The following is a 144,179-nucleotide window of genomic DNA, read 5'->3' on the forward strand; positions in this document are numbered from 1 at the left end:
CACTTAACAGGCTGTTAACTACTGGGTCAATCCTTGCTACAAGCTCTTGTGTACGAGACCAAGTTCCTTGCACCATGTCTTACAAGCTAACAAATGTGTTGTCATGCTTCCTTTGCTTTCCTGTTGCAGTCTTCTTTCTTCTGAATGCGGACTCTCACTCGGCAGGCAGTGTCACAATGTGTCGAGGGCCTGACCCACTTGGACACAGCGGCTTGCTTCCTGCTTGGCATGACTTGATTTTACCTACGGCAGTGTAAATAAGTTTCAATAAAAATTTCTAATTGCCCACCCTTTACTGTTCTATGCCTTAATGCATCCTTCCTTTTTACAAAAATTTGGGCCAAATTTCCTCTTTCTTTCACTTGTTACTAACTAGTCTATACCTAGTCTATATTACACTATAACTATTCTGGGTTGCTTTCAGTCTGTCTTGAATCTTGCAATTGGCATGATTGATCTAGTTTGTCAATCTGTCCTGGTTGCATACACTATTTACACTTTCCATTTACATTACTTATTACTAGCTTGTATCTGTTTACCTGGTGGAAGACTGCCTCATTTCAATGAGGCACCTTACACTTTATACAAAAGTAAGATGCTCAAATAGACACTAGAACTAAGATTATGCTTGTCATTGATACACTGAAAATAACTGTATCTTGTCTACATTTCTTGTGATAGTGTTTCACATGCTGCAATATTCAATTGACTTTATTCTTTTTCTGAAGTTATTAATTTGTTGTAACAAAACGGAATCCAAGGTATCGTCAGTACAACATAGGTGGGCACACATTGATCATTGTTGTGCCCATGACAGCAGCTGGAAGGTGAATTGTCTTTGTGCTATTTCACATCTAGTTCCATTAATTAACAATCCATTGCCCTATAATTCTAGTTTCATTGCCCTCATTGGTTTATCACTTTTATAGCAAGTGATAATTACTGTTTCGGGTGTAAATATGGAGTAAATCCAGTGATCTCCAATTTTCTGGAATTATGGTTCAGAAGCTAAGACTTTTTTCTCTCACTCTAAGCTTCCATCTTCCTATCCACGATGTGCGCCAATCTACTTTTTTTGTTTCCTCCAATAGCTCTTGTACATGAACTGTTTAAATTCTTAATATCCTCACTACAAATTGTTCCAAAGGCAGTTTTTAACTGTTTCACTCCTGCACTTAAGCTCTTTTACGTTGACTAGCAAAGTCATTTTGATAACTTCGTAAGGTCCACAATATTTCATTAAAAACTTTTCTTTTTCTTGTTTGCACTTTGGGGTGTATGGAAATAACTAGCAATACCGTAACGTGTCAGTTTGCTCGTCCATTGCCCAATACATTCTTGCACCTCTAAAACTTTTGTGTTGGCACACTTTACATTCTGCCAAATTTCTTCACAAAATTCTTCATTGGTTCACCCTGTGGACCCAATTTAGATTGAATTACATCAAAAGGTGACAGCATTTTCTGCCTCTATATTATTTTGTATGGTGAGAGGTCAGTTCCAGTATGAACTTTTGAATTACATGCACTGGCAATAAATCTTAAATATACATCTCAATCTGAATCTGTGCATTTGTGTCATGACTTAACATATTGGATAATGGGGTGGTTGGGTTTCGTGTTCCGCTGAATAGGTCAGGTGTCCACTACATGCAGGAGGTGGCTACACGCGTAGCAGGGGCTGTGTGGTGTGAACTGGGCAGTTTTTTTGGGTTATAGGGTCCCGGGAAAATACAAGAAGGGCTTCAGTCACAAAGGGTGCAGGCCGAACACAGGAAGAACATAGATACAGGAATCGTTGGTGTAACAGTTGTAAATTGTCGTAGCTGTGTTGGGAAAGTACCAGAGCTCCAAGCGCTAATAGAAAGCACTGATGCTCAAATTGTTATAGGCACTGAAAGTTGGCTGAAGTCGGATATACGCTCAGCCAAAATTTTTGCGAAGAACCTAACGGTGCTCCAAAAGGATAGGCTAAACACGGTTGCTGTTAGAAGTAGTTAAGTAGTTTAACTTCTCACAAAATTGAAGTAGATACTTCCGGTGAGTTAGTATGGGCAGAGGTCATTGTTGGCAACCGGAATAAAATAACAGTAGGATCCTTTTACTGACCTCTCATTTCAGATGATACAGTTGCTGAAAGGCTCAAAGAAAACTTGAGTTTGATTTCAAACACGTACCCGACTCATACGATAACAGTTGGTGGTGACTTTAATGTACCCTCAATATGTTGGCAAAAATACATGTTTAATTCCGGAGGTATGCATAAAATATCATTCAAAATCATGCTAAACGCATTCTCTGGAAGTTATTTCGAGCAGTTAGTTCATGAGTCCATGCGAATAGTAAACGGTTGTGAAAACACACTTGACCTCTTAGCAACAAATAATTCTGAGTTAATAACGAGCATCAAAACTGATACAGGGATTAGTGAACACAGGGTTGTCATAGCGAGATTGAATATTGTAATCCCCAACTCCTCCAAAAATTATGTGAAAAATATACCTATTCAAAAAAGCAGATAAAAATTCACTTTCGCCTTCCTGAGAGACAATCTCCACTCATTCCAAATTAATAATATAAGTGTAGACCAGATGTAGTTTGAATTCAAAGAAATAGTATAGGCAGCAATTGAGAGATTTATACCAAATAAATTAACAAATGATGGAGCTGATCCTCCTAAATGGGTTAGAACACTGTTGCAGAGTCAAACATGCCAAATTTAAACAGACACAAAATCCCCAAAATTGGCGATCTTTTACAGAACCTCGAAATTTAGCGTGGACTTCAATGCAAGATGCTTATAACAGTTTCCACAACGAAACTTTGTCTCGAAACCTGGCAGAAAATCCAAAGAGATTCTGGTCGTATGTGAAGTATGTTAGTGGCAAGAAACGATCAATGCTTTCTCTGCGCTATAACACTGGAGATACTATCGAAGACAGTACTGCCAAAGCAGAGTTACTAAACACAGCCTTCGGAAATGCCTCCACAAAAGAAGACTAAGTAAACATTCCAGAATTCGAATCTAGAACAGCTGCCAACATGAGTAACGTAGAAGTAAATATCCTCGGAGTTGTGAAGCAACTTAAATCAGTTAATAACAGCAAGTCTTCTGTTACAGACTGTATCCCAATTAGGTTCCTTTCAGAGTATGCTGCTGCACTAGCTCTGTACTTGACAATCATATACAACCGTTCGCTCGACAAAAAAACTGTACCCAAATACTGGAAAATTGCACAGGTCACACCAACATTCAAGAAAGGTAGTAGGAGTAATCCACTAAATTACAGGCCCTTATTGTTAACATTGACACGCAGCAGGATTTTGGAACATATATTGTGTTCAAACATTATGAATTACCTCGAAGAGAACAGTCTATTGACACACAGTCAATGTTGTCGTTGTTGTTGTGGTCTTCAGTCCTGAGACTGGTTTGATGCAGCTCTCCACACTACTCTGTCCTGTGCAAGCTTCTTCATCTCCCAGTACCTACTGCAACCTACATCCTTCTGAATCTGTTTAGTGTATTCATCTCTTGATCTCCCTCTATGATTTCTACCCTCCACGCAGCCCTCCAATACTAAATTGGTGATCCCTTGATACCTCACAACATGTTCTACCAACCGATCCCTTCTTCTGGTCAAGTTGTGCCACAAACTTCTCTTCTCCCCAATCCTATTCAATACCTCCTCATTAGTTATATGATATACCCATCTAATCTTCAGCATTCTTCTGTAGCACCCACATTTCAAAAGCTTCTATTCTCTTCTTGTCCAAACTAGTTATTGTCCATGTTTCACTTCCATACATGGCTACAGTCCATACAAATACTTTCAGAAACAACTTCCTGACACTTAAATCTAAACTCGATGTTAACAAATTTCTCTTCTTCACAAACGCTTTCCTTGCCATTGCCAGTCTACATTTTATATCCTCTCTACTTTGACCATCATCATTTATTTTGCTTCCCAAATAGCAAAACTCCTTTACTGCTTTAAGTGTCTAGTTTCCTAATCTAATTCCCTCAGCATCACCCGACTTAATTCGACTACATTCCATTATCCTCGTTTTGCTTTTGTTGATGTTCATCTTATACCCTCCTTTCATGACACTGTCCATTCCGTTCAACTGCTCTTCCAAGTCCTTTGCTGTCTCTGACAGAATTACAATGTCATTGGCGAACCTCAAAGTTTTTATTTCTTCTCCATGGATTTTAACACCTATTCCGAATTTATCTTTTGTTTCCTTCACTGCTTGCTCAATATACAGATTGAATAACATCGGGGATAGGCTACAACCCTGTCTCATTCCCTTCCCAACCACTGCTTCCCTTTCATGTCCCTCGACTCTTATAACTGCCATCTGGTTTCCGTACAAATTGTAAATAGCCTTTCGTTCCCTGTACTTTACCCCTGCCACCTTCAGAATTTGAAAGAGAGTATTCCAGTCAACATTGTCAAAAGCTTTCTCTAAGTCTACAAATGCTAGAAACGTAGGTTTGCCTTTCCTTAATCTAGCTTCTAAGATAAGTCGTAGGGTCAGTATTGCCTCACATGTTCCAATATTTCTACGGAATCCAAACTGATCTTCCCCTAGGTCAGCTTCTACCAGTTTTTCCATTCGTCTGTAGAGAACACACGTTAGTATTTTGCATCCGTGACTTATTAAACTGATTGTTCAGTAATTTTCACATCTGTCAGCACCTGCTTTCTTTGGGATTGGAATTATTATATTCTTCTTGAAGTCTGAGGGTATTTCACCTGTCTCATACATCTTGCTCACCAGATGGTAGAGTTTTGTCAAGACCGGCTCTCCCAAGCCTGTCAGTAGTTCTAATGGAATATTGTCTACTCCCGGGGCCTTGTTTCGACTCAGGTCTTTCAGTGCTCTGTCAAACTCTTCACGCAGTATCGTATCTCCCATTTCATCTTCATCTACATCCTCTTCCATTTCCATAATATTGTCCTCAAGTACATTGCTCTTGTATAGACCCTCTAAATACTCCCTCCAACTTTCTGCTTTCCCTTTTTTACTTAGAACTGGGTTTCCATCTGAGCTCTTGATATTCGTACAAGTGGCTCTCTTTTCTCCAAAGGTCTCTTTAATTTTCCTGTAGGCAGTATCTATCTTACCCCTAGTGAGATAAGCCTCTACATGCTTACATTTGTCTTCTAGCCATCCCTGCTTAGCCATTTTGCACTTCCTGTCGATCTCATTTTGAGACATTTGTATTCCTTTTTGCCTGCTTCATTTACTGCATTTTTATATTTTCTCCTTTCATCAATTAAATTCAGTATTTCTTCTGTTACCCAAGGATTTCTACTAGCCATCATCTTTTTACCTACTAGGTCCTCTGCTGCCTTCACTACTTCATCTCACAGAGCTACCCATTCTTCTTCTACTGTATTTCTTTCCCCCATTCCAGTCAATTGTTCCCTTATGCTCTCCCTGAAACTCTGTACGACCTCTGATTCTTTCAGTTTATCCAGGTCCCATCTCCTTAAATTCCCACCTTTTTGCAGTTTCTTCAGTTTTAATCTACAGTTCATAACCAATAGATTGTGATCAGAGTCCACATCTGCCCCTGGAAATGTCTTACAATTTAAAACCTGGTTCCTAAATCTCCGTCTTACAATTATGTAATCTATCTGAAACCTGTCAGTATCTCCAGGCTTCTTCCATGTATACAACCTTCTTTTATGATTCTTGAACCAAGTGTTAGTTATGATTAAGTTGTGCTCTGTACAAAATTCTATTAGGCAGCTTCCTCTTTCATTTCCTAGCCCCAATCCATATTCACCTACTACGTTTCCTTCTCTCCCTTTTCCTACTACCGAATTCCAGTCTCCCATGAATATTAAATTTTTGTCTCCCTTCACTATCTGATTAATTTCTTTTATTTCATCACACATTTCTTCAATTTCTTCATCATCTGCAGAGCTAGTTGGCATATAAACTTGTACTACTGTAGTAGGCGTGGACTTCGTGTCTATCTTGGCCACAATAATGCGTTCACTATGCTGTTTGTAGTAGCTTACCCCCACTCCTATTTTTTTATTCATTATTAAACCGATTCCTGCATTACCCCTATTTGATTTTGTATTTATAACCCCGTATTCGCCTGACCAAAAGTCTTGTTCCTCCTGCCAGCGAGCTTCACTACTTCCTACTATATCTAACTTTAACCTATCCATTTCCCTTTTTAAATTATCTAACCTACCTGCTCGATTAAGGGATCTGACATTCCATGCTCCGATCCGTAGAACACCAGTTTTCTTTCTCCTGATAACGACGTCGTCCTGAGTAGTCCCCGCCCGGAGATCCGAATGGAGGACTATTTTACCTCCAGAATATTTTACCCAAGAGGACGCCATCATCATTTCACCATACAGTAAAGCTGCATGCCCTCGGGAAAAATTACGGCCGTAGTTTCCCCTTGCTTTCAGCTGTTTGCAGTACCAGCACGGCAAGGCTGTTTTGGTTAGTGTTACAAGGCCAGATCAGTCAATCAGCCAGACTGTTGCCCCTGCAACTACTGAAAAGGCTGCTGCCCCTCTTCAGAAACCACACGTTTGTCTGGCCTCTCAACAGATATCCCTCCGTTGTAGTTGCACCTATGGTACAGCTATCTGTATCGCTGAGGCACCCAAGCCTCCCCACCAACGGCAAGGTCTGTGGTTCTCTGGGGAGGGGGGACTGTCAATATGGGTTTAAAAAATATCGTTCCTGTGAAACACAACTAGCTCTTTAGTGCTATTGACAAGGGATTCCAGATCGATTCCGTATTTTTGGATTGCTGGAAGGCTTTAGACACTGTACCACACAAGCGGCTTGTAGTGAAATTGCGTGTTTATGGAATATCGTCTCAGTTATGTGACTGGATTTGTAATTTCCTGTCAGAGAGGTCACAGTACATTGTAATTGACAGAAAGTCATCAAGTAAAACAGAAGTGATTCCTGGCGTTCCCCAAGGTAGTATTATAGGCCCTTTGCTGTTCCTTATATATATAAACGATTTGGGAGACAAGCTGAGCAGCCATCTTAGGTTGTTTGCAGATGATGCTGTCATAATCGGCTAATAAAGTCATCAGAAAATCAAAACAAACTGCAAAAAGGATTTAGAAAAGATATCTGAATGGTGCAAAAATTGGCAATTGACCCTAAATAACGAATAGTGTGAGGTCATCCACATGAGTGCTAAAAGGAATTCGCTAAACTTCGGTTACACGATAAATCAATCTAATCTAAAAGCCATAAATTCAACTAAATACCTAGGTATTACTATTACGAACAACTTAAATTGGAAGAAACACACAGAAAACGTTGTGGGGAAGGCTAACCAAAGACTGTGTTTTATTGGCAGAACACTAAGAAAATGTAACAGATCTACTAAGGAGACTGCCTACACTACACTTTCCCATCTGCTTTTAGAATACTGCTGCGCGGTGTGGGATCCTTACCAGATAGGACTGACGGAGTACATCGAAAAAGTTCAAAGAAGGCTAGCATGTTTTTTATTATCAGGAAATATGGGAGAGAGTGTCATAGATATGATACAGAATTTGGGCTGGACATCATTAAAACAAAGGCGTTTTTTGTTGCGACGGAATCTTCTCACAAAATTACAATCACCAACTTTCTCCTCCGAATGCAAAAATATTTTGTTGACACCGACCTACATAGGGAGAAATGATCACCACGATAAAATAAGGGAAATCAGAGCTCGTACGGAAAGATATAAGTGTTCGTTCTTTCTGCGCTATACAAGATTGGAATAATAGACAATTAAGTGACATAACTGTTTCATTGGTTTGGATACAAAGTTAGTTCCCTGGTCCATAATAATGGTTCCTAGCATGCCAAATTTCAGTAACCATTTGTTTACCATTACCTATACTACCATAATTGCTGTCTTACCTGTGTTGGCTAACACAACTAAATATCTTGAAAAATGGTCTAACATCACAAGAACATGTTTACTACCTGCTTGTGTTCTATTAAAAAGTTCTAAGACATCCATTTCTAGTGTATAAAATGGTTTGTTAGCTTCAGGTAGTCTCTGTAACTGAATTTTCTGATGACTCCGATCTACTCTTTGTACACATGGGATGCAGTTTCTTACATATTGTTTTACATCACAGCAATGCATTTTCCACTACACGTCTATCTGGTGTTCTTTTCCCTCCATGACCAATAGCATATGGTCCTGCACTTGACGTAATACTCCCATGCTCACTGCTGCAGGAACTACAAAACAAGGTTTGCACTTTTTAGATCTGCATAGCAAGCCTTCTTGCATTTCAAACTAATATTGTGTTTGAAACAATTGACACTCACTGTCAGCTGATTGTGCCTTTATCCAATATTCTTGGCTTCCATCTACTACTTGTAAAACTGCTATCTTCCAACTTAGAATATCAGCATTTGCAGGCCTCACTCCTGGTTCATGAATTACTTCGTAATCGAACTCATAATTAGTTTCATCCTTATATGGATCTTTCAACCCCAATAATGATTTTTACAGACATATGGTTGTAATCACTTTGAACTCCTGACCATACACACAGCAACGAAAATAAGAGATAACATTTCTTTTTCAGTTGTCAAATAATTAGTTTCATCCTTATTCAGTTGTCTGCGGCATATGCCACCAGATATTCTTTCTCACCAACATTCTGTCTTAAAATATAGCCAAAAGTATTGTTGGAGGCATCACATGAAAGTATAAATTGCTGTTCAAAATCAGGGAATATTAACATTGGATCTTATATTAATATTTCCTTGAGCTTCTCGGATGCTTCTTGACACTGTGCTGTCCAGTGAAAACTAAAACCATTTCATAGTAACTTAGTTAATTACTATATAGTTTCAGCAAATCACTTCATGGGCTTACGATAATAATTACATAATCCAACAAACAAATGTAATTGCATAGTAGTTCATGGTGTCAGAAAATACATTGACAGATGTAAGTCAAGAAAGGCCAATGGAATTGCCGCAGTGATAACACCGGTTCCTGTCATATCACCGAAGTTGAACGCCATTGGGCTGGGTTAGCTCAGCCCTTGAGGCAAACTGAGGAGCTACTTGATGGAGAAGCAGTGGCTCTAATCTTGTAAACAGACATATGGCCGGAAGAGTGATGCGCTAACCACATGCCCCTCACATGCCCACATGCCCAGTGATGCCCGTGGGCTGAGGAGGATATGGTAGCCAGTTGGTACTGTTGGGTCTTCATGGCCTGTTCGGGCGGAGTCAAGTCAAGGGTCTGTCCACCCCCATCTTGACTGATAACATGCCGAAGATAACTTATTTTCATTTGAGCAACATGGCATTTCTACACACTAAGTGTAAGATGTGCTGTCGACAATCTACTAAATACACATGGAAGTTTGGGTCTGGCCATGAGTTGTGCTCGAATAGCCAAATGGTAAGGCGACTGCTTGTGATAAGTAGGAAATCCAGATTCTGTTCCCAGTCTGGCACAATTTTTCATTGTCATCATTCCATTTTACAACTGATGGCTGTCCATCTTTGCAACTACAAATACATTTCATGTACTAAATACTTCGTCCAGATGTTTAACATGATGATCTATAGTTCTCGAGTGGACAATAATATAGTCAAGATACACTGAGGTGACGAAAGTCAAGGGATACCTCCTAATATTGTGTCAGACCTCCTGTTGTCTGACGTAGTGCAACAACTTGATGTGGTATGGACTCTACAAGTCACTGGAAGCGTCTGCAGATGTATTGAGCCATGCTGCCTTTGTAGCTATCAATAATTGTAAAGGTGTTGCTGGTGCAGACTTCATGCGCGAACTGACCTCTTGATTATGCCCCAAAAATGTTTGATGGGATTCATATCGAGTAACCTGGGTGGCCAAATAATCCACCTGAACTATCCAGAATGTTCTTCAAACAGATTGTAAACAACTATGGCCCAGTGACATGGCACATTTTCATTGCTAAAAATCCCATCATTGTTTGGGACCGTGAAGTCCATGAATGGCTGCAAATGATCTCCAAGCAGCTGAACTAAAGCAGGACTCAGTCCATTCCATGTAAACACAGCCTACACTATTATATAGCCACCACCAGCTTGAACATTGGTTTGTTAACAACTTGGCTCTGTGGCTTCATGGGGTCTGCACCACACTTAAACCCTACCATCAGCTCTTGCCAGCTGAAACTGGGACATGTCTGACCAGGCCACCGTGTTCCAGTCATCTAGGGTCAAACCAATAGCCCATGAGCCCAGAAGAGGTGTTTTGCTGTTAGCAAAGGCACTCGCATCAGTTGTCTGCTACCATAGCCCATTAACATCAAATTTTGGCACACTATTCTCACACATAAGTTCATAGTACATCACACATTGATTTCTGCAGTTATTTAAAGCTGTTTTGCTTGTCTTCTGTTAGCAGTGACAACTTACACACTGCCACTGCTCTCAGTCATTAAGTGAAGGCCCTCAGCTACTGCGTGGCATGAGGTAATGCCTGAAATTTGGTATTTGGTGTTCTCTGGCTCTTGGTACTTGAAGGACACTCATGTCTCTCAAGAATGATCCTGATAACCTTTTAAATGACCAAATCGACTTGAGACATTAACAATGCCTAGATAATTTTTTACTCGATCTTACAGTGTACCCACAAATAGTAGCTCAGGTTAAAAAGCAGTATTCAGAAGGTATGTAATCATCAAACACTATTGACATCTGTAGACATATGGCACTAAGTTCCCAATGTTATGCACCCAACTCTGAACCCAAAAAAACGCTATTCTATAGATGAACACAGCCAATATCTACTGATTAGGCTAACATAATAAAAACATTATATTACGATTATCATAAAATGACAAAATCTCATCTTAACGAGAATGTGCACTACTTGTATGATTAATTTAGTTATGTAACAACAATTGCCTTTAATACTACATCTTATATGTACCTGAATTTATGCCTATATGTCGATGATCAATCTGTGTGCTTAAAATATGTGTGAAGTTGGCAGAATGTCATGCCAACTGTGTTTTAATTAAACGATGTAAAACCTTCACGTATTTTAACTATGAAGTTTTTAAAATACCTATGACAAAATAAATTATGTCGTGTTCCTACACCCATCCAACATTAAGAGTGGGTTTTGTAAGAAATTATGTTCCATAATTGTAAAATGAGTGCATAACTCCATGCTTGCTAGTACAGTCGCTGGACTGCAACGGCGCTGTGCTCAGAACAAAAATAATATCTGTAATCCATTTATGCACCAAAACAGCTACCGGAAGTCTGTAAACAGTAGTTCGCTGCTGTGGTTTAGTGCGAAAGTTACTAGTGATGGTGGAACGAACATATGTATATACAGACTTTACGATATATGGACATGTGTGCTCGCACTACTTAGCAGTGTTATGAATGTATATAACAGCAAACAACAATGACATATAAATGTGTCAGCTTGTATAAAGTAGACATGGCTAAAGCCAAAACATGTAAGTAAACATTGTTACATAGCTGCATTTTTCATTTTGTGTAATCGGCCGAATGTCAAAACACACAACAATTTTTGTAAAATATTTTATAAACATTTTGTATTTCAGCTGCACTTGATAATGGCCTAAGGCCGAAATTGCAATGGTGGGAATAAAAAGCTTAACAGTCACTGGCGTAAACATGATGTCTTTCAAGAAATTTCAAATGACTGTGAATCCCAGTTATGAAAAGTTAATAGACAGTTTGTTTGATGCTTCTGTCACCTCATGATCCATTGCCATCCTCATCCTCTAGTATTTCTAAACTCACTATAATTAATCATCTGTCCCCAAGTTTTCAAAGCTTTCCAGAATCGTTACTTCCTGGCAGATTAAAACTGTGTGCCCGACCGAGACTCGATCTCGGGACCTTTGCCTTTCGCGGGCAAGTGCTCTACCATCTGAGCTACCGAAGCACGACTCACGCCCGGTACTCACAGCTTTACTTCTGCCAGTATCTCGTCTCCTACCTTCCAAACTTTACAGAAGCTCTCCTGCGAACCTTGCAGAACTAGCACACCTGAAAGAAAGGATATTGCAGAGACATGGCTTAGCCGCTGCAGAGTGAAAATCTCATTCTTTCCAGAATCATTAGTTCCCCATTAATGTTGGTTTTGCGCACTTTCATCTACTGCTTCATTGTTCCACAACTGCTCAACCACACAAAATGCCTGCTTTGGCACATCGGCATCTACAGTTAGCCGAACCAGCTCCCTATACCAACAGGCACTTTGTCAAACATAATTATCTTTAATGTACATGTACGCAATTCAGTTGGTGACACCTTAGTAATTGGTATACTGTTGATATTGAAACATTTGCAGCTGTTGAGCTCAAATGGAAACAAGCTTCCGTCAAGCATGGCTGTGTCCTGTGCAAGATTAATTCTTGCATGATGTGTATCCAGGAAGTCAACTCTGAAGATTGCAGGATACCCTTATCCACTGACAGCAACACTTCGATATGCTCATGAAACTCTATAGCTCCAACCCTAAGAATGAGCTGCATTGTCCTAAGTGATATCAAATCATTATTTCCCACCCAACATAATTTATACCTTGGAGTCCCTAGTCTTCTCTTACCCACGAGGTCTAGACTAATTGCAATCCATGTGCTCTGGTATCAACTAAAAATTTACATTCTTTACCATTTACAAAGCCCATCAAACAGCAATCCATCTCTGTATTAATGTCTGCAGTACTCTGGCTCACTGGGAATGTTTCCAATGGAAAAAAAAAACACCCCTGTTTGTTTTTAACGTTTTCCATTGCTCATTTCCTTTATCCTGCTTTCTGTTTACACACTCGTTTGCCTTCGGACCAAAACACCCACATCTATAACATCATGGTCAATTGCATTGTGCCTTCAAATGCCCTTCCTTCCCACAATGATAACAATTCTTTTCAGAAGCAAAAATTCATTTATCATTGCATATTGTGTAGCAGATACGAGATAACAAAGTGTTGCAGCAACATCCTCTGGATTTTCCATTCATCCTCTTCATGAAAACTGCACCAGGATTCCTTGCAAAGAAAAAAACTTTTTTCTGCCACCCTGAGTACGACATGATCCGCTTCTGGATCTCTTCTCAACTTGTATGTTTATGCATTGACTTTACAGATTCTGTCTGAATAAGTTTCTACATTCTCATTTGCCTTCTCCGTCAACCCACTCAACTTTTCTCTACAATAACCTGGCACTTCTCTGCTTGCAGTATCTCTGATGCAAACCTTCCACTAATTGTTAAGAAGTACTTGCTTTGTTCAGCATTTCGTGATACATCACGATGTCTTGGCTTCACCCATAAGGCATAAATTGGCCATCTCTAAAATAGTTTCACTTGACCAATTACTCATTCCGGCTGTAGCCAATACATCATTAATGAAAACTATGTCGTCCTCTGTCATGTTGCCAGAGAAAGGTGTGATTAGATTAGCTACTGAAAAGTGGGACACTGCTACTCGTGACTCAGATTCACTCGCACCAGACTGACGCTTTTGCACAGCCAGCAAAGATTCTAATTGAGCCACGAGATCACAACAGCGTAACTTCTGTTGAGCATTCTCCTCTAACAATTGTGAGTCTTGCTCCATTAAAGTGGCTATACTACCACTAGCAGTAGCTACTATCACTAGTAGCACAGCTATGGGTACTTTCTTATGCCAACCTGTTTACAGGCCATCTAGAGGAAACCTTCCAGCATCTCAAAACCCCAGTCTCCTGGTCTGGTTCAGGTTCACTGGTGACAGCTTCATGATCCAGGCTCAGGGCCAAGAAACCCTATCCCGATTTCTCCACAATCTCAACACCACCTCTCCCATCCTCTTCACTTGGTTCTCCCCAAATGAGCAACTGATATCTCCTGTGGTGGCTACATGCACATATCTGTCCACATTAAACCCACCAACTGGACCTGCACTTCGATAGCTGCCATCTCTTCCACACTACAAAAATCCCTCCATACAGCCTGGCCGTACTGGCACAGTCTATCTGCAGTGACAAGAAGTTTGTCTCCCAGTATGCTCAAGGTCTCCCAAAAATCTTCCAGATAAGTACTACCCCCCAGACATAGTCCAGAAACAGATTTCCGGTGCCATGTCCCCATTAATCCCTAAGAACCAGCTACAAAGGAGCACCCCCTTCATCATCCAATTACACTGCCCTCCCCCTCACCTCCCTCCCCGGCTTCTGGAAAAAGTTTTTATTTGCAAATTGATGGCTTTTTGTGCAGGATTATAAGGTTAAGTCATGAATTTTCGAAATATGTGAATCAGCAGACTGGATTGCTGCTCTTTATTGCATTACAGGAACCACACAGTCTTTTTGGTGCTATGCAAAGTATCACTGTACTGTTGGAAGACAATTTTTTCAGCTAAATCTTTAATCTGAGACCATCATACAGTACATGGCAGAGGATAAATCATGCACCACTATTTTCACTCCAAATATAAACTGCTGCAAACAAGTTCATGTATAACAACTGTGTCCGAGACCAAGATCTCTGAACTGTTTGTTATGCAGCAAGTCGATACACAGCTTAACCTGATAGCTACACTCCTAGAGAGTAGTACAAAACTAGTACACCAATTTGAACACTAGTCAGTGGAGGGTGGCGCAGATTAACATTTCTCAAGACACTTTACAAGATTTTTGTGAGGCTTTACAATACTCTCATGAGTATGGCTCCTTTTCTCTGGACTATGGGATGAAAAACTTCCCATCTCTACCTAGAAGCATGCTGCATCCCCGTTCACTATGATGCCAGTAGTCCATCCATGCACAAAATGCAGTAAATCCAGAGAGCGTTAAGGAGCCATGATCTACGACTCATAACCCAACGACTCATCCATAACCCAAGTACATTGACCGTAGGTAAGTCCACAAAATATGCATCTCCCTTAAAAAGTTTTCAAGATGTTTTCAATTTTAAAAAGTTTTCAAATAGGATTTTCATCAGATAACACCAGATTAGTTTACTTGCATCCATGGAGTGTTTCTCGAAACAATGGAGCATTTTTCATGCTGTAGTTACACATAGTTTGCAGGATGTTGTAGGTGAACAAATTAATTCACATGGGACAGGAAGTTTCCATAGTGTTAACCTGTAATGATGGCAGACTCATCAGGGGCCCCCATGGAAAACTGCATTGTCCCATGTGGTTTTTTGATGTCCTAGTACCACACGATCAGGCAATGCCCACAAGTACCATTTTTTTCTATGCTCTGGGCATAAAGTTTTAACATTCCTACACTAATGCTAATCCCTTTGCCCTTAAAAATGTGTGTAGTGAAGATACCATAATAATAATAATAATAATAATAATAATAATAATAATAATCGCAATCCAGTACTGCATGGGGAAGTGACTTGCTGCTATACGTACCTTCCATCCACTGCCATAAGGCGCAACAGTCACCAGTTACCCAAGTTGTCAAAATGTTGTTGCTATGGTAGTTGGACAATGGCAGCTGTTTTTTCCTGAACTGATGTATGTACCCTTGACAATCCAACACATTAAATGCCTATTGCCAGCATGACCTTGGAGATTGAATTTCTAGACATTAGGAAGCAGTGTTCTGCCAAATCAAATTTCATTAAATTTTGTCTCTTGCCCAGCATGTACTCTGCCATCCCAACACATCACAGCATGTAACACACAAAGTCATTCCACTCACCATTGCAACAAGAAATTAGCATTGTTGTAAACTGCAGCAATATGGACATTAAGGTGATATCATCACATATAAAATTGCTTTTGAGATATGTTCCCAGCCACAGAGGTCCCTTGAACTTCCCAAGATTAAGATCATGGTAATGCTCAGTAACACACCGTTTCTTAAATGCACACTCATTCTCAGTAATTTGAAATACTAAATTACCTATTATTATTAATTTGTTCAGCAAAATTTGTCAGCATTTAAAAGTTAATGCATCCACTGTCATGTGATAACATCAGATGCCCTTATTGTCTGCCGTTTGGGCAAGCATAGCTCGTGATGTGTTAACCCATTAATTTTTTTCCGAACAGTCAGCAAGACCTCTCTCCATTTATAGTTTCTTTCAGCCAAAATACTCCTTTTTTGTATGTACATTTTAAAAGCATTTCTCATGTAAGAACTGTCAGTTTTTTACTTCTGTGGATTAACTTTTCTGCAGTTATGAGGGCCAAGCATACTGTCTGCCCGTCCAGCTAACAGGGACGAAAGTATTGTGCACCTGGCCGGTGAGTGACTTTACTGCCAGACAACCTCTTCAGGTTATGGCCATTCTAGGTTAATGGCATGTTCCACTGAGCAGAGAACCAATATTCAGTAACACTTTCTACAAAATCAGTATCACACTACACATTCACAGTGGTTTCAGCTAACCATGAAAGAGAGCTTTAAAACTAACCCACACTTTCTGTTATAAGTATATCCGGGGATGAACATAACACTTAAGAAAAATTAAAGCAATTTTTTTTGTGATTGAAAAATTCTGTAACTTGAGGGGAATACATGTGCCTGTAACTTATTAAAATTTCATTAACATCAGACAAATATTTTTCACATAATTCTAAAATGAGCAGCTCCCAGTGACTTTGCAGGGGGGGGGGGGGGGGGGGAAACAAAAAAAAAAACCATCTGGCAGTTCTTACCATCAATAAAAACTAATTGCTGAACTTTAAAACAACATTGTCTCACACCCAGCCTGATGCAGAATTAAACACCAAAGATATTGATATAACTTTTTGTGATAGGCCTATTGGTTCATCTGTAATTAAAGCCTACACTCGATTCTCCATAATAAAAAGTCTGACAGTAGGGAGTTTACACGCTTCCTACTACTTGTTTCCTCTCAGCTCATGTTCAGTATGATCCAGTTTAGCAGTTTCCTGTCGTCATTTCGAATCAGGCTTAGGACTGCAGCTGGCAGAGTCTTTTTTTCCCTACATTCCTTTTCTTGGAACATATTAGTTACTGAAACAACCTAATACTTTCTTAGAGTATGATGTTTTTCAAAACATGGACCATCATACTTTTTGCAAAATGTGTGTCATTTTTCATTGTGAATTAATAGCATAGGCTGCAAAGCATCTCTTGTAATCTCCTTTTTCTCTGTTCTTCCAAGGAAACCTGGATAATGAATGTTCTTTATTTTGCAAACTAAATGGTCTTTCTTTTTATGGTGCCTGTGGGAACTCAGTTTTACATGTTGGTTCATGAAATTTATTCAGCAACTGCTGGATTAGTTTCAAGTGGAATTTCAAATTGATTTCTTCTGTTGCTTTTCTATTTCTTTTTATTCTGCACAAAGAAGTCACTCAAATGAAAGAATACATTTTGTGGCACTTAATTGTCTTTCAAAAGCAACATACGTAACTTAACATCCTGTCTGTCTTATCAACGGCACCCATTGACTTATTAACTAATTCCAGAAGAGGGTTTTAATTTATTTTGGCCCGTTTTATGTTCCTTTTTCTCTGTCTGAACAAAATCTAGTCGATTTACAGTGCAGAGGCTCCAGACTTTCGTTTGTCCATCCATTTTAGTGCCGAGTGTTCCTCTTAGGCAACGGTGGTAAATGTTTCCCATTTTTGCGTATTGTTCTGATGGCATTGATACCTTTCTCATGGGGCCACAGAAGTAATTCAGGGCCCAAACATCAATTGTCTAAATAAAAGGTATGAGCTTTGTTGAAGTAGGGCAATAAACTCTCATCACCCGATTTTCCTCCATCAGCATCTACTTCTGTGGCAGCACAAGTGCAGACAATATTTGCTGAGAGTGCATCGAGTCACACAAGAAAATCTGAATGGTTCGAGCACCTCCAGAAAGGTCAAGACACTGAGGAAGATGACAAATGTTCTGGTCGACCGTCAACATGTACAACACCAGAAATGATCATGAACGTGCGCGATGTGATTCATGACGAACAAAGGCAGACAATTCACAATGTTTGTAAAAGACCTGGGATGTCATACGTTACATATCAACAAATTCTAGTCTAACTGAACATGAAACTAATTGCAGCAAAATTTATCCTTTGTCTTCTTAGCATCGATCAATGAAACCTCGGGATTCAGACTGCACCAAGCTGCAACAAAGAGTTCGAGTGTGTCCAAAATTCTTATCCCGAGTTGTAATGTGATGAATCTTAAGTCTACAGTTATGACTCTGTAATGAAGCAGCAATCATCACAATGGAAAACACCATCTTCTACGAGGCTGATAGGAGCTTGACAAGCTCACAGCAACATGAAGTCAATGTTAATTTTTTTTTTGTCAATGACAGAATAGTAAGTAAGATGTCAGTTCCAGCTGGTTGGACTGTCATCAGAAACTTTTGAGGTGACTGGGGGAAAATGTTTGGTGCAAACAGCCAGAGTTGTGGAAAAAGAACGACTGGTGGGTGCACCATGACGAAGCACCCGTGCACACCTCACCCGTGAATGAGTTCCTCACAAAAATCGGCATGGCAATGGTCCCCAGACCTCCCTACACGCCATACCTAGCCTACCTAACTGGCCACGAATATAAAAATGGCGTTGAAAGGCTGATGTTTTGACTGTACTGAAGACATGCAAGTGGCATCTCAAGAGGTCCTGAATGAACTTCACCCTGCCGATTTTCAGGTGTGCTTCCAAAAATGGGAACAAAACTGGGATTGTTACAAACATGCCCGGGGTGACTACTTTGAAGGGAGGCTATTAGGACGTAAGTATATTTTTCTGATTTTTAAAATGAAATTCTTAGATATTTTGGGTAGCGCCTTATACACACGTCCCACGACATACAACATACACTATTCTATGTGTAAGATTGCATAATGTTGCACAGCGGTACCCAACTTGGGTTACTGCCCAAGGGACTGATGTATTTTTCAGTGACATGGAATCGTACATGTGGCAGCAGGTGATATGGAACTGAGCGTTCGTTCCAAGTGGCTGTAGGAGCCGTACCACATATGGAAGCAAAGTGGGGTTGGTGCCCAATGCTAATGAACACATGCCAAACACGGTCATCACAAACTTCCAAAGAACAGTTAAATATTAAGAGACGACACAGGAAATTGCAGTCGAATCTTGATAATGTCACGAGAATTGGTTGCAAATGTGCATTAATGATTGTACAATCTTAATGCACCATTTAATTTAGGTGTTGGATTGTGGCAAATGGAGCAACATCTACGTACAGTGAGGTCTGGAGTACATCTGGATTAGTACCAGCAATAAACATGTGGCATCCCTAAATTGATTAGAGATGTTATTTAACAGTGAATAGTCCTTTCCTTGTCAGACTCCTCTTGGTATGATTTCACAACTAGCAGCATCACCAGCACCATGAGGTTGCAGCCTGCACTACCTTCTGTGACGGAGGGACAACCATCTATACAAGATCCCAGGTACGATCATCTGTAGACACACTTGATGCAGAATGTGATTAACTTGCTAAGTTGCATTAAGTAGATTATTACTGGGCATGCAACATGAGGAGTTGCACCATCTTCTATATAAACAGTGGTTTCCACACAATTGCACTCTTCCAAAGCAGGAATCACATGCTGTACAAGGTGGTCTCAAAACCATGCAGACGCCATAGTACGCCTGACTAGTCCTTTGGGTGTGTTCTCCTCAAAGAAGAAAGGACCAAGAATGAAGATGCTTCTGAATCCACACCACACAGGCACATACAGTGAGTGCAATGGCTCATTGTGTACCACATTCAGTTTAAAAATACCCCAAATTTGGCAGTTCTGTGTATTCACTGCATCCTGTAGTGTAACATGTGCCTCAATACTCTACAGAACATCGTCCTGCCACATGTCATCAACTTTGCTCTGTGCAAGAAACAAGAGCAAATTCAGAATGTTGCTGTAGATTATTAGGTTTCAGTTGCAGCACCATCTGGATCTCATACGGCTGCTAGTGTAAAATGAAGTACAAAATTTTCCACGATATGGACAATTCTCATGACATTGCATGAGCACTAACAATACCTAGAGCATGTGCTGCATGATAGTTACAGCAACAGCAACCTCATCAATAACTTACTTCCGGTAGGTTAGTAAGCCTTCCTCTTCCAGGTGCCACGCCAAGCTCACCCGTGTTTTTAAATTTCATCACCACCTTCTTCAAACCATTTAATGAAATCATCAGCGATACTCTCTCAATGCAGCACTGTAGTTGCTGCTGTTCACGTAAAATGTTTCACAATCAGTATATGTTTTCTCTTCTTGGTAGTCCTCCTGTGTACTCACATTATGGTTTGTCAAATGATATAGTGGATGTTATACCATCATACAGTGTACAGCACCAGATTTGGTACCTAAGTGGACTAGATTTGGTTGACTGCAGATAGGACCTGTTCAGTAACTATTGTACCATACCATGACCATCAATCATCCTGTGTTCCAGCTGGGCAGGTACCTCTCCCCAAACAAATAATACAGACCATAAAAAATTGAAGCTGCTGTTCCCAACTACTTTCCTTGATAGAAAGTTTACCAATAACAATGAAATAACAGAATACAACAAATGTTTCTAACACTGACAGTTCCTCATTAGATTGTGACTTCTTCCACCAACTCTTTGATAACAATTTTGTCAGTTTGAAATAAAGTGAAATAATAAGTTGCACCGTATCCAAATCAGCAGTGAGATTTTATCTCCTAAACACAAAAGACGCACCCAGTCAACTTCTGTGTCTGTAAAATAATCAGAAACCTGAAGGTTGGTTTGAACACTGCAGAGCTTTATTGTACACGGTACAACCCTTTCTCCTCCTGTCCTTTGAGGAGACTTACCCATTAAGCTCCAAGCGGATCTACAGTTCAACGTGAACTTCTAAGTGTTGTGTAACTTGGCACTTTTCACAGTAAAAAAAATTACTTCCCGAGGTAAAAGTAGTGGCAAATGGAAGAAGGAATCTTATGATTTAATCTTCGAATTTTTAGGCTGGCATTTAACCACTGAATCATCTGTGACAAAACTAAACACAAAACTTAATATAAATTTGGCACTCACTTAAGATGACTTGCGTACCAAATATTACTGGCATAACATGATCAATATGGGAAGCTCAGAATCCTCTAACTATGATCTGTTACGCTTACATATGTGGAGTGCTGCAGAGTTATTTTGCATCCTTTCGGACAATGACCAAAAGAAAAGTCGCTTTTCCAGGATTGAGGCAGAGCACCCAATGATAATCTGACACTTCCATATTAATCAGTTATGTATCACAGATGAATATGTCAATTTTTAGGACTATGTTTGATGGCAAGTAAACAGAGCAACAATTTCTAATACACATTTGTATCTGCATTTATTACCAGTTCACATCTGACATCTCATTAAAATTAAGATCATTTTACAAGCAAGTCTTTAAAGCATTTTAAAAATTATGTCGGCCAGATTTCCTAATATCGAAGAATTTTTCAACCTGGGATGCTTTACATGTACATATACAAATTCCCCAACAAAAAGAGTAAATTGTTACAAGAATCTCTGTGGGGAAATATGGTCCTCCGATAGTTTGTTTCAGAGACTTTCACTGATGTCTACTGAGAAATTATTCAGACAAAGTTCCAGTGATTATCCAAAATACATGTCAAATTAAAATTTTCATAATCAACCACACGAATTAACAAGTGTAACTAAGCACTGTTCATTTCGGATGGCAAAAGTCACAGAGTGTATATGTTCTACATCATCACTTCTGGTATGGTTTGGTAAATTGAATGAGTTCATTAATTAAATATTAATAAACCAACAAACAAAGATTTTAATGCTTTGCTCCCCCCATCAATAAATGTCCACCAACGAAGTTATAAAACAGATCAAATATTTGAAGAAATATATGTATTATCAAGCAAATGACGAAACACTTCAATTTTCCAGGGAAAAGTCATCAGGTGCAGAACAAACTCGTGGAAAAAAAAAAAAAAAAAAAAAAAAATAGATAACTGAACAGTTACAACAGCACATATTTCACAGAAACAGTAATCTGCCTATTCATTTAAATAAAAATTTTAAAACAATGTGGAAACAGCAGATTTTATGCCATTTGAATTGGAGCATGATGCTATGAACATTCAAATACAAGTAGAACTAATAAATAACAATTATATGATGTTGGGCAACAGCTTTTAAACAGCAGTTACATATACTTTAAGTATTCGTCATCATTTTGACGAACCAACCAACCGAAAGAAAGAAAGGGGGTCGAGTATTAAATACACATCTACATGTTTACATGCTTGTAAGAAATAAATTTAACAATTTTCTAAAATGAGTATTATTACGTCTGATATTTACATTATAAATACATAAATAATAAACAACTTTTAAAATATTTTATAAAATAAATATCATTACAAAGGAACTATAGATAAAAGGAAGAATAGATTAATTTTGTTGGTAACTTATCAAAAATTGTATAGTAATAAATGCTGCACAATGAAACAAAGGTTTCCTACAAGAAACTATTGGCTAAATAAATGTACAAAGTTGTGCAGTGATAAATTACACAACTCTGCCTGACACTTTTCTGTAACTAACTGGTGCATTATTTTCTATGGATCGATAATTTACAATTTGTACACAGTTAACGAAATAAGTTAGCGGTCCTACATCTACATCATTTGTTTAATCATTTATTTATCTAGCATGCATAAAACTTGCATGCATTCATGAGTGTCATGTTTTGTCCTAGTCTTGCATATACTTTATTTTTTTTCTCCGCAATAACATTCCACCTGTTCCATGAGCAGATATATGTAGTGGACAAAGCCCTGGAGCCCTAAATATAAAAAAAATTAAGACTAAAATTGCCTTTTTCACATTAGTGTACAGGCGTTGTTCTATTAAGAATAAATTTCAAATTATGTCATCAACAACCAATGTGGCTTCAGGTCGTTAAAAAATCTTCACACGTAAATAATTTATATGAAATATTTAATATTTATCAATAAGGAGAAATTGTGTGTTTAACATAAATTTACAGTCCGTAAATAGAAAATGTTTGATTCTAGATTACTGACATATAATATACAAAGTAGATTAAAAATGAAATGACCATATATTAATTCTGAAGCTACAAAGTAGTTCTACTTTAGATACAGTAGTTTACAATTAAACACACATTTTATGATTCTTTTTAATTTAATACTGTGCTAATTGGGTATAGGTACCAATTGCACACAATGTGCAGTCTTCTTTCTTTTTAAAAAAGAAAAAAAAAAAAACATCACAAAATTGAAATACCACAATTTTCATAACAATTACAATGAAAATGTCTCCTCAATTTCTTCACATAGAGCAGGTGAGAATGGGGAGGGATGCAAAAACTCTGCGCTAGCTACTGTCAGTCTGGGTGTATAAAATCAAGAGACTGTCAATAAAAGCATTCTTAACAGTTTATGATGTAAAGTTATATTGTACATTCAGCATAATCTTCAGCTGAAGAATCACTGTTATCAAATATATTCATGATTCTGGTCAGAAGAGTGTGGGCTCAACACAAAAAAGTAAGTAAAGGGAGAAAATCCGTTCTGCACAGACTGAGCAAAAATGAAGTACGATGTGGCAGATCAATGCAAAGTAATTTCAGTTTAGAAATCTACTGTACACAAACACAATATTGTTCTAGTCTTCTGAACACACTTCAATTTTTAACCGCTTGTCCGTCCCACTCACAAGGATGTACTGGTACGAAGAGGGAAATTATACTGAGAACATAAAAAACTTATCCGCTCCCTTTGTCCATCTTCCCTCCTATTAGAATAACTCACCAGATTCGAGAACAAAAAAATAAAATTAAAAACAATAAACGCGTGTTGCACTCTAAAAAGTCTTGCACTTTTCTGGTCGTACATCATGTTCCTTACCAATAACTTCACACAAACACCTTTGCAAGTGCATCAGCGCCTGCACTGGCAATGTAGGGCCTGGATGGGTGGAAAGCCACATCAAATATACTCTCGTCGAATTTCTTGCGGTGAGCTGTAATTTCTTGTACACACGTCTTATTTTCCAGGTTCCACAGACGGATACTGCAGTCATGACCTGTTTTGAAAAAACTGCATGTTAAACAAATGAGCACTATGCCACATTATAACTATTAATGAATTTGTGTAGAATACTCAGGTCGCTGCATATATAGCAACAGTAAATAAAAGATACAATTAAGAACAAACAATACTGAGGTGCACCTACAAACCACCCTCTGTGCCAGCTATAATCATAGCAGAAAGATATTACTGAACCTCAGCTATTCAATTTTATTTATTAATTTTTTTTAAAAAAGTCTGAGTCCTTCTACACTTATCACTGTTTTGGTGGCTGGTGGCAAGGTTTTTTTTTCCAAAATATTATTAAGATTTATTTTGAATTGTTACACATTCCACATCCTGTAATGCAAGAACTCCTAAGAACAGCATGCTACTCTGAACTAATCTGCAGAAAATAAAATGTTTTCTTCTATGAACTGTACAGTATTCTACAGAGATGAATACTCTACTCTACCCTAAGGTAAGGAACTGTGTGTGTCCTTTAGAGACAGTTAACAGCATTTTAAAGAAAATCATATGTTCCAAAATGTGCGAAGGAGAAGGAAGATGCTGAATGATGCTTGGTAGCTAATATAGAATTTGTTCAAGTAGCTTAATATTACACAAGAAATTGATTTCAGTAGCTGTCTAGTGACATGACGAAAGCCGTACTGACATGAAACATGTTTTTCATTGCGAATCTTGCCGACTTTGTATCCCTCATTGTTGCTACGTGCTCAGCAATGACCTGCTACATCTCACGTAACATAATCTTCATTGTGATTTGCAACCATAGCACTCTCTAGCAGCAGTTATCGGCTGCAGTTAGGGTGCTAATCTCACAGTCCATTTACGTAAAATAACACACATAAAATAGTTACACTATTAGCTATCATCAAAGAAGGTCAGAAAAAACCATGAAGAACATTCCGTATTCACTAACAGTTTGAACTGTGGATTGCTGGTTGAGGAACACTACATACACTGCACAACAATTGGAGATAAGATTCTAGTTTGTTAACTCAATTGAATCTCCACCACATTTTCAGTTTTAAAATGAATACAATTACAGTATAGTGTCCAATGTCAAGTTTCTGCATGCTTAACAGCCATATTCTCTACGTTGTGTTGACTACTATCTCACTGAAATAACTTACTGCATCACACAAGTTTCGAGATAGAGATTTGTTTCATAATTTCATTTGAATGGCAAAAGTTTGGATGTAGCTAGATACAAACCTGCTACCCTTCTCTTTATATCTCACATCACTATCTCCTATCCTATGGCTTTCACATGACAGAAGTATCCAAGTCACATATTTTACAATGTCTAAAAGTTGTAACTACAAATGTCATTACTTAACTATGACAAACTGCAACAAAAACACTAAACCATTGTTGTGTTGTAGCACTGAAACAGCATACTTTCTAGCTCAGAAGCTATAACACAGTGAGTGGGGGGGAAAAAAACCACACACACACACACACACACACACACACACACACACACACACACACACACACACACACACACACTTGTGTATGGCGGTAGGCGTTGTGAAACAGTGTCACGCGCCGCCAAGAGGGTAGACACAGAATATGCCGTACAAGACATCATGGTAGCAGGTCTGCAGGGCAACGATGTCAATGTATGTGACATTACGGTAAAAGAGATGTTAGGTTTGAAGTTTCATGACCTTTATTTGTAAACTCTATATTTGACACAGTTGCGGATATTCCACATGTGACAACACTATGGGTTTTCCACCTCTTATTGGGACGTGAATGCTTTCCTTCTGGCTGTGCAAATGGCTGTTTAATAGGTGCTGCATAGAGGGCAGCATCAGTGCACATTGTGGAGTCTTTTTCACCCTGCATCAGTTTGTCATCAAATGGGGAGACATTTGTTTGTTATTGTGTAGAGTGGACAGGAAATGGAGCATTATTCGTGGGAGGAAAGGGCAGATATGCACTATGCTTATGGGGCAGCAGATGGAAAGGCTCACATTGCCCAATGTTTGTACGTTTGGCGGTTTCCAAATCTTTGAGCGCCAGATCCACACTCATTTACTGCCACCCACAAGTCCCTATGAGAGCAGGTTCACAGAATGTAAATTTTCCACTGGCACATGTGCATTCAAGGCCTACTTTGAAAACTGATGTAGTCATTTTGTGTTACAGATGCAAAGGCCTTTGGGACATGGTTGCCAATGCACAGTGCATACACCAAGCCTTGAAGATGAGGTGTTAGCACTGCTGGAAAACACATGCTCAAGAAGCTTGCGGCATGTTGCCTGGGAAATGGGTGTAGACCATTCCACAATTTGGCGTGTGTGGCACGAATATGATTTGCACCCCTTCGGAAGGTTCAGAGCGTTCATGCCCTTAACCCAGATGACCTTCCATATCAAACTGAATTCTGCCATGGTTTTTGCAAAGGTGTGCCATTCAACCAGACATTCTGAACCACATACTTTTTACTTATTAGGCATCCTTTGCATGAGAGGGTATGTTCAACAGCTACAACCAACACATGTGGGCACAGGAAAATCTGCACGCCACTTTTGTTCTTGGTTACCAAGATCACTTCGCTATCAAGATTTGGGCCAGTTAGTCTGTCCATACATGTTCCCCCATTGACTGAATGCAAACACATACTTTATCTTTTTATGAGAAACTCTGCCCAAGTTGTTGGAACATGTTCCACTCAATGCTCTACAGTGAATATAGTACCAACACTATGATGCACTTGCGCACTTCATACTTGCAGTGCGAATACATGTGGACGAAATGTAAGGTGAGAATTGGATAGGGCATGGTGGACCAGTGGCATGGCCCAAACTTTCACCCAACTTTGTGCCCAATGATTTTTTTCTTCTGGGACCACCTGAAACCTGTTGTCTATGAAACACCAATTAGGACTGATTATCTGATGTGCACATTATGGCAGCCTCTGATGCAATTTCCACTTTGCCAGGTGTGTTTAAACGAGTGTGACGGCAACTCTAGCATCATTGCAAGGCATGCATTCAAGCAGGAAGGCCTAATTTCAAGCGCTTTATGTAATTGTTTTCACATAAAGGTTATAAAACTTCACCCTGACATCTCATTTACCTTGATGCCATAAATAGATCGAAAATGTTGCCCTATTGTCCTGCTACCATGACATCTCGGATGACTTCTTGTGTGCCTACCCTCTTGGGGGCCTTGAAGCTGTTCAATAACACCTAGGACAATATGCTACGGATGCAGACGTGGGTTGCTATGTGAGACATGCTTGTTATGATCCACTAAAGAAACAGAGAGAAACTCCATAAAGCTCCATACAATTTTCGGTTTGTGGCATACAACTGATGTTGCATCTCATTGGCCACAATCCTCTCCACATGGCAATATTCAGACATTGCAGATTCTTCCTTTCCCACTTCGCAATGTACTGGAATGCAAAATTCTATGCTGAGATGTCACCAGCCCCTCATCCACGAATGATTTCACATCCTAAGACAGGACGCTGCCTTCAACATCACATGTATGTTAATGTGACAATGGTTTTGCCCGTTGCACATCCCATACGGAATAAATCTACTGTATGAGTGTACACTGAGAGAAAGTACTCCTGGGAAGTATTAGCCACAGTGTAAGGGGAGAAGAGAGAGAGGCAGTGGGGGAGGGGCAGATGGTAAAAATAAAAGAGCAACAAAAAATGAAAAATCATTTGAGTGTGCATCTAAAATGTTAAGAACAATGAATCAAACCTTAATTACACATAAAACAAAGGAGCTCTCTCAATGGACCTACCACACACAACGTGAAAGAAAAGATGAGTGAGAAGATGGGTTATGGAACAACTTATTTGTGGAGTCAACCGAACATGGACCACAAAAATTGAAGTAGTAGTTACAAAGTAACAGTCTCTCTCTCTCTCTCTCTCTCTCTCTCTCTCTCTCTCTCTCTCCCCCCCCCCCCCCCCCCACCCCATTTGTCTGTTTAGTGACAGAGGAGGAGAAAAGTAATATGTCAGGACACAGCCTTCATTCTCAAAATAATGTGCATCTAAATTCTGAAATGGCTACCAAATATACATTAAATACTGACTACTTCTGCACTGATTTGCATAGTCATCATCCTAATTTCGAACAGATAGTCTGCAAAGTTCCATTACATGAAAATGTACGCTCATATAATCCTCCACATACAAAATTAAAGTCAAAGTACAAATGTATTTTACTCACTTCCTGAGAGAAGATACAGGCCATTCGGATCAACAGCTAGACTTGTAACAGAGTCTAAATGAGCAACCATTGAATGAACCAGCTTGCCAGTCGTGTTGTCAAAGAATCGAATATGTCGATCCTCATGGGCAGTGATTGTCAATGGAAGAAGAGGATGAGCCACCACACAATTTATTTGGCGACCCATTACATTATTGTCAACTTCCTTAAAAATAAAAGCACAACAATCAGAAAAATTAGTAACAAATAAGGAAGCAACGTGAATATTTTTGTTTGCCACTAATCAATTTGGTTACAGAAACAAATAGCACTATTGGTACATACCTCAAAATCTGTAATGCATGAATGTGTTAAACTTACGATCAAAATTACACGAAAGTAAGTTTACCGTAGAATTACTAAAAGCTCTTTTGATAGGTTTCGGTAAGTTCAAGAATTTGAAAAAGTCTCACTTGTTTCTTGTCCAAAATGGTATAAAACTGCTTATCTGACTGAACTATCAAATTAGTTTAAATGGGCAAGGTTAACATACAACTAAAACTTGCTGATGGGCTACAATGAAATTGAAATACATAAAAAGACAATTGTAAAAGGCGTAATTGATATACCTCACAAATTTTTTGCTCTGAACTGCTCATCAAAACACAAATTAAGTTCACAGAAATTAAATTATTTTAAACTTGTGTCAGAAAATAGGAAGGGAGAGACCATGCCAGCAACAATTACTATTTGCATCTACGCATCTCTACAACGGAAAATTGCTCAAGGGAAATTCACCACGTACCAAAATAATTAAAATGGTCAGATACCTACTGAAACAGTTAATAAAATGTAATATGTCTACATATCTGCAGATCATTTAACAGTATAGTACAAGATACATTACAATTAGAATAATTCTTAACATGTGAGACAACTGAAATAAAGAGAGAGACACTCTCAGAATCTATCAAAAGGAAAACTATGTACTTTGATGTTTGTGAACTGCCAGTATTGAAAATTTCATTTTCTGAACATAGGTAATGGCCAGCTATTCTGTCCCATAACACAATGTATGAGTGTCAACCTTACCTTTAAGTAAGATTAAACACCAATACTTGAGGTAGTAAAATGCTACCTTCCCTTCTGGGGGAAAGGAGAAACAAAAAAGAAACAAAGAGCGTTGTCATACAATATAAGGAAAGAAAAAAATTCTCAGCCTGACTCAAAGATGGTGCTTAAATTAATGAAATTTTGTTTCTGTAACTCCTTTAAGTCAAACTGTGGTTTCACACTGCCACATTTGCAGTTTATATTTCTTTTCGCTAGTGTACCACCAAAGAAATTCATCCAGTGTTTGAATAGGCTGATTAAAGTTGCTCCTTCTTTTACAATAACCAAATGGGTAACTGAAATCAAACATACCATACCTCTCAAGGATGATCATATTGAACATCCAAAGACTGCAACACAGATGCAATCATAACATAATACAGTTTTATGAGTGGCAATTAAAGGGGTATTTCACAGCTCATGTCATAGGTGTACCAAACAAATGAATTAACTATGAGAATGCATGCCAATTTGTAATTGTCAATCAGATTTAAGTCCATCACTTCACACTGGAAATGAAACATCACAAGCACAGGGTGGAAGCCAGTGGCCCTGAATCACATAAGGTGAAATTTATTTCATCTACTGGAAAGATTATGGCCTGTGATGCACAACTTCTGGAACAGCCACCCTTTTCAGACATGGTACCCTCCAACCTCTAAATATTCATAAATACAAAGAAATTTATTAACACAAAACATTTTGATATTAATGAAGATTCCTGGCACCCTTATTTCAGACCATACATCTCACTTCAGGGATTGTATCAATGCCCTGGAAAATACTGGCCAGAGAGGGATACTTAAAACTTAACAATGCCTTCACAGACAAGGAACGAAGTTCTCCTTCACATTTATTAAAGTGTTTTGCAGGCAGTCTTCCTGAAGAGGGACTACATCTGCACAATGATGTACTTGAGATATGTGAAGCAGCATTGTTAAGCTGTCTTTTCTTAAACTGACCAATTTTAAACTTAGCTGACAGCTGTTTATCAGCTTACAACTACTAACATGTAGCCGACTAATCTTTTTCCTGTCTGAACATAGCATTTGCAGTAGGGAAGCATTCTAACATTATGTTTTATTGTTAGAGATGGAAATGTGGTAAGTGACAATCTTAGAACAGACCAGACCTTTAGATCTGTAATCTGGCACTTACCCACTGAAGCACTAAATCACAATATGACAATGGAAGACAAAGAAAAGGGAGGGGGGGGGGGGGTGTTAATCCCATTCTACTGCTACTATCAATACTATATCCAACACCAGCAATAGCCTGCCATTGGCAAGGTCACATGGCAGCCTCAGTACTCAAAAGTTTACTTATTACGGTGAACATAAAATTCTGAGCAGTTTTAAATTTACACTTCAGATGATTGTCAAACCCTATCAGAAAAAAATTGTTCAAATGGCTCTGAGCACTATGGGACTTAACATCTGTAGTCACCAGTCCCCTAGAACTTAGAACTACTTAAACCTAACTAACCAAAGGACATCAAACACATCCATGCCCGAGGCAGGATTAGAACCTGCGACCGTAGCGGTCACGCGGTTCCAGACTGAAGCGCCTAGAACTACACAGCCACACCGGCCGGCAAACCCCATCAGAATGTACAATATTAAATTATACTGAAATCTAAGGAAAAATACATACTGGACTTGTCTCAAGACGTAGAAGCTGTTTTCCTGTTTCTATATCAAAAATGACACAATGTGCTGAATTGTATGCTGCCACCATTCGATTCTGCTCATCTCTAATAAAATCAACTGATGTTGGAGCACCATCTGCAACAAAATATCATTATACAAGTTATTAGCAAACAGTGTTAGTGTACTGATACATGCATGTAAATGCAAATACACACGTGATGTTCAAAACACCACTCACGTTCCATCATAAGCTCTGTATCACAATCAAATACAGTAACAGTTTTACAGTTTTCATAAACAAACCAACCTTGTTTGTATTAGTGTTTATCCAGTTGTTTCTAAATCTAAACTTATGCTCCCATACCTATCAAATTTGTATAGCAGGTAGTGATTAGAATTATTACTATCTGCACCACTTCCAGCCATGGCAACTGCAAGGAAAAAAAATCACTGCCTATAAAACATTATCAATTTACTATTGTGGTCTGCAATGACTGCAGCCCTCCACCTGAGAAAGAAGCTGCTGCTGAGAAATGGTATGGTGTGGGTTCGTGCCTACTGTCTTTGAAATATTATTTATATTTTAAAGAAACAAGACAATATAATAATTCAATAACAGCACATAAAAGAAAAAACCCATGTTACAAATAGTCATTTCATGAAGAGATGGAATACCTACTTCAGGAAGAATATTAGAGGGCAACTTCAGGGTGTATATGCGCACAAGGAAAAAAAATTCCCAGATTTCCTGATTAAAAATACACTTTTCCCGGACTAACATATTTTACCATGTTAAGTGACAGTATACTTTCCCTTGGAACTGTAAAACATGTCAAACCTTTCAATGGTTAAAAGTTTTATACACGAGCGTAGAGCTTCCCAGCACTTTGGAAAAGATCTTTGATGTGCAGAAACATGTACAGTGCACAATTTTATATTGTGATATGTTGCGCATCTTCGTATAACGAAAGTATAAAGTCGACTCCAACCAAACTCACCACGTTAGTTTTAGAAGCACTGAAATCGAGATTGTGGTGCGTTTTGTAAGCCAATCACAGCTCCTGTCACATGATCTAGTCAGCTGATAGCAGCAGATATTGAGCGCATAGGACACGTCATGTCGTCAGCCCACAGCAACACTACTGTTAAGTAGCATGAACACACAAACAGGGAAGTTAATGGTTTAAATTGATATACATAGTGTAGCTACAAGAAAAGCTGAGCTTTCACACTTTTTTTCCTCTTTGCATGTGTTACACTTTAAGATACATCACACATACGTGCCAGTAAAATTTTAAATAATGACACAATGTCTGGTCTGCTGGGCACAAAGTTGTAAGTGGCTGGTTCTCTAAGTGTAAAGTTTTAAATGAGGGTCACACGCTCTGTGATTTAAGAAATTGATTACACATTCAAACATGTAACATAATTCATATTGCGTAAAAGAAAATTTACTTTGAAAGTAACTTTTCATACCATCATTCGCAATATTTTCCAGCAACCTATTAGAAATAGGTTCGTTTCAGCAGTTGCCAGGGAGAGCCAGAAAACAGGCGTTACTGCACATGCGTCGCTACAATAACACAGGAAGCCCATATGGTTGACCGTGTATAGCATTAAGAGATCTTACATTACGCCATACAAGAAACAGGATATCAGAGGATACTCCAAGAGCATCGGAATTTCATAAACTATACTAAAATGCATAATTCGGTTTAAACTGCAGGTTCACATGTCCAGATTCATAGAGCTTAGTTTTAAAAAGTTAGCAAGTACCTACAATTTCCTTCCACTATTCGAAATTTTAATTTCTAGCTCACTTTTTTCATATAAAAATCATAAAAACTATAAATTTCATTATAAAATTAAGAGAAAATTAAAAAGTAATCAGAGGTAAATCATTACAGTAAATTCGCATAATTACAGTAATTCACATTTGCCTAAAATTTTAATACAAAATATGTAAAAAATTAGGGGGAAAATGAGTATGTATGTTTTCTTACGTTTCCTTTTTCAGAAAAAAATCAGGTTTGAAAAAAAGGAGGTAAACAGAGGTAAACAAAACAGCAAAATAAATTTATTCAAGTTTATCTTAATGTTTTTCTTTAATAAGATTTCAAAAAAGTGCAGAACAGCCCCGACATTGTTCACCACACAACTTCTGTTTGCTTCGGACTCCTCTGGCCCTATGTACATGGCAATAACTTCTGGATTACTAGAAGCCCTCCATTTATTCGGGCCACTATTAAGCACATAAGCAAGTGTTGGTGGTTTTAGCCAAACGAAGCCCTAACCTGATATTAAGCTTTTTCAGTGTGATTTTCAGGATGCAAATTTTCTTGGTGTACCAGTACTGTATTATCTCATTTTCTGTTCTTCATTATGGCATAATGCCGTATGTGCCACAAGATGAAAACACGCACTTGAAAATCAGCGAACAGTTGAAACTAGCCAATGCTGTGGAATGAAGCACTCCATTTCAAATAAATTGACTGTGTCTGTGGGAAAGATTAATGAAGGTCAAATTTCTTTAGCAAACCGACAAATACAACTGCATTGTTCCACAAGGCAATTTTGCTTGACTACCAGAAACATGGACATAAGATAAAAATCAGAAAACTGCAAATAACAACATACTTTAGCCCTCCATAATTATGTCAATGTATTTTAATCCACTTGATAGGTCCCGGCCACAGAAAGCCGTTATACTTTCTTTTGATGTGAGAGCTCTAAACAAAGAAGAAACAGCAAAATCACAAAATGTAAACATGGGTCACATTGAGAAGCTTACGTGCAGAAGAAAAATTTTTCCGGGTAGCATCTGCAGATTGTTACTACTGCTGAAACAGCTAACAGCCCCACTTCAAGCAGCAAGGAGCCGGAGAAGGTACTGTCCATTCATGACTCAACTGCACATGTGCATGAGACAGGTGGCAACGGCCCAAATGAACCTGATGTAAATAATTGTGATGTCATGCTCATCAGAAGCAGTTTGTTGTTACACAGTATTGCATAGTCTTCGTTCTAAGGCCTTTGACCCATTCTGCTGCTCGCAGAGTATCAGTTCTTGCTGGTCAAAATTAAAAAAATTTTACTGGAAACTAAAACAATGAAAAATTCCCAGAATTCTAAAAAGCTCCCAGGTTTTTCCCGGAACTCCCTGTTGTCCTGGGGCGTATACACCCTAAACTTATTAACATACTACTCTACATGCAGTGAGCTACAGAAAAAGATTAATCTAAAATACACTTGCAAAATTTCACATTTATAGGTCTTATCCACAAACTGTTACTCCTGCGAAAAATTTTTTCCAGTCAGTAGTAAGGAATTGTAAAATACATTATGATAAGAGCAAACCCATTTTACATTCACAAAGGGTTCCGTCTATTTTGAGACTACCAAAATTTGGAGCAGGCAATACATTCATTTTCTTGGGAGCAACTACCACATTATTTCTTTATTATTCAGCCATTGCAAGATTATGTTTTAAATACAAGTATGAGGTGCATCCAAAAAGTAGATTTCCCCATTTTTTTAAAAACAAAGAATACATAGTTACATGAAAACCTTTATTGGCAACAAGTACAGCAATGTTTGAGCTGTTCTTCGACAGTCATCAAAAGAATTGAGACACTTGCCATGTTGTGGGGTCAACTTTTGTATTCCTGCCTCATAGAAGTCTGCCACCTGTGAATGGAAGCATTGTGTGACAGTCGTCTTCAGGCCTGTGTTGTCATCAGAATGGTGGCCAGAGGACAAGAAATTCTTGAGGTGCAAGAGAAGATGGAAATCACGGGCAGCGAGATCACAACTGCATGCTGAATGATCAAACAGCTCCCAGTCAAACTTCTGTAAAACAGTTGCTATGTGCCGAGTCATATGGGGACGAGCATTGTCATGGAGGGGCGTAACACCTGCAGTAAGCATTCCATGCCTCTTGTTCTGAATAGTACTTCACAGTTTCCGCAGGTAGGACCTGTCTGACCAGCATCTGATTGTAGTGTCAGATCTGTTGCGAATGCACAATTTTCTCGGCTAAACACGTCACAGTTAGCCTTCTGCCGCCGAGCGGTGTGTCGGCAATGCGCTGAGCAGTGTCAGCAGTGCGCAAGTAGCAGCATTACTGCATTTACTAGGCAGTCTTATTATAATAACTAGTTAAATTTTGTGTCTAATTGTTTGTGCTCTCTATAGATTAGTTCAGACTTTCTTTGCACAACAGTATTTAGCATGGATAGGGACTGCAACTGCTGTGTTTGGATGCGGGCTGAGTTGGCATCCCTTCGCTCCCAGCTTCGGTCACACAGCTTGAGGCTGTTGCCAATGGGCATCACTGAGAGGGTCCGAATGGGGGTTTGTCAGGGACGGCCAGCTCGTCCCATGCATCCCCCAATTGGATTACGGCTGTGGCTAACCGGGATTCTGCCCGCATTGAGGCTGACCCCTCACCCGTGGTAGAGTGGGAGGTCATCTCGAGGTGTGGCAGGGGGCGAAAGACATTCCGGAAGGCTGAACTGAAGGCCTCTCCAGTTTGTCTGATGAACCGGTTTCAGGCTCTGTCTCCAACAAACTGAGAAAACCTGGTAGTAGTTTCGAAAAAACAGCAGCAGCATCACCTGTATCAGCTACACTTAACACCACAAATTTACAGATTATTTGGTACTCAGTTTGTTACTTAACTTCGAAACAAAAAATAAAATGAGACCTTCCACATCAATCATGCACAGGCCAAAGTAAAAACTTTGGGAATGATACTCATTGGTCTGAATGAAGCCAATAGATTGTGTGCACATTAACACTGGTAGTACAACAATTAACATAAAAATCAAACTGAAAAAAAATTTAATTTTATTTTAGAAAGCTGCAAATAAGGGGGAGAAAAAGAGCACTTCTGGATAACTACTAGATACTATTACTACATCACATACCTTGTTCTGAAGTGTATGTAGACAGAAGAGGCATTTTACTAGTTGGAGACCACAGCTTCACCGTTCCATCAGCAGAACATGAAAGCAGCTGCAGCTGCTGGCTTTGTATACTGAGACCCCAAACCGCATCTGTATGTCCCTCCATGCTGCCTGTCAGAACACCTGGATCTGTCAACACACACATTAACAAGATCAGTATTTCTTGTTCGTGCACTCTTACTATATATGCTGAGGAAGAGGACATAGAATACAAATGTGGACTACCAATCATTTTGCATACTGTCATCACAGTTAAAAAAGGAAAGTCTTAGCTAGAATACACAACTCACTACACTCTGCACAGTATCTGCCCTCACAAATGTAAGGGCCACAACTACACATATTATTAGGAATAAGATTTAAATTGCTCTATCCCCATGCAGTCCTGTAAACACTATGTCTGCAATGTTAATTAATTTTGCCCAATTTCAAGTTTAACACACATACAGATACAGTCAGTTAAAAACCTTCACATGCTACAGAAAATCACTAAGTTTCATCACATTAACTAACACTCATAAAGGAAAAGACAACACAAAATTTACTGACAGTATGACAGCATGAAGAGTTGTTATTAGCACAAAAGTAAATACAGAACTTTCAACCATAAAAACTATACTTCTTTGAGTAGCACAAAAGTATTGTCAAATACAAAAAGATACAGACAGTGAATTGCGGTTACTCAGGCTGTTGCATCACTTATTTTACTCCAACACAATCCCAAATCTGGAAATGTTCAGTGAAGGACAATTAACAATATGTAAGGGTCATCCAAAGCAGATTTTACTGGAAAGTGATACATTTAAGTGTCAGTAGTACACACAGGTGAGTAAAGAGAAAATAAACTGTTGTTGGAAATCCACAAAATTCAAGGCCATACATGTTTCATCATGCAGCATTATGTTCACTTTTCTTTTTTCACCTTGGCAACTGTTCTAACGTCGGCTGAAGGCTCGGAAACAACCACAACATTTGAAAAACACTACATGTGATATAACTTACTGCAGCCATACAGATAACATGACATAAGGTGAAATGTACAGCAGGTATACAAACATTGCATTGTCACCAAATATTCATAGCAGTGCTAGCCTTTGTATGAAAGCCTACAGAAAATTTTTGGGAAACCACTAACAGGACTTGGCAGTAGTTTTAACAAAACAAGTGGCACCACACACACACACACACACACACACACACACACACACACACCAAAACCATTTTAAAAGTGATGAACAAGAAGATGGCACAAGACATAGTAAATGTTCAAATTTCCTGCTTTGCAAGTGCAACATTGCGCAAAGGATGATTGACTAAACAAATGCAATCAATTTCAGAAATGCAGACTAATTTATGTACGGAATCTGGATTAATGGCACTGGTACATTTATTTCATTGACAGAAAAAAAAGGAGAAAGTTATTAATTAGTCCCAAACACATCACTAGCTCACTGGCCAAGGTTTGGAGACGTGGGATCTGACTCCAAAAGAATCATTCCAGCATTTGTCAGTACATATTTAGGGGAAACCATGAAAAAATGTCACTTGCATGGCTAGCTGTACCTTTGAATCTAATTTATCTGAACATGAATCACGTATCTTCCTACTGTACAATACTCGCAAGTAATCATATGGTAAGTTTTATCCCATTTCAGTGACGTTAGGCCTTTCAAATTATATTACAGCAGTATGTACATGATCAAATGATCAGTAAATATGCAAAGTAGAATCTTCTCACTAGTAACCCATAACATTAACTGGGAATGCTTTTTCAAGTCGTCAGAAACAGGTCTCCCAACTGAAATACACAAAATGTGGAGGACCGACACCCAAGAGGGAAAATCATGATGGAAATGAATACTTTTATCACAGTTTATGGGATGATTCAAGAACAAAATTTCTTTTTTTAATGGCCAAGTATATGATGTGAGAAAAAGTCACAATGTTCGCTCTCTTTAGATAACTGTTTCATCACAGGAGCCACGAAGCTCAAGTTGCGCATGGATTAATTTTTATCACACACATCATAGATGCTAACCGCACAAAAGCACGAAAACAAATCAACATTAAAAATGAACAATGTAGGACCTGTATGTCCCTGGAATGCGTACAAAGGTTCCACATCCAGAGATACTGCCCTATTACTGAGGGGCATCATGTTAATATTTAAGTATGTTGAGGAGACTGCTACTTACTATAAAGGAGACATGTCTAATGTCAGACAGTTACCATTAAAAGACACTTGCTCAAAGCCTTCATCAGCAAAAGCATTCTGGCCCGACCTGCCAGAGTTGGCAGTCATGTGTGCCTGACATGTCCTTGCTTTTGTGTATGAATGGTGTGTGTTTTCTCTTTTGCTGCTGAAGACTGATCGAAAGCTTTATGTAAGTTTCTCAACTGTGCCTGTCTGCAACTTAACATGTCTTCTTTCCGATAAGTAGCAATCTATCTTTTCCTACACTGTTGATATTCTGACCTGGAGTTTCCATTGTCCAACATCAAAAATGTTATGATTAAAATACAAGAACACAAAAACCAACATCATCTATAAAACTGCCATATATCTAACAGACTGATAACACTTCTTAAGAATTTCGATCTATGATTGGTAATGCGATCAAATTCCACTTACTTCATTGTTTAATCAAAGACAGCCACCTTTATTGTAGTCAATATATTCTCCTCACACCCTCAAATGCTATATAGTGATTCAAGAAAGCTAGAGTTTATAAATTGTTGCACTTTTCATTCACCTTATTTTCAAAGTTCATCTGATTTTGTAGCTCACCCACTAGCAAAATAAAAACTTTACATTTTATCACTAAATCAGAAATCTGATGTTAACCAACAATTGCATCCCCTTACCAATTCCCCCATTCACATTTAACATTAAACATTACACAGCAATCGAAGGTCTCTGTTCAATACATTTAATTTACATGTAGAAATTAAAATAAATAAGCAAATATTGCTCACCAAATGAATCGTAAGGATCTATATTTGTACATGGCAGGTTCCAACAATGAATGTTACCATCGAGACCACCACTGTAGCACTGCTCTCCTGTAGCAGTCATGGCAAGACACAAGACAGGACCCGTATGTCCCCGGAACGTATACAGAGGTTCCACATCCAGAGACGCAGACCTATTAATGCAGGGAATCAGGTTAATATTTAAGTATGTTGAGGTGAAGACACTACATATTACACAGATATAAATGCTCTATATATTTATTTATATTTGGCTCTGAATGCAACACTAACTATTCGTCATTACCTCTGGCATCCCTGCAACAAATTGGTTATACAATATGGGCACAAAACATTTGTATGTTTACTGTTTTAAAGCACCTGGTATTTCAAGAGAAATCTTTGGAAATAATCAACTATTTTGCTATTTCAACATGGGAGACCCCCTGCTTTGGTGCAGCTTGAGAGCTCTATATGTATGCATTCTGAAACAGACCTATGTGATTCATTTTAATTTGTTTTTATTGTGAGGATTCTATGGTGACTATCACCTGCTCCTTGACAATACTGAGCTGCATTGGGCAGCTGGCAGACTATGCTTTTATTGGGAGGGGGGAGGGGGGGGGGAGCTGATTGAAGTGAAAGACATCCTGGACCTTTCAATAAACAAATCTGGATAGTTTGCCTCGGATAGCATTGTGTACAGTGAATTGCCACTGTCTAAAATACTTCCATTAAATTTAAAACCCCAACACAATGGCAGTCAATATGTGTTTGATCTTGTTTTTAGTTTAGCCTGTATACCAAACAGTTTGGTCTACACAACACTGTATTTACAGTTTCTCACTCACTTCTTGGCAGGTGCAGTTTTCAGCAAGTTCCACAGCTTTAACGTATGGTCTTCACTCGCTGTAATAAGAACAGGCTCCACAGGGTGGAACGCCAGCGCACGCACCCCATCAAAGTGACTGCGTAAAGTGTATTTAGCAGTCCATGTCTTTCTATATGACTCTTTAGTTGCAGCAATCTACAATGAAAAGAAAAAAATATATATTATTGTCATGACCATCCAATTTTATAATAATTAATGAAACCAATGTTAACAATACTAATTAGCAATCCAAATATTTGTCTTAGAATTATCTGCTGTTAAACATCATCCAGTTCAATGACTAGTTCTTGATGCTTCACCAAAATGGTACACTTTTCACGATTTGTTAGTGAAAACGGGAAAGACAATTAAGTTTAATATCAATTGGGCAATAAGATCAGCGGATGACTTTCACTTGCACCCAAAATGTAGGTAATACAATGCAAAATACAGGCAATACAATGACAACCCTTCACCACCTGGTCGCATACATCATAGTATCTAACAGAGCACAAACATATGAATCCGCCAAATTAACTATACTTAAGCAATGAGCATCATACCGTTGAGCCCAGATTTTCAGGTTGTACTCTTTACATAAAGAGTCAAATTTCCTGAGCGTTTCAACACATACATACCTGAAGTTTTGTTGCAACTCACAGTCCTTTTATTGCCAAGCATTTCAAGATGCCAGGCAATTTTACATTGAACTGTAGAGTTATTTAAAACTTACTTTAAATTCTGGATTATTAATTTTATGATTGTATCCAATAAACAACTATTTGTTTAATTTTATTATCTGATATTACATGGTGTACATAATTTATCTCCACAATTTAAGACTTAAATAACTTTAAACTATGCTAGATAATAACTAAATGTCTTCAATATGTAATAAGAAATCTCATGAAGTTTTTTAACGCAAAATTGTACTTGAAAACCTCTTTAAATGTGGACATCACAGGAGAAAGCTCAGTGTGTCGCCTCGTTCGTACCGAAGACAATGTACGGAAAACAAAGTACCTAAATGCAACGAAACTTTCAAACACAGTTTTGTGAAGGATCTGGTGTACCAAACAAAGATTTGAGACCTACAGAACTTGAAAGCACACATTCACAATGCACTTGAACACACCGCCATGGAAATCTTTAATTGTTCCTGGAGAGAAAGAGAGTTCCTACCATACATTATCCATGCCACTAACACTGTACACGTTGATGTGTATGAACGAAGAAACAAAACTTACCACATATTGAAAATCATCTGTTAATATCCAGTATAGTTTGAAAGGTATTGAAGTCTTAACTCGTAAAGATAATTTATGGACACAATGTATTTCTCGTCTTCAGGTAATACTGCTGTCTATAGCAAGTTGTGAAGAGTAAAATATTAAACTATCACAAAGTTATATGAGTAGCTTCATATGATAAAATTAAAAGCCATAATTTATGAACAATTTAGAAGTAAAGGAGACAACTCGTGGAATAATAGAAGCATTTGGTCATAAAAAAAGATTGAAGACTTCACTAGCTTTTGGATGAATCCCATCATGAGCTGCAGCACACGTACAGCGAGAGAGCAAGATTCTGTTCAGAGAGTTGTCTCCTTCATTCCTGAATTATTTACATTTTGGCAGAACTGTCCTCATTATATAAATGTAATTTTTTTTAGTTATACAAATTTACTGTACAATTACTTAAGACTTCAAATTACTCTGTAACTTTGCCCTATGTCCAAAATACAAAGTGGTTTTCAGTTTCTACATACTATTCTAGATAATGTTACCAGAAGTAACTTGTGAAAAAACAACCAACACATGATAAATCTGTCACTAAACATTCTATTCTTGCACCGGAGAAACATTATAATTGACAATTTGCATTATGTCAAGTTAGATCGGCTAGAGTGCCACAGCAATGCTGCAATGGCAGTGTATATATACATAGCAGACAACACCGATTTCCGTTTCACAGAATAAATGTAAGCTATTGAGCAATTTCAATGTATATACCAATCATTTCTGAGTTGCTACCATACTGACAGCAGATAAACAACCAAGTAATAATATATATAAAAACAAAGATGAGGTGACTTACCGAACAAAAGCGCTGGCAGGTCGATAGACACACAAACAAACACAAACACACACACAAAATTCAAGCTTTCGCAACAAACTGTTGCCTCATCAGGAAAGAGGGAAGGAGAGGGGAAGACGAAAGGAAGTGGGTTTTAAGGGAGAGGGTAAGGAGTCATTCCAATCCCGGGAGCGGAAAGACTTACCTTAGGGGGAAAAAAGGACAGGTATACACTCGCACACACGCACATATCCATCCACACATACAGACACAAGCAGACATATTTAAAGACCAGTTTTGGTCTTTAAATATGTCTGCTTGTGTCTGTATGTGTGGATGGATATGTGCGTGTGTGCGAGTGTATACCTGTCCTTTTTTCCCCCCTAAGGTAAGTCTTTCCGCTCCCGGGATTGGAATGACTCCTTACCCTCTCCCTTAAAACCCACTTCCTTTCGTCTTCCCCTCTCCTTTCCTCTTTCCTGATGAGGCAACAGTTTGTTGCGAAAGCTTGAATTTTGTGTGTGTGTTTGTGTTTGTTTGTGTGTCTATCGACCTGCCAGCGCTTTTGTTCGGTAAGTCACCTCATCTTTGTTTTTATATATAATTTTTCCCACGTGGAATGTTTCCTTCCATTATATCAAGTAATAATATAGATATATGTGTAACAAGGCACACACTTTCAATGACAGAACAAAGAAATACAGGAAATAAGCACTGTTTATGTTCATACAAAACAAAGCAGGCAATGCAGGAGCTTCAATGTCACAACTGGAAGCAACTACTGTGCTGGAAATGGTTCTTGCCCCTCGCAAAGCACCTCATGATTCTCATTCTTCACTTGTTAAACTGTCATGTTGCCAACTTTAAATGCATACTACAACTGCAAAATTTCAGCAGCCTAGGTATAAATCACAGAAGTGCTAATCTAAAAACTTCACACTGGCATGTGAACGTCGTCAAACTGTGTCGGATACAATCCCTTTCTTTTCTACAATGAAATCTCCAATTCACCAAATGTGATGTTAAGTAATGTCGTGTTTAATAAATTATCTTGAACAGAATAGTGAAGGAAGCACCTAGTTCTATACAGGAAAGCCACCAAATCAATCATCAATGAATGAGTTACATCACACCTTTTCGTCAACATCTTGTCGCCGTTCCTTCAGGTACTGTTACCACAGTAAACGGGATGGCAACTGAAATTTCAGATTCAATTTTTTGACCTGTTACCACTATGCACTTTGCTTCTCTATGTCACAGTATGAAATGATCCTCTAAGCTGTGTCTATAACATTTCTCCATAATATCCTTTATTCCACGATTGCTAATCCAGCACGGTATGCAAGAGAGCTTCTATGAAATTTATGCAAGAGAGCTTCTGTGAATTTAAAAAAGTATGTTCTTCTACTTGTCTTTTTCTCCAACTTGTCTAACAAGATCTATTTACTAGAACAACATTCCAGATTTGATACAAAAAGTTATGAGTTTCTCACCGTAGGACCTCTTAAGAGGATTGTTGATCAAAAACCCAAATTGGAAGGGTTTTCAGAGTTACATTTGTATTAACATTTCTTCTGTAGGTTAACACTACTTCTGCAGGCATTGAAAAAAGAACGTACAGTATTTCTAATCCTCACCGTAAACATCCTGAGCGATATTATTGAAGAACTTAGCAGTAAGAGGAGCTCCATGCACATTTGGGATGTGATCAAATAGCATAAATGTAGTACCCTGACCCAGTGTTTACTTCACTACAAGCAGTTTAACATCATGTTATGAACATTACAGAATTAGAATGTTTAAACAAACTTCTCATGCTCACATCATATGCAGCCTCCGCCTCATTATTTACTGTGAGTTGTGCCAGATCTCCCAAACCAAGCGTTGAATCCAGGACCTCGTCGTCTCCCAGACCTGGACCTAGCTGCCTGCGATGACCACTGCCTACCTGGAAGCCCAACCCTCTACCCCCTGCAAAATAATGAAATATGCTAAGTTTTAGTGAGCCAGGCAAAGTGCATTGAAAATATTAACAACAGTAATGAAATATTATTATATCAAAATAATTAATGGAAAATCTCATATAAGATGTGAAACAAATACTAACAAAGAGATAGAGGGGCTGGCCAGTACTTACCTCAGCTCAGTACAGCCGATAGATACACATAAAACAGAACTGAAAATTTACATTCCTAGCTTTCGGAACTTTGTTCCTTCATCAGGGAGGAGAGAGGGGAAAAAAGGGAAGAAGGGAAAGTGGATTCAGTTACTCACAACCCAGGTTATGAAGCTTCATAACCTGGGTTGTGAGTAACTGAATCCACTTTCCCTTCTTCCCTTTTTTCCCCTCTCTCCTCCCTGATGAAGGAACAAAGTTCCGAAAGCTAGGAATGTAAATTTTCAGTTCTGTTTTATGTGTATCTATCGGCTGTACTGAGCTGAGGTAAGTACTGGCCAGCCCCTCTATCTCTTTGTTAGTATTTGTTTCACATATTATTATATCAGCCTTTCTTTTTGTGGAACCACGATCCAAATGCATGCAGCATCAATTAACTACATCATTAAAGTTGAAAGAACTGCAACTTACTCTGTATCATCTATTTATTATACCAAAGAAAGGGTTTCAGGTTCTAAGGTGACTACTCACAAACACTGCCAGACATCAGTATTTATAACAGAGTGGTTTCTTTCCTAAACTTAAAAACCAGTCTAGTTTCAGTGTGCTATGTTACTGTACATACGCGACATGAGTAAGCTACATTTAATTACCTTATTTCTAGTACTTTTCAATTTGATCACAATGTCTCAAAGAAAATGGGCACAATATTATCTGCAATCTCACTATGCACACAGCATAAAACCAGACAAATTGCTGCTTGTTCTCACATGTGGCCCAATCTGAGACAGTGATACTACTTACCACATACAGCAAAAAGAAAAATTAGCTATAGCCTTATATTAGGAATCCCACAACATAACATATTGTCACTACTCAGTTTCATCATAGCTTAAATTTCAAGATGGAAAAAATAGGCAAGAAATGAAAACAGACAACCTGTCACCTCACAGATGAATTGTGTGATATGCTTAAACAGCTCTTTTCTGCCTTTGGCCTAAACAGATCCCACCCCCTCCCCCTTCCCACAAAGTAACTGGTGGCCTGTCCTCGTTTTACAATAAGTTTTTATGTACAACAAATTACTTGTTTAAAAATTTGAATCAAATAATGGAAAGAAAAACTGTGCTTAATGAAACAAAGAACAGTAGCAAAATAATGAAACAGCACTAATCTCTTCTCTAATTCCATCGACTGTGCAAGTGTCTGAAATGGTAACTATGAAATCTTAATAGAAATAATTGTTTTATGTAGATCTAGTAACTTTTACATTACCCCTCCCCCAACCTTCCCCGAAAGTGCTCATTGCCCCCAAAACAAAAAGTAGTTCTCTCACTTACTCCAACCTGGATCATTTTGAGAATGTATATCCCCTCCTGAATCTTCTACTTCAGTCAGCATATTGAGTTCATTTAAAACTTCTTCTGCTTCAGCATCAACATCATCTGTAAGACTTTCATTCAGCATTAGACTCTGGAACAACATCAGTACAAACTCTATATAATTTATCATCCACTTAAAAAAAAAAGTAGTTAGCATTCAATCTCATGTAATTTCAAAGTAATGCAAATATGTTTAGTGTTACTGAAGTCCAAATCAAAACAATTATTTTCAATAAAATATTCACCACACTATTCTGTAGAATACCAAATTTATGGTAACAGTATTATGAAAAGAAAAGTGGAGACACTGAGTCGCAGATAGGAACAACTGTGACAAATAAAGCTTTCAGCCAGTAAGCCTTCATCAAAAATACACACACACACACACACACACACACACACACACACACACAACATAGTTTGAGTCTCAGACTGGGGCACTTGTGAGAACAAGCAGCAATTTGTGTGTGTGTGTGTGTGTGTGTGTGTGTGTGTGTGTGTGTGTGTGTGTATTTTCGATGAAGGCCTTACTGGCCAAAAGCTTTATTTGTGACAGTCTTTTTGTTGTGCCTTTCTGCAACTTAACATCTCCGCTACATGGTGAGTAGCGACTTTCCTTCATAATATTGTTACATTCCGTCCTGTATTTTCCATTGTCAAGTTTATGTTAAGAGTCATTCACCAATTTATTTTTCACCTAATCCTACAAGCCCAGTAAAAAAAAAAAAAAAAAAAAAAAAAAAAAAAAACACATTACAAGTCGTTTCCTGCTAAAGATACTATTAAAAACCTTCGTACATGCCTTTCACAAGATTTCAGTAACATACATCAGTAACAAATTAATTAAGTAAGTTGGAATAATGTGCAACTGCTTAAAATCCAAGTCCACAATTGTATTAACAATGTGAATTTTTCAATTACTTAATGTGATTACCATTTCTTTCTAGGTAATACTCTCGGGCACAGAGCCTTAACTAATGTTCTTTCAATATATTTAATTGGTCTTGCATACTGTACCTTATCAGATATTTCTCATCAGCAGGTACACAACAGAGTAAATTACTTGCTTCTTTAACACACAAAATAAAACCCCATTATGTTTTAGGGGCAGTCATATGTAGTAGTTATGCATGTTCAAAATGAGATTACAATTATTGATTTAAAATTGAAGTGAAAAATCTGAAGAAATTCAACTGAAATATTGCTACAACACCATCTTATGTGAGGAAACAGCATCTGAAATAAAGCACCTTTCAAACATTTACAAGCCCAAAAGTTGTTCTTACGAACACAGATTTTGTTGTTATGTTTCAAACTGAATGTTGTCCGATTTTGTTACCATTTTATATCTATCACACATTTCGATTTTTTTTAAAAAAAAAGTGACATCACTGCAAATGGTGAAGGCTTGTAGAACACAGTTAACAAATGGAAAGAAAACGAACAACTACACAGCAAGAGAAATGTATGTGTCAGTAAATGGCACTCTTAAAATAAACATGAGCAGACAATCATTACAATCCTGCAGTTGAGTCCCAAACGCTATATACACACATCTTCAATTTACCTAAATACACTGATGAGTCAAAACACTACGACCATCCAATTAATAGCTTGTTTGTCCATCTTTTGAATGAAGTACCTCACTGATTCTGCATGTCAGGGATGAGACAGTTTTTGGTAAGTTTTTGGAGGTATGTGGCATTGCATGTCTACACAAACGTCATGAAATACGTGTGAATAATGGGCTGCAGATTTGTTGGCAAGGTAGTGATGAACGATAGCAACCCATGTGTGTTCCATAGGTTTTACATCCGGTGAATTTGGGCACAGAGACGTCAACATGAGTTCACTATAATGCTCCTCAGGGGGTTGTTTTCCCCAAAAAGAGCTTCAAATGACCAACGTCATCTCACTGACACTAATAAACTTAAGGATGTGATCGGCTGAGCACGTGTCATCTGCTAAAATGGAAGATATATCAGGCTACAGCTGTAGACTGGAGCGTAGCAGAGTAAAATAGCGGCAGTCAAGTAAAAGGTGTGTCTCAGTCCACAGTTGAGAGCAGTGGGGAAAAACCGGGGGAGGATCGTCACTTAAAATATGACGATGGCTAAAAAGACAGTGGTGCCCTATCCATAGTCTAGTTACAATTACCTCCTCCTGACGACGAGTTTGGGAGGAAGAGGTCCAAGCACAGGGAAGAGCTTTCACGTCCTGCAATTTATTATTGAGAAGCATAGACCAATGTGCGTGCCATAAAAGAGCAACACGACGACATAAAACACTCTGTAGATTGGCGAAGGGAACCATGCGAACAGCAGGCTGAAGATGAGAGACTGCAGCCTTGGCCACTATATTGGCCGCCTCGTTTCCACGGATACCAATATGTCCTGGGATCCACAGGAATGCCACAGAGACGCCCCCAAGTGGAGCAAGTGGTGGCAGTCCTGAATCAGGTGGACCAGGGGATGGACAGGGTAAAGAGCTTGGAGACTGAGGAGAGAGCTGAGCATATAATATACTGTATCCACTGATGGCGACGGATGTATCGGACAGCATGGAGAACAGCGTAAAGTTCCGCAGCAAAAACCGAACACTGGTCGGGAAGCCGAAATCGATTAGGGGTGTCGCCAACAATATAGACACTCCCAACACCAAATGATGTTTTAGAGCCATCAGTATAAATAAATGTGGCACCCTTCATTTGTGCGCATAGAGCAGCAAATACCTGATGATAAACGAGAGAAGGTGTACCATCCTTGGGAAGCTAACAAAGGTCACTGAGCAGGTAGGTCCGAGGGCGGAGCCAAGGCAGTGTTGTACCCCCAGTTGTCAAGAAAGTTTTAGGAAAGTGGAAGGAAAGAGAATGTAGCAGTTGACTGAACTGGATTCCCAGTGGTAGGAGAGAGGAAGGGCAGCCTGCATACCCTAAATCCAAGGAGGAGTCGAAGTCATGGGCCGGATTAGCAGGCATGGAAGACAGATCGCTAGCATAACTACTCAAAAGGACAACTCACCGATTGGACAGCGGAGGTTCAGCAGTCTCAGCATAAAGGATTTCCACAGGGCTGGTGTAAAAAGCTCCAGACGTTAAACGACTGTCCACGGTGGTGGACAGAGTCGAGACAGCGAAGAATAGATGGCCGAGCAGAGGAGTAAACAATGCTTCCATAGTTCAATTTCGAGAGACAGCGAGCTGAAAGATAGGAAACGTGGGAGGACCAGCGCAGTTTTCTGTCAAACATAAGACCCAAGAATTTAGCGACGTCTACGAACGGAAGGTCGAAAGGGCCTAGATGTAGGGAAAGCGGAAGAAACTCCGTATGACGCCAAAAATTGACACAAACGGTCTTACTGGGAGAAAAGCGGAAGCCGGTTTCGATGCTCCAAGAGTGGAAGCGATCAAGACATCCTTGAAGACGTCATTCAAGAAGGCTGGCCCGTTGAGAGCTGTAGCACATCGCAAAATCGTTCACAAAGAGGGAGCCCAAGACATCAGGAAGGAGACAATCCATAATTGGATTTATGGCGATGGCAAACAGTACAACACTTAGCATGGAGCCCTGTGGTACCCCGTTTTCTTGGGAGAAAGTACAGGAGAGGGTAGTGTTCACCCTCACTTTAAATGTGTACTCTGCCATAAAATCACGAATAAATAGGGGCAGCCGACCTCTAGAGCCCCAAGAGAACAGTATGCGAAGGATGCCTGTCCTCCAACAGGTATGTATGCTCTTTCCAGATCAAAAAAATATTGCTACCAGTTTGGTGTTTCCAGAGAAAATTGTTAATGATATAAGTGGAGAGAGCAACAAGATGGTCAACTGCAGAATGATGCTTTCGGAAACCGCATTGGGCAGGTGTTAAAGGCTTCGGGACTACAGCCACCAGGCTAAACGGCAATCCACCATATGCTCCAAAACCCTACATACACTACTCGTGAGAGAAATGGGGCGACAGCTAGAGGGGAGATGTTTGTCCTTTCCAGGTTTCGGAACAGGTACGACAATAGCTTCCTGCTATCTTCTAGAAAAAGTACTGTCAGTCCAAATTAGATTATAAAGGTGAAGGAGTTAACACAAACTATGGTATGATAAATGCAGCAACATTTGGATGTTGATACCATCCGGTCCTGGGTCGGTTGGTTGGTTGGTTGGTTTCGGGGGAAGAGACCAAACAGCGAGGTCATCGGTCTCATCGGATTAGGGAAGGACAAGGAAGGAAGTCGGTCGTGCCCTTTCAAAGGAACCATCCCGGCATTTGCCTGGAGCGATTTAGGGAAATCACGGAAAACCTAAATCAGGATGGCCGGACGCGGGATTGAACCGTCATACTCCCGAATGCAAGTCCAGTGCGCTAACCACTGCGCCACCTCGCTCGGTATATCCGGTCCTGGGGCAGAAGAGCGAGAAGAAGAGAGTGCGTGTTGGGAGTTCCCGCATAGAGAAACAGCATTATAGCTTTTGCTATTTTGAGAGGAGAAAGCAAGAGGTCACACTTCCGCTGCAAGTTTCTTCAGGAGAAAGGCTGGTGGGTAATTTGAAGAGCTCGAAATCTCTCTAAAGTGTTGACCCAATGAATCAGAAATTGCGACAAGGTCCACTAAGGTATCATTCGCGACAGTGAGCCCAGAGATCGGGGAGAAACTAGGCACGCCAGATAACTGTCGAATGCGACTCCAAACTTCTGAGGAGGGAGTGAAGGTGTTAAAAGAGCTAGTAGAGAAGTCCCAGCTTGCCTCCTTGCTATCGCGGATGACATGACGGCATTGCGCACATAACTACTTATAGCAGATACAGTTGGCCGAAGTAGGATGGTGGCGGAAAACACGAAGAGCACGTCGTCGATCACGCATTGTGTCACAGCACGCCTCATTTCATTTCACCAAGGAACTGGGGGACGCCAGGGCAAATCAGAGTTGCGAGGTATTGAATGTTCCACAGCTGTAACAATAACTTCTGTAACATGAGTGACCTGATCGTTGACACTAGGAAAGTGACTGTCATCAAATGTAGCTACAGACGAAAAAAGTGTCCAATCGGATTGGGCAAACTTACAGCGTCTCGGGCGCATAGGTGGCTGCAATCAAAGGACTCGTGGAAAACGGTCACTCGAGTGAACCATTCAAAGCGCCGAGCTAGCTGAACAGTACTGACCAAAAGGTCCAAATGAGAGAAATTTGTCGTGGAGGCAGATGAAAATGTAGGTTCCCCCAGTGTTGAGGCAAACAAGATCCGCTTGGTGGAAGACATCAATGATTAGGGAGCCACGCGGACAAGGACACGGAAATCCCTAAAGTGGGTGGTGGGCATTGAAGGCCCCAACCAGCAAATAGGGGGGTGAGAGCTGACCAAGGAGATGAAGGAGATCAGCTCTTCGCCATTGGTGTGGATGATGGAATGTATATGGTACAAAGAGAGAAGGTGTATCCTGAAAGGGAAAGACATACAGCAACAGCTTGGGAGGAACTGTTTAAGGGGATTGGGTGATAATGGACAGTATCATAGAGAAGAATCTTAAGTCCCCATGTGCTTGAGTGCTATCAACAGATGGGAGATCAAACTGGACTGACTGGAAATGAGGGAAAACAAAGCGATCATGGGGACGCAGCTTTGTTTCCTGAAGACAGAAGATGACCGGCAAGTAGGATCGTAAGAGGATTGACAATTCATTCCGATTGGCTCTAATGCCGTGGATATTCCAATGGATAATTGACATAGGGTGGACAGAAAAGGGAAGAATCTTACCACGGTTGCTCTCAACTCAACGACTGCTGAGAGCCAGCGGCCGACAGCACGGAACGGCATTCGGCCAAAGCCAGAAGATCCTGATCCATTGGTTATTCAGGGGCAGCTCGTGCCACCAGTGATTGGCCGGTTGATCGGCTGCCAGCAGTGCGCCTTGGCGACACAGAAGACAGCCGAGGGCGGTTACTGCCAGGTGGCGCTGTATATGAGGCACACCGTGGCAGAGAAGGAGAGGAACTTGGTTTCTTATGAGCCTTCTTGGAAACAGGACATTGAGATGAGGGAGGAATCGATGGTTTGGAAGTCGGGGTACGTAAAAAATCTTCGCAAGTAGGCTCTTTTTTGGAAGTCCGAGTGTCTGATTTTGGGGCTCGTGATTTAGCAGAAGCTGATGAAGGGTGAGCCGTAGAGTGAGCAGGTGATAGTGGGGAGGTTGAACAGGCGATCATTGTGCTGGCCGATCTGACAACCATGGCACTAAAGGTGAGATCACAAGTCTGTGTGGCTGCCTCCTTAGTACGCCGAGGAGATGCAAGGACAGTGCTGTATTTACCTGCTGGAGGCACAGTGGGCTTTCGACTGGCGAATAACTTACGAGCAGCAAATGAAGACACCTTTTCCTTCACTCTGATTTCCTGAATAAGCCGTTCATCTTTGAAAATGAGGCAATCTCTAGAGGAAGCAGCGTGGTCATCCATACAGTTGATGCAATGAGGGGATGGAAGTGGGAAAGCACCCTCATGGGCATCCTTGCCACACGTAATGCATTTGGCCAGATTGGAACATGACTGGCTGGTATGACTAAACTGGTGACACCTATAGCAATGCATAGGGTTGGGGATGTAAGGGCAAACTGAAATTATCTCATAGCCCGCTTTAATGTTCGATGGAAGTTGAACTCTGTCAAATGTCAAGAAGATAGTATGGGTTGGAACCAAGTCCTTGTCAACCCTTTTCACGACTATGTACAGCTGTTACGCCCTGTTCAGACGAATTTCCTCGTTGGACAATCTGTCGAGTGAACATGTATAAACCACCCCGTGTGATGAATTTAAAGTGTGGTGCGCTTCCACCCAGACAGGGAAGGTGTGCAGTAGTGAAGTTCGCAGCAATTTTTGTGCCTGGAGGGCAATGACTGTTTCTAACAACAAGGTGCCATTTCGTAATCGGGAACAAGACTTTACAGGACCTGCAATTGCATCAACACCTTTCTGAATAATGAAGGGGTTGACTGTGGAGAAGTCTTGACCTTCGTCCGACCGAGAAACAACAAGGAACTGTGGCACTGCTGCAGTTTTATAGGTCTTTCGTCCGATCGCGTCTTGACTATGGTTGCACCGTGTATGGGTCAGCAAGGCCTTCGTATCTGAAGATACTTGACGCAGTACACCATGAGGGTATCAGGCTGATAGAAGAATTGTCCGTGGCTGAAACTCATTTAACTTCCGCTTGTGAGCATAAATTGTAGACGTAGAGGAAGCCATTGCAGAAGTACCTCCATGATTACCGGAGTCTCCGATGGTGCGCTCCTTCCTTGTGGGGAACATTAAGTTGTAAAACAGTCATCAAAATTGCACTATCTTAAGTGACACGAATTGCAAATTCCAGGAAAAATTGATTTAAGTAAACAAAAGCTACCCTTTTTTACATTTATCAAATCAAAAGCCCACCCCAGTCAGACAAAGAGCGCATAATTGTACATTTAACAACATACAAAGCAATCAGTCAAGACAGACAGAAACGTGGTTACAAACTGTAAATTGTCCCAGAACCAACTACAAATGGCTCTGAGCACTATGGGACTTAACATCTACGGTCATCAGTCCAGAACCAACTACAGGAGGGAAAACAAGAGGTCTGTTCAGTGGCAAACAATAAACATTGCTAACTTACTTTGTAAGTATTTAATTAACATGAGAAATTTTGTTAAGATCAGAACATATTTTATACTGCCAATGGATGGATGTGGGTTTTTATTCCATGCCAAATCAAGAAGTGCTACAACCTGACCCTCTTAGATTTATGTGAAATTAAATATGCATGTAATATTGGTAAATAGTAGAACAAAACTTTTTTCACATTTTCTGTAGAGTGATTATCTAGTGACTGCTCCTAAAAAACATAAAAACAAATCTAATTTTTGCCTCACAGCACGTCATCAATTTGTTCACAATTTTTGTTCTGATTAAACTACACAATGAAACCATGACTGAATTTAATGAGTTTTGAAAAACCATGTTTTTTAAAATTGTAAAAAAAAGATTTATGCCAACAATAGTGCTTTCCTCTGTGTAATCTGAAAGTTAAAATTTACAATGAGCATGATATCACTATCAAAAATAATTTTGTGTGTATCACAACTCTGTTAAATATCATTCAGACCATCAATTGTTATTTTTATTTTGTTACCCATGATAATTTTACAGAACTGTAGTTGGATTTATTACTTTTCCAGCAAAATTTTACTTTTCATACTTATAACTGTGTTTTAAAGCATAGCACTAGCTAAATTAATAAACTCCTCAACATATCTAAAATATGCATCTTAAAACAAGCAATAAACTTCACAGTACAGACTGTATACAGAATGACCAGTTGGTGTTATTATCTCCCATTTGTTAGGCATTTTGTCACTGGAGAATATTCATTCAGCTACTGTAGAAAAGTGACCTGTACATTTTCTTTTGGTACAACGTGGCATAGTAAAGTAAAATAATGTGACTAATTCTGAAATGCGTTTTGAAATTAGCTTCTTGTTGTTGTGGTCTTCAGTCCTGAGACTGGTTTGATGCAGCTCTCCGTGCTACTCTATCCTGTGCAAGCTTCTTCATCTCCCAGTACTTACTGCAACCTACATCCTTCTGAATCTGCTTGGTGTATTCATCTCTTGGTCTCCCTCTACGATTTTTACCCTCCACGCTACCCTCCAATACTAAGTTGGTGATGAAATTAGCTTAAAGATACTTTAGTACAATTCTTGCAGAAGTGCAGAAGTTTATATGCCTACAACCAGTTAGTATCTGCAAACTATTAACGTAACCATAAATTTTCTTCCAGGATGTGGAAAGACGGAGAAGTAATGTTGCGTACTGCTAAATCAAATTAGACGATTCATTTCAGAATGGCATAACATGCCTAAAATTTTTGCTGTGACAAGTGCCAGAAAATACTTCCCCAGTAGAAGTTTCTGATACATCTAGCACAGAAGACTATGACAACCTAGTGTGTTCTGAGGTCAAACAAAAAAGTGAAAAAATGTTAAGGTGTAGTGACGTACAAGCAAGTTCAACCCTAAAAACTATGAAAACTTGTTTGCAGTCTGTTGCGGAATTGTGTTAAGAAAGAGAAACTATGTGAGGTGCAGTATACTAAAAAACAAAAACTAACTTCAACAATACAAAGAAAAGCATTGTTACTGCCTTCTGGTGAACTATTACATGATCATTCAGAATCGGAGATGATCTTTCAGCTGAAAGAGACATTTAGTAGTTGCTAATCTCGAAGTAAGAGAGGTGAAATTTCTTATTTTTACCTAAAAGATGGAATGTTAAGAAGCTTCAAGAGGAATTTAATGTTACTAATTACAAGGCTAGAAAAGTAAAAGATTTGGTGAAGGCCAAGAGTATTTTACCTTCTCCCAATCCAAAACCTGGCAAGACTCTTAATCAGATGACTGTTGATTCTGTAAAAAAACATTGTTCTTACAAAGGCAAGCAGGTCAGTACCTGGTAGAAAAGATGTTGTGCTTATAAAAATTGGTGGAGGGGAAAATCAAGTGCAAAAAGGTTACTTTCACGTAATTTGATAGAAATTTAATTGCCCCAAAAATTGCATTTTAGCCAGTGATACACACTGTGTGTGTGTGTGTGTGTGTGTGTGTGTGTGTGTAGCACACGCGCCGTCCATATCTTTCACATTTCGCTGTGATGTGGATGTTCTGTCAGTAAGTAGCAGATAAGTAAAGGCAATATTGAACCCTTAAATGTCTACAGGGCAAACATATACATTATCCCATACAGAAATGGTGATGGGCAAAAAATCTGATTGGCTAGACGCGTGATTAATTTGACATATGACTCATCTCAGTAGCAATAACTAATAACTGATTTTAAGCCTATCTCTGGTATTCACTTTTTCCAGGTTTGTAACCTTGTCTTTTTACTTAGACACTGATTAGGTAACCTTTTTTTAATATCGATTACAAACTACTTTACTTTGATGTCATACAGTAACACACAGCTGATAAGCAGGCCTAATACTTAAATTAATTTCTGAAGGTGTTTAGAGCTGAACACCCATTACTCAGTAACCTTCCGCCAGAAATATGTGAATAAATGTTTTGTGTTACTGTTTATGAATACTACAAGCATACTTAATTTCAAATAAATCTTAAGAGGTTTAGGCTGAAAAAAGTTTGTGGATTGAACATGTACTGGCCTATGCCATTTATATACTGAATGTGTTACCACAGCATTAAAAGCAAGGATTTTTACTATGGCCAAGGTGAATCTACTGGCATACACACAGATGACAGTACAGTAACAGTAGATCATCTTTATTGGACTTTAATTCAAAGTGACAACTTAACATAGTGTAAACTTTGATTGTGACCATGTACAGAAGGAAAACAATATACATCAATGAATGCTTTGTTTTCTGAGAGTTTCAGTTCAGTGCAATATACATCCACTTCATATGACAATTTACATTAGCTTATGATCCAAAGCGCACACAAACAAGAAACTATTGGGCACAACTTTCACTGCAAGTTCTCTGAATTAACTGCATTGAGTTATTTAATTTCCCAATGCCATCATAAATGTGACCAATATCAAAGGAACACCAGTTCATTATAAATCTGCAGATGTCAGTAAGGGACAAAATAACCCAAACCTGTTGTCAAATACAGAGCAGCAAAGTCAATCATTATGAAGCTTCCATTTCCCTATCATACCATTGTCACCTGTACATTTCTATCCAATGACTGGCTGAATTTTGCCAGATAATCTGCAAGTGCAATATGAGCCTTACGCATAACAGGGCACACACATAACCTCCACCCCTCCCCACTGCCACAGCCTTAGTAAAAACACACACACACACACACACACACACACACACACACACACAGATTCAATTAACTGCAACATCAACCACAGATTTCTTTTTTATCAAAGATATTTGTGAACAGCACCTGTGCCAATACTACAAAATTGAAAAATCCCTGCACAATGTCTGATACAAGGGTGCCTGGTGTTTGCCTTCATAAAGGTCATAATCTTTCTGCCCAAGAATTCCCACTGGGTTCAGAGTGCTTTTCCGTAATATTCGCATGATGATTGACATTACTGGTAACAAATCTAGCACAATGCCTCTTTAACTACTTTGATGTCTTCCTTTAATCTGACCTGGTGAGATCCCGAACACTACCAAGCGAGGTGGCGCTATGGTTAGCACACTGAATTCGCTTTCAGGCGGACGACGATTCAAACCCGTCTCCAGCCATCCTGATTTAGGTTTTCTGTGATTTCCCTAAATCGTTTCAGGTAAACACCAGGATGGTTCCTTTCAAAGGGCACAGCTGATTTCCTTCCCCATCCTTCCCTACTCTGAGCTTGTGCTTTGATGTCGACATGACATTAAACACTAATTCCCTCCTCCTCCCGAACACTCAGCAGTACTCAAGAATGGACTCCACTAGTGTTCCGTGTGTGGTGTCCTTTATATGAGAGCTGCAGTTGTCTATATGTCCTTGGTAGATTATAAGAGATGTCCCCAGTGGTGGGTTTGACTTTTTTAACCATCTGTGCGATTGTGTAGGTTACGGTCAAGTATCATGCTCAGCAGTCATTCACTCTCATGGGCTTTTGTTTATGAGTAATGGACAGAGGGGGGACACGTCAAAATTTCGTGTGTTGGTCTAGAGCCTTTAAAGTAATACAAATACACAGATTGATAGTGCAGCATAAGCATTACTGTGGATTCCCCACATTCAGAAGGTTGTGCATTCGGATCTCTTCAAGTGTTTTGTAATTTTCCATCTTTATTGAAATGGCTTTTATCATTATTATTATTCAACCGATTGGTTTAAATGTAATTTTTTTTATTTCTAATCCTTATTCATATCATTTTAATCTCCATACTAACTTCTTGATTTGCTCTCATTGTTTGTTCCTTTCCTATTCTTCTTTCATTTGGTATCATTGTTCATGTAATTTTATTATTATGTGCAAGAAGAAATTTATGTCTAAAATGTTTGTACAAGTGTTACCACCCAAAAAAATTTACATCTTGCAACAAATAGATTTGGTTTTTATTCAAATGTTTAAATATTATGATATACAAATAAAAAATAATTAAATTCAGACGAGTGTTTTTATTAATATTTAAAAATGAAAAATTTCAACATACCCAATGAGATGCGAACCGACAACTTTCTGTACGAGGGATGTACCTTAACCATTACGCTATGCCATTAGCCTGTACGATACACAATTCTAAAGCTCTAGAGCAATATGCAAAATCAGACTTTTTTCATAAATTACCCACAAATAAGGGCCCAGCAGGGCGAGATACATGGAACATAAAGCTACATCTCTGAACAGAACATTTTTAAAAGAAGACGAAGAAGAAGAAGGAGGAGGAGGAGGAGGAGGAGGAGGAGGAGGAGGAGGAGGGGGGGGGGGGAGAGAGAGGAGGGGGAGGGGGGGGGGGAATCAGTCCCACCCCTGGGGACGGTGCCTTCCTCTTAAGGCGACTATCTGCAGCCCCTACAACCAATGTTAAATGCTCTTTTCATTTCCTAGAACATTGTAATGTTATGCCTTGATATTTAATTGACGTGACTGTGTCAAGCAGCAAACCACTATAACACTGTACTTTAGTTACACGATTGTTTTTCCTATTCATCTACATTGACTTACGTTTTTCTACATTTGAAACAAGCTGCCATTCATCCCACAAGATAAAAATTATTTAAGCCTTCCTGTATCCTTCTAGTCACTCAACAACAATTCTTTCCCATAAGCTATAGCACAATCAACAAATGGTCATGTATTGCTGTTCACCTTACCTGTTTAGGAGAACAAGAGCAGTTCTATCTTAAGTCCCTGGTGCTCTTCTGACAATACCATTGTCTGATGAACCCTGGCCATCAAGGACAATGAACTGGATTCTATTATTTACAAAGTCTTTGAGCCAATTTCATATCTGACAAGCTATTCTAGATGCCTGGACCATGTTAACAGTCTGCAGTAGAAAACTTTCTGGAAATCCACAAATATGTAACCTGCCTGTTGCCCTTCATTCATGCTTCGCAGAATATCATATGAGCACAGGAGACACTGAGTTTCATATGTTTAGTGCTTTCTAAATCTGTGGTGATTTGTGTACAGAAGCTTTTCTATCTGAAGGAAATTTATCATATTTGAACTTCAAACATTCTGCTGCAAACCAATGTTAACAATAGTGGTCTGTAATTTTGCATGTCCACTCCTTTACCCACTTTATATTCAGTTGTTACCTGTGTTTACCCAGTCTCTTGGGACTTTGCAATGGGTGAGAGATTTGTGTTAAATGCAACCAATGTAAGAGGCCAATGCAATGGAGTACTCTATGTAAAGCCAAATTGCAATGCCATTCGGACTTGGTGACTTATTTGTTTTCATCTCTTTCAGTTGCTTCTATACTCCATGGATGCCTATTACTATATCCTTTTCTGAAGTCTGTGCAAGGGTCAAACAACAATATGTCTGTGTGAATAATTTATTGAACATGAAATTTATACTTCATCTTTCCTTTTACTACCTTTACTACTGCCACATCAGACTAGTCAATAAGTGACTGGGTAGAAGGCTTTGACCCACATACTGATTTTACATACAACCAGCATTTTCTCATGTTCTCGGCAAGATCTTTCACTAAAGTATGATGGTGGTAGTTGTATGCTTTGTGCATCAATGTTAAAGAGCATAAACACAGAGAAAGGACTATTTTTAAGTGAGAAATTCAGATATGAAACTTCCTACACCACTGAGGTGGTTGCAACTATAGTGGCAATAATCCAGTTAAATTAAAAAAGATCGGTGCTGTATCATAAAGTAACTTGGTTCACATACCTGACTTCTGTAACTTTTTGGTTAAGTATCAGGAGTTTTTGTAACTTCCATGCATTTCTTACAATTTCTGATCAGTCTTAAAAATGGGATTGTACAGTACTTGTTTGAAAGTCAACGTTAGGATAATGGAACATTTAACTACTTAAGGGCCATTTTTGTGAATGACTTCCATAAATGCTTCCAGGATAAGGACAGCTAAACTAAGCCTTCTTCAGGACTTAAAGTGGACCATAGCCACCACATCCTCCACAAACAAAGTATTCATTCAATAAATTTATGAGTTTTTCACATGTGATAACCAACTGATAATAATTTTAGAAATGACCTACTGTTGGGTTACACACACTTATGTAATACTATGTATATTTTACAGTTTGTGGACATAACTTGTTATGTCCATATAAAATACGAGAAACCTCATTCAAGGAGTTATTTTATTGACTAATAACTTAAATGCATATTGTCGTCTAAATTAATTCTCTGACTGCAAATTCTTTGACATCAGCTGTATTAGGTATAGATTTACTACCTGTTTAGCATCAGACTGGGACTAACAGATTTCCCAGGTCTGGCACAAATTTTCACGATGCTAGTAGGTAGTTCGTCTATATCTAATACCACTGATGTCAAGCAACTTGCTGTCAATGAATTTCGAAATATTTTGTACAGCTGTGGATCATCTACAGTGTCTGTTCTTTCAGACATGCATGTAAATATGCTTATATCATGTTTGCAGTACAGAACTCCCGATTTAGTACCAGTGCAGGATTTTGTGTGTGTGTGTGTGTGTGTGTGTGTGTGTGTGTGTGTGTGTGTGTTGTGTGTGTGTGTGTGTGTGTTTTAATAGCCAGAATAATTCCCCACCACCTTCGTGGAGGAGGGGTGGAGGGGTGGGGGAGAGGGGGGGGGGGGGGGACCAGGGCTTGTTCCCTCAGAGCATGACAAAGTCCAACCGAGTCAAAATTCTTTAACACCAAAAATGTGTGTACATAAAAAGGAAACAATTACCTTCCCTTTGCGCTTAGCTGTCTTAACATCATCCTGTTCATCATCTGGTGCTTCATCCAAGTCATCACTCATGTCGTCATCGTCATCCATATCAACCTCTTCCTGAGCCAAGAATTCAAAACTTGACATAACTGCAGCTTCCGTATCAAGAATCATTGCTTCTGTCAAAGACGGAGGAGCCTACAAAAGAATAATTTTGTACAGTGTCATGCCACAATCACCGGAAATTACAAAATGAAGATGAAATATGATACAAAGGAATATCACTAAATCAATTAGTCTCCAAAATACTGTTGGCTCACAACAGCACCTGTAAAATAATTCATCACTATAATCTTTTATATTCATTTTTATTACAGCAACATGAAACAGTTTTGATGTGGTTGTTTAGGTACATTTCCCATTATCTCTACAGGCTCAGTCAAGATCAAACAATGCAGTCAGAATGGCAGGCAGTTTTATGTATTCTCGGTATTCGAGGTTCTGCTATGCTACACCATATTTCCATACAAACTGACAAGTCACAGCTTCCAAAGCCATACAGTTACAAGGATTATCCTTAAACTAACATTAAATGTCGAAATATCTAGGGGGGAAGCTGGTACCACTGCCGCGTAGTGGGAAGCCAATGGAAGGAATGAGCTTTCCCAACAAATTCTAGCTCATCAATTAGCGTTGTGGTGACTGTTAGAAATGAGTGTTCTCATTCCTGCTCCCACCAACTGTGAAGCGCGGACTGTAATTCGCTAACTAAATGCTGAAGCCATGGATGCCACTGTGATTCATCACGAAATTGTTTCAGTTTAAGGAGATGACGTAATGTCAAGGCAGCACGTGACGAAATGGGTACGGAATTTCAATTTTTGGAAGGACAGAAATTCGCAACAAAGCTGGAAGCAGAAGGCCATCTGTTGTGACCGATGATGTGGTGCAGAAAATTGAAGATAATCATCTATCTGATCGCCATTCGGCTATTTATGACCTGTATGCAGTCTGTCCTAACATTTCAGGAATTATTGTTCGTGAAATCTTAAATCGACAAAATTATCGCAAGTTGTGTGCGTGATGAGTGCCCTGGATGTTTACCAGAGCACACAAAATGAACAGAGTTATTGCCACTTACAAATTTCTCGATCATTTTAAGACTGAAACTGTGATGCTTTTCCCAAACCTGTAGTGACAGGAGATGAAACTTGGGCTGATCACCACACTCCAGAGAGCAAACAACAATGCGCTGGCGCCGTACTCTCTCCCCTTCAGCCAAAAAATTCAACTCGACAAATAGTGAGGAAAATCATGGTGTCAGTGTTTTGGGAGAGAAAAGAGATTCTGCTCATTGACTTTTTTGGAAAGAGGTGAAACAACAAATGCTACAAGATACTGTGAGATCACGAAGAAACTTCGCAGAGCCATATAAAACAAACATCGCAGGATGGTCACGATGGGAGTCTGTCTCCTTCATGACAATGCAAGTTTGCACACCACTCGTGCAACACAGCAGTTGTTGACTTCATTTGGTTGGAAAGTGTTAAGCCACCCCTCTCACAGTCCCGATCTCACACCTAGCAACTGTAATCTGTTCACTAAATTGAAGGAACTTTTTCGTGGAAAACACCTTTCCGACGATAGCAAGGTGAAAATTGAAGTCAAGAACGGGCTGAAGACGGCAGCAGGAGATGTCTATGACACATGAATCAAAAATCTTGTCCCACGGATGACAAAATGTGGTGAGGTAAATAGTGATTATGTGGAAAAATAATGCAAGACCTTCACTACAATGCATGTAAATTTTATTTTACTTTTTTTTGTACTTCAAAAAATTCTTGTAACCTTACTTTCCAGATTAGCCTTTTAATTCATTTCTCACTGGAAATAAAGTATTCCACTAGAGCTGGTCCTATAACTGTGATTTCTTTCTGTTTCAGTCGCAGTGTCAAAAAACAGTTTTTGGGTGACATTTTTATTTCGGTGGCTGTGTATACTATGATTGATGCTGTAGATTACCCGTCTTTTAATAGCAATATGGAGCCTCACGAAGCTTAATATCCATTTTTGACAGATGAATCACCAGCAACAGTGTCAGATACCTCACTTCATGAGCTGTCTGAAATTTAATCACAGATATTGGTACAGAGTATGTATGTCACCACTTCTCACTATTAATCAAATACTGGTGATAGATATGTCTTCCACCACTAATATTTTAACCAGTGATTTCTGGCATAAGATCACTGCACAAGAACAAGCCAAGCATCACACCAGGAGATGCTGCCTGATACATTGCAGAGCATCAGCCTCAATGGAAAAAGCCCTATACTCTAGCACTTGTCAAAGAGACTGCCAGAAACAACACTGCATTGCATTTAATGTTTAGAGCACAAGTCTATAATTCCACAACACTGATGTAAATGAATTATCTTTAATAAAATATATTTGATTGTATTACATTGTAAAGGCATTATTGAATATGCAGCCCCCACACGGCAGCAATCAATGAAAGTATAAAATTTCTGTAAAAATTTGAATGACTTTTTTTTGCATTAGTCTGGATCAATTTCTGCAATAACACACTCCATTTCGTTCTTTAACTGGGGAATCTGATTTCCTTTTTTCAATAACCACTTGACTTCATGTAACCTCACACAAAACAGTCGCATGGCAGCCTGTAGCAAGATCTTTGTGGCCAATTCTGGTCTCCAAGATAGGCGATATGACCCATGACCCTTAAATTTCTCCTGCTAAGCATGATTAACTTGCAAGTGATGCCATCTAGCTCAAATCACTTTTTTTTCAGTCTATTCCCTCCAACTGGAGCCGAACGAGACATTTACCATATGAGATAATGTAGGTCATTTATGTCACTGCATTACCAGTGGAATACTCAAAAAGTAGGACCTAGTCACTAGATGGTTAACAGGAGCAGGAACAAGATTGTGGCAAAGTGAATCAACAGAACACTCCCTCCATTTGACACACAGAAAGGAGGATGAAGACTAAGAATGTGAATTTCACATATCTTGATAGTGATGTGGCAAGTGATGGGAGGACCAACCTTGGGGTTCTGAACAGGGTAGTCAAACATGCCAAAATCTTCAGTCTGCTATGAAGACTTCCCTGGGATAAGTACATTCCTCTAAGAGCTACACAGACCTGCTCAAAAGTTTCTTTCTGTCCATCACGTTCTCAAGTCTGCAGAATGTAATGTCACTACCCTTGTGGGGGAGATACGGCAGTCACCCTAGTTCTGTGTTTTAACCAATTAAGGCCAATTGTGTGAAGCAGTTCATCTTAGATCAGCACAAGATATGAAAATCTGCTGTGTATAAATGTCGATCTCAGAGTATTTCACTATGAACAAGGATCAGCTTTGCCCATCAAAATTACAGCAGCAACTTCACAACCCAATAACACTACAAAATTACTGATTTTACTTTGGGCAAATAGAAGCTGAGAAGAAGGGATAAAGAAATTACTGTTAAAAGTTTTCAAATCATATTTTTTATCTCTAAAGCCTATCGAACACAGTAAGGTCTACCTTAAGTTTGCTAGATGTCAAAACTGACTGCCAGGAGGGGTGGCAGCTAGCTCACATTCTGAACCTCTCACACAGTGTAAGATTTGGCACAGAAGCTAGCAGGCATGCTCGACTGCAAGAACAGCAACACACACAAGCCGGTTGATCTGTAATCTTTCTCAATCAATTTTAAAGAAACTGTTTGGTGAAAAAATTTAATTCTCACATATCTTATAACTTCATTCATCAGCTTCACAATAAAACTGACTACCATTTCATCAATTGTCAAAGTTACTGCGATATTTCAAGATTAAGTGAACTACTGGAAGAATTTCTACAGATTTGCTACGAAAAATAGGGATCACTATGAATTTGTGTTTGGTGCATTTTAGGTCTTGTGTTGCTGCTTATGAAATGCAGCTAACATACTGAATCATTCTCCAAAGTTTAAAGGATATTGTCATCTGTTTCTGATCGAGAAACTGGATTTTATGTGAAGCACTCTGCCCCCAAATGCCCACACTAGTGAAAAAGCCAAATATTAATACATTCCTCTTACCTCATAAACAGTTTGAGATATCTACACAAGATTTTGGCAAATGATAGAACCCAAAGAGGAGGGTATTTTGCCATTTGATTAATATGCTAACTTCACTATCTACAACAACATTCCAGAAACTACAGATGTTTTTCAATGAAATAATGTAATTTTTATGGGCCATCGATAGATGGTCAAACAAAAACTGCTCTGGATTTTGCAACAATATCGCTGGAAAAGTGGCACATCTATTTTTATACCAAGAATGGGCTTTTCTCATAAGCTATTGACCTGTCTTTCCCTTAGTTGCTAGTTTAATAATATACTGTTTGAAATGTCTACCACAATTTTAACTGCTTTAGAATGTTAATGAGATGAATATTTGTAAACTTCACTGTGTTTTGGCAAAAGAAGCAATTTTAACATGGTGACATGTGAAGTCACGTATTACCAAAAACTCTTCACTAATAACTTATCTCTGAAGAAAAAAGGAACGGAATAAGAAGCCTGGGAAACATAAATCACTACATCCGTTGAAATTTCAGCAGAATCCCGTATTCCGTGTATTTTTAATAATGAATGACTGGTACTGAACTAGCCACAGAAAAAATATGAAAACATTTCAATTTGCAGAACTCTGTCAGGTACCAGTTAAGGCGTACAGAGATTATCAATCTCTCTTACAAACTAAAAAATGTTTTTCAAAAAGTACAATTCTTCACTCTGTACAGGGATAGTAATGAAGAGACAGTATACTATGTATTACTGTTTTCATATTTCTCAGATAATCGGAATGTAAGAATAATATCCTCTGACCAGTTTCAATATGAATCGTTCATTAACGAAAATATATTGGGTTATACGATGAGCTGACAGAAGTCATGGGATACCTCTTAACATCGTGTAGGACCTCCTCTTGCTCAGCATAGTGCAGCAAATCATCTTGGGTTGGGCTCAACAAGACGTTGCACTAAATATTGAGCCAAGCTGCCTCTATAGCCATCCATAATTATGAAAGTGTTGCTGGGTAGAATTTTATAAACGAACTGACCTCTCGAATATGTCCCATAAATGTATTATGTGATTCATGATGGGTGACCTGAGTGGCCAAATTATTAACTCAAATTCTCCAGAAAGTTCTTCAAACCAATTACAAACAACTGCAGCCCAGGAATATCGCACATTGTCATCCACAAAGATTCCATCGTTGCCTGGGCACATGAAGTCTATGAATGGCTGCACATGGTCTCCAAGTAGGTGAACACAACCATTGCCAGTCAATGTTTGGTTCACTTGGACCAGATGATCCAGTCCACTCCAGGCAAAACCAGCCCACACCATTATGCAGCCACTACCAAATTGCACAGTGCCTTGTTGACAACCTGGGTCCATGGCTTCATGTGGCCTGCACCAAAGTTCTTACCTACTGAAATTGGGCCTCATCTGATCATGCCACAGTTTTCCAGTCATCTAGGGTTCAACTGATATGGTCATGACTCCTGGAGAGGCACTGCTGGTGATGTGATGCTATTAGCGGAGGAACTCGCGTCAATCATCTGCTGCCACAGCCCATTAATGTCGAATTTTGCCACACTGTCCTAATGGATACATTCGTCGTATATCCCGAATTGATTTCTGCTATTATTTCACGGTTGCTTGTCCATTGCCGATGACAACCTCGTTAAGTGAAAGCCATCGGCCCTTGCTTCGTCCGTGGTTAGTTAGAGGTAATGCCTGAAATCTGGTATTATTAGGACACACTTGACACTGCGGATCTTGAAATATTGATTTCCCTAATGATTCCTGAAAAGGACTGTCCCATGCTTCTAGCTCCAACTACCATTCCATGTTCAAAGTCTGTTAATTCTCGTCATGTACCAATAATCACATCAGAAAACTTGTCCCATGACTCGTCACCTCAGAGTAAGTAGAGCACTTTGTCATGGCGAAAGCTTTTGCCCGATTTCTTAGTTTTTAAAAGCTATTTCAGTATATTTTTTGCTGTTTTAATATCATTTTATCAATTATTTCACTAAACTTTATTTCCACTTTTCACCAAAGAAAGCTAAAGGAAAATTTACGTAAATTCAAGAAGCATGAAAATCATGTGTCCAGTGAGAATATTTACATTAAACTATAAATGTTTAAAAATAATTATCCTTCCACTTTAAAAAGTAGGACCTAGCCTATGTACATAATCTACAAATCATTCTGAAAGAGATACTATAAATTCCGTATTACCGCAATTACAGCAGTTCTCCTGTCAATATTACAATATGTTGAAAATGACCTCTCCCCATCAGCATTACTGACTGGGATCCAAAAAGCCTTCACTGCAGCTTCCACAAAATGCCCATACTCTGATTTCAGGGAAAGAAGAATAGCGATCACATCAACATCTTCACCTTCCCTATAAGAAATAGCAACTAAATCCCCAACTAAATTCCTGGTTCAGGAAATTCTGATGCTGAAGGTTCTAGTAGAATGGGAATTCACTTCATTAGCTGAGAGACTTCAAAACTGTGTAAATCAACTTTCATTATGTTTGTTGGATCAAACAAATTACTGATAGAAGGAATGCAATCTTTCCTACGTCACACTCCATTAAATGGTGAAGGGTCACTAAGCTAACACTGTCTAACATGAATTGATGCTATCTTGAAGCTCTCTTATGCCACCAGCAAGTTGCAGCCTTTTGAGCAATGCTTGACAAGAAAAATAGCTAGGCACTGATTTTTTTACTGTACTGGAGGTCAATGTTTTAAAATAGTTCACAGCACCATCTTCAACAGTTTCAATTAATTCTACCGTATCACCGAGATGTTCTCGATGTTTGAACACAATTGAAGAAATAGAATTATCAACTTCCTTGTCTTCAAAATGAACGAGCTGAAATCAATTTGAAAATACACCTGCAAAAGTTCGATTGTCATTTGTGCCAACGTAGCAAGTACAGAAAGTGTATTCAATCTGATTACAATTTCCATGTAACTGAAGTGACTGATATGGAAAAATATGGGTATTAGTTCAATTACGAGGCTTCTGATCGCCAATATAGTGACCAACACAGCATCACAGCCGACAGACACATACGTAAATAAATAGTTGCAAACTTCGTTACATCCTCCCTGAACTTCACATTGGAAAACATTATAAAATCCTGGGAGTTTGGTTAGGTTGACAATATTATGAAAAGTAAGTTGCTACTTACCAAAGAGCAGAGATGCCAGGTCACAGAAAGGTACAACAAAAAGATTGTCAAACAAAGCTTTGACACAGTCTTTCGTTGAACCTATCTGTGACTCAACATCTCCACTGTATAGTGGGGAGCAGCTTTCCTTTTTATAATATTGCCATTATTTCATTCAGGATTTTCCATTGTTTTGTTACGTTGAGTAAGTTATTTCTACATATTATAATTTTTGCCACTTGACAGATGGCAACAAAGAAAAGGCCAAATTTTGCTCGTTCACAAGGTCTCAGTCTCATTCTTGCTATAAAATTAAGAATAGTTATTGCGACAGGATGGTGGGTTCGAAGCAACATGAAGGAATTATCTTCCCTCCCAGCTACATTTTGTTACACAAAAGTGCATTTGTTCATTTTTGGTAACACTAGGAAAACAGCTGCTCCGAAGCCACACAATCTGACACTAATGTTGATTAAACATATTTCTTCCCCTCAAAAAAAGAAATTGTAATATTACAAAAACACAGTACACATTTTTTCACCCTCTCCCTCAGCTTTGGATGAGCAACTCAACTTTTTCTAGCAGAATATTAGCTCAACAAAAGCTTGAGTTGTTAATAAAATGAATTTTTCTTTATTGGTTTTTGCTCATTTTGGTATTACACTGACATCTCGAAGCAACTTGTCTTTTGACACCTGTCATCGTTAGTGCCTCTTCCTTATTCTTCTTATGTGAATAGGTTTTAGGTGCAAGTGCTTTCTCTGCTACTAACACATCGCAGTCTTTGCACTTAACACCTTTCTAGTTTTTTCAAACACGTAAAATCATTCTGATGAAAATTCCTTTTCTGGAGAAAAAAAACTATCACTACCATACTTGTTAAGATTTACTGTAAGTATCAACATAAAAGATGAAAATCAAACAATGGAAAATCTAGGATGAACTGTAACAATATTATGAAAAGGAGATGCCGAGTCACAGGTAGGCACAACAAAAAGACTGTAACAAATAATGCTTTCGGAAATTAAAGCCTTCGTCAATAATAGATGTAGACACACACGCACGCAAACACAACTCACACACCCGACTACAGTCTAAGGCAACTGAAACCACTCTGCGAGCAGCAGCACCTGTGCATGGTGGCAGTGGCGACTGGGTGGGGGTAAGGAGGAGGCTGCGGTGGGGAGGGGGAGGGATAGTATGGTAGAGGTGGTAGACAATGAAGTGCTGCAGGTTAGACAGACGGCAGGGGATTGGTGGCAGGGAAGTAGCGGAATACGAGAGAAGTAAAAAGACTGAGTGTGACAATGGAATGATGACTGTAGTGCTGGAATGGATGGGTACGGACAGCGACTGACTAAGGCTCCCATAAACCTCCTGGCCTGACCCTTGGTAAGTCACTGTCCTCACCCATCCAGCCCCTTCCCTGTTCCCATTCCAGCACTACACAGCCGTCATTCCACCATCACTCAGTCTTTACTTCTCTCTTTTTCTGCTACTTCCCCCCCCCCCCTGCCCCTCCCCACTACTTCCCCCTCCCCGCCACTGCCCCGCTGCAGCACTTCATTGTCTGCCACCCCTACCATACTATCCCTCTCCCTCCCCATCCCAGCCTCCTATCCTTAACCCCACGCAGTACATGTGTGTCTACACTATTGTTGATGAAGGCCTTAATGGTCGAAAGCTTTACTTGTGACAGACTTTTTGTTGTGTCTATCTGCAACCTGGCATCTTGGTGAGTAGTAACTTTCCTTTTCATATACAGGGTGAAAATTATTTAAACCAACAACCTCTGGGAGGTTGCAAGGGACACCGGAACAAATATTTTTCTCTAAGGTCATTTTCCAGGGAATGATTTTTTAAACTGGTAGAGGGAGTTTTCTTTGGATGAAAATTAATTAAGCTTATAACTCTTGGAGGTTGTATGGTACAATGGAAACACATTAGAAAATGTGTGTTCTGTGAGGACAAAAAGTAACGCAAACAAGTTAATTCTTAGTTTTGTTGAGACAGCAACCAGTCACAAATTTATTTTCAGTTCCTTTATTCAAAAGGTACCATTACCAAGAAACAACAACATTGCCACAATTATAACAACTACAGTAGAGGTTCAAAAATGTCTCTACTGACCTGTAAACAAAGGTTACAATGGTGGGCCATGTTCTGTCTAATAAGTTCAAAGGTTGCAGCAGCCTCCTTAATTCCTACTACTGCTGCTCCTACTACTGCTGCTCCTACCACCACCACCACCACCACCACCACCACCACTACCACCACCACCACCACCACTCCGATTCAACAGGGATTTAATAAACAAGGTTGCACATCTCTCGTCACACATAAAAATCCACAGGGGCCAAATATTTACTAAGCCGCATACAGGACGACAGTGTTAATCCACTTTTCTGGAAACTGACAATCAAAAACTGACAAAGAGGACAACTAAAATGTGCCAGCACCTCATCACGCTTTAGCCACATGTACTATCTTGTAGAGAGTGGCACACTCCAGCAACTCTGGCAATGACCTGGTGAGGAAACTGTAATAATGCTTGTCATTTAATGGCCTAGGTAGGAGATGTGGCCTAATTACATAGTCACAAACAACATCTTCCCACATATTCACATAGAACCACACTTTACGAGCATGAGTAAATGTGGCATCTGGATTAACCTCACTCAAAACATGTGAATTGTGAATGTTGAAGACTCCGTCATGGCCGAATGTTGCTTCCCAGTCAACAGCGCCCAAGACAGGAGTGTAGGATGCATTTTACGCTGTTCCAGGTACCACTGCAAAAACCGTACTCTGAGTGGATTATCATCCGATTCCATACTGTGCACATGCTGTAAGTCAAATGAACAACAACTGCCCATGAAGGACATTTCTTACATTCATCTGATTCGTCCCACATTATGCGCAATTGCCAGAGTTCTGAGAGGGATTACACCCTCTACCGGATTAAGAAATGCTCACAGTTAATAGTGGCATTAGAAAAAAGCTTGTTTTGGTGTCCCATGCAACCTACCATATTTTGTTGGTTTAAATAATTTTCACCCTGCGTATCTAAGTGCTCCGGAATTGACTGACATCAATATTTGGATTTCACTGCCCTACTTTGAGTTGAATTTCTGCTGTTAACTTCAAATGGTGTGATTCCACACAATTTTGTCAATAAATATGTGATTTTGCTGAAAGGTAAATAGTTTCTCACTTTGAGCAAAATTTGTAAAATTTCATGATTTCGCATTTTGTGAAAGACAGGTGGCCTCTAGTTATAGGATTCCACTGATATTTCAATAAAAGTAGCAACATTTTTGCTAGACCCCTTACACTCGAGAACAAAGTAGTAGGTAGCATTCCTTGTTCGAGAGTCTTAAGCTTCATTAATTACGTAGTTACTTTTCATTTACTTTACACATGTCTGACAATTCTGATGTTCTTTTGGCCATGGAGAAAACTCCTGAAGTAGTTTGAAAAGGGTCATTCCACATCAAGGGAACCAGGGGTCCCCATTCGACCATCTACAAATCTAAGAAATTTGGTGTGAAAGTTCTATATGGTCTTGGATGGATACCAAACTTCAGTTCAGTATCTTCAGTTGCTGAATTTTTAGGAGCTTTTAAAGAGAGGCTACTCATCTTCACATCACATACAAATGTGCCATGTTTGCTAGGCTTTTTTAAAAGTTCTAGCACACATTTGGTCTTTAACATAAAAAAAAATTGTCCATGCTGAATCACACCATGGCAAAAATTTGGGATTTAGCCACACCTAAATAGAGATAAAAGCCTGTAAAGTGGCTAAGAAAGTTGTCGTGCTATTCTGACAGCCAAGGTTTGACTGACCACTGCTACTTTTCATATGAACCAATCACACCAAAACCTCAGAGTGTTGTTCCTACATATGATGTCTATATATGGATCAAATTTATGTAACATTCGATGCCTAGAAGAAAAGATAGCATCTACTAAGTTTGCCAAAATTTTCTATTTGAAAGTCCTAGGAACTTTTTTTTTGGGGGGGGGGGGGGGGGGTAATATCTGAACTGTTTTGTTCAATCCCTTTTTCTTGCCAATTATTGAAAGGGCAGGCTTTAAGCTTTCAAAGCGATAGTGTTTAATTTCTGGATGTAGCATATTGATGGGTAAGAATACATTTCAAACTTATTATTTTAGCACTTCGAGATTATTGAAAAGTGAAATATTTTGCTCATTAAATCCCACAATAATTTTTTGAATGTATAAATCAGTTTCAAACAATTTAACATATGCCACAAAAGAAGTATAATACACAAGGCAGCAAATTTGCAAAACAAAAACGTTTAAGAGTCAGCTCCACTTTTGATTAAATAACTCTACAATTTTGTCCAGGGCGGATCGAGGAAAACGATAATTTCTTCCTGATGATTATGTCGATGGTGCTTCAAAAGTCATGAAAATATGTTACTCATGAATCCAGCAGGTGTCTTTAGCAGCTTGCCAGTAGAAGTAACGAGCAGAACCACATGGATGCATAAAGCTGATGAGGTCATCATGTTGCTCATGTGAAACTTCACACACTTTTCCAACCCACCAAAAATTGTCATACATACAACATGCAACATACTGTCCTGGTTGTAAACTTACAATTGAGGCTGTTGGCATTTCTTCATCTGCATCTGAGGCATTATCTGTAAATGCTGTAGCATCATTGGAAACTCTGCTCACTCTGAACCAATTACAATTAATTGGCTTAAACTGATGTTTTTCCTATTCTTCCAGATATTGTAAATCCTATGGGAAACCTTGTTTCTTGATCAAGTTAATTTTTTTCAAAATCTTTTTGTACATAAAAACTCTTTATGCTTGGAATACAATCATCACACAATTTGAACAAATCATATGGAGTCAATATCTGGTTATGTAAGGGCCTCTGCAAACTAGCACAGGCTGCTAGTCTTTTTCGTGTTCCCCCAATGTCACAACAAGGCGATTTACCCGGGCTTGTTCCAAAAAAATTCCATTCGGCAGTGATGCCAAAATCCTTTTCATGCAGACATGAATTGATGAAATTTTTTTTTTTTTTTTTTTTTTTTTTTTTTTTAAAATTCTTGTTTGAGCAGCTGAACCATCAATAAAGAAATAAATATCCTTAATGTGTTCAATCTTTGTCTTCAAATGTGCTATTAACTTTATTTGAAATGCACGGACAGCAATGGTATCATGATGGATAGTTACTGATCATACAAATGCTAATTCTCTAACATTCTTTGCCACCAAAATAGATAAACTGACTATTCTCCCACTGAAATCTTGTGCAGCACATGTAACAACAAATGAATAATTCTCAGCAAAATCCATCAATACAATTAATTCATTTTCTGAAAGATTTCTTTTTAACTGCTTAAGGTATAACTTCAGTGTTGTTACAAAGTTCTGCTTGTGAATCTTTTTCCCCATTTATTCTTACTGCAACACAATCCTTTTAGCCTGAGCATAAACAAGAAAACTCATCTCCAAAAAGAAAGTAAAGCCTTTTTGTTTTACTTTGTCATAGAGATTTTTCCCTGTTCGGTTAGTAGGTGTTGCCAAAATCCCACCTTCCATCTTTAGTTTCCCAGATTACTTCTCCATTTTAGTCGAAACAGCAAATTCTTTACTTTTTTTCCCCCTCCCAATAGTCCTGAAACTTGGGACCAGGGACAAAATTTGAACTTTACTGCAATTTCCTGAAGCCTGGAGCTTAATCTTAAGTTCTTTAATTAAGATATTCATATCTTTAAATTTTTGGTACTCTCCCATTCATATTTTAGCAGTATCTACTTGGCTCACTCCAGCAGCTGTGGCAATTACCTTAGTAATGCTGCCTCGGGCTTTCAGAACTTTGCACTTTATGTATTTCATTGAATCCCTTTTGCTGATCCGTTGATTTAATGGTGACTCTTCAAATGATGGTGATTAAGTAGTAGCAGTAAAGCAACCATCAACATCAATGTCTTTCGTGGATGGTGATTCTTGCTTATCCTGGCAGGATGATTCTTTTTGGGCCACTTCGTGTCTACGTTTGGTAGAAATTTTTCAGACTCTGCAATGGTTACTGCTGTTGAAGCCTTCTTGGTTACATGTTTTTCTTTCCCAAATGGGTTGCAGCATGTCTTCTGCAGGAACTGAAATTTTGTCATCAATATGGCATTATGGTATGAACAAATTTGGGCATCTTGAGTAAAATCAAGCCCAGACCTACATCGCAGAAGCTCCTTGTCCATTCGTGACATTTCCTTAACTGATTGTAGTTGACTTTTGTCATAATAGAATGGTGATGACTTATGACAATCGGCTCCATCTGATCCACTGCAATAGCTGGGTGAAGGGATATTTTGGTTCATTTTATACAATAGTTTATTAACCTATAACAATCAATTTTGAAAGCTCGTGAATATTCAGGTTTGAAGCACAGAAGATCAAGTCTTGCTTGTACATAAACTATACAAATTAGGCCATAAGAACATATTGTTTTAGTGCTTACCTTCAGCTACAACAATGATTATTGATTACTCAAACACTCAATACTCAACCCACGACTGTACAGTGTCAGCACCAAAGATTACACTACACAGAAGACTGACAGTGAAAATTGCCAATAATGAAAGCAGCAACTGAAGTTGGTGATTCAGCAATTTATCACTGCTGAAGGATAGAGCCTTAAAAAACTATTGCTGCTTTATAATGTCGATGGAAACTGAGTGACCAAATTTGGTCATTAATGTTCAAAGCTAGTTACATTTGTGATCCTAAGAAAGTAAAAAATCATCATAAAGAACAAGAAAAATTTGGTAAAACTGCAAAAGGAAGGAGTGGTCCACACTTATGAAATGCCAAGTTTCTGTTGGTTAAAATCAGTTTACACACATATGAATATTCCTACCCAACACACTGTATAAAAGCCGAGAGTAGAAACAATTTTAACAAGAATTATACCTTCTTCCCAATAAACTGAGTTCAACCTTCCAAAATGCAGCTATGAGACATTTGTATACTACAAGAATTGCACACTGGTGGGTCACCCTGCTGTGTACTATGCGGAGACTATCAGTATCTGGTAGGAGTTGCAACACAACAGTCTACTGTTTCAGTGACCTACAGCTTTTAGTCTACCACTTACTTGCCCTCCTCTTCCTCCTCCTGACATCAACCACACACTTATGACTAACTGAGGTACAATAAGTACTGTTCGCTGCATTCCTTTGTGCTGCTTCATCCATTGGCTGTAATTCCTGAATACTTGGGTACCATGCAGAACACCACCTTACTAAATTGTTATAGGTGAATGGAGGTGTCCTACCCCTAGTTAAGTATTTCTGCTGGAAACCTGCACAAAATTACTTTCATCTTCATCTACATCTACACTCTGCAAGCCACCTCGCCATGCGTGGTTGAGGGCACTTTGTGAGCCACTGTCACTTCATCTTTTCTGTTCCAGTTGTGATGATTCATGGGAAGAATTATTGCTGATAACCCTCTGATACAGAGCAAGTGATTTTCTTAACTTTAATTGTTTAATTTGTTCCAGTCCCCATAAGATGGCATGCCCTTCTGCATAAGACATTTAATTCATGTAGTACGTGGCTCTTGAGAACAAAATTTGGAAGAATATGAGGGAGCCAAAATTGTCCCTCAGTTTGGACCCCTCACTGTAAGTCAATGCTGAAGTGGTTGTATACGATACTGTACAATGACGTTATTAACAAATAATCTGTACATTCCCCTTAATTAACATTTAATAGTCATGGGTGACAGGAATTCGAGAGTAGGAAAAGGGAGAGAAGGAAACGTAGTAGGTGAATATGGATTGGGGAAGCCGTCTGGTAGAATTTTCCACAGAGCATAAATTAATCATAGTTAACACTTGGTTCAAGAATCATGAAAGAAGGTTGTATACATGGAAGAGCCCTGGAGATATTAAAAGGTATCAGACAGATTATATAATGGTAAGACAGAGATTTAGGAACCAGGTTTTAAATTGTAAAGCATTTACAGGGGCAGATGTGGACTCTAACCACAATCTATTGGTTATGAACTGTAGAAACTGCAAAAAGGTGGGAAATTAAGGAGATGGGACCTTGATAAACTGACTAAACCAGAGGTTGTAGAGAGTTTGAGGGAGAGCATAAGGGAACAATTGACAGCAGTGGGGGAAAGAAGTACAGAAGAAGAAGAATGGGTAGCTGAGGGATGAAGTAGTGAAGGCAGCAGCCGATCAAGTACGTAAAAATAAGAGGGCTAGTAGAAATCCTTGGGTAACAGAAGAAATATTGAATTTAACTGATGAAAGGAGAAAATATAAAAATGCAGTAAATGACGCAGGCAAAAAGGAATACAAACTTCTCAAAATGAGATTGACAAGAAGTGCAAAATGGCTAAGCAGGGATGGCTAGAGGACAAATGTAAGGATGTAGAGGCTTATCCCACGAGGGGTAAGATAGATACTACCTACAGGAAAATTAAAGAGACCTTTGGAGAAAAGAGAGCCACTTGTATGAATATCAAGAGCTCAGATGGAAACCCAGTTCTAAGCAAAGAAGAGAAAGCAGAAAAGTGGAAGGAGTATATAGAGGGTCTATACAAGGGCAATGTACTTGAGGACAATATTATGGAAATCGAAGAGGTTGTAGATGAAGATGAAATGGGAGATACAATACCGCGTGAAGAGTTTGACAGAGCACTGAAAGACCTGAGTCGAAACAAGGCCCTGGGAGTAGTCAACATTCCATTAGAACTACTGATGGCCTTGGGAGAGCCAGTCATACCAAACTCTACCATCTGGTGAGCAAGATGTATGAGACAGGCGAAATACCCTCAGACTTCAAGAAGAATATAACAATTCCAATCCCAAAGGAAGCAGATGTTGACAAATGTGAAAATTACCGAACTATCAGTTTAATAAGTCACGGCTGCAAAATACTAACACGAATTCTTTACAGACAAATGGAAAAACTGGTAGAAGCCGACCTCGGGGGAAGATCAGTTTGCATTCCATAGAAATGTTGGAACACGTGAGGCAATACTGACCTTACCCCTTATCTCAGAAGAAAGATTAAGAAAAGGCAAACCTACGTTTCTAGCATTTGTAGACTTAGAGAAAGCTTTTGACAATGTTGACTGGAATACTCTCTTTCAAATTCTAAAGGTGGCAGGGATAAAATACAGGGAGCGAAAGGCTATTTACAAGTTGTACAGAAACCAGATGGCAGTTATAAGAGTCGAGGGGCATGAAAGGGAAGCAGTGGTGGGGAAGGGAATGAGACAGGGTTATTCAATCTGTATATTGAGCAAGCAGTAAAGGAAACAAAAGATAAATTCGGAGTAGGTATTAAAATCCATGGAGAAGAAATAAAAACTTTGAGGTTCGCCAACGACATTGTAATTCTGTCAGAGACAGCAAAGGACTTGGAAGAGCAGTTGAATGGAATGGACAGTGTCTTGAAAGGAGGATATAAGATGAACATCAACAAAAGCAAAACAAGGATAATGGAATGTAGTCGAATTAAGTCGGGTGATGCTGAGGGAATTATATCAGGAAATGAGACACTTAAAGTAGTAAAGGAGTTTCGCTATTTGGGGAGCAAAATAACTGATGACGGTCGAAGTAGAGAGGATATAAAATGTAGACTGGCACGGCAAGGAAAGCGTTTCTGAAGAAGAGAAATTTGTTAACATCGAGTATAGATTTAAGTGTCAGTAAGTCGTTTCTGAAAGTATTTGTATGGAGTGTAGCCATGTATGGAAGTGAAACATGGACGATAAATAGTTTGGACAAGAAGAGAATAGAAACTTTCGAAATGTGGTGCTACAGAAGAATGCTGAAGATTAGATGGGTAGATCACGTAACTAATGAGGAGGTATTGAATAGAATAGAGGAGGAGTTTGTGGCACAGCTTGACAAGAAGAAGCGACCGGTTGGTAGGGCATGTTCTGAGGCATCAAGGGATCACATATTTAGCATTGGAAGGCAGCGTGGAGGGTAAAAATTGTAGAGGGAGACCAAGAGATGAATACACTAAGAAGATTCAGAAGGATGGAGGTTTCAGTAGGTACTGGGAGATGAAGGAGCTTGCACAGGATAGAGTATCATGGAGAGCTGCATCAAACTAGTCTCAGGACTGAAGACCAAAACAACAACAACATTCTTCATTCATCATTGTCATATCCACCTTTTGTACACATCAGATTCTCAACACGTTGCATTATATACCCCATCACATTACTGTTTTATTCTGTATGACAAAATGCACAGCATCACAAAACAGTAGCCTCAGCACCTATACTATTAACATGGTCACTAATGCTCCTGGTGTTTGGCATCTGTGCAGGACAATGCGATGATGCATACCTCATGCAGGTTGTACTTTCATTGGGGTCTGCATAATAATTAATACCGCCACATCAGGTACAGAGTACAGTGAGCATAGTGTTAATAAAAGATACTGTTCTGTAGGCATTTACGTAGGCTTCCGCGATCACTTGTGATTGACTGTTAAATCGGTCCATGTTAAGAGCTGACTGTAGGATATTGACATATGTTTGACTCAGAAATAGTTCAGATGAAGCTTAAAGCTGATGACCTTAGACACACATTCTGAGGAAGGCTTTGGGTGAAAGCTCAGTGTGTACCAGTCTTTTTGTTTTGCCTGTCTGCAACTCAATGTGTCATCTGTATTGTGAGCAGCAATCTATCCTTTTCATAATAATACAACATTATGAAACGGATAGTTATCATATAACAGACACGCTGAGTTGCAGATAGGCACAATAGAAAAAACTGTTTGAGAGTGAGCCTTCGGCCAACAAAGCATTTGTCAAAAATACACACACACACACACACACACACACACACACACACACACACACAATCGTAGTCTCTGGCAGCTGGAGCCAGACTGCAGCATTAGATGGGGAGGCAACTGAGTGGGGGTAAGGAGGGGCTGGAGTGGGAGAGAGGGAGATATAGCAGGGTAAGGATGGGGGAGGGGTTGGGGGACGGTAAATTGCTGCTAGTGAGAGCATTCATTCAGGGAAATGCAGGAAAGAGAAAGAAGGTCAGAAACTGAGTACAGTAATGTATTATCTTATTTTTTATCTCATTACGACTTCACATCAATTTCATTTGGGTTTCGCCTTTCAGTATTAGCCTACTCCCTCAGATATTATCTTATTTCCCCTTATTTCATCCATCTCATTCTTTCCATGATTCATGATTTTTCCCAGGTGTTTGGGTGTGTTTCTGAAAAATTTTTCAGACATGATTCTACATTATTGACATATTTTTACACTTTTTTTTACCACCATGGATCCTTGCTCCTTCCATCTGCATCAATACAGAAAAGTTTCTTTATTCCTAGCCAGAACCGACTCCCACATACTGTTCCTGCCTTGTTGCTTAGCACAAGGAATTCCCCCAAATGGCCATACCATGAAATTACCCACCTCCGGCTGCCACCCTTCGTTCCACAATGACCTCCACCTGTTCAATTTCCACCAATCCTTAGCCCTCATCAACACAATCCTGCAAAACCATATCAATCACACCCAAACCACCTTGCAGCACCTTCTCTCCATCTGTAAAATTCTCCTGCTATGTAATCCCACATTCCTGGCTCCCACAACACACACAATGAAATTGTCCTCCAGGAACTAAAGCAACATGCACAACACCCCGAAAAACTCCCCACCTGCTCACTTCCTACTCCCACCTTGGACTACCACTGTCCACCACCTCTACAACAACCTTGAAACCTTCTCAAGTCCGCTCATAGCTGAAAAATCCTGTCTTTCAGACCTACTACATCCCCCCCCCCCTCCAAAACTCCCACACACCACTCCACACACAATCCAGAACCTAAACAGACCAAAAGTCATGAACCTTTCCTCCAAAAGCCTTAGCCTCAGAAGTATCAGTCCTTTCCAAAGGTCTCACCTTTTGCTCCACTCCGAATTCAATCATGCAGAACTTTTTAAACAACTTCTGTCCTTCTCCCAATCCCTACAGTGTAATTTCACTTTTTTGCCACCAGCACTACCAATCAGGCTCAACCACAGACTAATGTTGAACCCTACCAGACAGTTTACTCCTCCATCAAACCGTGATCCAACCCCAGTGTCCCCAAATCACCCTCCGTTAACTTTCCAGAATTTCTTAACCTCAAACGCTGCCTCACCATCATTCCCCAAATCCCTCGACATGCAAACTAACCTTACATCCACAAAAAGAACCACAATTCACCATCTAAAACCTAATCCTGGCCTTATAATCCTACCTGCTGACAAAGACTCCACAGCTGTTGCACTGAACCACAAGGATTACCTGAGAGAAGGACTCCGCCAGCTGTCAGATTCATCCACTTACAAACCCCGCCACACTGACCCCATTCCAGAAATCTAGTCTCTCCTCAAATCCCTACGCCCATCTCAAAACCTCTTCCTTGAGTCCATCTCTCTCCTCATCCCTACCTCTCCTCACACTCCTACATTCTACATCCTTCCTAAAGTTTATAAACCCAACCACCCAGGACACCCTATTGTGGCCAGTTACTGTGCTCTCTCTGAGAATCTCTGCTCTTTTAGACATACACCTTCAGCCTATTATCTGCAATCTACCCTACTACATAGAAAATACCAATCATTTCCTCCAACTCTCCACAGTTCCTGTTTCTTTAACAAACAGTACCCTGCTTCTCACCTTTCCCAAACCAACAACCTCCTTCCCAATCGCCATGACTAACTACATCCTCACCCACAATTAGTTCTCCTTTGAAGGCATTACCAACAAACAAATCCGGGGTACGACTATGGGCACCTGCATGGCACCAACTTATGCCAACCTATTTGTGGGCTATCTAGAGGAATCCTTCCTAAATACCCAGAATCCCAAACCCCTCACCTGGTTCAGATTCACTGATGACAAATTCATGATCGAATCAAGGGTGAGGACACCCTACCCACATTGCTCCAGAACCTCAACACCTTCTCCACATTTACTTCACCTGGTCCCACTCAACACAACAAGCAAACTTCCTCAATGTTGCCCTCCACCCACAGCTGCCACAGAGAGTGTGCGTGCGTGCTTATTTTTGACAAATGCCTTGTTGGCCAATAGCTCATTCTCCAACAGTCCTTATGTTGTTTTTATCTGCAACTCAGCATCTCCGTTATATGGTTAGTAGCAACTATCCTTTTCATAACATTGATATAATCCACCCTGGATTTTTCCCCCATTTTCTTTTCATAATGTTGTTGCTCTGATACTGAATTTTCAGAAACTCCCTATAGTTCTTGAGAAGAAGACAAAGATACTTTTCTTTTGCCAAATACTTCTGAACACCATTCCTTCTCTCTGTCCACAATTCACAGCTGGAAGCTGTCTACCTCATATTAAACTGAATAGAATCAGCCATTGTGCTGACAATATCAGAAACAGCTGATTTTCAGACGCAATATCTGACCGCTCTAGCAAAATTGCTTCTGCCCTTAACATTTAAACACAATGATGGAAAACAATTCATGAACTTTTTTTTCGTCTTTCGGGAGTTGTTATCTGTGTATGTAGCTAATAAGCCAACTTTCAAATTTTGGTTAGCAGACAAACATATGCTTTCTTTGTTCTAAGACAAGTGCTTGTTAAGAATTGTCTTCACGTTTTTCTGGATGAGAAGGTAAAATTAAATGGAGCTCGCTACTTATAGTGAAAAACTTACACAGGTGTGCTGATCAGCTGATGCTAACATTTTACTATGGTGAATAAGAACTTTATATTCTTTCACAAGAATAACAAAACACCATCATCTCCAGTCAGCTCAGTTTATTACTTTTTACCATCTGCAATCCATTTTGAAGCAGTAAGGCTTCATCTTCAAGTGATTACCCAGTAATAGAAGCTTTGTATATTCACAAGTACATAAGGTTACCACAAGATAGTATCATCTGGTATGGCTATGATGTAACTGCCTGTAACCACACCAGATGGTGCTGCATTATGGTAACCCTAAACACTTGTGAAAATATAAAATATGCATTACCATGTTGCGTGCTTAAAAAGGAAGTCTTAGTGCTTTGAAATGGATCGCGAAAGGTCAACTGACAGCCAAAGCAGGTTGTGCATGTACTTGGCACCGAAAATCAGTCATGGAAGTTTGCCTCCAGCATCTGGAACTGCTGTTCCAGAATAAATACTGAAGTGTTTACATGACCAACCAAACGCGGAATTAGGAAACCTGGTTTAAGAAATCTGGCTTTGGGAGCCCTAAATGAACACAGTGATTGTGGACATTTTAAAACAGCAGTTTCAGATTCTAGTGTTTTCAACTGTGGTCACATCAGAGACCAGTAAAGGATGGACCTGGACCACCTTATTTATGACAAAGCTATGCATGCAACAGTGTGGTAGATGTTTCTGAATAATTTATGTTGTGTGTTGCCTGTTTCCTTTTCTTATTTTGGTTGGTTGGTTTGTGGGATTGAAGGGACCAGACTACTAGGGCCATCGGTCCCTTTTTCAGGAACTTTAAACAACCACAAAGAATAAGAATAAACAATGGAGATGACAAGAGACAACACAGGACAAGAAATACACAGACAAAGACCAGAAAAAAGGAATTAAAACCACACTGAGTGCGACAGTGGTTGGCCGACCATAGAAACAAAAGGAAAAGCCAACCACCAAGAAGAAACACACTAAAAACCCCAGTCTAAAATCGTAGGCCAAAGGCCAGACTCAACACTAAAAAAGGACAAGCACTTATATCAAGTGATAAAAACCCCCTGCACAAATAAAACTCTAAACTAAATCTGCCATTGTAACGTCATCTGATAAAAGTGCAGGAAGCGTATCAGGCAGCACAAACGTCTGCCTGAGCGGAGTTAAAAGCAGGCAGTCCAACTAGATGTAGACCACCGTCAAAGCTGACCTGCAGTGACATAAAGGTGGGTTCTTGCGGCGCAATAAATAGCTGTGTGTTATCTAGGTGTGGCCAATGCAGAGCCTGCAGAGCCGGCAGAGGACTACAGAGTCCTTGCGAGAGACCTGCAAGGAGGAACGCCACGCACCTGTAACCTCCTTGATGGCCCGAAGTTTAATGGGTGAAGGAAGGGTGTGCCATTCTTCATCCCAGGTGCGAAGTATCTTCTGCCACAAACTCTCCGAAAGGCCAATCTCCAAGGCTGGTGCACCGACAGCCTGTTTGGCTAGCATGTCAACACGTTCATTTCCCGGGATGTCAACATGACCTGGGGTCCACACGAACACCACAGAACAGCCGCAACGGACAAGAGTATGGTGGGACTCCTGGATAGCCATCACCAGACGAGAGCAAGGGAAACACTGTCGATAGCTCATAAACCGCTCAGGGAGTCACTACAGATAATGAAGGACTCACCTGGGCACGAGCGGATACACACTACGGCCCGAGAGATGGTGACCACCTTGGCCACGAGCAATCACCAAACCATCAGTACAAACACTGTCAGAGCCTTGAAATGCACCAAGGATTGAAAGAAAGCGGCGGCGGCGGAGGGCCTCAGAAGGGAGGGAGTCCTTTGGGCGGGGCACAAACCATGGGGGTATATGCAGAGGAGCCCAGAAAAAGAGGTGGAAGAGGGAAAACCTCAAGCCCAGAGAGATGAGGTCCACGCGAACTGCGGTCGTACAGCCTGATGGGGGCCGCCGTTCTGGAGGAAGATGGACGACCGACTGAGGGAACAGGAGACGATAATTGGGATGCCCGGGCAAGCTACAAACATGTATAGCATAAGCGGCCAGTAATCGTTGGCGCTGGAACTGCAATGGAGGGACACCTGCCTCCACAAGTATGCTGTTGACAAGGCTTGTCTGGAAAGCTCCAGTGGCGAGTCGGATCCTGCTGTGAAGGATGGGGTCAAGCAACTGCAATGCGGAAGGTGATGCCATATCGTGAGCCAGGCTCCCATTATCTAGACGGGGCTGAATTAACGCCTGATATAGCCATAGAAGGGTAGACCAATCGGCACCCCAGCAATGGAGAGGTACGGAGGCCAATGGTGATGACATACCTTTCCCAGCACTCCTGCTTGCATTGGCGAATGAGGCGGCGGGCTCGCACAAGGAGCCGTTTAAAGGCAATGAGGTGCGCCAATGAGGGATGCTGCTTGTGACACTGAAGTGCCTGCCTGTGATCTTTAATTGCCTCAGCAATCTCAGGCGACCACCAAGGCACAGTCCTCCACCGAGGGGACCGAGAAGAACATGGAATGGCAGATTATGCGGCAGTAACAATGCCGGTGGTGACCGAGTGAACCACCACATCAATGGCGTCATTGGAAAGAGGCTCAATAATGGCAATGGAGGTGAACAAGTCCCAGTCAGCCTTATTCATAGCCCATCTGCAGGGGTGCCCAGAAGAGTGATGCTGTGGCAGTGACAGAAAGATCAGAAAGTGGTCACTACCGCCCAAGTCGTCATGCACACTCCATCGGACAGATGGTAATAGGCTAAGGCTGCAGATTGAAAGGTCGATGGCTGAGTACATGCCATGCGCCACACTGAAATGTGTGAAGGCACCAGTATTTAAAAGAGAAAGGTCGAGCTGTGCCAATACTTGCTCAATGATGCTGCCTCAGCCCCTTGCCACTGATCCACCCCACAGAAGGTTATGGGGGTTGAAGTCGCCTAGTAACAGAAAAGGTGGCCGCAATTGGTTATCAGTGCAGCCAGGACATGCTACGGGACATCACCATCTGGTGGAAGATAGAGACTGCAGCCAGTAACAGCCTCAGGCATCCACACCCGAACAGCGACAAACCTCTAAAGGTTTTTGTAAAGGGACAGACTTGCTGTAAAGAGAGTGAAGGATGTAGATGTAGACATCACCAGATACCCTCTCATAGGCTGCCCGGTTCTTATAATAACCCCAAAAGCCACGGAGGGTGGGGGTTCGCATCACCGGAAACCACGTTTCCTGAAGAGCAATGCAGAGGAAAGGGTGAAGGCTGAGAAGTTGTCGGAGCTCAGCAAGATGGTGGAAAAACCGCTGCAGTTCCACTGGAGGATAACAATGTCCATGGCCGAGAAAGGCATGAATGGACAGAGGAGGCAGATTATGCCGCTGGGTCGCATGCTGCCACCGATTGAGTACCGACAGGAGCGACATCCATCATGTCTGAGGGACTGGCGAGATCTAGGTCCTCGGCGGATGCCACAGTCTCCACCGCATCCTCGGATGCAGAGCTTGTAGGTAACGGTGGAGTGGGTGCCACCGCAATTTCCTTGGTCTTTGGGGTCTTCAATTTCCATTTCTCCCACTGTTCCTTTGGTTGTCCTTGCTGGGAGGGCTTTTTTGATTCAGTCTCCGCGACTGAAGAGGACTGTGAAGCCCTACGACCAGCTACTTGGGGCTCCTTCAGCCCCTGGCGGGTGTCTGGTTTTCCACTGGTAGGAACCTGGGAAGAGAGTGACCCAGGGGATTCCTTCCTAATGAGAGAAGCCGAAGACAACTTATGCTTCTCCGGCTTAGAAGTGGGGACTGGTGTCCCCAATGGTTGGGGGGAGGGGGGGGGGGGTGGAGGGGGAGGTGCTGCTCCCAAGGTAGGTGGTGCGGGAGCAACAGGGAGGGAAGTACCCACCCCCACCCCCACCATCAAGGGGGCAGGTGTGGTTCTTCGGCTCTGAGAGCTCACTGCATGTGGTGCAACGAATGGAACTGTAACAGCAGTGACAGTGGCGGCATAAGATGACATCATACACATGGGATGAAGCCGTTCAAATTTCCATTTAGCCTCAGTACGTCAGTAGGTCTAGGGTCTTGTATTCCATTATTTTCCGTTCCTTCTGTAGAATCTTACAGTCTGGCGAGCATGGGGGATGGTGCTCTCCGCAGCTGACATAGATGGGAGGCGGGGCACATGGAGTATCAGGATGGGATAGACGACCATAATCATGACGTATGAGGCTGGAAGCACAGCAGGAAGACATACAGCCGAACTTCCAACACTCGAAGCACCGCATCGGGGGAGGGATATATGGCTTGACATCACAGCGGTTGACCATCACCTTCACCTTCTAGGGTAATGTGGCACCCTCGAAGGCCAAGATGAAGGCAACAGTGGCAACCTGGTTATCCCTCGGACCCCGGTGGGCACGCCAGACGAAATGGACACCTCGTTGCTCTAAGTTGGCGCGCAGCTCGTCATCGGACTGTAAAAGAAGGTCCCTGTGGAAGATAATGCCCTGGACCATATTTAAGCTTTTATGGGGCATGATAGTAACATAAACATCTCCCAGCTTCTTACAAGCGAGTAATGCCTGTGACTGGGCAGAGGATGCCATTTTCATTGCATTTTTGACAAGCCCTCCACCTCCCCAAATTTGTCCTCTAAATCCTCTACGAAGAACTGAGGCTTCATAGACACAAATGATTCCCCATCAGCTCTCGTACAGACTAGATAGCGGGGCGAATACGTCTCGCCGTCATTCATGGTCTTTCGTTCCTCCCATGGTGTGGCCAGGGAGGAGAATGATTTGGGGTCATAGATGTTTGCATTAAAGTGATCCCTCGAACACTTGAAGACTGCTGGTAGTTGGGCACCAGCAAGAGATGATGTGCCATGCTTCATTGCGTGTCATCCACCCTGATGCCACGTACTCCGACCAAGGGCCCTCCCATCGGGCGCCACACAGCCACAACAAGGGCCACCTAGCAGGATGGCCATTGCCGGGAGTCCCGATGCCCCAGGGAGATGGGCATCTACTCCTTGGTATATATGAGGAGTTAACGGCGAAGGCATCAGTAGAGCAGTCCCTGTGTTGTCAGGGGGCTACAACCAACAGGGTACATGGCGGCCCCACCACAACGGACTGGCTACCATGCTGGATATTAGGTAGCAAGTGGTCCATGATCGTCGTCAGCGCAGAAAGCGACACTGCAGAGTGCATGGCGGAAATCGCACCCAGGAATGTATCCTCGCCCAAGAGATGGAGAGCGAGCAGGACTGCAATGCAATGACGAATAAGCTGACTAAAGGTCTCAATGCACGATAGACACAATGCACCAAGTAAGGCGCCCATTCCCAGTTGGCTCGCTCTTCGGAATAATTTTGAAATATGATGGTCAAACCCATGATGGGACCATCACATAACGGCCGAAATATTTGCGACTCCTTTTAGTCGCCTCTTATGACAGGCAGGAATACCGCGGGCCTTTTCTTATCCCCAAACCCGCAGGGGGTTTTCTTATTTTGAACTGAGTGAGAAGTTAATTGTGGTCCATGCTGGGTTTTTTATGACGATGCTCAAAATCCCGGAAGGTATCACCAATCCCTATAACCATCCGTCTGGCAGTCTTAATTTAATTTATTTACAATCATGGCCTACTGTCAGTTTATAGTGTCTGCACTCACCACTGTAACGACAAGAAAACTGTCAAGGTATTGCGACCATGTCTAAAGTATCCTCTTAATATGTGAATAGTTATTTTTGGCTCCACATCTACATGAAGTACCTTGTCAGTTCTACCTGCAGTATTTTTAGGTATGCATTGGATTGCTATCAAAGGTCACAAAGCATCTAAATCAATATACTGCTGATTTTGTAATTATAGAATTAGGTCGGAAAAGAAAAATGTTGAGAAACACCTTAAATCAGAGAAACAAACTGTTCTCAGTAGGAAAGTGTTGCTGGTTCTCAACATTCCAACCAAAAAGTTTTTTAACAGTCAATTTCAACACACTAAAGCTTTGTCTCCAGGCATGTACCATGACAGCATTTTAAATTTGTACTTGTAATAAATTGCAATCCAATGCAAACAACAACAAAAATAACATGTGAATTTTGCCAAAAGTAGATGCTGTTTTCTGATCCCTAGCAATAACAACAATGTAGCATGTGGTAATGTATCTCAAAACTTACAAGAATATCACAAAATTGAATGTTTCAACAACTGATTTATGATTGCTACAATAATGTTTTTATTACAAAAATTGGCAGGCTGGGTACTCTTATTTCATGACCGTTTTGGGTAGCTGTAATTTTCGGGTTTTCTTTACTTATATGTGAAAGGTAGTGTCCCACTGATGGGCTGTACTTGAGTGTCATCTCAGCAAATAAGACCTTCAGCTCAGCACAAACTAGTGTAAATATAAAGATCTGAGTTTTCTGCAGTCCAATATTACGGTGAGGCTGCAAGTGGGAGAAATGTAGAACTGGTGGAGAGTACACTACCCCTCCAACACTTCCATTACTCTTTAGAGTAGTTCACTAGCACATCGACTTTTAGCAACATTTTCATGTAGTTGTAGCCCCATCATACCTGCAATATTTGGACTGTGCTAATTTTTTTATGCCTGTGACAGGAACTAAATAGCTGTACTTTCCATGTGCATCAACAAACAAACATAGGTAAATAAGTGAGGATTCATAATCCTCAGGGTAATATAGCACCAAAAATATGGTCAATACTTTCATTAAGAAATTGCCATTTCTTTGTTGTGACCACTGCAGCTTAGCAATGGTGAGAAGGAGATGTGGCTATTACGCACACATAATAAGTTTGTTGAATTAAAACTATAATTTATAAGCATAGTGGTATGATGACCGTTTACAGTTCTTTTTGTACGTCAATCTTCACAAATCAGTTACAGACTTCTGACATGTTGACACTTCTTATTTTATCTGTAATGAACACTGTAAAACATTATAATTCAGTTGTGTGCTGAATCACATTTACTTATGAAGTTCACATCAGTTGATATCATTATGCTTCCTATAAAATCCTAAACCAGTAGTGTAACTACATACTACCTGAAAAATGCTCTTGTCTGAGCATAAAAAATGCAAATATGCTCCTGTTTAAAGGTCTGACGAAAGTGGGGATCTAGTGCCTCAATCCTCATCAAACATTCTGGCACAAACATATTTGCATTCTTACCACAAAACATTCGAAATTCTTTTGCCCTTTCTTTGTAATGAAGCCTTCACAATCAGCAACTCCCTCTCACTACCATGGTCTATAAATGTCTCTCCCCATTGCCTCCATTTTCTCCCAATGACACTGGTTCCTGTCTGTCTCGACTACTGTCACTGTCTTCATCCCTTTCTCTCACTATTCCTTACAATTGTCTCCTTTTCTGCCACTTTCACTGCCTCTGTCCCACTGCCTTAGTCTTTGTTCCATTCTCTCTCCCCCCACTGCCACTGTTCTCTCTTTATAGTTTACAGTCTGCTGCCTTTTTCTTCACCTACCATTGTCTTCTCTTCACACATTTTTCTGAGGACGGTTTGTTTGGGTTTTGAGCCCTAGAACAGGAAACTAACACGTGGGTATGATGGATGGGGGACGTCAGCAAATTTTTTCACAGTAAAGTTCACTGATCTGTGATGTCCAGACACCCGAAGCCTGCAGATCGGTGTCCACCCATATCTCTTTCTTTTGCACTGTCTCTCTCTCTCTCTCTCTCTCTCTCTCTCTCTCTCTCTCTCTCTCTTTCTCTCTCTCTCTCTGTCACTGTCTCTCACCCATTAACATTGTCTCCTCTCTTCCATCATCACTATCTCTGTTGCACTCTTTCAGCACTAAAATGCACAAATATGTTCATGCGCAAAAATTCTTGGCAAGGAAGGCAGAATACGAATTGAGGCAGCTGGTTCCCCACTTTTCTGTCAGAAATTTTTTAAGAAATGCATATTCACCTTTTTTATTGCTCTGACAAAAGTATTTTTCAGCTGGTTCCCTTTTTCCCCCCATGTTACAGCAGGGTATACCGCTTATATAAAACGAATTATGAAGGTCAGTAATGTTTCGACCATTTACTTATATACTCTGACACAAAAAACAAAAAATAAGAATGCATAATATAAGGTTAACACAAAATCGTCTCCCATCCAAAGCAAGTTTATTTTGCACTACTCTACAAATAATTCACAACATTTTTAGGCTACACCTATAGTATACCAAAAATCTAGTGTTTTATTTGTAAGTACAAAAAATTTTGTAGGATTAATTTTTGCTAAAGTGTTTACATCAACAGGTGGCACCATCAAATAATTTCTAGGTCTTGAGGACCTGTTACGCATGAAGTGACCTTTATACAGAGAGAGTGTTCCAAAGATTTATTGGTGAAAAAATGATGACTAAAATCTTAGTTTCGTGACCCCAGAGCCTGTGTCATGTGTTCACTGTGTCAATTAAAACAACATTTACACCTCAAACCCTACATTACTCACGTAACTACAGCAACTTCGAACCTGGATCTCAGTAACGGACGACACTGAAAAATGTTTCAAGGTTCCTCGAGATCTTAAATATTTTCAACATTTTACGGCCCTGTCAGCAACTGTATAAATATTAATTTTAATTTTAAAAACCAACAACCTCAGTTGCAAGTTTACCTAGCTTTACCTAGGTTTCAGTTGGGATAACCCAACCTTCTTCAGAATAAAAGTAACTATCGTTTGTCCATAGTGGACATCGTCAAGCTAAAACTACAAAACCATGAATTATAGTCATACTGTAAAAACTTATCTGAGACTGCCTCGTCCCACTTTGCGACCGGGATGCAGCAGCCACGAGTGCTGTACTGGAACCGACCTAGCGTCATGAGGACTGCCTAGACAGACACAATACCTTGCGCCAGCACATAAACTGTGTGACGGGTACTTGTTGGGACAAGACTCTAACCTAACTCTGACCTTGAATTTACTAGTAAAGTTATAAGGAGCATATTCCGACTAAAACTGGAGATTGCACACGTGGTTCGACATTTGCTGAACATTTAGTGCAACTGGCTCATGCACCCATAACTACAGTCCGTCTGCTCTTCCAATTGGTATCCAAAATGGTCACTAGTCAAGAGATATTCGAAATACTTTACTCCCTACCTCTATGATTCAACACAACCAGACATTTGTCTCCCCCCCCCCCTTTCCCAGCTTCGAAACATCGCGCATGATCAAAAAAATAATAAATCAATTAATATAATCTCATTCAAAATAACCTGAAGACAATTTTTAACAAGAGTTCATTGTAATTTTGATAATGACTGATGTAGTTCTGGTTTTAGTTACATTACAATCCAATACTGATTAAATTCACATCTTGCTCCAACAATTTTATTTAAGTACAAGCTTTTATTTGTCACATTAAGAATAGCAATCCAGAAGGAAACTACATACACTTTGAGAAGAAAAAGTCACAGCTACCTTCTTCGCTGGAGTCCGACGTCCCTGGCTTTCACTAGCACGTTTGTTAGAAGATTCATTCCCATTAACGTTTGTAACAACTGCAGCATTGTTCTGGTTTTCTTCATTTTCAGCATTGTTATTGATACCTAGTAGTGCCCTGACCCTATTTGATCTTACATCTATTATAGTATCTGTATAGCCAATTTCTTGAAGGTACCTGGAAGATAGAAGTAAGTATCTGCATTAATTGTTGCAGTAATGGCACGCATCCTAACAACTGGTATGAATAATGGGAAAATCTAATTTTGAAAATGGTCACTTTATTTTTCATTAATAGTTACAATAAACAGAACTCAAAATTGTCTCAACTGTCGTTTTACCAATTAACTACACAGTTAGGCACAAAGTCTAAACAATTAACATTTAGATTAATACACAAATCAAATAATGTGATTCGGTGCTTTTGAAAAGAGCATAGCAATACAGGTACACTGAGAAACACTGTCTGCATAGTGCCACTGTTTAACATTCTGTAACTCCTTATCACAAATGGACACAATGAAGTTGATATGCACAGAAACTCCTCAAGGAGCTGGTGCAGTCAGATTGAAGTTACAATTACAAATCTCACTGTTCATTTATTAGGATGATAGTGGGGGAGGTGTACAAGGAATCTTTTAATCCACAGTAGCACTTTTGTTTCATATTTCAGTCAATAGAATCCTGTTTTTTAATAAATACAGTTTACAGTGCACAATGTGCTCTATAAAAGAAGCCAAAATTTAGGTCACAAAAATAAAGAAAACAAAAGGGAAAAATACAGTTACTTGAAATATGTAAGGAATTAAACTAACATTTCATAGAGATGTTAAATAAACAACTACTTTTGCTCATACGGAACAAGCAGTTCACGCACAAAGCCCAGAAAGTTATCTGAATAACTATGCCAATAGAAACAATTTTTCATCAAGTTGATTATATCACGTTAACAGAATCTTCCGTTGGTTCTTGGTAGAACAACATTATAATAAATGAAAAGCACCAGTTTGCTTTTGCTCCACAGTATTACTTGTATTGTGTTACCCGGTTTTTGGCTTACAAGACGTGTTACTTCTCTTCCAATGTTGTTTGCAAACATTGTAGCTTCTTTGGTGACAATACTCAGTAAATGTCTGCAGATGGCCTTGGAAGCTGAAATCCAATTAAAACAATAAAAGTAATACTGTGGAACAAAAGCAAACTGGTGCTTTTCATTTATTAAGCTCATTTTACATTAGCAACTCTCTTCTGAAACAATACTTGCTACTTACTCACGTAACAAATTAGTCACAAACCAAGTCATAAATTTATCAATGACTTCAATCATCAGTATTAAGAAGACATAGGAATGGCGGAGTATCTTCAATCTTATTCTCTTTGTTCATTCGGTGATCCGTTCTCCATCAGAAACGTGGTTGTGGTGGTTTGGTGCAACGGAACCCTCATGCGAGTCTTCACCATCATTTGTTGATAAACTTATTCCAGTAAATTTATGATCAAACACTGGAAACTCCAGGTTGGAATATCAACAACATAAAGGTGACATTACATTGCAGACAGGCACAGTTAAAAGACACATTAACGTTTGGCCACAGCATTAGTCAGAAAAAGAAAGAGGGGGGGGGGGGGGGGGGAACACACACACACACACACACACACACACACACACACACACACACACACACACACACACACGTTCATAGTGGTCTGAGCTGCCGGAGATGATGGCCATGTAGGCACAAGATGTGCTTGCTTCGTGTGTGTGTGTGTGTGTGTGTGTGTGTGTGTGTGTGTGTTTTTATCCCCCTCCTTCGTCTGATGAAGACTGGCTGAAAGCTAATTTGTAAGTGTGTGTGTATGTCTGCAACTTAATGTGTCATCATCTTTACGATAAGTAGCAACCTACCTTTTCTACACACAATTCATAAATTTATAATGATTTGTATCTTACAGTTATGCGGTGCTTTGCAGAAAAGACAGTACATTGCTTGCTACAAGAAACTGCATGTGTTCCAAGATAATTCTGTAATATCTTTAATATTCTTGGTGATCTTTAAGCTGTGCATTATCAAAAGGTGCAAACATACGTACAGAGAAGTGTCTTAAAAACATTTGGTACTTTCTAACAAGACGTGAAAGAAGTTAGATGAGGTAGAGGAAGAGGTCAAAGATTTGCCAGCAGTTACCACCAAAGATTGCAAAGTGAAGTCTTCCAGATTGCAAAGTGAAGTCTTCCACACTGCCGTCATGCTGCAGACATTAAGGGGACCACACCCTGCCTATCTAACCCCATGTTCATTTAGGCAAGTATTTGACCCATTTCTGAAAAAACTATTTGATGCAGGACCTTAATATTTTTACTGTATGTTACATGATGCTAAGAGAGTCAACCGAAAATCTATTTATCCATTTTATAGTTTTTAAGAAATACTTTTTTAAATTTATTAACAAAAAATATTAAGTTGTTTCTACGGAAAATATTTTTTGTGAACTTCCTAATGGGGGAATATTAATGAACGTAGTACCAGAGGTGGCTTTTTATGTTATGCGGAGTCTCTGAAAATTTCACTCATTTATCTATGATAGTTTCTTATATAATGGGGCATATGTACTGAAAATTTTGGTTTGCAGGAAATTGAATTTAAAGAAAAAACTTTTGAAATTTGTTAATTACAGCGAATTAAAACTGTCCTGCTTCATATGATGGCCCTTCTTTGGCCTCTAGCAGGTCTTCCAGCTTCTTTTTCACCTTCCTGGGTGTTTGTCTTGCTTTCTTGGCCATATTAGATGCAGACCTGTCTGCATCGGCTATCCTCATTTTATCGGAATGTTGCAGCCTAATGATCATATTTTCACCAGGATTAATTCCCAGCTTTTTCAGTACCCAACACTTTCCAATATTACCACAATTTAATATAACAACAGCATCATGAACTCCTTTTTTCATTGTATGCATGCCTACAAATACAGTTTTAGGAAGGCGGTTCCAAATTATGCTGTTGAAACATTCATTTGCGTTCTGTGTCTGCCCATGCAGACATTTCCTTAGAAGGTCAGTATGAGCCAAGTCTCTGAAAATAGGTTTAATTGCTGTAATAACAGCAGCAGGAAGAGAATGCTGGTGAGAATAAGATTCTCCAGTTGCCTAAGCCCTATTGTATTTGCACTATGAATTTTCTCCTGATGGACACAATCCATGACATGGCTTATAATCAGTAGAGGACTTATGGAAGAACATGGCCCAAACATCTCTCTTCACTGCCTACAGATTTTCTTTATTTCTCCTAATTGCCTGCCCATAGAATACCTGCAAGTTTTCTATTTCAGTTTTAGTTAACCGATCCTGTCCAGTCAACAATTTTCCATCATCTAATTTTTTTCCTCTCATATCAACAGTTAGTTTTCTCAGCCTCGTTTCCAAACATTTTTGAACATGGCCTACACATTCTATTTTGCTAATAATGGCATCTCCATATGGCTTAGAGTTCACCACATTGTTGTATGCCTTACTGTGACCACCGCCCAAATATTTGGTGTACCGTACGCCTCTTGTTTCTATGGAGCGATGAAATATTTGTTGTACTCCATGAACTTCCATACCACCACTTGTTCCTCTAAAATTAGCCCCACAGTTGTGTTCTTTATGTTCATTGACTTTACAACATTTGCAATATTTAGACATTATCTCCACAGCTAAAACTTTACTTGTGTCTACACTCATCATGGCAGTCACTATTCCATTCAGAGAAGTACGTCCTCTTTTCTGCAAACTTCCATCAAGTGCAACTGCAATATCCGAACATCCATCATTTTCTTCCACTGCTTCCCTAGCAGCCAGTTTCATGCTTTCCTCACTGACCTCATATATAGCTTTCTCTAATTTTGCAGTCAGTTTTTCAAATTTATTTGGTGGTTGATGTAAGTTCATCACTGAACAAAATGTTCTACTTGCAGCCATGCCCTTGCCAATGGATCATAAGGCATAAACTAATCTAGTATTGATTTCATATGGGCCACTTGCATCTGGTTTTGTAGAACTCATTAATGAAATCACAGCTGAGCATTTGGTGCAAATTAAATCCAAAGAAATTGCTAGGCCTTTTCTCCCACTGGCACTCTCACAAATTTTCACACTCTGTGACTCACCACACTGTCTACATTGTACAAATTTAGAAATTACATCTGACAATATTCTCAAATTTACAATAATGTTACTGCACCCCTCATCACTTACAGTAAATTCGATGTAACTCTCTTGAAATGGTGAGAGCTTCTTTGATGATGCACGTGTTGAAGAATTACAATTAGAAACATCATTGCCAGGCGACATAACCTCTTGTACAGAAAGCTTTCTAAACTTATTTCCTCTAAATTGGCATTTCTTGAAAATGCCTTTACATTTCGTCATTTTCAATAAACACAACAAAACACACGTAAACAAGCACTGCAAACTTTAGTGTAACAACTGCTCGCAATCAGCAATCACACTTGAACAAAACTAACCGTGTGTTTGAAAGCGTGTTGTTTACAAACTGCAGAAACAAAAGAATACCGACCGTTGCATTCCAAGGATAGTCAACACACTCGGGAGAAAAAAAAAAAAAATCCCTAACGTGCAATGTAGGGGATATAAAGATCTAAAATACATGCAGAAAAGTGGGCGACGAAAGTGGGCATGGCACCTAAACACACGCGGTAGGAAAATGCTCTTTAAAAGCTAAAAAAAAAATTTAAAAAAAATAAAATTTCTGCAAATCCTTTTCAGAGTACTTAAATAAAACCTTAATCTATCGAAATATGAAAACTGAAAATCAATTTTTTTCGACCTGAACCACAGTGTGGTCTCCTTAACACCTGCTTTCTAAACCCGTAACAGAGTGAAAACAACAGATTCTCTACAAAGAGTTGCATTTCCTGAATGTGTGATTGTTTCTATTGTGCAGTCTCACAAAGGTTCAGAAATTGTTATGGTCCTCTGCCCACGAATCATTAATCCAACATGACAAGGTGTAAATAGTAACTGTTTCCAATGTGTTGGTTCAAATGGCTCTGAGCACTATGGGACTTAACTACTGTGGTCATCAGTCCCCTAGAACTTAGAACTACTTAAACCTAACTAACCAAAGGACATCACACACATCCATGCCCGAGGCAGGATTCGAACCTGCGACCGTAGCAGTCGTGCGGTTCCGGACTGAAGCGCCTAGAACTGTTCGGCCACTGCGGCCGGCTTACAATGTGTTATTGTGACACGGGAGGAGGAGGGGGGGGGGGGGGGTGATGTACTATTTTATGTAAGATCCTTGTAGGTTATCAGGCCAGGAAACACCCTGAAATCAGCCTATAATATCAACATAAGCTACAGCACATGTACACCATGTGATGTGCTGAGTTACCTTCTCACTGTCTTAGGACAACAGCTTTCATTAATATCATTAAGTTAACACATCCTGTAATAATCAAAGAAAAAAAGACTTTTGAACACATTATGGAAAAACAAATTACAAGGGTTGGAACTTAAATAGTGGTAACTATTTCTTCACAACTGATACAAAAGAGTTACAGATTTGCACCTGTTACTGTACTCCGAAAGTAGTCACCAGCGTTCTGTAGAACACATTGCCAACAATGTGGAAGGTGTAGTATACTGCTAGCAGAGCCTGTTCTGTTGATGGTGCAAATGGAGCGGTCTAAAGTTATGGTGATCCTGTCTAAAGTTATAGTGATTCTCATGTACAACTGTGATGGCATTAGCCTCATGCATTACGTTCCTCCACAGCAGACCGTCAATGCACAGTATTACTGTTCATTTTTTGAGCATCACCTGCGACCAGCTTTGCAAACGAAGTGGCGACACTTTCTGCCCATCCCACCCATCATTTTGCACAACAATGCATGGGCACATACAGCGCAAGCTGTGGCTTCTCTATTCGGTCGATGGGACTTAAACGCTTGTGACTGATCTGATTCCGAAGATAAAGGAACCACTTTGTAGAATTCACTTCAGAACTGTTCCAGAGATTTGACAGGCAGTAGACAACTCCAATCGCACCATCAGCAGAACAGGCTCTGCTAACGGTATACTACGCCTTCCAAATAGATGGCAATGGGTTCTACACAACAACGATGGCGACTACTTTGAAGGAAAGTAACAGGTGCAAACATGCAACTCTTTTGTATCAGTTGTGAATAAATAGTTGCCACTATTTAAGTTCCAACCCTCATACATTTCAAATTTGATCTAAACTTGACCCTTACAATCACAGTTGTCTAATAGTATGAGACCAGGAAAAAATAATTTAAAAAAATTAATTGAACAGTGGAAAGTCTAGAATGGATAACAAAATGAGAATGATGGACTGCTGCACCATGCTAAAGAAGCATTGATCTGCAAACACACACAACGAAAAGATTATTGCCTGCCTGCAGGCTGCACTTGTGTCTGACGTATGATGGTGAATGGTTGGGGGGGGGGGGGGGGGGGGGAGAAGGGTAGCAGTGCTGCTATGGAAGATGTCCTGAGGGAGAGGGGAAAGGAAGAGAAGAGACAGAGAAGAGGGAAAACTGAAAAAACTTAGTAGTTGGGCTACTGGACTAGAAAGTGTGGGCAGTGCTGGAGTGGGAGCTTTCAGCACAGCTTCCCGACTCTTGTGAAGGTGGAAGGGCATGAAAGGGAAGTCTTGGCTGTGAAGGGAATAAGAGAGTTGTAACTTATCCACAATGTTATTCTATCTGTACATTGAGCAAGCAGTAAAGGAAACCAGAGAAAAGTTTTGATTCAGAGACAGTAAAAGACTCGGAAGAGCAGTTGAATGGAATGGACAGCACCTTGAAAGGATGATTTAAGATGCACGACAAATGCAAAACAAGGATAACAGAATCTAGTAAATTAAATCAAGTGATACTGATGGAATTAGATTACAAAATGAGACACTAAAAGTAGTAAATGATTTTGCTATTTGGAGAGCAAAATATCTGTTGATGGCCAAAGTAAAGAGCATATGAAATGTAGACTGACAATGCAAGAAAAGCGTTTCTGAAGAAGAGAAATTTGTAAACATAGAATATAGATTTGTGTTAGAAAGTCCTTTCTTAAGGTATTTGTCTCAAGTGTAGCCACGTATGGGAGTGAAACAAGGACGATACGAAGTTTAGACAAAAACAGAATAGGAGCTTTCAAAATGTGGTACAACAGAAGTATGCTGAAGATTAGATGGGTAGCTCACTTAAATAATGAGAAGGTACTGAACAGAACTGAGAAAACAAGAAGTCTGTGGCACAACTTGACCAAAAAAGGATCGCTTGATAAGGCACACTCAGATATCAAGGGATCACCAATTTAGTATTGGAGGGAAGTGGGCGAGTAAAAAATTTGAAGGGAAACCACGACATGAGTACAGTAAGCAGATTCATAAGGATGTAGGTTGCAGCAGTTATTCAACGATGAAGAGGCTTGCACAGGATAGAGTAGCATGGGGTGGGGAACGTTACCTATGTAGTTCTCTAAGGCTCAATCATGGGTGCACTACTGTCTCCCAAATGTACATGACCATCCATTGAATACCCAACAAGCAGAATTAGTACTCGCCGTGTATGACAATGTTCCAATTAATTCATACGTACACACAGCAAAAGAAGAAATAGTAAACGATGTGTAATTGTCTTGTTTTCTGTGAACATTCTCAATCAGGTCAAAAACACATTCAGTTAGGGTGCAAGTCTCGAGTTGGGCCAGTGGCATACTTACATGTTTCACGCAGGAATATTGTCAGTGCCTGCCATGAGACATGATGGGAATTACACAGTATGTATCAGCTGTTTGTTCTATGCAACTAATGAGAGAACAGCAGGTAAACATATTTCGAAGAAAGATGCAAATAAATATCACATACTCACATTAATGTACCACAACGTCAGAGGTAATAATACTTTCCGAAAGAAAAAGTGAAACACTGCAGTTAATAAGGGTTATAAATTTAATTATTCCCTCTCTGATTCACTGCTACTTAAACTGTGCTAGCTGCTGGTAACCAAAAGACACACTAGTAATCCACGATACACTCAGAGAGGGGGAAGTGAAAATTTTTTGATGATCAAGACCATAAATTTAATTGCTCATCTAGCTGGCAGCCATTTAAACTGTGCTTTCAGCCCCAAAATTAATCAATTTCATAATTTGTAACATACTCAGAAAAAAAACCCAATGAAATACCTGTGACAATGAATATTATTAAAATAACTCCTGCTTGTTTCATAATGCAACCTATCCACAACTTCATAATTTGTGACATGTTTGGAAAAAATTATTCATCACAAGAAAGGTAATTAATGAAACTGCTTGATGTTTCTTTAGCAGCAAATTAAGATGTGCTACTAGCTCCCTACCTAAGTAGAACTTGCTACTACCTAACATGGTTAAAATAAAATAAAATAAAAATTGTGATAATGAACATTAATGTAATTCTCCTTGTATATTAGCAATAAGCTATGCAAGCTGCATTACTAGCTCCCAAACTCAGCAGACTGTCATAGTCTGTCACGTGTTCAGTGGGGAAAAAAAAAACAACTGAAATAGTTTTGAAGAGAAATATTAAGTTTCTGTGAATCAAACTGTCACATCCCTTGCGTAGACCTCAGGATAAGCTGCAGGTCACACTGTCGCTAGGTTTTTTTATGTTACACGTTCGCAAGTAGTGTCACAGTCCAACATAATGTAGACCTCAGGGCAAGCTACAGATCAGTGTCGCCACAAGAAGGTTTTTCAGCTATCAGATGTGTTGGCTTCACTAACTCAAGTAAATGTTCACACCAAACTTAACAACCTAAGTGGCAATCAGAAAAAATAGTCAAATATTTGTGGCAACCAAAAATATTCACAGCAATGAAGAGGAAGCAAAATTAAATTTACAAATTTCATTCACTTGCATTATATGCCAATCCAGCAGCCCATAAAAATGTATCATTTCGATTTTGTTTGCTCCACACATATTCAAAGCGTCACCTGTCAAAAAATGTCTTTCACCATCTTGTTCCATGCTGGGACCATCCAATTGCAGCCACCGTGCCTTCTGTACTATCCGTATGGGTATCTGTTGCCACATCCTTGAAAGTCTGCATCTACATCAATACTCCACAAGCCACCTGGCTTCTGTGTGGCGAAGGGTACTTTTGGTACCACTAACTGATATCCCCTTCCCCGGTTAATGGCATGTGAGAAGAATGACTGTTGGTAAGCCTCTGTATTAGCTGTAATTTCTTGAATTTTTTCATTGTGGCCATTTCACAAAGTATATGTTGTATGGATCTTCACAGAAAGCATTGTCTCAAAATTTCAATGTTAAACCTCTCCGTGATGCACAAATCCTCTCTTGTAATGGCTGCCACTGGAGCTTGTTGAGAATCTCTGTAATGTAGACTAAATTATCCTATGAAAAACACGTTGTTGTTCATTGGATCACAGCAATATGCTTGAATACTTCATCTCTGGAACATTTATAGCAGAAAGAATGTTGTCTCTGACAAAATACTCTCTAATAATTTTCAGGAGCTTTCAAATGCTTTGTCACAATGCTAAAAAACATTTGATTGTGCCTCTTTGGACACCCCCAAAAAACCGATCTTCCTGGTTTCTGGCCTCTCCCTTAAACTACTACTACTCTAAAATTCATCGCTCTCAACAATTAGCCCTTCACCACGAAGTTTCTTGTTCCATTACACACATACTTTCACATAAAATGCTCTACAAAACTGTCTCCAATCGATGACAATAAGCTTGGTTGAGTCAACTTCTCAGCACATACATTTTGATTTACACTCAAACCAACAAATATGTAAATGTAGAATGGTAAAAATTTTCAATCTGCTTCCAGAAATATCATGAATTCCTTTACATAGAAAACTTCGAAAATTGACAGCTTTTGCTACACTTCAAGAAGATTCGATCCAAAGAAACCTTTGACTCTTTCCGCCCTGTTTCTCCACCTCATCTGATACGCTTTCATTCTTTGTCAATTAATCCACGAGATATGCTCCACTGGATGCCATCACCATGCAGAACTAAATCACTTCAATCACTCCTCTTCGTAAAATATACTGTCATAATCATATAAAAATCTCACCAAATACACGCACTATATTGATGACTAAAGTGGAAAGCGCACAGTTTGGAACTCTTAGAACAACTTAGTTCAACCACATTTACACTTAGAATCAAAGTAAATCCTAGAGAGAGAGAGAGAGAGAGAGAGAGAGAGAGAGAGAGAGAGAGAGAGAGAGAGATCAATAAGTTGACATATTCTGCATATTTTCATTCAAAAATGTCCTATGAAATAATGATCTGCAGTAGCTTATCTTCAACAAAGAAGGGCTTCATTGCTCAAAAATGTGTTGTAAGAATAATATATGGTGCTCACCCACGAACATTTTGTAGCCATCTGTTTAAAGAGTTAGGCATTTTGACTATTGTTTCACAGCATACGATTTACATAATTGCAATATCAGAACAAAAATGGCATTCATTACTCCACATTAAGACTGTCTAGCACAAAATGAAGTGAACAATGTTGCAACCAAAAATTTTGATCACTTAACCAGTGATATAAAATGTCTGACAGACAGCAAAGTAAAATTTGAAAACAAACTGAGAAAGCTGCTTCTTGAGAACTCCCTGTATTCTATAGAAGAATTTCTGTTATTGCAAAGGGTAAAAGATAGTCTATAGGAATTACTAACTCGCATCTGTATATCTTTCAGAAGGAAACAAACTTAAATGCTCAGTATGTAGCCATATTTATCTGTGATATGAGTGTAAAACACTCATTATGCATCCTTACAAGGTACTGTGCAAATGATACACAGAACATGAAACGAACTTTCACCTCCCACCATCCAGCAGCATAGCTTCAGGATTCAGGAAGTGTATGCCTCTAAATGCAAAGATTTTTAGTCGCTTCACCATGACATATTGATATCAGTTGAAACAAAATTTACTGTTACTAGTCACAATGTTGACAATACACTGAATTTATATCTGCCTACGTAAAGATGATCTTTAGAAGATGGCACCCACTGAAAAGTACAGTGACACAGTGCTCTTAAGTAGGCAAAAGTTAAATAGTGCATTATGTAAAAAGTGTCAGAAACAGGTTATAAAAGGAATTCGATGTGTGAAATGCAACATGTGGCTGCATGAAAGGTGCGCAAAAATGCACCTAAAACTTATTAACAACGATATTCACTGGTCGTGCCTTGACTGTTTGCAGGACGAAAACACAAAACTAGAATCTACAGCAAATTCACAGGAAAAAAATTGAAAACATGCTTCGCAGCAACATTGACACTTTAAAAGCAGAATTATCATCACAAAAGCAAGAGCACTGACCTGGAACCCGTTTTTTTTTTTTTTTTTGCAAAACAGTAGTCAAAAGACTGAATTAACCTCAACAACAGGTGTAATGATACAGTTACTGGCTCAAACAACAAGGCTGCTGGACCTAAGGAAGAAATTCGTGCAGAAGTCTCAAGAACTGAAAATAAATAGAAGTAGACAAGCATAACTTACAGTTAAAAGAATTCAATATGTCTCGGTTAACGACAGAGTGAAAAAAATGAATTCCTTGTTATATATGATTCTCTGCTGAAAAATTTTCTGGTACCGAATTCCACAATAAATGTTCGTCCAGGAATCGAGACCCACCAGTTGAAGAAACACGTTAGCAACATACATAGCTTGCAGGATGGTTCAGCAGAGGCACCTCCGAAGAATTACAAAGGAGTCTTCATCCAAGTAGGTACAAATTCTATTAGAAGCAGCACTGAAGATGAAATGGTAAGTGAAACACGAAATTTAATTCTATCTGCCAGTAACCTCTACAAAACGTCTAGAATCATGGTGAGTGGTATTATCTACAGCAGATCTGTCAGTGATCGATATACTGAGAGAATAAACAACGATTTAAACAAAAATTGTAATAATCTAGGAGCTGTGTTCATATATCTGAGTAAATGCTAAAGCAATAAAAGTTTGGGTGAAGACAGTCTACATTTAAATAGGTTAGGATTCAAAATTTTTTAGTAAAATGTTTACAGATACATGTAAAATTCTGTAAAATAGCGGACACTTTAATAATGGGTATGAGAAACAGTATTTGGTAATGAAAACAGCAAAACAAACTTGTTCCCAAGAAAGCATATGTTTTAGACCATAAGTACAAAAGAATGTCCCTACATAATGACTTTTCAAACAAAACTCACGAAGCGGACAAATTACAAATTATTATATCTGAACGTAGGAATATCAAAGTTATTTGCCTCAATGGACATTGGCTTATACCTGGCCATATTAAAGTTCTTAATAAAATGGAAAATTTTGAATTAGCCAACAGCTTTTGAAGACTAGAGAAATCACATTGAGGCTCTTGCATACTTACTCATTCTGCTATAAAATATTAAATAAGGAATGATTTTAATCATTTAAATGAACAGTGTACATATGAAAGCTGCTGTACAGACTTAAGGGACCTAAATGATGATGTTTCTATTTACAGAGTACCAGAGAAAGCTAAAATTGAAGCTTTTCTAGTGAAATTTCATTGCCTGCTTGAAAAATTCAGTAAAGAAAAAAGAAAATAATAGCTGCCAACTTCAATACTGATATCACAGTTGAAAGCAACAATGTGTCCAAATTCACAGACTTATTAATAAAAAAAACACTTGCTTCAAAATGAATACCATGCAACTCACTAGGGTAAATGCACAGTCTGCTACCTATATTGATAATATTCTAACAAATTATGTGTTTGAAGGTGTTCATATTCTGCATAGATTTAGGAATCTGACCATTCTGTATTATTCATTTAACAACCAAAAATTAAGAATGAAATTCCACATAAAACAAAAGCCAAATGAAAAGTAATTTCAATGAAAATAATTCAATTACATTTATAAGTGCGTTGAATGGCCTTACAACAGTTATTTCAAGTAATAGTAACTTTAACCATTTAAAAGTAGCTTTCTTGAAATATTTAATGAAACTTCTTCACCTAGAACCACATGCAACAAAACTAATAACAAACTTAAATGGATAACCCAGTGTACAAAAATTTCTAGTGCCAGAAATAGGAAACTCCACAACGAACAGAAATATACTTAAAAAACAGAAATTTTACTGAGTATGTTTGTCATTAAAAAGCTACATTTAAAGAAGTTGTGGAGGCAGCCAAACAAATGGCAAACAAGACGTTCGTTGTACAACATGAAAGCAGGACAAAATCAGTGTGGTCTGTTGTCAAATCAGAGTTGACTGTCTGAGTTAGTAGTACTGAAATGTCTAGGATAAAATAGATGATAGCTTCATTGTAAACTCATCTCAAATATCAGAATGAATTCATTTAAATTCTTCATAAGTATGGCAAAGTCAGATGTCGATTTATCAGAGTAGAGTAAATCTCTTTGGCATCCAATCTTATGGATTTTAAAAAAGTCACAATAAAGGACTTGGAGAATGTAACTATCATTAAAAAATTAAAACTCTGATGGGAGGGATGTGACACCAACTAAAGTGAAAAACGATGCGGCTTAATGGCACCTCTACTAACTAAAACATTCAAATAGTGTTTTGAACAGGGATGCTTTCCCAATGTTTTGAAGTATGCTGAAGTCAGACCCCTGTCCAAGAAAAGGTCGAGGGAAGACATGGGAAATTATCAGCCTATTTCTACTCTTCCAGTCCCATCAAGAGTGTAGAGAAAGTAGCTGCAAACAAGATCAAAAAACATTAACGTAAAAAAGGATACTATAAGTAATCAGATTTGGATTTCAACGAGGAAAAAACACTCTGCATGCAGTTAATAACTTTACTGAAAAAGACGGGCAAATCATTGAATCAGAGAAGTAAAGTTGCAGGTATATTCTGTGATCTCTCAAAAGCATTTGATTCCATGAACCATGATTTGCTTACATACAAATTAGATAAACATGGGAGTAAGGACAATGCTCTAAATTGGCTAACATTATATTTACATAACAGAAAACAAAGAAAGAGTAACTACTATCTCAGATGCAGTAAATTATTAGTCTAAATGGAGTACAGTATCGCAAGGTGTGCCTCAAGGCTTCATTTTGGGGCCAATCCTGTTCCTATTCTATGTAAATGACTTACCCAAAAATATAAATTCCGCATCATTTCTGTTTGCAGAAGACACTTCTGTTTTAATTGAAGATGACTAAGAAGAAAAAAATTCCAAGCGCCATCGTAAGCAAACTGGATACCTTAGAAAACCGGTTCAAGTTAAGGGGGGTGAAACTGAACATTGCTAAAACCCATATGGTACATTTTAGAACCAAACATTCAAAATGTGTGGAACTTAAAATACAACATAACAATCAACCTATGAAAGAAGTTGACTAGGTTAAAATTCTGGGACTAAATGTGGCCAAGAACTTAAGCTGGAATACACATATTCACTTCCTATCACATAACCTAAGCACTTTTGCATTTGCAATACAAATTCTAGCAAACTCCACTAACTTGAGTACACGAAAAATTGCTTATCATACTGATTGTGAATGTCATTAGATATGGGATCATTTTCTGGGGAAGTCGAAGCCGTCTATAGCAAATACTGAAACTGCAAAAGAAAATTGTCTGATACATATGTACTGCACAGCAAACAACCTTATCACCCATTATTTCAGAAACTTCAAATCCTAACTGTTCCCTCCATATAAATTTATGAAATTATAATCTTCCTACACAGCAGACAAAAAGTGTTTGAGGAGAATCATTTTAACCAGACATATAACACAAGAAATAAAAATAATTTTATGCTATCCACACACCAGTTGAAATTATGTGCACGGACTCCGCATTATATGGGGATGACAATGTATAACAAGTTAATGAGCAAAAACATATTTAATATGAAGCCACAAATTTTAAAAATGAGGCTACAGCAAATTCTGTGGGAAAAATGCTACTATTCAAGAGAAGAGTTCATAGAGAATGAAATGATAGTTCAAGCAAGGGGTAATTGTTAGATTTATTGTATGTACACGAAACAAAATTGTTTTATATCTAAAAACAAAGATGATGTGACTTTTATAAGTTTGCTCTCTAACGTGTGAAATCCATTTCCTAATGACACTACTATATTACTATCTATCATAAAAGGTGTGCAATAAACAGCAGAAAAATATGTAAATGCTTTTGGATTTGTTCAACACAGATTGTAAACACTGATAAAACTTGCCTTGAATCTAATCAAAAGTAGCCAAGCAAGATTAAATGAGAAAATTACAGAAAAAGTCAGTGATGACAAAATGTCCGTTCTGCAGGTTCAGTATGACTTTAAATGGGATACACATATACGTCATGTGTCACACAAAACTCACCAGTAAGATACGATCTGATGATACTAAAATACAAAATGTAAACAAACAGTGGCACTAGCAACTCTAAGCGCAATTCCATTCACTATGGAATCATTTTCTGACGTTACACTACTTGGATCATGAACTTGTTTAGAATGCAAAAGACGAGCATTGATCATTATTTGTGTGTTTATTTATATAAAAAAAAAGAAAATCTTGTAAACAAGAGGATACCAAATCTCCATTAACTTTTTCCTGATCATCCTACCAGAAAACTGCACTCCACTGCAGCGTAACATTATACAATAACACACCATTAGATGAAATAAAAATTGCTCCAGAACCAGTACTTGTGAGAAAACTAAACACATTCCCAGCTTTAATTCTGTACAATAATTTCTAAATGCGCAAGAACTATTTTTCGTCTACTGTAGATTCAAACAACTATGCACAGTGGATTGCAGAGTATCTACAAAGATGTACATGTAGGATAGTTTAATGATGTTTCCCTGTTTTCCTGATTTGGTTTATACTAAACATTATGTTATTTTGACAATTCTAATGACACTTTTGTTACAACCTGTTGTGTATGCTAAAATTGGGCAAACAAACATAACACACAGACCATGGAAGTAACAGCATTGTTTGGACAGGGAGCGCAGAAGCTATCTTGCTTTAAAAAAGCTAACAAATTTATTTCATTTATCAGCAATAGTACCTGGACGTGACAACTTAAATAAAATTTTTATGTAAACAGCTTGTGCTGTTAAAAATGGTGTGCTTTTAAATTGGAAGCACCCTTTATTGTTTCAACTGGTATCTATGGAGATAATTTTTTTGACAACAACAATCCCAAATTCTCATTTCTGACACACATTCATTTGTAATGCCAAATGATAATATTTACTTAATGTATAGATGAAGAGAGATCTAATATTCCTATTTTTTTCAATTTATGGATAGAACTTTTTAAACCTACAGTCCTACTTCACTGCTCAAGTGTTAAGACAAACGCAACAGATACTGCTACTCACTGTCTTAGAAGCTGCCTGCCTTGCCTCCAACTAACATTGCTTACTGTAGTGAAAGGGGCCTCTCCATCAACCGGTGCTTCAGGCCCACCTGGTTCATCAAAAATTGGAGGTTTAACATCACCTTGCTGTAATTCTGTACCATATTTTAATTTATGATACTTTGCCCTGCAACAAGAGACTTACTATTAGTACCAAAACCTCAAGCATTTATCCTACACGAAGATAAGAGCGAAAGTACACAACTAACAAATTACGAATGTACCTTTCTTGTTTGAGAGCATATTCCAACATTTTTATTCTTCGGACCAAATCATTTTTCAAATTTTCTTGACCTTTCCTTTCGCCCTGAAGAAACGCTATCCTGGCCTGTGTAAACAGTGATACAGTCAGTCACCAAACAAGTGCGTCATTTTAGTAGTACATTGTAAACTTGACACTTGGGAATCAACTAAGTTGTTTTGCCTAATAGTAGGCCAAACCAAACGTGTCATGAATAAAACACTAGACACTAAGATATTATGTCCTGGAGATGGCAGTGCTGTACGCAGATTAAAAACTGAAGCTTCATGTTCTAAACCATCTATTAAGTAGACATTTACCTGCAATTCGGCTCTATCCACTTCCCACTGCGATCTCTCCATTTCGAACCTTGCCCACTCATGTTGAATGAAATGCAGTATTCCTGGTATAGAATATTGCGTTATTTGACTCCCTTCTTCATTTTGTTTGTTTCCTACGTTGACTGCACCACCAGAAGGTCCCAACTGTCCATTGTGGTTTTGTGACGGAGAACTATCTTCCATTGTAGATCCACCGCACTGGCTGGATATCTTCATGACATGGCCGCCATTAAAGCAACTTCATGAGCTCTAATTAATACTTACAGATGGAATCTAATACTTAAACTAAAATCCACTGCTAAGATGTCATTCTCTCACATTATTTACACACGCTTTTCGTCAGTATTTCCAAATTATTACGACAATTACGTATTGTGACACTCAACTGACTACTGTCAACCGCATTCATGGAGGAGAATACAGACTGCCTTTCGGCTCCCCTCGGAATTTCTGCTCCACTCGGCTCTTTCCGTCACGGTCACGTCAAAGATTTTCTTCTAGTGTCTGTGACATGTTCGTGACTGTAAGTAATTATATGAATTGAATAATTAGCTCATACTTGCACCGTTTATCTCTGAAAAGTGTTCGTTTGTCTGGATCCCTACAAATTTATTTGTTTTTCATATTTTATTTCTGAGGTGATTGACTCTTTGCGCCTCTCGCGGTCGTGTCAAAGATTCTAGCAAAAAGAGTGAGTACTCGTACTGAGTAAACAGCGGAGTAGAAATTAGTGAACGAAGTGTGATTTCATTGTCAACTGGTTGTTGTTTGTTGTATATGTGGTAAGAGAATCACGCTCACTAAGAACTTATGCGACAATACAATAACAAAGATCTGAATTTTATACAAGCGTGGTATAGGTAACAGTTGTGGCCATGTTTACGAGGGTAGCTGCCCATAATCGTCACATAAGAACAAACACAACCGCATCTTAAAAAGTTGGAAATTATGTGAGATTCATTGTCCATAAAGTTATTATTCATAGATATATTTGGCTAGTATTTAAATTAGCTACGTATTGTTACAATTGATCATTTCGTTGCTTACCCCCCCTCCCCCCGCAGTGTGAGTGAGTAGTGTATTTTTCGCGAGTCCCTACACAAAACACTTTACTCTTCAACTTATAAAGAAATATAGAGATGTCGTACACACAGAAGAAAAACACAAAGTTGTACGCAGTCTTCCCACCACTATTCTTTACAATTTGTTTGCTTGGCTTCCTTTAGCTGTCTGAGTGACGGGAACGAGAAGAGAGAAACAGCATCGGAAGAAATCAGTAGAGACCATTTGCATCTTCCTGCTTATGTATTTAAATTGGCGAAGATGTTCTGTCGAAAGTATCTCTTTAATAACTATTGTCTACGTATTCTTTTATGTTACATGTATTGGCTGAGAATGAACAACCTAATTTATTTATAAATGTGTTACCTTCTTTGGTTCATGTATTTTTATCGTATATTGTGATTAACAAACGTGCACAGGTAATTCTTTCAAGTACACAATTGTGTCCTAGAAATAGAAGGAAGTATCAATACATTTGGGTAATGAGAAAGCGCCAGTCTTTGGCACTGCTCCGTTGCTGAGACTTTCCTCAATTTTGTCAAATAGTAATGGAAGTAAAACCTTTCTCTTTGGTATGGATCTGGAGAATTTTGTGTGTCACATGGCAACATTATAGGTTAGCATATCCGGAAGACTAAGTTCTTTTGGAGGTAAAAGAAATTGTGAAGTAGTTGATGTTCTGAGAGCAATTTTAACTATTTTCGTGATGACATTTGTTAAGGTAGGCCTAAGGCACTTCTGCAATCCATTATATGTAGTATTTACAACTTAAAAAATAGTGTTATATTGGATTGATTCATGATATTGTTGGAAGTGAAATAACTTGTTAAAAGTACAATTGAAAGAAAAACAGCCCTCGGTCACTATTTTTAACAAATTAACGTGGTTTCAACACTGCTAGGAGTGTCTTCTTTAGAATTTAAAAGAAAGAATTGTATATATTCTGTAACATAGTCACAGTATAATGATTAAAAACATATAATAGGGTATAAGTACGGAATCGTCGTAAAAGACTGACTCTTGGTCCTCTCATGTGTCTTACATGGCCACCCGCTGAATGCGTTCTCTCAATGTCCTGTGTGTTCTCAGCTGTACTTCCAGGGGAGCGGAGTGAACCACCCTCCTCCGTTTGTACCGGCCCCTTGTCCATTCGAAACTAGACTATTGATGTTTCATTTAATGCAGCTGCATGCCCATCCATCTTAATGCCATCTCAATAGAATCCACCATTATTGCATCCGTTAGGCCACTGGCACCTTTTACACTAGCCCAGATGAGAGCCTGTATGCAGAAGCTGCCGAACTACTGCTGTCATGTGACTGATTTTCTTCTCAGCAGATAAGCATGCTATTTCCCTGCCATGCCTGACCACCCATCCTATGCCTTCATCTTTGATGACTCATTTGATCACCAGCATGTGGCATGTCACTCTTCTCTATTACCTCCTGGAGTTTGCTTTCAGCTATTGCTCCGACAGGTATAACTTCACACTATCTGCCACTTTCCCAGTGGGTATGAACCCTTTCCACTTTGGCTTCCTAAGGACACTACTCCAGCCTCACTCCATCATCGTATGTTTCTCAACCTTCCCATGGAACATTGCAATAGTACCTTTGTGTTCACTGATGGCTCTTGGACTGACCATTGTGTGCCTACATCATTGGCACCAACATTTCTCAGTATCGGCTTCTGGAACACTGCTCAGTATTTACAGCAGAGCAGTATTTACAGCTCTTCACCCTGTGTCAGACCATGCATTACATCCAGCGACAAGGCTTTTCAGTTGTGTCATTTGCTCTAACTCTCGGTCCCCAGGACACCAGGTGTCACGTGGGCTGCCAGGCCGTCAAGACCGCCAACCATGTCCTACAGGCTTGCTACAGAATGCATGGGTCCCGAGTCAAGCGGCATGACACTATCGTGCAATATGTCGCTCATGGGCTCATGCAGAGGGGCTTCAACGTCTCCGTGGAGCCCCACCTTCGAACGCCAGAGGGACTATGCAAGCCTGATGCGGTGGCGGTAAAAGATGGCATCGCCCGTGTTATAGACGCCCAGATAGTCGGCGACCATCTCTGGCTCAACTGGTGTCATACACAGAAGATGACCTACTATGACATGCCGTCCATCCGGCGTGCAGTCTCCAACCTGCAACGAGACATCCAGGAGGTGACAGTGTCCACCGCGATGTTGAACAGGAGAGGGGCGTGGTCTCTTGCGTCGGCGAGGGACCTCATCAACTTGGGGTTCCGACCCCGAGAGCTGGCGGTTTTAAGTGCCCGAGTTCTGCAGAGCTGCTGCATCAGCTACCGGATTGTCGAGAACATAACGGCGAATAGGCTGATGCCACGTGTCGGTGTCGGATAGTGCACTGGTTATCTCTTTATTCCCTGACTCCTGGGGACTATCACAGGAGGAATAATGTCTTTGATCCTCTGTGTACCATACATCATCCACCCCTTAGTGCAATGGGTCCAGGAAAAATTTCCCTTGCTCACTCTTGATGGAGCCACTGTGATGTTTACATGGGTCCTTGGTCACTTCGGTCTAACAGGAAATGAGGCTGCTGATGCTGCTGCCAAAGCTGCAATCTTCGTGCCTCAGACCACTAGGTCTTCCATTTCCTCTGATGACATCCGTGTTGTTGCCTGTCAGCAGGTGGTGTCACTTTGGCATCATCACTGGTCTTTCCTTCATGGAAACAAGCTCCGGGGAATTAGACCTCTCTCAGTGGCTCGGACAATCTCCTCTCAGCTCTCTCGCTGTGAGATCATTTTAGCTAGCTTGCATATTCTGCACTGTCTTTTTAGCCATCACCATTTGTTAAGTGGTGAACTTTCAGCACTTTGTGCTCATTACCTTTGACGATTCATCATTTCGTGGCTGAATACACTTTTTTAACCACTTACGTTTCATTTAGGTTTGCTGTCTGAGTTATCAGCCGGCTTAGCGAATGACGTGGGCTGTCAACCACATTTTACTTTTTATATGGTTGGTTGGTTGGTTGGTTGGTTTGGGGAAGGAGACCAGACAGCGTGGTCATCGATCTCATCGGATTAGGGAAGGATTGAGAAGGAAGTCGGCCGTGCCCTTTCAGAGGAACCATCCCGGCATTTGCCTGGAGTGATTTAGGGAAATCACGGAAAACCTAAATCAGGATGGCCGGACGCGGGATTGAACCGTCGTCCTCCCGAATGCGAGTCCAGTGTCTAACCACTGCGCCACCCCGCTCGGTACTTTTTATATGCTGTAGCAATATGGCGAAGGACATTTAATCTTTAGTTCAGGATCTCTGTTGTCTCTATAGCATATTTTGTGGACCAGTCTTCAAGTCCCTGTTTTTAGCTGTCTTTCCTTCCACTGATTTTGATTAGCATTTTTTTTTGTCTTCGCATTCTAATGTTCTGACATGGACACTTACGGCCCTAGTTGTTTCTTGCCTCCTAAAACAAAACAATGCAGAAGTGTGCTGCCCAGTGACAAAAGAAATATTGCTGAAGTGAGATAAAAAGACAAAACCTGTTTATTAATGAAAGACCAGGTGTAATATAGTGGAAAGTCAAGCCAGATAGGCCAGAGGTCTATAAATTCTGTCTTCTGACCACAGCCATACCATTCAGAACACACTTTTATATACCAAAACCCAATTTTATTAATTTTTCTGACTTACATAATACATGCCAGCTGTAAGTGTTTGTTGTGTACCTATTGCACACACAAAAAAATTATTACAAGAAACATACAACAATGTGCACGGTAAAGTATGATGTATGATTACGTGCATGAAAATACAGGTCTAAGAGAGAAGATGAAACATATAGATTTGTATTTTGACAATCTCCTGACAAATAGTAAGTGAAGTGAGTATTATATTCAGATGTGCTAAATTTCTTATATTGTAGTTTCTGGCATGTTCCACATCCACGAGAATCACCTCATTTTTATCTGTGAAACAAAAACTGGATCTAGTCTAATCTAATCGCTTCCTTAAGCTCATTAATGTACTGCAGTGCTGCCTCAGCCTTGAACCCACCTGAATGTGGGATGAGATTTCTCCTTCACAATATTGTTGTCATTTATTTCATCAGCTTCATCATTTGCCATCTATTCTGTGCCATCCTCTGCATCAACATCCTCACAGTCCAGTAAACAATTTCAGACATGGATTCAATTATGAAATGTCCTCCTTCATGGTCTAAAAGAATTTTCCAAGGCATTACAAATGATGTATCGCAATCTCTTCCCACACATCAACAGACCACCTTATGACTTCAAGCAAGTCAGCCCTCTTCAGAATCATTAGATGGTCTTTGTTATCATCATTAGCTGATATCGACAAGCTGGGAAGGTGGCAGCCATACAAGTGATATATTCACAATCTTTTCCCATGCATCAGCTGACCACCTTATGACTTCAAGCAAGTCAACCCTCTTCAGAATCATTACATAGTCTTCATTATAGTCAATAGCTGATATCAACAAGCTGGGAAGATGGCAGCAATACTTCGTCTTTAGCATTTCAAGTATGCCCTGGTCCATTGGCTGAAAAATACGTCACTTTTTGTGGCAAAAATAATGCTTTGATATCCTCATCTGTGAGTTCATCACTGGCAGGATGTGGAGGCGCATTATCAGAAAGCACCACAGCTCTCCCAGTAAATTGTTGTCTTCTGCTGCTGGTACAAATTCATTTTGGAACCAGATTTTAAAGTTTTCTACATCTGTCCATTCATTCTTTTGATGCGTGTAATGTAAGGGCAGTGGTTCCTGATTTTTTTAGGTTTTTGAAAGCTCCAATTTTCTTGATTTTCATGTTAATGTAAACTGAAGCTTGTGTTTGCTAGTTATAACAACTCATTCCTTGTTTTTTTTGTATCTGAGTGCCGCAGCTTCGTTTTTTTAAGCAAGTATTTTTATATGGAACATCTTGTAATTTAAACCATGCTCATCACAATTGTACAACTGTTTGCCAGAAATTCCCCCCTCATCAATTAACTTTGAAAGATAGTCTTTAAACAATGGCTTAGCCTCTTTGTCAGTGGATAAACACTCTCCACTAATGGTAATGTGGCAAATACTGACCAATTCATTTTTCCACTGATCCAACCATCACTGGCAGTAAATTCTCAATCTTCTCCTTCCATTTGCTGCTGAAACTGCAATGTTTTTTCCCTGCATTATCGACCCAGCAACTTGAACCTTTTCCTCTTAAATATTTATGCTTCCTCAATGTCTTTATGCTTACCTTCCAACATTACTTATTTACTTTTATTCCACTTCCACTAGCTTAGGAAGCACACCACTTTTCAATTTATGCTCGATTCTTCCTCCCCCCCTCCCCCCACCCCTCTCGGTCTCCAGAAGTACTTTTTCCCACACCTAACTCCAAAGCAGTAATTTAGCTGTTATCCCAGAATCTAGTCACATTATAGCACATAGTTTCTGATCCGTAGTCACTACAAGTTTTTCATTTATCACCCATTTTGGTCTCATTAATTAAAACGCAGAGGACTGCACAAAACAAAGAGTTTAACAACACACACACACTGTGCCCACCTGATGTGCAACTGAAGAGACAAAGAAAACAATACAGGGTTGCCAACAGAGCTGCTCTCTACATTTGTTCATTGTTTCCTGTGAGCACTGGAAGAGGGCTGCTAAGTATTGTTTGTTGAAGAGTAGTTCCGAAACAAATACTAACAAAGAGATAGAGGGGCTGGCCAGTACTTACCTCAGCTCAGTGCAGCCGATAGATACACAAAACAGAACAGAAAATTTACGTATCCTAGCTTTCGGAACTTTGTTCCTTCATCAGGGAGGAGAGAGGGGGAAAAAGGGGAAGAAGGGAAAGTGGATTCAGTTACTCATGACTCAGGTTATGAAGCAACAGGGGAAAGGTAAACAGGGAGGGTAGCAAAGATGGTGGCATGGGTGTCAGAGGGAAGCCAAAGATATTCTACTGTAAGTACTGTGCCAGCTTCAAACCAAAGAGGATGCATACACAAGTAAAGAGGTATATAGTATAAAGATGTAGGATGAAAAGATGCATGAATGGCTGAAGAGGAAAGGGAAAGAGGAGAAGACTGAAGAGTGAGGTTGGTTAACAAAAGTTCAGTTCAGGGGGATGGTGGTATGAAAGGATGAGTTGGAGCGCAAGTTCCCATCTCCGCAGTTCCAAGGGACTGGTGTTGGGTGGGAGAAGCCAAATGGCACGTACGGTGTAGCAGGTTCCTAGGTCCCTATAATTATGCTGGAGGGCATGCTCTGCTGCTGGGTATTGGACATCTCCTAGGCGGACATTTGTCTGTGCCCGTTCATGTGCTCAGCCAGTTTAGTTGTGGTCATACCAATGTGAAAGGCTGTGTGGTGCAGGCATGTCAGCTGATAAATGCCATGTGTTGTTTCACATGTGGCTCTGCCTTGAATTGTGTATGTTTTACCAGTAGCGGGTATGGAGTAGGTGGCTGTGGGGGGAATGCATGGGGCAGGTTTTGCAGCGGGGTCGGTTACAGGGGTAGGAACCGCTGGGTAGAGAAGGTGGTCTGGGAATATTGTAGGGTTTGACAAGGATGTTACAGAGGGAAGGGGCGATGAAAGGCAACTCTGGGTGGTAGCTGCCATCTATTCCATATCAGACGCTCCCTTCCCTACAACCTAGGTATTCGTGGTAATCGTATCTGCTCCAGTGACAAATCCCTCAACAATTACACCAAAAACCTGACCAGTGCTTTCCTCTCCTGCAACTACCCTGCAGACCTTGTCCACAAACAGATCTCCCGAGCAATACATTCTTCCCCGTCCAACAACAATGTTCCTACCTCCCGACCACACAGAAGCATCCCCCTTGTCACCCAATATTATCCTGGCCCAGAATACATCAACAAATTACTCCGCCAGGGATATGACTTTCTCATGTCAAGCCTTGAAATGAAATCATCCCTTGACAATATTCTCCCCACACCACCCAGAGTTGCCTTTCATCGCCCCCCTAACCTCTGTAACATCCTTGTCAAACCCTACAATATTCCCAGACCACCTTCTCTACCCAGCGGTTCCTACCCCTGTAACCGACCCCGCTGCAAAACCTGCCCCATGAATCCCCCCACAACCACCTACTCCAGCCCCGCTACTGGTAAAACATACACAATTCAAGGCAGGGCCACATGTGAAACAACACATGGCATTTATCAGCTGACATGCCTGCACTGCACAGCCTTTTACATTTGTATGACAACTAAACTGGCTGAGTGCATGAACAGGCTCAGACAAACTGTCTGCTTAGGAGATGTCCAATACCCAGTAGCAGAGCATGCCCTCCAGCATAATTCTAGCGAGCTAGGAACATGCCATGTTGCTTCAGTTTTCAATTCCAGTGAAAGTGTATTTTTTTCAGCCTGCAGGGAGAAAAGTGATCACATGTAAGGGGAAAAGTTATGTACAGTGTTGGTATTAATGAGAAAGAAAATCTGACTGCACTTGTAACAGAAAATTCCATTTGTATGCTTGCACCTCCTAAGATTGTTTTTTCCATATGAAGTAACTCGTGTCATACATTCTCATATAGCACAACATGCTGAACATTAGCTTACAAAACAAGAAGGTGAGCTAGAGCCGCATCAAATCCATGTGAGGCAAATGTGCTGGTCCCCAAATTCCACCTCAGAGATTACAGTATACAAACAGCTGAAATATGACTGTACACAAAGCAAAGTTTATGCGATTCATGTGCTGATGGCGCACACCACTTTTCTCCCTTAGGTTACCTATATGAATGTTAGGGCACCCAGCTGCAAAGGTAGATAATGAAATAAATTGTGCCAAATTCTGAAAAAACAGACCCCGTAGTAGACAGGATAGTTGTCGCAGAAAACCTTGGTGTAATAACTAACAGCAGACCCAGAATGTTGGGGAATGGACGTTCTGAAAGTGGTTGATGTGTAGTCTCATGTTCTGTGAATATATTACAAATGTGTTCGTGCCTTGGGTAATTGAATAAGAAATCCAATGGCATACAATGATTTTCATTGATGCTAATGTTTCTCACATGACTACATTTGTCTGAGGTCTGTTCTGAGAATGGAGTAGTTCTTATTGCATTGTTCGCTAACACAACATAAATTGTACTGCCAGTGGATGTTAGTATGATGAAACAAGACTCCATCATTAGCAAGTTATCGGCTCCTTCTCTCTTGTCTACAGGAGCAATGCTGAAATACCAGTTGCCTAAAGGTGTGGAAGTATTTGAAAAGGCTTGAAATAATGGCATAGGCCTAGTTGTTAAAAATTTTCACCCTAGCTTTATTTACCATATGTCTGATTTCCATTATATTTTATGTTTATTTTTTTCTGTTTGTGCTTCCTAATTAAAACATTCATAATAGTTTATTACATTAATAAACTAGTGGTCTAATATTCTGTTTTATACAATTTTCCATTTTCTGATTACCATTTAATGGTTTAGAATCCTTTAAATCTCAGTTGAGAGAACTGCCAATGAGTGGGACACGTGAGTGTCAGAGTTTCAGTGACTGGTACACATGAAATTTTTTCATTCAAAGACTGGTGCTACTGAACTGTGTTAGGAAAACAAAACGTTTAATAGTGCAAACAGTTTTAGGCGAAGAGTTACTCTGGGTGTGCCATAAAACTCTAGTGGAACTCTAGGTTATAAAACATATTTATAAGCAGTCCGTTGAGAACCCTATAAGAAATATATACAGTCAAACACTGGTGCACCTACCTTTTCTAAATGTTAACCTAAAGAAATGATACAGAGCTACAGTGCAACATTTTCTTGACAAGAAAAACTAGTGGAATAGATACATGATAGATAGAGCTTCTTATTTCCGTTTGTTTACTATTGTCCAGGAGAGTGGTTGTGAAACTGCAACCCGAGGGTTGCATGTGGCCCATATCAAGTAATGGTGCCTGCCATTCAGAGCAATATTTTATAATAACATGCATCTAGCAACTAAGAGCCAAATCCCAAAACATCAGCTGATGTTACCAACTTCTTAAGAGTGTAGTTTTCCTACTTAGTAACAAGCAAAAATAATTGCGAAGCCAGTAATGTAGTAGTATGTGTTTAATTTTAATTGAAGTTGGCACATTGGGACGTGAGCTAAGTAAAGTTGCTGCTATCCTCATGAGCAGCCGGGTAAGTAGTGCGGCCATGAGCTAAATAAAGTTGGCTGCTTGCCTCATGAGCAGAGGGGTAAGTAGTGCTGCCACTGCAGGGTTAGTAGTAGATGTGAGAGAGGTAATTTTTTATCATTTATGTTCCAGAGTTGGCAACTCGTGTGCGTGTGTCGCTCATACCAAGCAGCGTTTCAAATCAAAGTAACATGGATTACTGAATACCCATCTTCAAATGTAGCACATATTTGTAACAAGGGACATCAAATTAAGTCTGTTATAATTCAATGGTAGCAGAAAAATGACATTAGAAACATTGTGGTTGTATCTCATAATGCATTTAAATACACTCCTGGAAATGGAAAAAAGAACACATTGACACCGGTGTGTCAGACCCACCATACTTGCTCCGGACACTGCGAGAGGGCTGTACAAGCAATGATCACACGCACGGCACAGCGGACACACCAGGAACCGCGGTGTTGGCCGTCGAATGGCGCTAGCTGCGCAGCATTTGTGCACCGTCGCCGTCAGTGTCAGCCAGTTTGCTGTGGCATACGGAGCTCCATCGCAGTCTTTAACACTGGTAGCATGCCGCGACAGCGTGGACGTGAACCGTATGTGCAGTTGACGGACTTTGAGCGAGGGCGTATAGTGGGCATGCGGGAGGCCGGGTGGATGTACTGCCGAATTGCTCAACACGTGGGGCGTGAGGTCTCCACAGTACATCGATGTTGTCGCCAGTGGTCGGCGGAAGGTGCACGTGCCCGTCGACCTAGGACCGGACCGCAGCGACGCACGGATGCACGCCAAGACCGTAGGATCCTACGCAGTGCCGTAGGGGACCGCACCGCCACTTCCCAGCAAATTAGGGACACTGTTGCTCCTGGGGTATCGGCGAGGACCATTCACAACCATCTCCATGAAGCTGGGCTACGGTCCCGCACACCGTTAGGCCGTCTTCCACTCACGCCCCAACATCGTGCAGCCCGCCTCCAGTGGTGTCGCGACAGGCGTGAATGGAGGGACGAATGGAGACGTGTCATCTTCAGCGATGAGAGTCGCTTCTGCCTTGGTGCCAATGATGGTCGTATGCGTGTTTGGCGCCGTGCAGGTGAGCGCCACAATCAGGACTGCATACGACCGAGGCACACAGGGCCAACACCCGGCATCATGGTGTGGGGAGCGATCTCCTACACTGGCCGTACACCACTGGTGATCGTCGAGGGGACACTGAATAGTGCACGGTACATCCAAACCGTCATCGAACCCATCGTTCTACCATTCCTAGACCGGCAAGGGAACTTGCTGTTCCAACAGGACAATGCACGTCCGCATGTATCCCGTGCCACCCAACGTGCTCTAGAAGGTATAAGTCAACTACCCTGGCCAGCAAGATCTCCGGATCTGTCCCCCATTGAGCATGTTTGGGACTGGATGAAGTGTCGTCTCACGCGGTCTGCACGTCCAGCACGAACGCTGGTCCAACTGAGGCGCCAGGTGGAAATGGCATGGCAAGCCGTTCCACAGGACTACATCCAGCATCTCTATGATCGTCTCCATGGGAGAATAGCAGCCTGCATTGCTGCGAAAGGTGGATATACACTGTACTAGTGCCGACATTGTGCATGCTCTGTTGCCTGTGTCTATGTGCCTGTGGTTCTGTCAGTGTGATCATGTGATGTATCTGACCCCAGAAATGTGTCAATAAAGTTTCCCCTTCCTGGGACAATGAATTCACGGTGTTCTTATTTCAATTTCCAGGAGTGTATATGTACACCTACTGCTGCTAATCAATTAGTCAACTACTCACATAGACAATACAACATTGCTTCATCAGGCAATTACTATGTCACAACATTGGGGTTGCCAAGGGTAGCAGCAATCTGAAACATATAATAGTTGACACAAAGTGTTCTGAATGTTGTTGACTTTTAATGATCAGAACTTGGAAACCAGCATCCAGTTTATGGTGCCATTATCGTTCCTCAGCCACTTTTGTTGGCAGATCCCCCTCCCCATGTCAAGGCCAAGTATTCCAGAATGGAATAGCTCACGTCAATATCGAAACTCGATCAAACAACAATATATGAAAAGATAGATTGCTCACTGTAAAGAAGACACTTTTGCAGGAAGACACAATTAAAAAGACACACACAGAGCTTTCTGCCACAGCTTTCATCAGCGAAAGAGATACACATACAAGCAAGTGTACCTCACACACACATGCCTGCCAACTCCGGGCAGCTCAGGCCAGAATGCAACTATCATGTCGGAAGGCAGCAGTGATCTGGAAGGGGTGGGGAAGGGATAGTGGTATACGGGTGGGGGGTGGACAGAACAACACTGTCTGACGGAGGATGCTGGAAGTAGAATGGCAGCAGGTGTAGCATCAGGAGGTTGTGGGGCAACGAGGTGGTCGGAAAAAGGAGAGGAGCGTGGAAAGACTGGCAGGGGCTCTGGCAGAAGGTGGCAAACAAAGAGGCTGAGAGACTAGAATGAGGAGTAGGTGATAGGACAGAGGGGAGGAAACTATTGGGTGGAGAGTGGAGGGACAGTAAGTTACTGCAGATTGAGGTTGGGATAATTACGGGAGAGGAGAATTTGTTGTAAGGATAACACCCATCCGCAGAATTCTGAAAACTTGGTGGTGGAGGGGAGGATCCAGATGGCTCAGGTAGTGAAGCACTCATTGAAATCAAGAATGTTGTGCCACAGTGTGGTCTACTTTGCTCTTGGCCACATTTTGCTGGTGGCTGTTCAACCTGGTGGACAGCGGTTAATAGTCATACCAATATAAAAAGCTGTGCAGTGGTTGCAGCAGAGCTGGTAAATGACATGGCTGCTTTCACAGGTGGCCTGGCCCCTGATGGGGAGGATATACTTGTGACATGACTGGAATAGGAAGTGCTTGGTGGGGGGATTGGACAAGTCGTGCATTGGGATATGATCCTTGTGGCACGGGATTGGGAGTGGCATAGGGATGGACTAGGATTTTATGGAGGTTGGGTGGGTGACAGAACATCACTTTGGGAGTGGTAGGAGGGATGTCCCTCATTTCAGGGCATGATGGTAGGTAATCAAAGCCCTGGCGAAGGATGCTGTTCAGTTTTTAGAGACCAGGGTGGAACTGGGTGATGAAGGGGGATCTCCTTTGTGTCTCGTTCGTGGAGGCAGTACCTGGTACCTGTGCTGTGAATGCCTTGTGGAGGCCTAGGAGTGGTTGCCCATCTTTTCAGGGCATCAGACCAGTGGTACCAGGGTGGATGTTTGGCAGAAGAAATGTGTAAATTCTCTGGCCACTCTGCTGCGGCTGCGTCTCTTCCTTAATGTAGTTCTGTCTCAGTTCATGTTTCTGCCTTTCCAGCCTTACCCTACTTGAATATGGCCTGGGAGGAGGGCCAGATGTGCCGGCTTGGGGCGAGACCCTTTCCACAGCTCCTAGTCTGTACCAGGACCGACAGGGAGACTTTTGCCACCATCAAACCTCTTTTCTTTGTGGAACACACTGAGGACAAGTTAGGTGAAGTTGAGTCATTAAGCAAGATGAGCTCGGGCTCTCTCCCTATACAGACAATTTCTACCAGTCATCCAATCTCCCTCTGTGTCTGCATCTGTTCAGGAGGCAACCCCATGGTTATTGCTCCTCACAGGTCACTCAGTATGACACAGGATGTAATTTTCCATAGAGACCTTCTCCTTGAGTTCAATGAACTTGTGGCTAGTCTGGAACAACATGGCGTTCATTTCGTCCGGCGTGTCCAGAAAAGCCCTAAGGACCATTGTGTAGACACTGGCGCTTTCATCGTGACATTTGAGGGGGATACACTGCCTGAAAAGGTCAGGATAATGGTGTACAGATGCTATGTGAAACTGTACATTCCACCTCCCATGCTTCCATTGCCTCAAGTTTGGCCACATGTCCTTGCGATGTGATTCCACTCCCATCTGTGGTGACTGTAGGTGCCCTCTTCATGTGGGGAGCCCTTGCACACCACTGCCTAACTGTGTAAACTAATCTGGTCTCCATTCTCCCCACTCACCGGAGTGTCCTGTGTACATGAAGGAAAAAAGAATTCAGGAAATAAAGACCCTTGACTGTCTCAGTTACTTTGAAGCCCACAAGAAGTTTGGCAGACTTCACCATGTAAATCTATCCTCTACCTATTCCTCAGTTACGCCTTCCACTCCTCACCCCTCACTCTTACCAACATCCTGCCCCCTTCCGTTTCCTCACCCTCGGTGGCTCCCATCCCTTCCTTTCCAGGAACTGCTTCTCCTCATCTTCCTCCTCCTCAGCCAGGGAAAAGTCCTCTTTTCTTGCTCCTGCTAGGGATGGGGCTCCATCTCAGAACACCCCTCCCCGGCATTTTCAGGACAGGAAGCTTGCACCCTCAGGCCGAAGGAAAGACGCGCACTCCGAGGGCCTAAAAGCCACTCACTCACTGCCATGTATTCTCTTACTGATAACACCTTCTCCCTCCCTCTGAGAAAGAAGAAGAAGCAGCAGAAGTCAAAGGATGAGGCTTCCCTGGCTACTCAGAGGGCTTCGACCCTGCGCCTTATCCCAAATCAGTTTTTATGGATGTCACCCCATCCTCATTGGCGAAGGCCTTCGACCAAGTGACTTGACGTCTTCTTGGCTTCTTTATGTCTCACCTGGACTCTCACCACGTGATAATCCAGTGGAATTGCAACGTATATTATCGCCACCTCCCAGAAATACAATGCCTTGTTTCCTCATACTCTTCATTCAGTCCTGCTCTTCAAGAAACTCACTTTTGTGATGACTAATCTCTAAAGTTTCGTGTTATTGAGTGTTCTGTCGGAACCGTGCCAGCCCTGGGATAGCTTCTGGAGGGGTCTGCACTTTGGTTTCGCACTGACGTCATTAATGACTGGATCCCCCTTCATACCAACCTGGAAGCGATAGCAGTTAGTGTGCAGACGACTTCGGCTTTGCAGTGTTTACTTCCCTCCAGGTAGGCCACTTCCTTATGTTGACCTGCCTGCCTTAATACAGCAACTCCCGCCTCCTTATCTCCTCCTTGGGGATTGCAGCGCACACCACCCCTGTTTGAGAGTGCCACTTCATTGGGTAGGGGTCTTCTACTTGACCAACTTGTTACAGACTTTGATTTGTCTCTTCTCCCCTACCCACTTAAGTGACGCTCATAGAACCTTTACTGCTCTCGATCTCACACTCTCCTCCCCTGCTCTCATGGCTTGCCTACATTGGTCACTCTGTGATGATCTTTGTGACAGTGTCCACTTTCCAGTGATTCTGTCATTCCCCTGCCGCCACCAGACAGACAGGCACCCATGTTGGGCATTCGACAGTGCCAATTTGTACTCTATATACGTCTGCTGTGCATGTTGATACCTCTCTCTCTAACTGCATTGATGCAGTTGTGGAGGGTATTTCTGCCACTATTCTTCAAGCTGCTGGCACTGCTGTCCCCATATCCACAGGTCCCCCTTGTCATCGACTAGTACCATGGAGGACCAAGGACGTAGCAGTCACTGTGCAGGACGCCCGATGGGAGCTGCAACAATTTAAACAATACCCTTCACAGACCAGCCTCCTCACTTTAAGCATCTCCATGCTGAGGCTCGTTGCCTTATTAGGTGGACTAAAAAGGCATGCTGGGAGTGCTGTGCTTCCTCCCTGGCGACGTATGGCTCTTCATCACGTTTCGTCCAACTCTGTAGCCTTTTGGGTCACCAGTGACAGTCAACTGTCCTGGGGCTTTTCCTCCAAGGTGCTCTGTCGACTGATCCACTGGTCCTTGCAGAACTCTTCATGACACACTTTGCGACAGCATCGACGTCCTCTTCCTATCCTGCCATCTTTTACCAGCAGAAACACAGAGTTGAACAGCCCCCCCCCCCACTCCTTCTGTTTCAACCATAACCAAGCAGAACCCTATAATGAACCCTTCACTGAAAGGGAGTTCTTGCAGGCTCTTACCTCTTCAAATGACACGGCCCCAGGCCCAGATTCCATCCACAACCAAATGACCCAACACTTGGACATTACACAGAGACAATATCTACTCAGGGTCTTCAACCACATTTGGCTCACGGGTGCCTTTCCCTCACAGTGGCAAAACAGTATACAATAAAACTTCGTTTATACATTTTTCAGTGGACTACAGAAAAAAAGTATAAGTGTGAAAATGTATATATGAAATATAGCACCATACTATCAAATTAATTGGTAAACACAAATGAAAAATTCAGTAAATAAAAAGTTACATTCTGCAAAAAATTATATATGCTTACTAGGTACCATACTTCACAAAGATATAAAGAAAAATGTAAACGTCTACACAGAAGAAAACGTCTTTTCATAAAAAGGTCCGTAATTTTTCCTTGTTTTTTCTTTGGCAGCAATAGGGTACACTGTACTCTCTAAATGTGATAATTCTGTCATTATTTCGTCAGAAACAGTGTGGTGCGTCACAAATTGTTTGATTATTTCTAACGCATTTATTGCATGGTTAAATGTCATGGAGGAATACTGAGGCTTTTCCGTATCATCCTCATCGTCAGTTTCTTCCTCATCCAGGTCTCGTGATGCAAATTGAACTATCTCAGCGATAGTCATGGGTTCTTTAGTGACGAGGTTTTCATCAACGTTCACATAATCCTCAAATGATGCCTGTTCTTCAAGTCGATCCCATTCTTCAGCATTAGGTGAAATATTGTATGATCATTTCCACCACGATCATGGACTTCATTTCCAAATCCGGCTTTTCAGAAACAGTTCCGAATGGTATCGTCTGAAACTCTGTTGTGCCATGAAGCTGCAATGTAGTGCATTGCCTATCAGAAGAAACAAATTCATTAATAATTTCTCGAAGTGTTCTTTGGCTCCGGAAGCACAAAATGAAATAAATGGAAGTAAAAATCTTACATGTAAGTTTTTTTGTTGTTGTTGTTTTTTCCTTCTTCTTCTTTCCGATGTTAACACACCTGATGGCATGCAGCACAAGCATTTTGCGATAATGCATCATGAAATTATGTATTACTCCAAGGTCAAGTGGCTGGAGCTCACTCGTGTCATTCTCTGGAAAGAATTCCACAGTCACGTTTCTCAAATAAAGTAAGGGGAGGATGTGCTGCACACAAGTCTACGGTCAATAAAATCTTCTGGCCAGCTGCACCCATTTTCGCATCGACAGTTTGAAGCCAGCTTTCGAAAACTTTTGTAATAATCCACGATTTCTTGTTACTAGTATATTTTGTGGGAAACGTGACAGTGTTCTTAAAACAACGGGGCTTGGCAAATTTCCCGATTGTTACGTGGAGGGCTTCTCACTCCCATCACTGTTAGCACATAACAGCAATGTTAAACATTGTTTACTTTGCTTACCTCCGTGGCAGTTCTCACCTTTGAATGCCATTGTACAGTCAGGCATTACATTGTAAAACAAGCCCGTCTCATCTGCATTGAAAATGTTTTTAGGAGCGTATTGAGATGTCAGTTCTTTCAAACAGATTGCCATCCAATCTTGCACTGTTTTGGGATACACTTTTGCTTTTGTCACATACATTCTGACAGCTGATGCCATGTCTTACCTTAAATTTGTGCAGCCAACCTGATGAAGCACTGAAATTTTCCACACTGAGTCAACAATTTCCTTTGCCTTTGCTACTACAGAATTTAAAGTAGACGCAGAAATTCCTAATTCCTTGGCAATATCCTCTCACTTTCGTTTACTGTTTTCCTTCACATCTCTAAAAATCCGTATCTTTTTCAACGATAGTAATGCTTTTCTGTTTTCTTCCACTCGTGTTACCAGTTCTCAAAATAATTAGAAATACGGTAGTATAGCCTATACAGTATGTGTGATGGGTTTCGGGATTCCAGAGTGACATGCAACATTTCGTCCAGTTGTGCCCTAGTTCGGCAGAAGTTGTGTAATTTCCGGAAAACAAATGAGTGCTACAAGTACTGCCCACCTTCCCTATGGCTATCACCACTGCCGTAAGAGTTAATTTCGTATGTTATACTGTACTTTCCAATACTGTCCAGTCTCAGTATAACATCTGGTTTTTGTGACAACTCTATTATTGCAGTTTATATTGTTGTTGCGTATCTGCCAATCTATAAAACAATCTCAAGTGTGTCACATTAAAAAGTAAGTGTTAGCTGGATTCGAATGCTCGCAACAAAGTGATTTTCTAGTTGGCAATCGCAGTGCTGTGTTAATAGATGGAGCTTAGGCCGGTATTATACTATCAAATTTTCTTTGACAGCGGTCTTTGACGTGGCACAAAAGGGAGTATTACACTGTCATAAAATATTTCATCGAAGTTCCTTCATAATGGCTGACAATGACTTAATACTAATCTCTGCAGTTCAATTTTACAATTGGCTTCGGTGGTGTAGTGTGCTGATGTTGGCAACACCATCTTCATATAATGCAAATGTTTTGTTATGAACTGTTCGTTTTTCAAGAACGACTAATTTAGTGAGTTGACAAGGGTACATACAAGAATTTGTCAACAATAGAGCAAGAACCGATTTAATTATTTACTTTGTGGTGAAATGAATTCCCAGCAATGAATGGTCGTTGACAACATCAACACACTACGCCACCAATGCCGTAAGTAAAATTATACCTGGTCTGCAGTTGCGTGCACTGCAATTGCATTGTCATTGCATTTGCAAGAGAAGCAGAACAAAAGGAAACATACTTGGGTGAGGCCGTGGACTTCACTGTGAGACGCGAAAGATATACATCAAAATTTGCTACGGGAGCTGCGAGTAGAGGACGTAAAGACGCTTGAAAATCCCTTTGGAAATGGAGGAGAACATTTCAATATGTGCTCAAGAAAGTGACTCCTCATATTATGAAGCTGAACACTCTCCTCAGAAATGCTACATCCGCAAAAGACAGACTTACTGTAATACTGTGATTTCTAACTACTCTAGTTTACAGTACCGGTATAGCAATTTAATGCTGCAGTGCACGTTGACAAAAATAATACCAGAAATGTTTGGAGCTATTTAAAATGCACTGAAGGAGGAATACGTGAAGGCAAATAAATTTAATACATACTGCAGTCATGAAAAATCTTTATTTCCACAGAAGTTGTAGATTTTCTCCTTTATATTCTTGGGGGTATATCCCGGCCATACTTCACGGCTAATAGCATCTGCAATTTTTTTTAAAGCTCTCACTTTTTATTTTGTTTTTGTATTCGGGATGTTATAAGCTACACAGTGATTCATCTTCCGTGAATATCAATTTCGTTTTATATGCAATGTACCATGTAAATTTGGCAATCATATTGATAAACATTGTGTCTCAGCCAGCTCCAGTGATGCTAGCACTCCAAGCGGTTGATTTTTCCTAGCAGTAAACGTAAGACTAACGCTTCCTTTGATCAAATCTAAGGGCGAGGTGCTAGATTTTATTGAAGAAAAATTGAGCAATACCTAACTTTGACAAATTTCCTTATTACAACATCAAATGTTGTTATAGTGTAACATCAGCCTTACCAGTCCACTTCCTGGGAAACCACTCTGAAGTAATGCGTCATAACTTCTGCACACCGTGGATATTTCGCCGGGACATGACAAAGTTTAAGTGAAAAACGTATAAATGAAGTTTTACTGTAGTCATCCCGGTCCTTAAGCCTGAGAAGAACCCAACGTCTCTCGACAGCTACTGCCCAGTTAGCCTGACAAACATACTTTGTAAACTGCTTGAGAGGACGGTTAGCTTCTGATTACGTTGGGTATTCGAATCTCGGGGCCTTTTATCCTGTATCAGTGTGACTTCCAGGAAGGACTATCTCCAACTGACCATTTGCTCGATTCGAAACTACCCATTTACTCAGATTCGAAACTGCAATCTGACTGCCTTTTACTGTCAGCACCTTGTTACGATCTTCTTTGACCTACATAAGGCATACAACATGGCTTGGCACCATCGCATTTTAGGTACCCTCCATGACTGGGGCTTTTGTGATCCCCTTCTGATTTTTATTCATGATTTTTTATCACACCGGCTCTTCCGGGTTCCAGTGGGCACTTCACTCAGCACCCCTCAGATTCAGGAGAATGGTATCCCATAGGGTTCTGTATTAAGTGTCACACACTTCCTCATAGCCATCAATGGGCTTGTAACCTCTGTTGGCCTTCAGGCTACCCTGCCATTGTATGTCGATGATTTTTGCATCTGGTGTAGCTCCCACTCGGTAGTGTCTGCTGAATGCCAGCTCCAAGGCACCATCCAATGGAACTCTGCGTGGGCTGTCTCCCTTGGCTTCCAATTTTCTCACTCTAAAACGCAGGTTATGCATTTTTGTCTACAGCACAGTCCCATTTCTTGGACCTTTTTTTTATGAAAAGCTGATGTGGCTGCCCTATATTCACCACATGAATGTGGAAGCATAATGCTGTCCGCCTCCTGGCCCACACATCTTGGGGTGCAGACCATGCTATTCTCCATCTTTACAGTGCTCTTGTCTTGTCCAGACTAGATCATGGAAGTCAGGTTTATGGCTCAGTGGCTCCTTTGTGCAAATTTATATTAAAAAATATAATATAATTAATTAAACAAATTGATTTTTTCTTACTTCTATCATTTTGATTCCTTATAGATTTTTAAGCGAATGCAGTGTCTTTGACTTTTAACTTACATCGGTTTCTATATTCTCTATGCTTTTGAGATTTATGCCATTTGATTATATTCGTCTTCTTCTGCCATAAGTACTTCTAATTCTTGACCATGAATACAATAAGTATTTTTAATCGGGCTTCCTCTTCTGATGCAGGCAGCTTAAGTGACATGACAGTGGGATAATGCGCGGAAGAAAAGAAAGCTTTCATGGTTTTGCTCTAAATGAACTCTCACACTTCATACTTTGATAGGATTATTATTCAGAGAACTCATTGTATGACAAGAAATATGTCTTTTCACCATGAGAACTAAAGACAAAGTCTCTAATAATTCTCAAAAAAAAAAAAAAGAAAAAAGTTTCCATCATTTGTCTTTCGCCTTCCAGTGTAGCAAAATATCTCTTTCTGACGCTTACAGTGGCCACGCTAGTGTTTATTGGTAATAACTTTTATTGTAGCGTGTAGGGGCTTTTCCTTTATGTACCAATACACCTTTCACTCTGAAAATACATGATCCTGTTCACCATTGTGGGTGCGTGTGGCTATTGGTGCCTTTTGCAGTAGTCCCATTGACAGTCTCCTCACAGAAGTGGGGAGTCCCCACTCTAGAGATACGACATCAGGTGCGCTACTGCTCTCAGTAATAAACCCCGCACAATCAAGGAGACTGCTGCACTTTGGTCCTCTTTCTTCTGCTTCTCTCGGAAGGAGTCCACTGCTGCTCTTTGGTGCTCTTCCTTCCACTCCTCTCATAAGGAGTCCACTGCTTTATGCCGTCTACGAATTGGTTATACTAGGCTCACCCATTGTGTCCTGTGTAATGAACGACCGCCACAATATGGTTGTGGTGTAAATCTGACGATATCCCTGATATTGGTAGAATGTCCCCTTCATGCTAAGTATACTCTTCCTTAATTTTGATATTAGTAGACAATTCATGGATGGTTGAACTGGTCCTCAGTTCCTCTGTGAAAGTGGTTGTTTCCAGATATAAGGTTCTGCTTTACTCCTGGAGCAGAGGCAGGGTGGTTGTGGTTGAGGCCTCTCTTCACGTTTTCTCAGTCTGGGACCCCGTGACCGCCCCTCCTGCCCTTGGAATGATCACTCTTTTTTTCTCGTTTTTAGATTTGGTCTAACCTTTTATGTCTTTTACAGTGTGTGTTTTAACTTCTTTGTCTCATAGTTTGACTCCCCTGACTGGATCCATCCACGTTTAGCTGATCGTCTTTCTTCTGTGAGTAACTTTGGAATTGCGGGACTGCAATCTTACCGTTTGGCCCCATAAACCCTCTCAATTAATCAGTCAGTCAGTCAGTCTCAAAATTTGTCAGGGAAAATGCTAAAATGTGTTTGGAAATCAGGGTAATATCAGGGAATTTCACTTGAGGAAACTTGTGGAATTTTGGAAAACACACACACACACACATTCATCATCTAATGATATTTTCTTTTTGTTATAGTGTGGTAAGATGTATATGTCCAACTGCCGCCACCTCCAATACCACTTATGCCACAGCAAGTGGCATTTTTTGGAGCACTTGGAGACTGTGTTGGGTATACGAATAGAGCTTACTCAACACAAGATTAAATGTTCACAGTATGCTGAGCAGGTTACACTGCTACACCCATTGCACCAGGCAGAATGTTCAGATGTGCCCCTCAACCTCTGTACCTGGCAGTTCAAAGGTGATGTGTATTGTATTGTGTGTTAAACTGGGGACCTAGAAACAACGGAGAGGCTTCATCCTGTCATAGCCCTCAATGGTTCACAACGTAACAACAGGCCACAGCAGTCCACCCACCAAACCTAGGGCTATTGTGCCGTTCGGCCCTCAGTGGACACTCCCGCCCCCACTCCCCCCACCCCCCACCCCCTTCCCTCATGGTAACGTCTCAACCAGACGAGTGTAGCCCCAGATGTTTGCGTGGTAGAGTAATTATGATGTGCGTGTGTATGGGGACAATGTTTGCGCACAATTGCCGACATAGAGTAACTGAGGAGGAATAAGGGGAATCAGCCCGCATTTGCTGAGGCAGATGGAAAACCGCCTTAAAAACCATCCATAGGCTAGCCTGCATGCCAGACCTTCACACTAATCCGCCGGGCAGATTCTTGCCGGGGACCGGCACGCCTTCCCGCTCAGGAAGCAGCACGTTAGACCACGCAGCTAGCTGGGGGGGGCTTCAAAGGTGATGACTATAACAACAATGATGATGATAATAGTGTTACAGTAATAAGTGAAATTATGATAATTTCTGATGATGATGACACGTATCAGTAAGTAAAGAATGGTAAATTGGTAAATGTATCAGACTTACTCACCTAGTTACTACTGCTGCTACTATTACTACTTCTTCTTCTTCTTCTTCTTCCTCCTCTTCCTCTTCCTCTTCTTTTTCCCTCCTCCACTCATGACTAGCACAGCTTCAAGCGGTGTTGCATAGAAATTTTAAAAAGATAATACTAATTTTATTACACTTGTATATGCAAACATATTAATAAGTGTCTACTATTCTTCATTCTCACTAGGGGTAAAATAGATACTGCCTACAGGAAAATTAAAGAGACCTTTGGAGAAAGGAGAACCACTTGCATGACTATCAAGAGCTTTGATGGAAACTCAGTTCTAAGCAAAGAAGGGAAAGCAGAAAGGTGGAAGGAGTATATAGAGGGTCTATACAGGGGCGATGTACTTGAGGACAATAATATGGAAATGGAAGAGGATGTAGATGAAGATGAAATGGGAGATGTGATACTGCGTGAAGAGTTTGACAGAGCACTGAAAGACCTGAGTCGAAACAAGGCCCCCGGAGTGACAACATTCCCTTAGAACTACTGACAGCCTTGGGAGAGCCGGACCTGACAAAACTCTACCATCTGGTGAGCAAGATGTATGAGACAGGCGAAATGCCCTCAGACTTCAAGAAGAATATAATAATTCCAATCCCAAAGAAAGCAGGTGTTGACAGAAGTGAAAATTACCGAACAATCAGTTTAATAAGTCACAGCTGCAAAATATTAACGCGAATTCTTTACAGACGAATGGAAAAACTGATAGAAGCCGACCTTGGGGAAGATCAGTTTGGATTCCATAGAAACTTTGGAACACGTGAGGCAATACTGACCCTACGACTTGTCTTACAAGAAAGATTAAGGAAAGGCAAACCTACGTTTCTAGCATTTGTAGACTTGGAGAAAGCTTTTGACAATGTTGACTGGAATACTCTCTTTCAAATTCTGAAGGTGGCAGGGCTAAAATACAGCGAGCGAAAGGCTATTTACAATTTGTACAGAAAGCAGATGGCAGTTATAAGAGTCGAGGGGTATGAAAGGGAAGCAGTGGTTGGGAAGGAAGTGAGACAGGGTTGTAGCCTATCTCTGATGTTATTCAATATGTATATTGAGCAAGCAAGAGAAAAGTTTGGAGTAGGTATTAAAATCCACAGAGACGAAATAAAAACTTTGAGGTTCGCCGATGACATTGTAATTCTGTCAGAGACAGCAAAGGACTTGGAAGAGCAGTTGAACGGAATGGACAGTGTCTTGGAAGGAGGGTATAAGATGAACATCAATAAAACCAAAATGAGGATAATGGAATGTAGTCGAATTAAGTCGGGTAATGCTGAGGGAATTAGATTAGGAAATGAGATGCTTAAAGTAGTAAAGGAGTTTTGCTTTTTGGGAGCAAAATAACTGATGATGGTCGAAGTAGAGAGGATATAAAATGTAGACTGGCAATGGCAAGGAAAGCGTTTCTGAGGAAGAGAAATTTGTTAACATCGAGTATAGATTTAAGTGTCAGAAAGTCGTTTCTGAAAGTATTTGTATGGAGTGTAGTCATGTATGGAAGTGAAACATGGACGATAAATAGTTTAGACAAGAAGAGAATAGAAGCTTTTGAAAAGTGGTGCTACAGAAGAATGCTGAAGATGGGTAGATCACATAACTAATGAGGTGTTGAATAGAATTGGGGAGAAGAGGAGCTTGTGGCACAACTTGACTAGAAGAAGGGATCGGTTGGTAGGACATGTTCTGAGGCATCGAGGGATCACCAATTTATTATTGGAGGGTAAAAATCGTAGAGGGAGACCAAGAGATGAATACACTAAACAAATTCAATAGGATGTAGGCTGCAGTAGGTACTGGGAGATGAAGAAGCTTGCACAGGATAGAGTAGCATGGAGAGCTGCATCAAACCAGTCTGAGGACTGAAGACCACAACAACAACATTCTTCATTCATCATTGTCATATCCACCTTTTGTACACATCAGATTCTCAACACGTTGCGTTATATACCCCATCACATTAGTGTTTTATTCTGTATGACAAAATGCACAGCATCACAAAACAGTAGCCTCAGCACCTATACTATTAACATGGTCACTAATGCTCCTGGTGTTTGGCATCTGTGCAGGACAATGCGATGATGCATACCTCATGCAGGTTGTACTTTCATTGGGGTCTGCATAATAATTAATACCGCCACATCAGGTACAGAGTACAGTGAGCATAGTGTTAATAAAAGATACTGTTCTGTAGGCATTTACTAGGCTTCCACGCTCACTTGTGATTGACTGTTAAATCGGTCCATGTTAAGAGCTGACTGTAGGATATTGACATATGTTTGACTCAGAAATAGTTCAGATGAAGCTTGAAGCTGATGACCTTAGACACATATATGATACAGCAAAAAATACTGTATCTAAATGCTCCCTAACTGTGTCAAACCAGTGCCACAGTGTTTTATATCAGGGTGGTCTACCAGTTTAGGGCTATTATTTCAAATTTCCTGTCATAGGCTAGAATTGTATATGGGACAAAGTCTATATTATTTAATCAGAAAATAATGCTGCTAAGCGCTCCCTCAAATAATATTGTGAAAAGTAATATATTTGAACCTTGGTCAGCACAGATGCCTCAGCACACCTGTATGTATCGTGCTAATGCCATTAATCTTGAAGGACTCTGATAACCCTCCCATTGGTGTCTGACACTGACCAATGTCTCTACAGAATTAATATTTTGATGAGGGAACATTATATGTAACGAGCTACCCCTATTTCCTCTTTGCACAATATTGGGTTTAAATAAAGGTATTGTGTAAAATTAAACATCTCACCAGTTCAAGTATTTCACTGTTAACTCTGTTTGTTTAAAGAAGAAACTTATAAATGCAAATATTATTACATTCATTCCTTTTAACAGCCTTCATAATGCATCTTATTAGACATCATGGATACAAATCATAATGTTTATAATAAGGCTCGTATGTGTAAGTAAACACATCATTCTGAAACATTCAAGGGGTCCATTGTGAAATGTCTCATCAGAGGTTTAGAAAATAAATTATAGTCAGTTGCATTCAAACTTTCTTTCTGTAAGTGTCGAGAAGCACCTTACACACATTCATATCTAGATATAAGCAACATCCTCTTCCCTCATGTTGAATCGTGCCCTCCAGCTGCAGCATCAATACATATCCAGGAATAATTCTTTCCAGAATCCGTGGGATGTCTGGACTTAGTACTCTACTGGCCATTAAAATTGCTACACCACGAAGATGACGTGCTACAGACGCGAAGTTTAACCAACAGGAAGAAGATGCTAAGTCGGATTGTAAGAAGACATTGAGACAGTTCAGAGCCAAGCTGCTAATTTGTTACAGGAAGTTCAGTCAGCTTGCAAGTGTTACGGATATGCTTCGGGAGCTGAAGTGGGAATTGCTGGAGGGAAGAAGACATTCATTTCAAAGAACACTACTAATTTTAGAGAACAGGCATTTGAAGCTGAGTGCAGAACACTCCTACTGTCATCAACGTATATTTTGCATAGGCACAATGATTAGATTAGGAAATGAGACACTTAAAGTAGTAAAGGAGTTTTGCTATTTGGGGAGCAAAATAACTGATGATGGTCGAAGTAGAGAGGATATAAAATGTAGACCAGCAATGGTAAGGAAAGCGTTTCCAAAGAAGAGAAATTTGTTAACATCGAGTATAGATTTAAGTGTCAGGAAGTCGTTTCTGAAATTATTTGTATGGAGTGTAGTCATGTATGGAAGTGAAACATGGACGATAACTAGTTCAGACAAGAAGAGAATAGAAGCTTTCGAAATGTGGTGCTACAGAAGAATACTGAAGATTAGATGGGTAGATCATATAACTAATGAGGAGGTATTGAATAGGATTGGGGAGAAGTTTGTGGCACAACTTGACTAGAAGAGGGGATCGGTTGGTAGGACATGTTCTGAGGCATCAAGGCATCACCAATTTAGTATTGGAGGGTAAAAATCGTAGAGGGAGACCAAGAGATGAATAAACTAAACAGATACAGAAGGATGTAGGTTGCAGTAGGTACTGGGAGATGAAGAAGCTTGCACAGGATAGAGTAGCAGGGAGAGCTGCATCAAACCAGTCTGAGGACTGAAGACCACAACAACAACAAGGAACAATGAAGACAAGATAAGAGAAATTAGGGCTCATATGAAGGGATATAGACAGTCATTTTTCCCTAGCTCTATCTGCAAGAGGCATGGGAAAGGAAACGACGTGTTATGCTACTAGGTACCCTCCCTCACGCACTGTATAGTGGCTTGCAGAGTATGTATGTAGATGTAGAACAGGCACAGGATTCTACTGTCCATCGCTGGATTTGAACGTGGGTTCTCTGGTGGGCATGAGGAAGAGGATGATTGAAGTGTGTCCACAGATTGCTCCTGATGACACAATAACAACATTTATTGTTCAGCTGCAATATGGTGGTTGTGGACTCTTGGTGAGGTTTCCTTCCACTCATAATATTCTCAGAGGCAACGAAGGTTGCTGGTGGGCACTGTTGCATGTCCACTGTGGTTACTGTAGCTGCGCTGGCTTAATGAGAATCTGCTGCCCCGGCAGTGATGCTACAGCATTGCTGAGCTTAATGTGGTGGCTGGAACCACATGCCACAGCCCTCTGTTGTGATCGCGCCTCTGTTGTGATCGCAGCTGGGGTCGTGGCAGCGGCGGTGGGATGGATCAGTGCCCTGTTTCAGAGACCATCCCCTGCTGCAGCTGTTTAACGTCAGTGAGCTGGGGTCACCGGCTCCAGCCCCGATCATGGTGTTTGTGGAGGCAGCATCCCAGGATGACAGTGGCAGTGCGTTTCCACAACACACCGCAAACGATAACTCCTGTGAGAGGCGGCTGCCTGTCTACAGGGTCCGACGATAGTTACAGCAGTGGTGTCACTTTGACACCTCTTAGGCAATGACCTACATTGCGATGGTGACTATTACAATGATTGTAATGACTGGTGACGGCACTAATTGACGGAAGCTCTGCATCACTCCGATGCCTTACGTCAGACGATGACGACGAGCTGGCTGCCGGTACTTAAATACGACCTTCTGCCGCTGATTTCTGTGGTTCTTCTTGCTCAGTAGATTGGTGGAATATTCTGGTCTTGCTCGACTGGCATAATTGGCCCAAGTACCGCCCTTGAAGCCGACGCCCTTGCATGTGGCAAGCTGGCTGGTGACTTAGTGTTTCCCTTCACGTTGCTTAACTCGACACTCCGCTGACCCTCTTACACCATATCATCATACCACTGAACTGCGCAACAGAATGTAACTCACTAATAACTTCTGGTACCCAAAATTGCTTCACATTTTAACTGACTTCATTGCTGTAAAACTCCTACCTTTAATGACTCTAATCACTCTAATCATTTGACCCTCTACGCACACATGTCCAAAGCAACATTGCATCATTCTTAACAACACGTGCACTGGAATATCTTACATCTAGAAAGCCTCTGTGAGATCAAGACAGTTAGCACCAAACTGCTTAAAATTATGAAATCCGGGTAGCTGCGTCGAAAATCCGCAACATTTCGATGAGTGTCATTCTCATCATCTACTTGCGAAGTGTCGATGGAGGGCGGCTGTCATCTATATATAGCTAGTCAGCGGCGCGCGCCAGCCACCCCTCCCCACCGCTCCTACCGGCGCTGGGCCTGTGGTATGGGGGCGGGAGGGAACGGAACCACGCGGGGCTGGGCAATGCCGGCTGTCTGCCGCGTTAGTCTAGCTTAGAATCGCGAAGCGTTAGCAGCTGAGCACAGTCCCGGCATATAGCTGCTATTCCAGGGTTCCACGCCGAACTTAAATGGTAGCCCTTATCCCTGTTGACGAGACTGTCATGTAATCTTATTTCAATTGATTCCACGATGACGCTTTGCCAGAAGCCACTGGCTCGGCAAAGCATTTTCGTTTCTTCAAATTGGATGGTGTGTCCCTCATTGAGGCTGTGTTCTGCCACGGCCGATTTGTCCTTGTGCCCCAGCTGTACGGATCTAATGTGTTCCTGGTAAGATGCAGCGTTGTGTTTGACCCATGTACTGGAGTACACATTCGCACAGTATGCTATATATACCAGGAACTTGTAGCTGCAATTTGTCCTACACGGAGCCCGGTAACTCTTTCGTTTTTGGAGGTAGTCGAAAAATTGCTTTGATGTTGTTTTTCCCCATTATTCTCACAATTTTGGTTGACGGGGGCCCAGTGTAGGGGATAAAGGCGAGTTTCGTTTTCTGTTCTTTGTGGTTGACTGTGTCACTCTTTTTCTTCCTGAACGCATGTCTAATGTGCACTTCGCTGTGACCATTAGGATGAAACACATCCTTAAGGTACTGCAGCTCAGCTGGAAGTCTGTCTTTGACACAGATGGCTCTTGCTCTATGAACCAGCGTCGTTAGAACGGTGTGCCGCTGTGCTGGGTGGTGGCAGCTCGAAGCATGGAGATACAGGTCTGTGTAGGTGTTCTTTCTGTATACTGCATGTCCTAGCATGCCGTCTGCTTTTCTCCTTATAAGAATATCCAAAAATGGAAGACATCCATCTGGCTCTAACTCCATTGTGAACTGTGTGTTTTTGTGAATGCTGTTCAGGTGTTCGTGGAATTCATTCAGGGCTTCTCTTCCATGTTCCCACACAATGAATGTGTCATCAATGTAACGGAAGAAGTGTTTAGGTTTAAGCTGTGCTGTTTCTAGTGCCAACTCCTCGAAATGCTCCATATAGAGATTGGCAATCCCTGGAGCAAGTGGCGAACCCATGACTACCCCATCAACCTGTTCATAAAATTCTCCGTCGTATTTGAAATAGGTTTGGGTGAGAACATGTTCAAATAATTTTACTGTCTTGGGCTCAACGGAGAGGGACAAGGGCAACCATTTAAGTTCGGCGTGGAACCCTGCAATAGCAGCTGTACGCCAGGACCATGCTCAGCTGCTAACGCTTCGCGATTCTAAGCTAGACTAACACAACAGACAGCCGGCGTCGCCCAACCTGCGCAGTTCCCACCACCACCACCCGCCCAGTGCCTGTAGGAGGGTTGGGGAGGGACGGCCGCAGTCCATCGACACTTCTACAGAAGATGTTGAGAATGACACTCATCGAAACATCGCGGATTTTCGACTGGGTGCGATGGTGGAATGAGGGCTGTGTAGTGCTGGAATGGGAACAGGGAAAGGGCAGGATGGGTAAGGATAATGACTAATGAAGGTTGAGGCCAGGAGGGTTAGGGGAACGTAGGATCTATTGCAGGGAAAATATCCACCTACACAGTTCAGAAAATCTGGTTTAGTGGGAAAAATCCAAATGGCATAGGCCGTGAAGGATGTCGTGTTTGGCAGTGTGCTTAGCAGCAGGGTGGTCTACTTGTTTATTGGCCACAGTTTGCAGTGGCCTTCATGCGGACAGACAGCTTGTTGGTTGTCATGCCTACATACAATGCAGCACAGTGGTTGCAGCTTAGCTTGTATATCACATGACTGGTTTCACAGATAGACCTGCCTTTGATGGGATAGGTGATGTTTGTGACCAGACTGAAGTAGGTGGTGGTGGGAGGGTATATGGCTGAGGTCTTGCAGCTAGGTGTATTACAGTGGTATGAACCTTGAGGTAAGGGGTTGAGAGCAGGGGTTGTGTACAAATGGACGAGTATATTGCGTAGGTTTAGTGGATGGCAGAATACCACTGCGGGAGGGGTGGGAAGGATAGTAGGCAGGGCATTTCTCATTTCAGGGCATGACGAGAGGTAGTCGAAACCCTGGCAAGGAATGTTATTCAGTTGCTCCAGTCCTGGGTGGTACTCAGTTACAAGGGGAATGCTCTTTTGTGGCCGGACGTTTGGACTTTGAGAGGTGGTGGGAGACTGGAAAGATAAGGCATGGGAGATCCTTCATTTCAGTGACTGCTTTACAGTGCCATATGGAACCTTCCTGCCAACGCCAGCTTTTCTGAACTGCATAGGCGGGAAGTTTCCAGGCAATATATCCTATGTTCCTGTAGCCTTCCTGGACCCAACCTTCATTAGGCATTGTCCTCATCCATCCAGCCCCTTCCCTAATCCTATTCCAGCACTACACAGACTTAATTCCACCATCGCATCCAATCTTTTTAATTCTCTCCTTTTACGCTAACCCCCCACCTCTCCCTTGCCCTCCATCTAACCTCCCAACTACACATAGCTGCTCTACCCTCACTCCACCTCATCCCTGTGCACTCCCCTGCAGCACTTCACTGTCTGGCACCCCTATACTTGTATTCCTCCCCCTCCCTGCCCCAGCCTCCTCCTTGCCCCACCCAGTCACCACTCCCATCAGACACTGGTACTGCTGCCCGCAGTGTGGTGTCAGTTGCACAAGACTGCAGTCGTGTGTGTGTGTGTGTGTGTGTGTGTGTGTGTGTGTGTGTGTGTGTGTGTGTGTGTGTGTTGTGACTGTCTTTTTGTTGTGCATATCTGCGACTGAGCATATCTGCTATATGGTGAGTGGCAACTTTCCTTTACACAATATCGTAACAGTTAGAAACCTGTATTGACAGACAGAGAAAGGTGGAATGTTCATAGTTTTTGGAGTGCTATAGTTGTGGACTTAAATGCCACAGAACAGGGTGGAGCTTCAAGCCTAAAATGTACTTGGAAATAAAAATATTGGCAAATCAGGTAGATAATATCTTCGTCAAGGTATGTGAACATAACATAACCTGAACCTTTGATGCTTCTTATTACCATTTGCACAGTGGCGATGCTTACTTGTTCCCACATTTGTGTGTACAGATGTGCTTGTCTGTCTCCAGATCAAATTGTGAAGTGCAACATGTGCAAATATGCTCACTGTACAAAATATGTCACCTCATTAAATTAGCACACAGGTCGCCTTGAAGCTCTGTAGATGATACAGAATTGGTACCAGGTCGTCGTGGGACTGTCCACTCCTGTCGTAACTTGTGACAAAGAAGTAGTGGGTGTGTACTGATAGAGGCATGACACAATAGCAATAAGGAGTAATGTTTGGATAAGCCCATTACCACATCACGAATGAAGTTGCGAAATTAATAGTGATCAATGTAAACTGTCCTTTGTGTTTACACAACATACGAACAGTGTTCCTAAAAATATCCTAATGAACAGGGTTCAAAGATGAGTGTCACATATAGCTACCTATCTTCAGTGGGCCAAACAACATAGAAACTGGACAGTAGCCGACTAGAGATGCGTATCATGGACCATAAAGCCATGATTTTGTCTGCTTTTAAATGATGCAACGCGTTGGCCTAATGTGGTGTTAACGCACAGCAGCCTTTTGTTATTAATGGAATGATGATGACAAAATTTCAGATTTTAATTTATTATAGTCCCAGAGATAAAGAGGATTACCTAAAAGTCCTAAAACCTGTGTTTGTTTTTGTTAGGGACGATAACAGATTGACCCTCCTTATCATTTGAAGCCATGACAAAGTTGTCAGTGCATAAACATCAATTAATTAGAATTTTCTTTTTAAAAGTTAGGTCACTTTGCATTACGTAAGACAAAAATCGGTCAAAATTATTATTTGATTATATTTTGTTGTGTGAGTGCGTAAGAATGATTGAGAGTGTGTGTGTGTGGGGGGGGGGGGGGACATACGTTAAAATTTAATACTTCATTTTACGTAAAACCTTGGACAAACGATCTCTGGGAAGGTTACGTTGCAGTCACAATTCAGGCGACGTATGGCTGTGTGAGCAAGCTTTTGTATAAAAGCAGCCAGAATGGAAGTTAGAGGCGGAATATGTTTATTTATCAATTTGAAGAATATTTTGCATTTCGCTTATTTTGATTAAACATAATACAAGAAATAGAAGTTTTGTTGACGTTAATTACTATCAAATTAGTAATGGGATAAGGCAAGATTTGCCGCGAGAATGATCAGGAAGGAATGTTCTGATTGGTCGTTTAGTTCAACAGCCAATCAAAATTAAGTTGCTCCCACACGAATAAAGGAGTGGACAGAGAGGAGAGTACCTCGATGGAGTCCCTTGCTAGACAGCCTGCAGATAACACGATATTAGATCGCTCCTTAAAAATACTCTGTAAGATGAGGAAATAGTGAGGCATATCGTGACTGAAGCGACTGGAGTTACGAACATTTTAAATGAAAGTTTGGTGTTTTTAAGTTAAATAGTTTGAGAGAGATGAGCATGTGAACTTTCTGGTCGTAGTAACAACTCCGCGTGGCGTGTTTCATGCTCTGTACGGAATATGTTGGCGAGCACTTCTTATGAAGAAGACCACTGAAACAACAGAATGTTTAACTCGCGAATAATTGGGGGTCTGTGACTGGTAGAATGTGAAAATTAGTTGGGTCGGACTTGATAAAATTCTGGCTGATTTTCGAGTGAATATTTGTTATACAGATAGTGAACTTTCATTGATAACGTTTCACCATATTGCATACGGACTTGGTAGCCATTTCATTTGTTTCAGTATAAATAAAAAAACAGAGTTAATCTAATTTTAAATTCTTTTCTGCAAGTAGACTGAATATGCCAAACACCCAATTTTTTAATCATGAACGTTCAGTAACTGACTTTCAACTAGAGTTATGCGACCTCTGTGTGGTAGGTGTAAGGTAGTGGTTTCATCAGCGCTGCTTTACACTGCCTCGCTCATACCTGGTACCACAGAGTGAAAGGACATCAGCAAGAATCATATCGAGGTAGGTGGACTGAACCTTAACAAACACAAGGCGACCGACCCCGCCCTGCCGCAAGGTTGAAGTTACTATTTCTGAAATAACGCAGAACTTCTTGAGAGTGTTACTTGGCTTTTATTGTTTGATTGCATCCACAAAACACAATCAAATTAGCAATCTCACAAAATAATTCCAGAAAACAACATGAAGTAGTCAAATACAAAAACTAAGAATAATCGAGGAACCAAAAGGGTTCCGTGCGCAGTCACACACCGCCGGATTGTCCGAGAGCTTATAAGCAAATTCCAGTGGTGGCAGATGATGGTCCAAAGATAGCTCTAACTAACCCGTTTGGCCTTTTCGAACACATGTACAGGAGAGTCTCGATAGTTCGAATTTCCAGTAAGCCGAGCCTCTAAAACGATCTAATTTCTTTTTTTACTGACATCATAAATAATGAAAACATCATTGCAAAAGATAGATAGGGAGAGTACGGCTCAGTGGCACAGCAGACAATAATGCAATCAACACCGACGATTAGCTCGCTGCCCTGTTGCACGAACATCTGTTGTCAGTATGGCACGAAATACCCCGACTGCTGCCGGCTGCTACCGATCAAAACTGGGGAGTTAATACGCTGCTATAGTTCCCAGTACCTGTACTGTACAGTGTTGTGTGTCGTTTTGTTTGTTGACTGTGTGTTCCGTTGTACTTTTAGCTCTCTGCTTTTAGCGTGACCATTCGAAATCACTGTCGTTCGCCACACAGCCTCCCTGCTGAAAGTTCGGAGTACATGGGATGTATGGGTACTTAAAGCTTACCCGCCGACCTGCTCATGTGTGTCTTTGCGGTACTTGCTCGTGCGATGTCTTCTGACTGTACAGTTAAGGCACAAGAGAAACTGTTCCTCCGATATCCTTGGTGCTGGCTTGTTTGCTGGTGAGGTTCTTAGTTACTGTCACCAGGCATGTAAGCTGGCTTGACTCTTTCTATTGACACCACTGTTGACTTCCCATTGTAGGAGATTTCCATCTTATGCATGTTTCGGTGCCAAACTTCGTAAGGGCCCGAATACAGTTGTTGCAACGGTGGTTTGACGATGTCTAATCACAACATAATGTGAGTACAACTGTCAAAGTCTTTGGGCATGAAAGTTGGTTGATGTCCATGCCTAGTGCCGGGAATTGTGCCCAGACGTGACACTTGTTGTCGTAACTGCACAATGAACGTAGATGATGTATCAAATTCTCCTGTCCTAGGACTCCTGTCTTCAATGAAGTCCACTGGGACGCGGATATTCTGGCCATACACCGTTTCTGCGGTAGACGTGCCTTAGTCAGGCTTGTAAGCAGTGCACAAACCAAGTAATACCAAAGGCAAATCCTGTGTCCATTTATCCTCATGACACACAAGAGCGGCTTTCAAAGTCCGATGCTGTCTTTCAACCATACCGTTACTCTTGGGATGATAACTGGTAGTTTTGTGGTGGTTCATTCCACACAGATTGGCTAACTGTTGAAATAAAGTTGACTCAAACTGTCCCCCTCTGTGTGTGGTTACATGTACAGGACATCCGAAACGCGCTCTCCACACGCCCATGAAGGTCTTTGCTGTCATTTTGGCTGAAATACCTGCTATCGGAACAGCTTCCGCCCAATGGGTATATCGATCAATTACCGTAAGAAGGTAGCGGAAACCATCTGAGGGCGGTAATGGTCCCACCAAGTCAAGATGGACATGAGTGAACCTTTCGCAACTGTCAGGAAAAATCCCTAACGGAGGATGGGCGTGATGACCCACTTTACTTCTTTGGCAGGCCAAACATTGTTGCGCCCATCTCCTGCATTCTTTGCTTACCCCGGGCCATACGAAACGTTCTGTCACCAGGCGGACTGTGCTCCTGATGCCAGGATGGGCCAGATCGTGAACACTATGAAATGTTCGTCTGTGTTAGTCTGCTGGCAAAAATGGGCGCTTTCTACCTGTAGAGACATTGCACCAAACTTTGAGACTTGAGTTCACTAATCTAATTTGCACTAGATGGATACCTGTATTCTCGTTCAAGAGGAAGTGCTGCAGCTGTGCGTCCTTCTCTTGTGCCACTGCCAACTCGTGGAAGTCAATGGTTTGGGGTAGGCCCTTTATTCGGGACAGATATTCTGCTGTAAAATTGTCTGCCCCTGCTATATGCCGTATGTCGGTTGTGAATTGAGCTATAAATTCAATCTGTCTGTGTTGCCCCAGAGAACTGTGTTTGCCTTGCTGTTTCAAAACAAACTTTAAGGGTTTATGGTCCGTGAAAATGGTGAAGTCTTTGGCCTCTACTGACGTTCTGAAATATTTGATTGCCTCAGAAACAGCCAGCAACTCACGATCATATGCACTTCAATTTCTTTCCTGTGCATTTAATTTTTTGGAAAAAATATGTCATAAGGCTGCCACGCAAGAGTAACATACTGCTGCAGAACTGTGCCTATGGCTGCCTGACTTGCATCGACAACAGTTGCCAAAGGTGCAGTCGGATCAGGGTATGCTAGAAGCGTTGTGTCAACTACACTTTGTTTCAC

The 144,179-nt window shown here is 40.4% G+C and overlaps 1 protein-coding gene across 3 annotated transcripts; it reads right to left on the minus strand.

Annotated features, from left to right (window-relative positions):
• Nucleotides 1-21,313: 21,313 nt before the first annotated feature.
• On the minus strand, nt 21,314-108,233 carry LOC126416199 (striatin-3). Of its 3 annotated transcripts, none has more exons than XM_050083791.1 (13): nt 107,756-108,233; nt 107,419-107,522; nt 107,157-107,321; nt 90,706-90,931; nt 60,292-60,471; nt 45,384-45,510; nt 43,744-43,892; nt 39,826-40,001; nt 38,981-39,150; nt 35,966-36,133; nt 31,042-31,172; nt 28,297-28,501; nt 21,314-24,080 (listed from the first exon to the last, which is right to left on the minus strand). In XM_050083791.1, exons 1-13 carry the CDS (start codon nt 107,990-107,992, stop codon nt 23,911-23,913), a joined length of 2,208 nt encoding a protein of 735 aa, XP_049939748.1. In that variant the 5' UTR covers nt 107,993-108,233; the 3' UTR covers nt 21,314-23,910. The 3 variants fall into 3 exon arrangements, with proteins under 3 accessions (XP_049939748.1, XP_049939747.1, XP_049939749.1); XM_050083790.1 differs by having other exon boundaries at nt 45,378-45,510; nt 107,756-108,232; XM_050083792.1 differs by having other exon boundaries at nt 45,378-45,510; nt 90,733-90,931; nt 107,756-108,231.
• Nucleotides 108,234-144,179: the final 35,946 nt, after the last annotated feature.

Source organism: Schistocerca serialis, chromosome 8 (genome assembly GCF_023864345.2).
Source record: "Schistocerca serialis cubense isolate TAMUIC-IGC-003099 chromosome 8, iqSchSeri2.2, whole genome shotgun sequence".
Lineage (NCBI taxonomy): Eukaryota > Metazoa > Arthropoda > Insecta > Orthoptera > Acrididae > Schistocerca > Schistocerca serialis.

Excerpts from the sequence above, each read along its gene's own strand:
- LOC126416199 (XM_050083790.1), bottom strand. The coding sequence starts at position 107,992 with ATGAAGATATCCAGCCAGTGCGGTGGATCTACAATGGAAGATAGTTCT. Across the intron at positions 90,932-107,156 it reads GGCAGGCAGCTTCTAAGACA|GTACCTTCAAGAAATTGGCT; the intron begins GTGAGTAGCAGT and ends TCTATCTTCCAG. Across the intron at positions 24,081-28,296 it reads CCTGTATCTTCTCTCAGGAA|GTCATGACTGCAGTATCCGT; the intron begins GTGAGTAAAATA and ends TTTTCAAAACAG.